At 32.9% G+C, this 133,460-nt stretch overlaps 3 protein-coding genes across 6 annotated transcripts; 2 read left to right on the top strand and 1 right to left on the bottom strand.

Moving 5' to 3' along the window:
• The first annotated feature begins 18,009 nt into the window (after window positions 1-18,009).
• On the top strand, window positions 18,010-51,010 carry LOC132701214 (Kv channel-interacting protein 1-like). Of its 2 annotated transcripts, none has more exons than XM_060668982.1 (5): window positions 18,010-18,147; window positions 28,600-28,669; window positions 33,912-33,982; window positions 37,439-37,603; window positions 50,504-51,010. In XM_060668982.1, exons 1-5 carry the CDS (start codon window positions 18,106-18,108, stop codon window positions 50,660-50,662), a joined length of 507 nt encoding a protein of 168 aa, XP_060524965.1. In that variant the 5' UTR covers window positions 18,010-18,105; the 3' UTR covers window positions 50,663-51,010. The 2 variants fall into 2 exon arrangements, with proteins under 2 accessions (XP_060524965.1, XP_060524964.1); XM_060668981.1 differs by lacking the exon at window positions 18,010-18,147 and adding an exon at window positions 24,119-24,219.
• Window positions 51,011-56,727: 5,717 nt separating this feature from the next.
• Window positions 56,728-61,935, bottom strand: LOC132701630 (suppressor of fused homolog). 2 transcript variants are annotated; one of them, XM_060669748.1, is made up of 7 exons: window positions 61,581-61,935; window positions 60,844-60,947; window positions 60,282-60,446; window positions 60,005-60,233; window positions 57,415-57,659; window positions 57,258-57,360; window positions 56,728-57,198 (listed from the first exon to the last, which is right to left on the bottom strand). In XM_060669748.1, the coding sequence occupies exons 1-7, from the start codon at window positions 61,721-61,723 to the stop codon at window positions 56,919-56,921; spliced, it is 1,269 nt and encodes a 422-aa protein (XP_060525731.1). In that variant the 5' UTR covers window positions 61,724-61,935; the 3' UTR covers window positions 56,728-56,918. The 2 variants fall into 2 exon arrangements, with proteins under 2 accessions (XP_060525731.1, XP_060525730.1); XM_060669747.1 differs by having other exon boundaries at window positions 60,282-60,460; window positions 60,844-60,936; window positions 61,581-61,933.
• Window positions 61,936-62,038: 103 nt separating this feature from the next.
• Window positions 62,039-115,170, top strand: LOC132701629 (leucine-rich repeat serine/threonine-protein kinase 1). 2 transcript variants are annotated; one of them, XM_060669745.1, is made up of 28 exons: window positions 62,039-62,213; window positions 62,431-62,628; window positions 62,717-62,882; window positions 77,970-78,129; window positions 80,998-81,163; window positions 81,220-81,335; window positions 81,398-81,566; window positions 81,624-81,746; window positions 83,405-83,581; window positions 83,631-83,831; window positions 83,887-84,537; window positions 89,260-89,420; window positions 89,477-89,862; window positions 89,919-90,103; window positions 92,442-92,580; window positions 92,635-92,903; window positions 92,963-93,500; window positions 93,559-94,257; window positions 99,966-100,296; window positions 100,388-101,060; window positions 101,613-102,071; window positions 102,930-103,071; window positions 103,574-103,806; window positions 103,861-104,056; window positions 104,133-104,319; window positions 109,785-110,033; window positions 110,086-110,392; window positions 114,576-115,170. In XM_060669745.1, exons 1-28 carry the CDS (start codon window positions 62,160-62,162, stop codon window positions 114,927-114,929), a joined length of 7,689 nt encoding a protein of 2,562 aa, XP_060525728.1. In that variant the 5' UTR covers window positions 62,039-62,159; the 3' UTR covers window positions 114,930-115,170. The 2 variants fall into 2 exon arrangements, with proteins under 2 accessions (XP_060525728.1, XP_060525729.1); XM_060669746.1 differs by lacking the exons at window positions 62,039-62,213; window positions 62,431-62,628; window positions 62,717-62,882 and adding an exon at window positions 72,894-73,132.
• The last annotated feature ends 18,290 nt before the right edge of the window (window positions 115,171-133,460 follow it).

Here is a 133,460-nt window from a genome sequence, read left to right as displayed (position 1 = left end):
CCAATAAGATAATACCACAACTGAGAGTTGGATAATGGGAACACAATCACAAAGATTCTGGAATAATATTAAATAGTGAAGGAAACAACAGTCTAGCTGTTGATCTATTTTTCTAAATGAGGTGTGAATTAGATATTAGACAATCTATTATTGCTCTATAGTTTTTTTTGCTTTCTGGTATTAGAAAATATTAATTATTGTTTAACTTTTAGGAGCCTAAAAATGTCAACGATGCCTCTGAGGTGGATATTAAACTTTATGTACAGTTATTGTTGGTTGGAACATGTATTATACAGTTAGTGTCACAAATTTAACAGTTCACACTAAATTTTTGGCACAAATTTGAAAGCTTTGAAAATACAACATACATGAATTTTTTAAATTATTTTTCATCATAGAAGAAGCTGTTAAACTGGTGCCTTTTAAAACTAAAGTGCACCGTATTTTGCAGTTTCCAACTATTGATACTAGGATTTTAGAAGTCATGTAATTTTCTTAATAAATACCTATTCAGAAAATTTTGCCTGTCACTATTTCAACTTTTCTAATATTTCTTTGAATTCAAGATAAAGAACTTAGGCTACCTAATCTGGATAATTTTGTAAAATGTGTTGTTTTGTAATATATATTTGAATTCTGAGAATATTACAGGAATATTATTTTGCTATGTGGGATCTCTAGTATTTGTCTATTTTTCTAAAGCTTTGGTGTTGCGGCTTTCATGACTCACGGCTGTTTTTTTATGAAATGAACGGTGCCACAAACGGCAACGTCATAGATATCCTGAATTTTTTATTAAGCTTGATAATTCTGCATTTTAGACAATCTTTGTATTTCAATTATGGTTTAACTCATCGTGAAATGGTGAAATCTGGTTTGGTTTTCTTCTAAAACTCACCAATTTTGATATAAAACTAAACTTTTTTTTTTCTAACGGAGCTCCCTGTTTATATTTTTAACGCTTTTCAGATATATATGACACATAACTGTTATTTTAAAGATAAAGCGTAAATGCTTAAAATTGTACTTTTTAATCAGCAATGGTCATATTTTGGTTAGTAAATTGAGAAGAGGCAAAACAGAATGAATACAGAATTTGACATAATAATTTCGAAAGGTCACGACAGCCAAACTATATTAGGAAAACAAGCACCTACTCATAAATGACGATTATTTTACATGTTTTTTAAAAAGTAGTAACAATCTTATTCCAGTTATCAAACACATTGTTTTCCATTAAGGAAAAACATAACACGACATAAAACTGTGTTTGCGATAAGCAAACCTAAAATGCAACAGTTCCAAAAACAGCCTGTAAATGGTCTTGACTGTAATAATGCTATTGACGTTTTTATTTGCTCGTAGGGTTAATTAATCAAACGTCCAGGGTGGTTGTACGGAAATTATAACAAACAACAACTTATAGGAATACGTTCTGTTGAATTGCGCACTGTATAATTGTAAATACATAAATAATTAATGCATATTCAGAAATCTATAGAAGAGGATTTTTTACAAAATTACCAAAAGTTCACTTGCCATATTCTGAAGCTAGTCCAATAAGCAGTCTTGAATATTTTTTGCTGAAAGGAGCAAAGCGTTTAATGCCCAAAGTTTCTCGAGCCACAGCGTAAAATTTATATTCTCTTTCCTGTGCATGCAGTTCGATGAAGAACTTTGCCACGTTTCTATTTATAGTGTCATGTGTATCGAACCAAGGTTCGTCTAAATAATATACATTTTAATATAAAGGCTTTTAGTAGGAGAAATAGATATAGGCCTGCTAACCATTTCTACATAAAATTCAAAATTTCTCAGGAGCGATAAGATTTAGGTATACATAAAATATATCAAGAGAATTGCGAGTAATTCAAAATTGCCCGCATCCAACAGGCAATTTAAATAAAAAGTTCTTTATTTTTAATCCCTTCTCTAAAATACTAAATTAGACACCGATCTAGCGTGCAGAAAGCGTCACTTTACAGCGTGAGTTTCACGGATTGAATTTTGACGTTTGTCAATTCTGACGGTCAGGTCAGTGAATGTATTTGTGTTATTTTGAAAAAATATTCCAAAAAAAATAACGGTCGTAGAAAAAGTAAAGTATGCGACACGTTTGGTAAACTTTTTAGGTCACTTGTTTATAAAACAAATAAATAAATAAAAAATAAACTCGTAACTCAAATGCCGTTTACCGCACTTGTTGCATAAAGCATAAAGCGGAGCGCAGCAAAAAGAGTGTTTAATAGACAAACATCAAAATTCAAGCCGTGCGGTAATGTTCCGGAAACGTCCGAAGTGACTTGGATCCGTGAGACAAGAAATTAAATGAAATTATAAATACAGTCAACTAAAATTCATAACATCCTACCAAAATGAAAAGAATATGCCTATGATTGATAGAAAAGTTTTGTAAAATTTCAATGTTTTTGAATGCAATGTTTTGGTATATATAGAATTGAAAGTAAAGTAAAAAAAGTAAAATTTTTCTCCCTGATTTCAAGAATGTAAAGTTTATCTACATTATTTATGATCATTTTTGCAATATTCACATTTAAATTAAGGAACATTATTAATTAATATTTATTTATTTGTAAATTTAGATATTCATAAATATCACTGTTTGTAACTTTCGTGTCACACATATTAATAATTTATTTATGCGATGACGTGCATAGAAGAAGAAAAAGCCAGGACTATACAGATGATATTTAAGTTTTAGTAAATTAGAAAAACGGCTCAAGATAATATGCAAACAAAATTAAGAAGAGAAGACATTTCAAATGATTTAAGATATACTGGGTATTTATGAAATATACATATGTGTATATTTAAATATATCTTATATTTAAAACAATTCAACTGCAAGTTATGCTTTTTTGATAAATCTGGAATTTTAATTTTTTTATTCAATAACTAAACGAAAAATAATAGTACACAATTGAATTTAAAGTTTTGTTCTTTTTCGTCTTCTCTTCATGATTAACATGTAGGTATGGTACAAATCATAAAAAAGCACCCGGTACGTAAATTGCAAATGTGTATTAAAAAAAATTTAGTTACGAGCAATTGGTCAGAAAAAGCCAATTAATTCCATGTATTTGGTATTGATCAATTTTCAATTAAAAAAATATTACAGTATGACCGATTAAAATTTAAAAATAAAAAAACTAACAAATAATATAAATACTAATAAATAAAAAAATATTGATTTGATATTAGGAACAGAGTGAAATAAAAAATCGAAAAAGGTTTTGCAGTTTTTTCAGTTCTCTCTGATATTTGAGACACTCTCACGCTGAATAACTTAAGCAGTGAAATCGTAGTCTCAGCAATATTTTTGGCAAAATTCATAATCAAAAAAGAGTCGTGCATAACGTTTTATAAAAAACTATACAGGTCAAATATTTTTTGCGAAATAGTTAGTTAGTTAATTAAGTTACTAAAATGTTATAGTTATATGGTTTAAATTGGAATAAAAGGTGGGATTTCTATACGAATTAATGAATAAAAATGCAATATGGCGACATAGACTCCAATTTCCATGGAAAAAGCATATCTTTAATTTCTTACACATTTATTGGACATCCTGTATAAATAAAAATAATTTGAGGTTGTACGCCTGATGCACCTTTGCCACGGACACATTATTGGGTCACTCTGTATATTCCTCCAACTCCATAACTTATTCGATTATGTGGTTATGGGTGTAGGTGTACGAAATCGATTTCGATTTTTTGCATTTTTAATTTTTCTGATTCATTAAATAAATGATTCTCCAATAGCAATGTTGCGTCTTATCAGTCGATCACGCACAGATAAACGATATCCGGATGAGAATGAAAATACAGCATTCGTCGCTTCCTGAACCCCAACAAGAGGGACAAACATGAATCAATGATAGTCTCCAACTTCACCCACGCCAGAGAAAATACACAACATAACGTAACACAAAGGGTCAACGCATTCTTGCGGTTAGATCAAACAGCTTCCAGCGGCCTTTTGTACAATATCAATTTCAGTTTTTGGAGCTGGTTTTACGAGGGTCAAATTCCTAGCCTTGCTTACAGCTTTGTGTAGAAGGGATTACCTAAATCTAGTTACTTAGTGCACCTAAGCACTGGCGGCACAAAATAAAATACATGTTATTATTGGTTTAACAACTCTGACTATAAAACTAACATCACCAGGATATAGGGCAGAAATTTTACCAAAAGTCAATCAAATTTTAATCGATAATCTTTTCTCTGATAATAATATTAATAAAATATATAAACAGCGAAGCTACATGTTTTATAATAAAAATAAAAATTTTCAAAAATTTGTTACAATATCATATAAAATTAATGAAATCAAGTTTTACTCATAAAATTAATGAATTAAAATTAATGGAATCAAATTTTACTCAATCAAAAAAATATATTGTAATGATACGTCAACTTTTATTTAACTTTATAGAAATTAAAATTTCAACACAAGATAATAATTACCAAAAATTTACAATAAAAGAAATGATTCACATTAAAATAAAAATAAATGCTGGAAACGATCGAAAATATATTAGTGATTTAAGTCAGTTATACGATAACGGAGTAACTTATTCTAAATTAAAAATAAATCAATTCCACTTTCTTTTAATAATAGTGTTAAAATTAAACCAACAATTAAATAAACTCTTAGCAACTAATAATAAACATAAACTTCAAAATAAACAAATTTTTATCAATTATTTAAAATACTTTTATCTAAAATATTTAATTTATATAATATCTGTACGTATTTTGGATTCTGGATAAAGATCCACATAGTGATCGAAATATTGAATAAAATTCAAAAAATTTAAAGAATTTTGCTATTATCTCAACCCACGAACAACTCCCAGTAGTATATGTACATTTAAATATATTTAGATATTGCCCAGATGTATACAAATGTCCCAAAAATGTTGATATGACCTTAAAGTGTTTGATCTTTAGTGTATTGAGTGTTTACATCTACCACGAACATGGATTACTAAAAACTGTTTCTCTTTGGTCTAAGCTCAGTGCAGTGTACAGGGTAGCACGCTTATTATAGGATGACACCTTAACCCAGAACCTGAAATAATCAAAAAAATTAGAGTCAGAAATTGTTTCGATTCACATATGTTGTATTGTTATATATACAGAATGTTTGCATTTTTGTAAGTAAGTAACAATTTTTCCATATTAAATAGAACACTCTGTAGATTTTGGTATTTTTTTAAATCTCTGAACTTTATATGTTATATTTCATATATAATATGACATACGTTTATCGACTTATTTAGAATTTATTCGATTTCTCCGACTGAATTCTTTGTTATCTGTTTGGATTGAATTTCATAAAGGGCGAATTAAAAAATCCAAATTAAATAACAAAGTCTCAAATAATAGCTAAGGCCATTTATTTTTGGAAGATCTCTTCCACTTGGCCGACAAACTTCGTGCACTGGCTTTTTTTGTATATCTTATGACCGGATTGGCCCTTTTTAATGGCCAGCACTAATCTGTCATCAATGCAAAGCACCATCGATCTTAATATTTCTGTTCTGGTGGAATTTTTCGAGTTTTGTCTCACAACACACTACATCAAGGATTTCCGAAAAGTAGTCCAGATGTGAATGCAAAAATAGTTATTTTTTACATAGGTATTTAAAACATGCTTCATTTTTATTTAAAGCTCCGTGGTAAGATAATTTTTTTGGTCCCATCTGTAAGATACCTAATAACACACCGATCTAGCGTGTGGGAAGCGTCACTTTACCACGTCAGTTTAGTTCCCCACGAGCCACTTCGGACATTTCCGGGATTTTACCGCACAAGTTTGGGAGCAATCGGATGTTTTCGGAGATATTTCCCACGCTTTGAATTTTGACGTTTCTCAATTCTGACGGTCGTGTCAGTGAATGTATTCGTGTTGTTTTGCGAAAATGTACCCAAAAACTAACGGTCGTAGAAAAAGTATAGTATGCAACACGTTCGGCAAATTTTTTAAGTCACTCGTTTATTAAACACTCGATCCGCTGCGATCCGCTCGTGTCAAATAAACTCTTGAGTCAAATGCCGTTTACCGCACTTGTTGTATAAAATACTATTTTCGTGGATCAATTAGACTGTCGTGGAGAATATTTTTTGATCCGGGAGTTTAATTAACCCCTTTTGGCCAGTTCGTTTTCAACCCGTTCATCTGCCCCTACTGCCTAACTCACACAAAAAATAGGGATACTTCGTACACACCGACTACTGACCTAGTAGAAGTGCCACAGTTTTTAATTCATCTTTGTTGTATTTCATTTTCTCAAGCAGTAGTTGAGAGGTACAGAAGCAAAAACATTTTAATTTATGCAAAATGTATGTCAGTGGTGAAGCAATTTCAATTTTGAAAATGTCACGTACTATTTATATTTTTAAAGCAATAAATATGACGTCTCAAAAATTAATTCAAAAATTTTTCGATATAGAAACAAAAGAAAACGTTTAGTTTTTTCTCAGTTTGGTCCCTATAACTTCAAAAATATGAAAAATACAAAATCACAAAATCTTTGTTGGCCTGTGTTCATTTAAAACGCAACTTGAAGTACTTCGGATGAAAGAGAGGAATTTTGTAATTAGTAGTTATTCGTCACGACTAGAGATGCACAAATCCTGTTTCATTTACTATACCAGTGACCCACAGTAAACAATTACAATCTATTAACTTCCACGACTAAAGAAATGATAATAAATAATTACTTAGTGGTATATAATTTGTATTTTTGATGCTGCGTTAGACGTTTATGGGGTATTGTCCTGAAAATTTGGTTAGTTTCATTAACTGGGATCCTCTATCTTCTTTCAAAAAATAGCATCAAAATTGAAATTTCAAATGGAGCACCATATGTTTTATTGTATTTTATTGTAATTTATGATTATTTTCGAATATTTAAGATTGTCCAAAAATTTATTATTTTCTTTATTTTTCGACCAAAACATGCAATAAAATTTTTATTACTGCGACACTGGAGTCCGTAAAAAGATAAAATTCTGGATGTGGCTTAGGAAGGTAGTGTACGTCATTTCTTAATATCGAATGGTGAAAAGTGCACATTTTTAAAGATTTATAAGAACTCCTGGTATATTATCACATATTCTAACCTAAATGGTTAATTCATCTTTTAGGTGGCCATGAAATGTCCATCTTTTATCAAATAATTCATTTTCCTTTTGACAGTTCAATAAAGATTAACTCGTTATTGATTGTAATGCAAATTTTGTAGATAAAATCGGTTCAGAATGGAATGAAACCAGTACTCTAATGCTGTTTTCATAAAATTCTTTATTATTCTTGGACAACCATATTATAAACAGAACATGCAGAAAATTTAAGGAAACGAATCCTGATTTACGATACATGAACAAAAGAAAATTTGCCAGAATTAGGAAAGGTTTTTCATAATAACAAAATATATGCTACTTAAAATAAAAATTGCACACAGAAAAATGAATCCAATTTTTACATTTGGTGTTCGAAGTTTCCATTGCATTCTAAACACTTTAAAATTAGTTGAAGTGGACTGATTTGTACCCATGAAGAATTCATCCTTTTTTGATTTATGTTCTAAAGATAATTTTGTTTGTAAAAAGGAATGTAATAATTTTGTAAGGTGGTCGTTTTCTCAAGAGTTGCATGAGCAAAAAACAAAACTGTAATCAAAAATCCTTCTTCTACAATAATTGCTGCATCCATTAATAACTTTTTAAAACACTATTTGCAAATTTTCAAGTGTCTTTTTTAACCTTGCAGGTTCGTAAAAGAAAAGTGAAGAGCATCATTCAGATTCAGGAAAATAATACTAAAACACTGGCGGCGTCTCTTCTGCTTTGTCGGCTGTGTTAACTTTGTTTTATCATTCAACAAGCGCACTATTTTAAAGTCTACACTTCCTGACATGAAATTTGCACGATTAATATTTCGGAACGGCAAAGCTTTAACAGTACATAATTCTGCATGATCTAATTATTTTTTCAATCATTCCATTTTTCGTTTCTTGTTTCTATTCTAGATCCAATTCAATAAAACATGATACAAAATATGCCCCATTTTGGCGTTGCGAATAAATTACCTAAGAAACCTATAAAACAATATTAGGCTTTCAAATTTCGCGAAAGAGCAGTTATTAAACAAGTTTAATGGAAACGCTCATTTCAACTAATTTAAGCTTTTAGAGCATTTCCACCGGCACATCAACACCTAAGTCGATTAGGTTAAAAGCGTGAACATCAAAAGTATGTTGGCAGTAGTTAATAGGGGTTGGATTAAATTTGTATTTTTCTGAGGGGTTTTATTCATTGTTTAGACGCGTTGTTGTTAACACCAAGCAGTTTTTACAAGGATAAGGTTTTGAATTCAAGACTGCAATAAAATGGAGATGATATCTCCAGTCCTAAATATAAGTAAATAACCCATAATAAGTGCGTCATTTGTAAATTCTATAACTGCATTGTTGTTTTGTTAAATATTTATTGATGATGGGGGAATTTTTCATTAAACTATTAAAAGTAACTATCCCATAATATCCGTAAAAGTAGAAAGACAAACAAAATAGCAAGAATGGCAATTATGGTGTTTAACAGTCAATCGTATTAATATTCAAGCTATTTATATTGTATATTGGTGGCCATATTTGTAAACAAATGCCGTTTCCAAGTACCGAACCACTTAATATGATTAGTGTTTCTTTCCAACACACAGAGTTCACTTCAAATAAAACGCAAAAATCTGATCTACGTTATTATTTTTCATTATTGTAATGTATTGCAATCTTCAATCACACAAAAATATTAATTATTGTTGACATTTTAAATATTATGTTCGTATAACTATCGTATATAGGTAAATTTGACATCAAAAACGCATAATAATTTATTATAAAATACATATTATTAAATAATGATAGACAACACTCTACAATTGCAAGATGTTATTTAAAACATTTTTGACTAGTCAATTAACAAGTGGTCAATTGACCAGTCCCAACACTAGTATTTAATAATGCTAGGTATGCTTTTTACAAAACTTCTGGATTCCTCCTGGGTCGGTTTTTGCTTAGTCGAAATTCAGTTTCAGTCAAGCTCTGAAGAAGCCAACAGGATGATTGGCGAAATGTCAGCAATTTCGACAAAGCAAAAAACGACGCAGGAGGAGTCCAGAACTTTTGCAAAAAGCATGTGGAAGGAAATATTCAAGTATCAATAATTTTGAAAGATATAATTAATAGACCGTCCGTAGTTGAATGGTACTGCAAGACTTTCAAGGAACAAAAATCTAGCTACTCAAAATTAAGGAATGATGAAGCTCTTTCAGCAGTGATTGGGGCAAAATTATGCAAATTTCGATACAATGTAATTAGAAAAACTTCTTGCACACATCTTACGATTAAATTCTACAAGCGCCGGATCAGCGCCTATCGGTAGGTTTTTGGTTTTATCTGTATTTTGAACTAGTTCCCATTTTTCCAGTCATATATATGACATATCGTCCTTATCGTTGGCTATTAACACCTGATCATCCACGAAGTGTGCATAAATAAAGTCGTACTTTTTACAAACTTCTGGATTCCGCCTGCGTCGGTTTTTACTGAGTCGAACTTGCTGACGTTTCGCCAATCATCCTGTTGGCTTGTTCAGAGCTTGCCGTTGCAGTTTCAGTCAAGCAACTCCGACTCAGCACAAACCGACGCAGGAGGAATCCAGAAGTTTTGTAAAAAGCATTACAGTAGCAGTTTCAGTCAAGCTCTCAAGAAGCCAACAGCATGATTGGCGAAATGTCAGCAGTTTCGACTAAGCAAAAACCGACGCAGGAGGAATCCAGAAGTTTTGTAAAATGTATTACAGTAGCCCGTGGAAGTTTCTTTAAAAAATTAATGCTAGGTATCCTGAGATTTTTCCCAAAGATATTATGTTGTTTTATATATTTTACTGATATTATAGATTATGATAATGCGGTTTCAACTAGGTTTTTTTTTTTTGAAAAAACAAATTTTGTTTTTAGTCATGTCGCAAAACGCCCTCTAGCGGAGATACAAGAAATATAAATCAATTTACTCAGGGTAGCCTTGATAGTCCAAAAAAAATCCTTCAAAAACTCGAAGTTTTGACAAAATGTGTTCATTCACTATTGACCGGAAGAAAAAAAACTAACCTACAAAAAAAATAAAATTTACAACAGTGCTAAAGCGGTGTTCATTGTAGTTATCTGTATTATAAGATTATAATCAAAAAAGGGATTTAAAATCGAAGAATGCTAATACGCCCACCAGGGGTGATTCTATAAATTAAAAAATTATTCTCTGCATTTTTTCTTGTCATATAATTTAAATTGAAATAAAAATGTGCTTCATAACCTCTTGAAAATGTAAGTAACAATTGAAAGAAATTTATATTCAAACCAAGACGGCAGTGTACGAGAAAATTGACCTAAAATTTAAAACACTCTTTATAATATGTTTAACAAAATATGCGACCGTGGCTTTCTTTTCTGTAGCATAATTACTACGAACCAGACTTTAGCTTCGACCCGTAGTAATCAAAGTAAGTAATCATTAGGTTAATGTTTCAGACATCGGAGATCGGCAAAAGCCGAGCCTTGCTTGGTACTTTTTCAATATTCCTTTTTGATCTTTATGCATTCGCAGAGGAAACTGCTTTTGTTTCACCGTCTCTGTGCTTTTTTGTACCTTGGAGCGGTTTCTAGCGATTTAACAAGTTGAAACTTTTAGTCTGAAAAACACGAAATATATCCTTTTGATACTTAATTATGTCATAAATCAAAATATTGAGAGAATTAAGTATCTCTCATATTCGAGAACAATGTCCTTCTTCACCATTTTTGTATGGTGACTTCAAAAGATAAGATAATTAGTAGATATGTGGTTACTATTACGGTTCTCAGCCACCTTTTTTCCAAACTGCCCAAAAAGAAAACACTGGCGTTGCACTACTGAATTGCGCTATACGCTGATGAAAAATGATGTTATATATATATACCAATAACCAATAACATGGCGGCATATATATATATATATATATATATATATATATATATATATATATATATATATATATATATATATATATATATATATATATATATATATATAGATATATATATATATATATATATATATATATATATATATATATATATATATATATATATATATATATATATATATATATATATATATATATATATATATATATATATATATATATATATATATATATATATATATATATATATATATATATATATATATATATATATATATATATATACAGTGTTCGAACAGTGTTCGAAGTGTTTTCGGAGCGCGAGCATTGAAGATGCCAAGTGAGATTTTGGCGAAACGTCTGCAGGATTCCAGTCGGAGTTCAACGAGCGAACGGATGATATCCCGAAATATAGTGTCATCACATTTTTCCATCCGTGAATCAATACGTGAGAATATATATATATATATATATATATATATATATATATATATATATATATATATATATATATATATATATATATATATATATACACAGGGTTTTTCACTTAAAACTCCGCACGCCAATAAGTCCAAAACGAAAAGAAATATTTAATTTATGTAAAAAGTAGTCAAAGTGTGGGGTCAAGTAGATATTTCCTAAAGGTTAAAAAATTCGACGCCTGCAAAGAGCTGGGCGTCGCGACGCGTCGAAAAATTATTCGATTGCAGAGACTTTGGAAATACGCGCATACAAAAGTACATATTATTTAAAAACTTTTTTGTTATTTACTCAAACTTATTTACTTTACCCGTTTCTAAGTTATACCGATTTAAAGTAAACATTTCTTGATTAATAAAAAATGTGATTAACGCTTATTTTTACAAGTATGCCATGAATGTTAGTTACTATGGCAATCATTGTTATCGCAGTTGTTTTAAGTGCAATTACAAACAATAGATTTCAACTATTTTAGTATGATTTTATTTATTATTTTTTATCGATTTACTTCTGATAACATGATAAATAAATGAAAAAACAGTAAAATACCTACAAGTTAATAACCAAAATTATTATTGCAATTAACTACATTATAAGACATTTCAAAAATTTTGTTCAAAATTATGTCCATCCGAACACAACTATCAAAAACTTTTAACAGATGAGCTTGGGTCACTTGTAGGAGAGTCCTTCTTGTAGCGGCACACGCTGCACTAATTTTGTTAATGAGATCAGCCATATCTTGGATAGGTTCTTCATAGATAACGTTTTTTAGGTAGCCCCAAAGAAAATAATCTGGTGGTGTAATGTCCGGGGACCTCGCCGGTCACCTTACCGGTCCATTAGTACCAAATCATCTATTGGGATATTCTCGGTTCAAATACCTCGTTACTATTTGGGCATTATGTGCAGGCGCTCCATCCTGCTGTAGCCACATATTCATTCTAGTGTCGAGAGGCACTTCTTCTAATAGTTCCGGAAGTGTAGTTTGAAGAAATCTTAAATAGCGATCTGCATTTAAAGTTGCTTCGTAAAAGTAAGGTCCAATAAGGAATCCATTTAATATGCCGCACCAAACATTGATACTAAAAATTCGTTGGTTACCTCTTTCTGTAATCCAACGAGGATGGTTTTCGGACCAAAAACGACAGTTGTGTCTATTAACGATTCCATTATTTTGAAATCGACTTTCGTCGCTCCATAAAATTTTCGAGAGAAAATTTGCATCTTCGCTATACAAATCGGACAATGTCGCTAAGAAATACATTCTTCTAGCATAATCGCCTGGTTCTAGTTTATGACTAGTTTACTTTTGTACGGGTGAAAAGAGTTTCTATGTAGAATTCTCCACGAAGAACTTATGGTAACACCGGTATTTTCTTTTATCTCTAATAGGGATATCTTGGGGTTATTATCAACCTGCTGAATTACAGCAGCAGTATTTTCATCATTTGTAGCCGTCCTGTTCCTATCTCTGTTAGGTTTTATGAAGCTGCCATATTCTCTTAAGTTTTTACATAAACTTGAAAAGGTTTTTGCATCGGGGACTCTTCTATGCGGATAACGCCGTGCGTAAACTCTTTTTGATTCTCTACAATTGCATCTGCATTCTCCAAACACCAGTAACATGTCTACTTTTTCCTCATTGCTAAATTGCACCATTTTCACATAATAATTCTTAGTTTTTTTTAAACCGAACAAATTTGGATATTTCTTGTGACAAAATGTGACAATTTTTTGATACAGCAACAACAATAACTTACGTTTGTAATTGCACTTAAAACAACTGCGATAACAATGGTTGCCATAGTAACTAACATTCATGGCATACTTGTAAAAATAAGCGTTAATCACATTTTTTATTAATCAAGAAATGTTTACTTTAAATCGGTATAACTTAGAAACGGGTAAAGTAAATAAGTTTGAGTAAATAACAAAAAAGTTTTTAAATAATATGTACTTTTGTATGCGCGTATTTCCAAAGTCTCTTCGAATCGAATAATTTTTCGACGCGTCGCGACGCCCGGCTCTTTGCAGGCGTCGAATTTTTTAAACTTTAGGAAATATCTACTTGACCCTACACTTTGACTACTTTTTACATAAATTAAATATTTCTTTTCGTTTTGGACTTATTGGCGTGCGGGGTTTTAAGTGAAAAAAAATATATATATATATATATATATATATATATATATATATATATATATATATATATATATATATATATATAAAGGCCGCCATGTTATTGGTTATTGTAGATGGCTAAATAATTATCTTGATCTAAGATCATAAAAAATATTATCTAGTTGATCTGAACATAGAACTTGGTCTAATAAGATGTCAAATATGCGGCTATAAATAACTTTGTGACCAAATACACACTGTTTTTCCTTGAAAAGAAGGCGATTGAAAGAAAGGATTTAGATCTATTGTATGAGTGGTGTTTGGTCAGCAGTCTGAGATTCAAGATCAATAAATGTTCATATATTACTATCACATGCTTGTCAATATCACAAACCAAATGTTGGAATTCGTGATTAACGTTTTTCAAACTTTGGTTCTTTAAAAATAAACAAAACTTTAAAACTTTAAAAGTAGTAGTAAAATAATAACTATTACTGATGACACTACAATCTTCTACATGAAAATCATCAAAACCTGATTTCCAGGAAAATAAATTACCTATAAATTATAAAAAACACCCTTTGCAATCGATATTTGCCATTTGCCAAACTTCAACAATAAAAAGGAAATTCCAGGAACAGAATCAAGTAAATATTTAAAAATTACAAATAAGAAATGCGAGTAAGGGGGTTGTTGCCTAAATTTTGATATTTTAAGGAGTTTCTAGAAAAGTATCAGCTAAGATTGCTTTGTCTCTCCTTAGTACAGTACATCATGGTATTTTTGGATGGGATGGAGTAGCTTACTGACATTTAAAGGCTCTGAGTAATACGCAAAAATGGTTGTTGAAAATAATATATGGTGAAAGAAAAAAGTACACTACAGACGCATTTTTCCATAAGTCGGAAATGTTAGATATTCAAAAAATGTGTTATAAAGGAAAAATTAAGCTGATACGGAGAATAAAAATTAAATTTTACTTTAGTTTCGTATCAAAAACTGTTTCACAATGCTCTGTGGAAACATACAATTCTTTACTTCCAAGTAAACAAAGTATACAAAGTTTTACCTTTTTAAAAAAGTTTTAAAATAGGCGATAGTTGAAGGGAAAAGTTTGATGAACTAAATTTATTTAAATTATATTAGAGATTATATACAGATTACATGAGAAGGCTGATTTTGTTATTATCTCTGTAATAATTGTTAGGTTATACTGTTTAGTAAGTTCATGAACACGATTATTCTTTTATGATATTATTTTAGATTTATTTATCTATCTATAGCAATCAAGCAGGTTTTGCGGTCTAAGTGCGCTAAGAATATAATATACAGTGAAGTGCTAAAATATGAAACAAATTCATTTTCAAGTCAGGTGCATCTGTCCATCATAATTTTTTCTTGCGCAGTTTTTGTTGGTCGGATAATACTTATAGACAACAATTTTCTTTATCTAAATATGACTTATTTACAATTTCTTCAAAATTACTTAAGTCCTACTCTCGCAGATTTGGTTTCAACAGGATGGTGCTCCGCCCCATTGTAGTTTGGCTTTAGTGACCGAATCCAAACAGGGGCCAAATACAAAATTGCAATAGTTTGTGTGACCAACGCGCCAGACAATGATTCTTTAACTTTCTGTTAAGAATATGATATGGCTCAAAACGGCTAGACAGGGCCAGATTTTAAAGACCATAGGTAACTATGATAGCCATATAAAATATGAAAGTTGTAGTTGATGAAACAACCTAGTTCCTTACGACGCTAATATTGCGTTAGACGTGGCAACGTCGATCGCCTCCCTTGATGACGTTTTATAGACGTAACTGGCCGCCCCTATGGCGCCTGTTTTCCAGACATGCGTCGCGGAAAGCAGCTAGTCGACCGTGACCGACCTTGATAATAGGCACGAGAAATTCGTCCCATCGCTAAACCCGCTTTAAGCCCTTTTCACTATTGATATTTTGTACGACCAAAAGTATAGTGCATTTATAACTTTGACGCTTTAAGAATTTTACGAATTTTAAGAATTTTACAGTAAAATCCATCCCAACAGATGTTGTTATAGTAGGTAGGTTACGTAAAACGTAATAAATTGTTACTTTGCACTATTTTTTTATGTACATGTTTCAAGAATTGCTCGGCGAAAAAGATTGAAAATATACTTATATCCCGCTTGTTAGTGAAGGGAGATAAATTACTAGGACGGTCCTGGAATGGTTACGGGTAAGGGTCTGCTCGGCAGGGTGTTCTATAAGGGGCAGCGGTTTTGGAGTAATAAACAATAGATAGACAGATAAATAGATCATTTATTCACAAAACCCATTGCAATGTATGTTGCGTCGCAAAAAATAACATTAAAATGTTTTAAAATAGATAAAGTAGAAAATATGTATGTCTTCCAATAAATTTATTCATATAGGACAATCATATAAGATGTGTATATAACAGACAATACAAATACATCAATATAACATTACAAATATTTATTTGGAACATGCGCTTCGAATTCACTTATGCTATAAAAAGCATTAATTGTCAGATGCATCTTGTAATGTTTCTTAAATTGCTTGGTAGAAAAGTTCTTTAAGCTCGACTGGAGTATTTTATAATAGTGTGGCCCCGCATGGCCCAAAGATCTTCTACAAAATATGCGATTCAGTTTAGAGCTTTAAGAGATTTTCTCTGTTACGAAAATAGTGACAATGGTTATCAATGTGTTTCTTATGTAAATATTTATTTTTGTTTGTAACTGGGAATATTTTAAATAGGTATATACAAGGAACCGTCATTATTTTGTGTTGCTGAAATATTTCTTTACACGACTGTCTCGGAGAAAGTTTAAAAATAAGCCTAAGTATTCTTTTCTGCTGTACAAACACACAGTTCACAATGTTGTAAGAAATTGAGGAGTCTGCCTAAGCAAGAAATGGGTCTCTAATTGTTTGGTCTTTATTTTAAAGCAAATGGTGTGATTGTGATTTTCGCGAATTAAACTGATTTGTTAAACGTCTTAACTTTGTACCGTCGTCGGATTGTAACTGAATATAGTTTGTGTTGTGTTAAACGGCTATCATTTAAAAATAAACCATCTCTATTCGAATACAGTCCACACCCTCAATACAGTCCACACCCTCAATATACCCTGTTAGATGGAGGCGAAACAAATGGAAAAATTTCTCCCTCAGTTGTATTCATTTATGAAAAAACTTGGAACTGTAGAAAAAAATCTGCATTTGCTTTTAAAAAAAAAACGCCCTAATAAGGTTTTTATCCTGTTCCAAAATTTTCATAAATAAAAAAGTTATGAGCAATTTTCAAAAGGACATCTCGGATGGTGGTGAAGATATCGCCATGCTGTTAAAAACCATTAAATGTTTCCTAAAAATCGAGCCTTTGGCATTTTAGTCGATTTTACTCTATTTAGTTCAGAAATAGGTTCTTCCTATTAAAACACTCAAATTACGACCACCCTGTATATTTGACTAAAGTTTTCAACGTGGCGCCCATGCTTGAAAATGGAATCCAGCGACGCGACCTAAATTCGCACCGCTTTCCCCTCGAAAGAAATTATTTTTACTCTTTCGTATTTCGCTCCCCCGCTTCTTTGGGTCTGGAAGATATTTTGCCGAGAATGGCGCCAGCAGAATCGTTTATCGTAAAGAGCTCAAATTGTTAGTTACGTGCGCACTTTTACCGCTACGTTGTGTCGTCGTAACTTTGTTTTTAATTTTATAATAATCTAAGTTTATACTATCATTTCGTAGATAAAACGCGAAAAACAAGATTGTGTACAGGGTGGTCTGTTTTTTATTAGATGTTTATATTTTGTAATTTAATATTTTAACGGTGTAATTGAATTCAAACAATTTTTGTATTTTAGTTAGGTTGATATTTTTTACAGGTTCTGTGACAGGTTTCCATCTTATAATAAAACGATCATACTATGGGATGATACCTAATTTTATAATAAAATATTAAATAAATAATAAATAATAAAGTAGAGACCTAAGTTGTTACTTATTCCTTTAAAATTTTATATTATAATTGTAATTGCATATTGCAATTTTTTTATTTTAAATACAATACTCGGTATTCCTGGAAAAAACATATTTTATATATACGTCTTTATCAAATGTAATATTTACAAACCACCTGCTACTATATATACCGAAAAATGACCATAAAACCTTAATTGATGTTGTTGTGAGAATTTAAGTTCAATAAAGGAGATGTATTTAAATCTAATTGATCGTGATGTAATTGTTTTAAATTGTTCGTATCCTGTATTAGGTTTCGGATAAATAGAATTTACTGTTGTCTGGATTTGTTTTTTATTTATAATTTTATAATGGACGGAGTGTAGCCGTTGTTCAGTGCAATTTGTTTAATGATATTAAGATCTTTGTTGTAATTTTCTGTTGAGAGTGGCGTATTAAGAAGTCTGTGTATGCAGTCATTTTGTGCGCATATGGGTGATTTGAGCTGTTATGTATGTATAACTGTGTCCGTGTGTGAAGGTTTATGATAAATGGAAAAATCCAATTTGCTTTGCGTTTTCGTAATAGTTAACTTTTAGTTCTTATTTATTTTGATAAATGGATTTTCATCACGTAAAAGCCACCTCAGTTCAATTTAATATAGGTTGGTCAAATACTCAAATTTTAATGAAAAAAATCGTTAAAAGTAATTTTTTTAGAATTTATCTTATTTTGCATTAAAAGAGAGGGGGACTTTGTATAAGGTTCTCTAATAAAAAAAAGTTGTAGATTTGTAAATATTTGCTATAAATCGTTTTTCTCTTTTAAAAATTAGATGCCGCTTTTACGTTTTGCTTAGCACTCTTTTATGCTTTATGCTTTCATGCTGCCTATATAGATAATTTTTTAATTATTATTAATTTGTTATTATTTCTAATCATTTTTATTATACTACTAAGGAAGGTACTTTTTCAAATTCTATTCAAGTCGTCATCTATCAGTTCTTTAGACGAAATAAAATAAAATCAAAAGCTTATAAGCCGTCCTGGTGAAGACTGTACTGGCACGTCTACCCTATAGCAAGGGCTGGGCTTGGAGTTAAAAAGAATAACTATCCAAACTTTTTTTAAATTGACTGGATGGAAGCCTTCAAATATTTACCAGCTAAAAAATGAGAAGAGATGGCTTATAACAAAAGGTTAGAGTTTTATAATGTCTTAAAAGAGGTAAAAATTCAAAGCAGGACATTTGTAACACTTTCGTGGGCAACTTACCTATCAAGAACAATAGGGCTACTCTTTTGTGACTAAAGTTTAATTTCCGCAATATATTTCCAACTCTTCACTCCAACAGCGTATTGAAAACCAGTACAAAAATAGAATTGCAGTATTTAATATGATAACATGATGGCGCTCCTTGCTGTAGGTGTCAAGAAATAAACAAGTATTTATCCAATCGTTACCAACATAGCGATTAAAAAAAACGATTACATATTACAGGTATTAAATGAAAAATTATATTGCAAGTATAGGAAAAATATTTTTTAAATTTATTTAAGACAAATTTATAATTAACATAATAATTATTATAATATTTTATATATAATTATAATAGTCTTTGTTAAGATATTTTAAATTATTGCACAAGATTAAGACAAAATTACTTAATACAAACTAATATAGTTACACATCTCAAACGACGAAGTCTAGCATAAGATCTTGATCTCAGATACTGAAACAACAAGCTATAATAATAATAATTTGTTTAGGACAGAGACCTTTGTAATGCCAATAAGTGGACCTTAAATTTTTTTCTAAATACTTGAGCTGGATTGAAAATATTTACTATAATTGTTATAAAGCTTCGAGAGCTCCCTGCCTCACGCACGGGGCGATCCCCAAGCACGGCTCTGGTTCCATATGCCTGTGCGAGGAGCCCTCCCTGACCAAGGCGTCCGCTGCCTCATTGCCCCGGATCCCGGGGCCCAGACCAACGTGACACTTTCCTGAGTACCCCTTTGCACTCCTTATCAACAAGGAGCGCACTGATTTTAGCGCCATAAGTGCAGCCCTACTATCAGAGCAGAAGAATACTCTCCTACGATCGTCGTTGAGCCGAAGCACCTCTCTGGCCGCCATCAGTATAGCGAAAATTTCCGCCTGAAACACGGTGCAGTACTGACCCAGAGGGACCGACAAGCTCGATACCATTATCTCGCACTACGCTCCAGCTTCGGCGAAATCTCCAATTCTGGACCCGTCAGTGAACCAGACAAGTTCGTCTCAGGAGCCAACTCTGCCCTCTTTCCACTCTTCCCTTGATGGGAAGACAAAGGTCCCTTTATCAAAGAAGGTCGTCTCAGGGATCATGACGTCACTCGGCATGCCCATATCACCGTGATCCCCGGACCAGCCTCCTAAAAGGTCGTACGAGCCCCGCTTGAAGGTTCCCTCTCTCCAGAGGCCTCAGCTCGCTAGCCTTACAGCCGTCCTGGTTACCTCTATCCGCACCCGATCCGAAAAAAGAGGACAGACCCACCAGAGCCTCTAGGGCCCTCGTGGATGCCTCATGGCGCCTGTAATGCAGAGGTCCCCGGCCACCATGGCACTGTCCCATGCGTGAGTATAGGCACCATTATGGTACCGTAGATCCAACGCATGATCTTTGGCCCCAGGTCCCAAGTGCCCCCCACCGCTCTCCGGCACGCCCACAGAGCTTCAACCTGGACGTTGACCGTATGTGTTTCTGGAAGGTCAACTTGGAGTCCAACCATATCCCCAAGTACTTGACGCTTTCGCTTTGCAGAAAGACACACCCCATCCATCGAAATGTTGAAGTTACGCTCCACCTTTCTTTTCCTGGTGAAGATGACCATCACCATCTTGCCAGGATTGACAGATGCTGGGGCATGTCCAGAATGTTTTTCGTCCTTAGAGGAACATTGTGAATTTCATACCGAAACACTAGATAATCTTTCAGATACGTTTGTAAAGAATATTTCATGGCCTTAAATACAAAAATTGCGAGTAAACATTGAAATAGATATTTAATTTTAAGCCATTTCACAACAAATATTTTTTCTGATATACGATCAAACTTTCTCAAACCAGGCACAGCTGTTCTGGATTTTTTGTAATCTCGATTTATCAGCAATGGTTAAGAATGGATAGTATAATGGAAGACAGTATATAACTTTACAAAGAATACATGCGTATTATATGAATAGATATAATTATAAGGAGAAGCGTGCGCAGGCGGACCCATAGGCAGACAGAAAGGAAATAGAGATCGAACCTCCCAGCCACAAAAAATAGTGTACAAAAAAATGCATTTATTTTACAACATAACACTTTGTTCCAGTAAAAGATATTTTTTTATATTTCTAGCGAAAGTTTTATTTTTTTGTAATTTTATATGATTAGGTACGGCATTCCAATTACTAGCAACACAGGCTCTTTTGAAAATTTGGTAGTTTTATGCTGTGGCAATCTAACATCAGTTATATGTCTGGTGTTAAGATAAAGGTCAATTCTATTTACAAATCAAATAAAGTGATATTTGCTATAACAATTGATTAGAATTTAGATATGGTTTTATGTGGTGTCTAAAGGGTATATTGTAAGCAAGATTTTCTGTGCCATCTGCAAGGCCAAAGAGTCCCAACAGACTACGTCACAGTAATCAAGCAGTGATAATATCTCTTGTGTTAATCACTTAATTATGATGATTTGTGAGATTTTAAAACTAGACTTTTTATGCACATTATTATGCATTTACTACAACTCTAAAGCGTCAAGAACGAGAAACAAATTTCAAATTTTCCGCTCCGCGGTACTGACATGAAATAATATAATAATAATAATACATTTATTGTTATAACGATCAAAGTTACATAGAAATAATTACATAACCAAAATTAAATAAGTGAAATAATGGTCAACAATAGGCCTTGTTAGGGCAGCCATCTAGAAGTTCTAGATACTGTTCAGGCCTCAATTTAACAGCGAAAATATAATAATAAAAAATTTCATAGAATTTATTTGAAAGCGCCAAGCGCAGATGCACATAATTCTAAAGAAAAGAAAAAAGAAGAAATGGAGGGGGAAGGAAAGGAAAGAGGCACATGTTTTGTAGAAAAGCTTAATATTAGTGCGTACGTAACAACTGCTTTTTGAAATTATTCCTAAACGTTGAATTGGACTGACTAATATTAAAATTAGTGATGGAGTTAATGCAAATGGCTATATTATAAGAATATGATCTTTTAAATAATTCCTTGCGGTGACGGGGTATAACTAGTCGGTGTCTTCCACACAGATTCAAATTGTGTATTGATATGTTAAGAGTAATTTTTCTGTAAAGATAAAAAGGTAATTTTGTTTTAAGAATGTTGAAATAAAGAGAACTCACTCGTAATTTGCATCGAATGTGCATATTAAGCCAACCCGACGCAGCAAGGTACGGGGAGATATGATCTCTCTTCCTTACCCCATAAATTGGCCTTAGACAGGAGTTTTGAACCTTCTGGACACGGTAGCGATCGGATGCATCCAGGCACGGTCCGTACACAGCACTGCAGCGATTAAATTGTGACAGAACAAGTGATTCACACAGCAACTTACCAGTTCCCTGACAAAGTACATGTCTATTGCCATAAATTAATTTTAAATGAGCATAGGCAACCCTTAGTTTATTAGTAATATGTTCTCTGAACCACAACTGCGAATCAAGAGTGAGACGCAAGCTTTTGCATGACTCAGAGAGTGGGAATTTTATGTTATTAAGTTTAATTGTTATGTTATAACCTGACAAAAAGGAACACAGAAACTTTCGAGCAAATATATATATATATATATATATATATATATATTCTCACGTATTGATTCACGGATGGAAAAATGTGATGACACTATATTCCGGGATATCATCCGTTCGCTCGTTGAACTCCGACTGGAATCCTGCTTCCGACTGGAATCCTGCAGACGTTTCGCCAAAATCTCACTTGGCATCTTCAATGCTCGCGCTCCGAAAACACTTCGAACACAGTGGATGCAGGATTTGCAGGATTCCAGTCGGATGCAGGATTCCAGTCGGAGTTCAACGAGCGAACGGATGATATCCCGGAATATAGTGTCATCACATTTTTCCATCCGTGAATCAATACGTGAGAATATATATATATATATATATATATATATATATATATATATATATATATATATATATATATATATATATATATATATATATATATATATATATATATATATATATATATATATATATATATATATATATATATATATATATATATATATATATATATATATATATATATATATATATATATATATATATATATATGATGACACTATATTCCGGGATATCATCCGTTCGCTCGTTGAACTCCGACTGGAATCCTGCAAATCTTGCATCCGACTGGAATCCTGCAGACGTTTCGCCAAAATCTCACTTGGCATCTTCAATGCTCGCGCTCCGAAAACACTTCGAACACAGTGTTTTCGGAGCGCGAGCATTAAAGATGCCAAGTGAGATTTTGGCGAAACGTCTGCAGGATTCCAGTCGGATGCAGGATTTGCAGAATTCCAGTCGGATGCAGGATTCCAGTCGGAGTTCAACGAGCGAACGGATGATATCCCGGAATATAGTGTCATCACATTTTTCCATCCGTGAATCATCCGTTCGCTCGAACGGATGATATCCCGGAGTATAGTGTCATCACATTTTTCCATCCGTGAATCAATACGTGAGAATATATATATATATATATATATATATATATATATATATATATATATATATATATATATATATATATATATATATATATATATATATATATATATATATATATATATATATATATATTCTCACGTATTGATTCACGGATGGAAAAATGTGATGACACTATACTCCGGGATATCATCCGTTCGCTCGTTGAACTCCGACTGGAATCCTGCATCCGACTGGAATTCTGCAAATCCTGCATCCGACTGGAATCCTGCAGACGTTTCGCCAAAATCTCACTTGGCATCTTCAATGCTCGCGCTCCGAAAACACTTCGAACACGAGCGCGAGCATTGAAGATGCCAAGTGAGATTTTGGCGAAACGTCTGCAGGATTCCAGTCGGATGCAGGATTTGCAGAATTCCAGTCGGATGCAGGATTCCAGTCGGAGTTCAACGAGCGAACGGATGATATCCCGGAGTATAGTGTCATCATATATATATATATATATATATATATATATATATATATATATATATATATATATATATATATATATATATATATATATATATATATATATATATATATATATATATATATATATATATTCTCACGTATTGATTCACGGATGGAAAAATGTGATGACACTATACTCCGGGATATCATCCGTTCGCTCGTTGAACTCCGACTGGAATCCTGCATCCGACTGGAATCCTGCAAATCCTGCATTCGACTGGAATCCTGCAGACGTTTCGCCAAAATCTCACTTGGCATCTTCAATGCTCGCGCTCCGAAGTGTTCGAAGTGCTTTTCTTCAATGTCACAAAAATAAAGTAAGTTATTTAACGGTAAATCTAGTAGATCCCTCTTAAACTCCTGAAGATTAATGGTTTTTAATGATCTATAATAAAAACTTACAGGTTCATTATCTGGCAAGTCTAGACTGAATTTTATGTATGTTAAAAAGTAATCAGCGATGTTATTGTCGACAACCCCTACATCATCATCATCATCATTTTACGTTGGTAAATATTAAATCTAACATCGACATAGAATGTAATGCAATGCGGGTAGGTTCTTGTAAATATTAGTCCATATTGAAAATACAAAACACAGAAGTTATTCTAGTTCTAAGATCATTATTTAAATTAAGCACATTGATATTGAAATCACCAAAGCATATTAAGTTATTATAGTCTGAGTATACATTAAACAAGGATTCCTCAAGGGTATTAAAAAATTGTGATACGTTAGTATTAGGTGACCTGTAAACAGTACCCACCATAAAGGTTCGATTATTTAATAGTACTTTAACCCATATATATTCAATATGCTCAAGACAAGCAGATGCCAAAACTGTCCAGACGATTGTGATGCAGAAAATTATAATACGTTTCAGATACGCCAACGATATCATAATTGTTACTCAATAATTGGCTTAGAAAAGAGTCAAAATTGGCCAGCAAGGACCTTACATTAACATGTGCGCCACAAAAATTAAGATCCATTGAGAACTAAAGGAGGGAAGGTTAGGAAGGAAGGAAATAAATTTGATTTCTAAAATCATATAAATTCTTTGCACTATTTTTTCAACTCCAGTACTCCAGTCAACAGTACTCAAATGACATGATTACGTTTCATAAATTTCAAGGTACATGACGCCCGAATCATACACATTCACATTCAAAAATTCGTTAAATGTTAAAGACAAATGTTATTGAACTGGAATTCAGTGTTGACTTAAAAGATTAACCAAAACAGTGCAATTTTTTTAGTTTGAATATAGAAATAAGAATTTATGAGTTAGTTTAAATCATTTATTAGGACAAAAAAATTAAGAAGTTATAGATAAAATTTAGGAATGGACATGACTCTGAATGATAAATTATATTAATTTTTTTTCAAACAAACTTCCGCAGGCTATTGTAATACTTTTACAAAACTTCTGGATTCCTCCTTTATCGGTTGTTGAGTCGTACTTGCTGACGTTTCGCCATCTTATTGGCTTCTTCAGAGCTTAACAGTTTCAGTTAACTTTACCTGTGATGTAGGAATCTAATAAAAAATCACGGATGCTATGAAAATTTTCCAGAATTGGTTCACTGAACATTTCTGCCCGTGTGTTGAACGTTATTGCGAAATTAAAAAACTTGAACAATGAGCACTACTATTAATTGATAATGCTCCAAGTGACCCAACAAATTTATAACATTTAACAACATACATTTCAGTTGAAGTGGTTTTCTTACCGCCTAACACAACTGCCTTCATCCAACCAATGGATCCAAGCGTTATATCCAATTTTAAGGTTTATTAGAAAGGTAATTTGGAAAAACTACAATATCCAATAAGTTAACAGAGAAATCCTTGAAAGGAGTTTGGAAAATTATTTGGCCAAATTTAAGTAAGAGCGGAAGGCATTTAACGCTCTGTCGATATCGATGAAAATGTGGAATTAGTGAAACAAATTTGGAAGACTGAATAATTATTTTAAGAAACATCATCTAGTCTTTCTAATGATGAACTCAAGGAATTAACTGAGCAAGAAAAAATATTGATAGTAGTGATCTCGAAAAAGAGCAAAAAAAGGCTTTCGATGATGTTTGTAAAAAGGAATTTGACCACAATAACTGGAGTTATGGACCAATTGAATATCAGAAAATTGGAAATAGACAATAAACTGAATAATCTGACTGACTTTTATATTGTTTTTTTCTTGTACGGTATAAATTGTTTTATTTTTATAAAAATATACATGGTTATCAAATTTAATACCTAAATTTTCTATCCATCTTCCTTTCTTTAACCCCTGGCCTCTTTTAGCGATGTTTCACATTACACTTTACTTTGATGGCACGTATCCTACGCGTTAAGCAGGGTCTTACTGTAGACTTAGGCGAAGGGCCTAGGACATTATAATAATATATAGGGTATTCTAAAATAAGTAAGTAAAAATGCAAATATCCTGGGTAAATGACGATTTAAAGTTAAATGTTATTTCAAAATGTGAAATTCGTATTTTTAAAAACGATTATTTATATTACAAGCAACATACAATATTTACCGACGCAAAGCGACTTAAAGACTGTTCTTATGATTAGTGCGCGTATTGATATAATTAAAGCTGCTCATTAAGCATACATCTCGTAATACTATTCTTTATTAACATACTCATCATAAGTGTTCATATAACTCCTCCCTACTCAAGTTTGAGAAAAGCGGGGTTGATTTTCTAGAGTTTGTAGTTCTATGCCCACTTTTATATTTTGTTTTCTTTTCAGGTAACAATAATAAAATAAAATAATTACTCTTAGTGTAATTATAATAATAACTGTTACATTAATCGAAATACTAGAGTTTACCAAGGTTAAGTGTTTTAGAGGGTGACTTACTAGGTTTCGAGCACTTTCCATGTCTATTATATTTCAACATTAATTTCTCTCAACTGTAGTGGTTCGATATTTTGAACCAATTCTTCATTAATAGCTATTGACGTAAGCTTTAGTCTTAAATTAATTATATCTCTTTTTTTTATAGTCATAATTATTATTTCTAATTTTAACATTACACTCTGCGGGTAGAATTAAAGATGCTTTATTTATTATTTCGACAGTTTGTTGATTTGGACAATGAAAATATATATTTTCTCGGGAATTCGGGATAACTACAATAGAGTTATCATTAAACTGGGTAGCTGAGGTTTCTTTGTATTCAGTTGGAATCATTGGACAATGATTAGATAAATTAATTGTTTGTGGAATACAGGATTCGTTTTTATTGAGCAAATTGCTGGTAACAGTTTTCCTTTAGGTTAAAGAAATCGTCTGTCGATCTCAAAAGATAGGAATTATTTATAACGGGTATTTTATTATTAATTGATACGGGTTATATACGGTAGATACCATAAGACTTATTAAATATAAGGGATTATTTTTGATCCTACCGACTGCGCCAAATTTTATTTCAAAATGTGAAACTCGTATTTTTAAAAAACGATCTTTATTTATATTACAAGTAACACACAATATTTTCCGACGTAAAGCGACTTAAAGACTGTTCTATCTTATGATTAGTGCCCGTATTTACATAATTAAAACTGCTGAACAAGCATACATCTCGTAATACCATTCTTTATTAATATACTCATCATAAGTGGCCATATAACTGTTATTAGTGAATCCAAACAATTTTTGTCTTTTCGTTTTCTGAGGTTCTGAGATGAATTATCATCCTTTAATAAACCACCACCATAACTTCACCACACCAAAATCACATAATCCAATAGCAGCAGTACTAGCGTTAAGTCTTCTCTTAAGTAAAGAATTACATTGTCAACATTTGTCTGTGAAAGGACTATAACTTTCAAGGTAAGGGGATACAGGATAAGTTCTGGACAATCTGCCCCCATACAGTTATTAAATATGTAAATATAAGGATAATGTTATCCTATTCTATTAATTTTATTATGGGAGTTTCCGATAAATTACATTAAATTCGGGTCAAGTAATTATTGGATGCACTCTTGGCATAAGCTCAAGTGAACTACCCTACGGAATTGAAACAAAAAATAATTCACTGACTTACGTTCCGCCTTTATTTACTTACAAGAGATTGCTTTTTTGGATAAAAAGTAAAATCGCAATTCGTTATCAAAATAACCGAGTTAATCTTGGTTCTCAAGTAATCGCGATCTTATATGTTTGTCTATACTTAGTCCCAATAACAATTCCCGTTAACGACTGCAATAATTCCATTTTATGAATTGACGTTATTTTTGGCTCATTGTAAATATTTTATTATTAGCTTCAACTTGCCGTAAAAATTTTCAAACAATTTACACAATAATCGGCATTGTTTAAAACAGGACGCCGGAATGGAAAACTAAAAATAACGCTCGTAAAAATTTATAATCCGGTTTTACGATAACTCGCAGGACTGCACCCCCGCGCCTAAACTAATTAAAGTAAAAACTGGCGTCGCATTGCGTTCATGGCGGTAAATTTGATTTAATTTTACGTTACGCGATAAAACGCAATTCGAAGAGCGAAATATTATATAAATAGCGCGCCTAATTAGGGCTGTAAAATTAACACGTCACTTTCGGGGTGTTTTACGCCCACTTGATCACGTTTTAAAGTAATACCCACCACTTACAAGATTGCCTCCTATGTATCTAGGGAATTTATTTATACTTAAACCGCCTTTTGTTGCAGGAGTGTCCCGAAGGTGTGGTACATGAGGACAGCTTCAAAGAAATATATTCCAAGTTCTTCCCTCATGGAAGTAAGTAAAATCAATTAGATTAGATTTTGGTGTCTATAAATGTCCCAGTTCGGGCAACGAGGTACGGAATTAGGTGGTAAATAGACGGTCTTAGAAATTTGAAAAAGAATATATTACGTAAATCGACCAAGAGAAAATGCTGTAAATTATTTTTGAGTTTTTGAAATGACCACCAAGGAGCGCGATTGTTATATTGAATTTTAAAACTCGATTTATAAAAAAAATTACGTATTTTATAAGTATAATTCCACGGAATTCCATATCCCTTGGGAATTCTTCAGTATTCCATGAAAATTCTTTGTGTTTCCGTTCGGCTTAAGTATTAATGACTAACAACAATATGGTACCTAAACAAAATGAGTTAGTACAGGGTGGGTCAACGATAAAGCAAAGTTCATTAGAATTCCTTATAAAATGCTTTTTTTTATTAATAATAATATATTCCTAAATCTAATGATTTTTGCCAATATCTTAATTTTTCTAAAAGAATTCTAGTTTACACACTTGCAAAAAAAATTACGATAGCGGCATTATTTTAAAAGGTAGATCACTCATCATATTTGATATTAACGTTATTCTATGATGACGTAAAAGATGTATGCAACCGAATTTGTATTAGATGGTACAAGGTGTTCAAAATAAACTAATATATTTGAATCATTTTATGTTGAAAATTGTCAATTTTTTTTAATGACACGCTATTTTTTCTGAATGATCATACGAAAATCTAGAATTTTTATTAAGTGTGTCATAAACCTATTTTTAATACCTTAAAATTTATTTTAACTTCTTTGAATTTTCCTATCTTTCTGTCTAAGACTGTTGCTACAAAATCAGTTGGCAATGAAAAAACTATTAGCCAACAGCGCTCCGCTAAGATTAAAAAATCAACAGGAAATAGAACTTTGTTTTAATCGTAGATAAAGCCATAGCTAGTAATTAGCGATTTTTGTGAAAATGACGGCCAAATTTTAAATTCACGAAAAAGTGATTAAATCCCTATTACTACAAATTAACTTATCTTATTTTTAATTTTATTATAGTATATTCGTGCATCAGTTATTGTCAGGAGTTTTGTGAATCATTTTTGTGGTTTATTTGCAGTATATTCGTGGTAAAGTCTGTTCATAGATATAAGAAAGTGACTAACTGATATGAATTAAGGAAAGACGCAGGCAAGCTGAAATATGGCCGAACAGGTCCGTACTTTGCTTAGAATTTAATTATTTGTGGTTTTGTTAGGAAAGATACTAAACAATATTTATATATTTATGTATAATCTTTGTGAAAATAAATGTCGTTTTTATACATGTAGTTTTGGATTGTTGCTTTTGTGTCACATGAGGAAGGGGTTTTAGTCAGCTGTCTACTGTGATACCTTGCATTGTCCATTACAATGACGCTATTAGGAGGAATGTTTGGAACTAGTTTATTTTTAAACCAACCTTCAAATAAATCAGCGGTGGTGTCTTCATGGTAATCCAGAGAAGAATCTTTAATATTTTTCGCAGACAGAGAAAGTCCATTTGGAATCCAACCATTTTTAGAGCCAGCATGCAGCATTCTTTTACCTCTTTTTGATGGCGTGTTTGTTTTACACTTATCAGTTGAGTCAACCCAACCCTTTTCCGGGGCATCATAAGTTTCGAACCAGGTTTCATCCAAGTAAATAATTGGCCTTTGTTGTTCTCTCCTAATTTTTTCTAGATATTCCACTCGCCATTTCCGAATTCTAAAAGATTCCATTAAAACTTGCCTTTTGTCAATTTTTTTAAATCTAAAACCCATGTGTTGAATACACACATTTGCCACATTTAACACCGGTTCCATCTTTTTCAAGCCTCCTAATTAAGAAATCTAACGCTTTGTTCCTCGTATAACTGGTAAATTTTACGCCGTATTATATCTTAATCACTTTCATCTACACTCGAGAAAATGTCAGCATTGCTTCTTTGTTTCTTCGGTGAAATGGGATTATTCACAATTTTCCGTACAGTTGATGTTGGAATTTTCGTCAATGTGGCCGTTTCTTCTAAATATGCTTGCTTGCTGACACCACGTTCAATGAGAGTCAAATAAACATTGTTTATAACTCCCTTAGTCTCAGTAGAATAGTGTTTTCTACATTTGGGCGGGAACATCTTCTGAGATACACTAGACTCGCACATATTTTGCATAATTCGCACACGATTCAACACACGCTGTATTACACACGAAATAAGAATGATTACTTATAAATTTAAACTAAGTAGTATACCAAACCAAAGAATATTAAACACAGATAGGTTTAAAATTATTTTCTATTACGGACCACAATTTTACCTGAATTTAAATTCCGAAACTTTAGGTAATAATCTTGTTGCATTGTATGTTAATGACCACCCTTGGATAATCCAATTCAAAAGCAATTGGTCACTTTCTTATATCTATGAACAGACCATACATGCGAAATTCACACTTTCGTCTAAACCTAACAAACATTTCATTAATACAGGCCTACTGACCTAAAGAAACATTTATCTTGCTCTTTTGCAAAAAATTATTGAAAACTAATGAAATCGGAGCAAGTCTTTCGTTTTTTTTTTGAGTTTCGGCTTAATAGTTTGATCATTAAACCTAAGTGCTTGTTGCTAAGGATCTATGTCTTTTAGGTCCTATTATTAGAATTAGAATATTTTGTTCTAATACTGGCAAGTTTTTCATTTATTCTAAGGACAACCTTATTTAAAATATCATTAGTTATAGTCCATTTTTAGATACTTTCTTCGACTTTACACTTTTTCCAGGAGATTTTGCTTGCTCAAAAACATAGAAAATAATGTTGTAAATTCTGGTTCTGAAATTTACTGGTAGAGTTTCAGCAATATTCCTTGTGGTTTCTTCGCTTTTCTCCTCCGATAGTAACGTGTCACAAACATGTAACGTATTTGATGAGGTGGGGCCATGGTAGGGAACGATGCGATTGCGATTGCGATTGAGAATCTGATGCAGTTACAAAAAATAATTTTCCGAATAAGCATAATTGCAACGATATGAGTTTTGCTAAATTTGAGTTAGTTTTTGATGTCATTAGATAGACAAACAATGGCCCAATAACTCAAACAAAACCACATTCCAATATCTCCATCCTAATGTAAAATATTATGAAAAGAACTTAACGTTCCAATAAAAAAAGGGATTTTGGTGAAAAACTTGTTCTTTGCAGGTTATTATTAATGTCTAATTATTGCAAATTTGTTATTTAGATTTACAAATGATATTTAAAATCAGAATAAAATGTCCAGCAGAATGGTGTAGATAAAAGACTTTAACACTAACAACAAAGCAAAAATAAAATGAATAAAATTGATTAACATCGGAAGTAGATAGCAAATCTGGAATACTTCAGGGAGACAGCCTAAACCCACTCTTAATAATAAAATAATTTTTAAAAATAGAAAATCAACCACATTTCATACAACATCGTTGATGATGCCGATGATGCTATGGACAGACATTACTTATTAAGTTGAACACCAGAGAGAGAATTATTGTTTTGATAAAAGAAATTTGTACAGCTTACTTTTAATTACTTTTAATTACTTCTAACTTACTGAGTTGATGTGTAATATCATGACTGTTAACAGAAGCAATTCTCTTAGAGTAGACCACATTGCTTTACAGTTATTTTATCTATTAGATTAGTATGTTTTCTTTTCCGCTCTAACTGCAGCGGTAACCATATTTTTAAATCTTTTATAATTTTCAAAATCAACTACAGTTTTGGTACTTCTATATTTAGTACGCAGTTGCATAAGACGTAAGTTGTTCCTTAACTACGGGGCATAATTTTTTGTTTTGAACGGAGCATGAATATTTTAAAATATGTCGACATTAGTTGAGATATATGAGATATAATAGACATTCCACAACGGAATTCAACTTAGATCAGCATCAAACTGAACAAAATTTAAATAGTCTCAGGTAGTTTTAAATCTTGCTGGGAAATCTTTTCGTAATACTGAAAGAGAACAGCAAAACTAGAGCGTAGTCAGTAATATTAGGTACACCAATTATTCCCGCCTCTAATTTTTCTTCATCATCCACACACAAAAAAAAAAGTTTTTCAACAGAAGGAACAATTTCCTATATTGTGTTTTCTAAAGTGCTATAAAAAAAGTAAGTATGTAAGTTCTATCCACAGTTGTTTTATTTCCCTGTCAACATTAATAACAGAATAGTTAAAGGGGGATTTAACACTTCAACACTTCCCCGTTGGTCACCGTCGTATCCTGAAGGGCTTCTTGGCATATTGTTTCACTATACACGTTGAAGTCCATTATCAACTTTAAAGCTGTCTGTCTGGTTCCAGTACAAGTTGTGTGTTATTTCAATAAAACAAGTAAACTTTTTGATTTATATCGAGGCATCGTTGTGTAAGGATGTCTAAGCCGAATAGAACGTCATGAGTACAAAATTCTTGGCGAAGTTCTATTTGAGTGTCACCTATGCCTCGACCTAGTTTCTAAATTATCTTCTAAAACAACTTTGCATTTGCTTTTTTTAGAATTGCTATAAATGTGGACGTATGTGGTATTACTCCTGTTGTGTATGTGGTACAAAAGATGTATCGCAATTCGTCGTTCATTAGATTAAGCATTCGACTGTGATTTCATCCATGGTATTATCTCTGTTATCGATAACTAGTTCTTTTATATACTCAGTCTATCTTAGTTTCTATTTCCAGTTCTCGATAATACCTAACAACCCTCAAAGTGGAAAATTTTACCAAAATGCAACTTTTCATTAACGGTTAAATTTAAATTAAATGTATCCATATTTTTGGTTAGGATAACGGTGCAGATTCTCCCAGCTTGGTGCACCTTTATTTGACTAAAATCAAAAAATTCAAATTGTTTCACAAAACGCCACCTGTAGGCGAGGTAAGCAACGGCAATTGACACTTCAAGAAAAACCCCCTTTAACGACTCCACGTTTATTAAAATACGTTTGGAGATATGATAAATGATAACACCACTTTTCTCGCACAGATGGAGCAAACAGCAGCAAACAAACAAGATAAAAATTTATCTCAGCTCTAAAATAGTATTCATTTTAACTATGGTTAGTTTTGGTTAGTTTTTAAATTCAAGGTAGCAGTTACGCCCCTTGGTGGCAATTTCAGAAAGTCGTATCTACCGTACCTCGTTGCCCTTATATACAGTATATCTAGTACTAATGCAATATTGTTGGTTTACTTCAGATGCAAATTTATATGCCCATTACGTGTTCAAGGCCTTTGATGTCAACTGTAACGGGGCAATTAGTTTTAGGGTACGTATTATTAGTTTCTATACCACATTAAAATCTCGCTTTAGTCATCAGTTTGGTGAAAACAAGCACAATTAAAATAATAAGGGAAATCAAGTAGTAGATCCCTGTCAGACTCTTAAATAATATTTTTTAATCTACCTAGAATAGAAAGTTACAGGTTCATTAACTAGTAAGTTTTGATTGTTTTAACAGTAATTTTTTTTATGTCTTGTATCGTTCTCACTTGTGATTAATTAATAATAATAATAATAAAATTTTGTATTAATTCGACGATTATGAACATATTTCATCATGTCATCAATTATCAAACTAAAATGAAATTGACACTTTTGTGGCTAATGTTTTAGGTTAACACTGAATTCCAGTTCAATAACAGTTTGATATATGATATGATTAGCGAGCGATCTACCTTGAGATTTATGAAACTTCTAGTGAATCATGTTGAAAGTACGTCATCTGAGTACTGTTTTCTAACATGGAGTTGATGAAATATTGCAAAAAGTTTATATGAACTTGGAACTCAAATTTATTTTGTCAGTACCGTGGACTGTGAAAGGAAATTGTTTTCTCTATCTCGCCGCTTTGAAATTGTATTAAAATCCTTTCAGGATTTTATTTTTGCAGAAAAATAAATTCATAATATGTATAAAAAACGTAAAACGTTTCATTTTCAAATATTAGAAATTTTAAGTAAAAAATTAACAGAAATCGCCCATGTGCGTTACATAGTGATCTCCGATGTTATTATTGTTATTATTAACGACATGTTTTTTACGTTGGAAATAAACTTCTCAAGAGTGAAATTGAAATAAGGAATTGCTTTGTATATTTCGAAAACGAAAAATGTCTTTTTCTTAAAACTGCTACATGCTAATAAAACCCTTTTAAAATAATCGTAGATGTGTTTAATAGGATTAAGGTCTGAGGAGTTTGCTGGCCAGTCCAAAATTTCGATATTTTGCTCTTCGAAGAATACGGTCTACTCTATCCCGGAAGTGTAGGATCGCGCATTATCATGTTGACAGAAAACACTTCGCGACTGTCGAATTTAAAACATTTCTTGCATATCAGTTGTCATATTTTAAAAAGCTTCAAGAACTAGTCTTCTCAGTTAAGCTTCAAACACGCTGGTAACAATAATTTTTGCAATATTCCCATATGAAAAAATCCAGTGGAGTGAGATTCTGCTGCTGCCGAATGAATAACTTCCCATTTTCCGGAAATTTGTCCGATAGCGCACTAATAGGGCCTTCCTGTTGAAACCAACAGTTTTTAACTTTTGCAAGCTGTAAGTTATCCAACGTTTCTTCAATGTGGTGTACTGGATGATTACCTTTTACGTAATAATATGCATTTCGCAGGTTAAAAATTCCATTATTTGTTACCATACTTTCGTCCGACCAAATTATGTTTCGAGGAAAATTTTCATTTTTATGCTAGTTCCTAGTTATATTATTCGCAAAATGCTCTCTGCCTTTCTTTATCACCAGGTCTGAGCGCTTGTTGAATTCTAAGTTTGAACGGGTGAAATTTTTGTTTTCTCAAAATAAAATGTCAAGTAGATTTTCCAGTTGGACGTTTCATTATTCTAACAGATGTTTCGGGATTTTCAGTTTTAGATAACAATACATTATTTACTTTTTATTTTTGCTGGGTTTATTTTTGGATAAAACTGCTATCATAAACACACCACATTGTTTTAGATTTGTAGCTAAACTTTCAGGAATTTGTGTATTTGGTAATCTTTTCTCTGTTTGTATCTGTGATGAGAAAAGGCGGAAATATAGGGTATTTTTTTATGTATATAAAAAATTTCACCTTTTTCACCTTTTATATTAATTACATTGAAATGTTTTAACAGTTTGGAAAATTCTGTCTTTAAGTATAAGATTTTTTAATCTCCCCCATAAAAAAATGTTGAAATATTGAAATAAAGTTCATTGGCTGTCTCTACGTTTTCGTTAATTTAACATTTTTTCATAATTTTAGTATACTTTTAATTGCTCAAAGGACTAAAAGCTTAAGTTTAGCCACTAAAATTACGCGTGACAGAATACAAATTTCAATAAAGGATAACAGTTATGTCCTTATTTGCACGGCCTACTAATACATAAACAAAAAATGCTCTATATTTCCGCTTTTCTTCATCACAGATATCAACAAATCCGTATGACATTTGAATTTTTTTTTGAGACCACAGCCAATTATAATTGCTATATAAAATAAGAAAGTTGTATTCATTTTTGGGAAAACGTAGAACTGTAAAAAAATTCTCACATTAAAAAAATGTTTTTATGAGAATCCAGAATTTTTAACAATAAATAAGTTATGGGCATTTTACAAACGAGATAAAAATTGAAAAACGCCCTATATGTCAGTTGGTGGTGAAGATATCGCGATTATAACTATAAAATTTTTCTCAAAAATTAAACTCTTGACAATTTTGCTGCATCTAGTTCAGAAATAGGTTGTTCCTGTTAAAGCATGCCAATTACAACCACCTTGTACAATATCTTTCAATTAACGGCGAGTACATAGCACCCACGAAACATATATAAGTTGTCATTATGCTCTATTATGACCCCAGACCATAATAGAGCCAGCTCCAGAATGAACAGTATCGATAACGTTTTGTTCATGAAATCATCCACTTCATCGTCTCGAAACTCGCACACGCGCATTATTGTGGCTAAGCTATATCTGAACTCATCTATAAACAGTACGTGCCTCCACTAATCCGTATTCCAAGTTAAATGTTATGTAGCAAAAATTTTATCTTTTATGTTTTGTTTCTGTGGATATTCGCTTTCCTGTGGCATTAAAATTCTTCTTGTTGTAGCATGTCTTACCAAATTACGATCTTGTGTTGTCGCCATTTTTCTTGAACGAAAAGATCTTCTTCTAACTATACTTGACTCTCGATATTTGCTCATGGACCTAAAATTATTGGTTTAAAGTCTTCGACCGATACTTCTAATAGAGAAACCTTCTTTTGCTTCCATTTAATTTAAATATCTCCTTTGACCAAGAGGTGTTTTCAATTTGTCTTCGAAAAACAAGTTTTTCTATGCAAATCTGTTTGTTTGTGTTGTGCTTCTGTATTATAAATGACAACAAATATTATAACAGGATTACTCAAAAAGTATTAAAAATAAGCGTTTTTTATAGCATTCCTTATTTCGTTTTATCACTATTTTATTAAATGTATTCTTGGCATTCTTGACGTACGCTAACTCTGTAACTCTGTAATTTGGGTCATCGTCGTCACCACCTCAGCAGCTCCAACTTCCAAACAAATTATTGCAAATATCGGATATTTAAGGATCAGTTTCAAATCACACCTTGCCTACTCTTAACGAGACTTTTAAAACCCACACTTCCCCCGACGAGTATTAAAAATCGCTTTAAAAACTGTAAGAAAAAATTACGCTTGATTCGATTTGGAAAACTTTTTAGGATTTGCTTATCACGCTGTCGACGTTACTTCGGGGTAGCGTTTACGAGAGACTACGGTGGACCTTTAAACTGTATGACATTAATGGCGACGGATGCATCAGCAGAGGCGAACTTTCCGAAATCGTCATAGCAATACACGAACTCATGGGCAGGCGAGCACACCAGGTAAATTTAACTATGCTATGTTTCTTAATTTTCAAAGACAGGGCCATTGATCAGGGTATACAATTTAAAATTTGTATTGATAAATTCCAATTTTAAAAATTTCGTATTTTAGTTTTTAATAATAATAATAATAATAACAAACAGCCTTTATTTAAAAAAAAAGGAACAACGTATCTATTAACAACATTTTAGAACAAGATTGCTTTCAAAAAATCGTCGCTGGGCGGGGCAAGTTCGTCGCAAATAGCGCGAATCAGCTTTTTATTTTAAAACGAAGGTGCTTCGCGGATTCTTGTCCTAGAGGGACGCATTGTTTATCTATAGTGCTCCTGCGGACCACTATGGAAGTTTCGCCAAAATCGATGTAATTTGATTGTGAGTACACCATGTATAAAGTGTCCTTCACATCTCATCGAACTTCATTCTCAATTCTCTCAATTCTCAATAAGTCAATTTCGATAATATCCCTGTCAGAATCTGCTTTTCGCCTCTCATTGCACCTCAATCTACCTTAGAAAAGCAGATATGTACTTAAAACCATTTTTTGGGACAAATAAATCTGCTACAAATAAAGAGCGAAAACCATTTATTTGTCCCAAGAAGAGGGGTTTTATCGATCTCATCGAAATTGGCAACTATTTGACTGAGAAAGGGGGTTTTACACCGATATCCAATGATTTATAGAGGTTTTCATTACTATAAAGCTGGAAGATACCAATTTTGACTAGTATTTGAAACACATTGAGTACAAAAGGTAACTGTTTGGATCAAAAAATGATAGTTTGAGCTGATATCTGCAGTTTTGATGCGATTTTAAGTTCGATATGTGTCGGAGGAGTCGATTTTGATTGGAATCTGTTTGAAAAATGGAAGAAAAACCTACCATTAATCCAAGAAAGAGGGTTTATAACACTGTTCGAACGAATTAGCTATTTTTTACGATTTTTAATTTACGGTAAATTAGTAAATTATTACTCTCTAAAAGAACAACTTACAGGGTCCTTAAAATTTTTGTCCATAACTAAAACACCTTGTATATAATCGAAAAAATGCGTAGTACAAAAGTTTCAGCTGTCTATGTAGCCCATATATATCGTCATGTAAAAGAAACTGACATCTAAAACACAGATTTGAAATTATTGTCAATTTTCAATAATAGGGGGACCCATTTTTCAGTTTTTTTGAATTTGCAGCTCACCCTGATATTTTTGAAAAATTGGCAAGAATAAAAGTTTATGGAGCTGTATCCTTTGCGTCTTCAGTTTCAAGATTTTTTTCGGTCTTGTAAACGGTTTTTGTAAAATGGTATTTTTTGTTGACCCTTGCACACGCGATTTTTAATTTTCTTAAAATACTTCTCGACCTCCCAGCCCCCCACTATGTTATGTCACAGAGCAAAACTGCATATATGTGCCAAATATGAAGTCGATTGCTTCGAATTTTAGACACATCGTGTTTCATAGCAATGGTCAAAAAACAGTCGAAAATCACTAAAAAAAAGATTATGTATCTCATGGAAGGTTAAAAAAGAGGCAAATTTCAATGTTGTATCTCCAAGGGTTCAAATGTTATTCAGCAAAAACCAAAAGACGAGAACGGAGAACGGATAGACAAAAAAATTTTTTTGGACGCTGATCATTTATGTACTAATTGCGATCCCATAAGTCCTACCGTTACCGAGATATAAAATTTTTATACGAGCGTATATACTTTATTTTTCGAAAGTTACAAGCGAAACTTACCAGAGAGCTCAATAGTCACGGAGTCTAGCTTTCAATAGCAACTCTGCTGGACCACTATATAGAACTCTTAATGCAGTTAATAAATTGCGCAATATTTATTAAAATATACATACAAATTTGTATTAATTTATTACTTAAACCTGTAAAATCGAAAGAGAAAAGAAAACAGAAACAACAAACCATACTCAGGGAGTAACACGTTTTAGGAAAATTGTATTTCTAGCAGAAGATCCTTGTAGATTTTTTTAAAATGCATTTAAATTTAAGTTAGCGAATTCCTTTGACATGGAATTGTAGAAAGGGCACTCTGATGATGTGATATCGTTAGTCTGTTTCAATATCTTACTTTTACCAGATGGATGGTACTTCTAGGAATAAGCCGATCTCTTAGCAAAGTCGGTGAATCGAGATTATGTAAAATTTTCATGCTGAGCTCTTTGTTCCATTTTGAGACGATTAAGTGGATATATTTTCATATAATGATATACGTAATAAAACGTACACAAGCATTCTGCAACCTCTGAATACGGCGTCCTAGACTCACCATGGATAACAAAACCATAGATCACATGACAGTAGTGTGAGACGCACAAAACTTTTATTAACGAAATTGCAGATTTTCTTTCTTGAGTCATTAAAATTGGACGGGGTGTTACTTTTAGGTAATGGTTTCCCAAGCGACATTTTCCAGCTATCTTCTATCCTAAAATAATTTATAACAATAGTGACATACTTATTAATGAATACTTAAGCATAAGTGGAGATATTTCGTCGAGTCCAGTGTCATTTGTTTTAATTTCATGGATATATTTATGAACATCAGAAATTTTTGATAATTCAAAACAAAAACGTAAATCATTATTGAAACTGCGCAAAAAACGTATTGATTTTTTCAGGATTATTCAAAATACTTGAAGTGTGTCTTGAGTGTCTATTTGTGAGTTAATATTAAATTTTTTTAGAACAGCCCAAGTTTGTTTGGAGCTATTTCAATTGCGCAGTTAATCTAGATATACCCTCTTGTGGCGTGTTATACAATAATGTGTTCTTATGTAGTGTAACATTCCTTACGTTTTTATATAGAAGGCTATAATTATTATACAATTTTTTTTTAATATCTGCATCAAACATTTTGTGTCAACAAATTAGTCGTTGGTTCACTTGTACGGAATTTTTAACTGAGGCACGGACATGAGTAACGCCATCAGAAAATTACATAAAAGTTTCCAAAACAACGATACCTTGCAATTTTGGGTTTTAAGACTTACAAGACTCGAATAATTTCTGACAACCTTGCATTCAATATAAAGATGAGATACTACACCAAGTTTATTAGTAGATAATTGAGTCATTAATTATTCTACGATCAAGTAAATAAAATCATATATATTGTAATATATATAAAATCTAGAATTTATAATACAACTTCATTTGTAAATTTTAGTCAGCATGTGATGAGTAGTCAGATGAACTATAGTTAATTTTTCAAAGAAACTGTAATACTTTTATAAAATTTCTGGATTCCAGAAGTTTTATAAAAAATGAACTATAATTGTTAGGGTCCAGAGTTCATCATGAACAAACGATAGCGAAACTCTACTATGTTCCCACATCGTTGTTTCTATTTCAGTTACGTTTTTGACGAATTTACTCCATTTTTCACAATGCACTGCGGACAACAAATTTCGCACCACAAAATAAGAAACGGTATGAAATTGACAATTATCGTTCGATATAAAGCGTAATGTTTTAAAAGTAAAAAAAAAAATATGAATTTGTGCAGTACAGTTCAGCAAACATGTCTACTAAGACTTTTTTTAGGAATTTTTAAGGTTACTAAACATCAACTAGCGTCTGCTTGGCGGTATATTCTCCAAAATTTTGCTGAATGCTGTTTTACATCTATCCCAAACCATTGTGTATATTCAACCACATGGAATATATGTGGAATCAAGCAAAATCAAAAACAAAAATTTAATTTAATATGTAATTAATCATGTCCCTGTTCTCTTGAAAAATTCACTACACCACATTTTATAAATTGAAGATTCTCACATTTCTATATAAAATAACATAGAGCATACGAGGTGCGTTCAAAAAGTAAGGTGACTCTTAGGTTTTATCAAAAAGTATTTATTTATTTATCCAAAATTAATGTTGTCCCCTTCAAAGTAATTCCCCTATACATATAATACACTTGTGCCAACGTTTTTTACAATCCTCGAAGCACTTTCTGGTATAGCCTTGAGTACTTCCAGCGATTTTTTCTTTATCTCTTTTATCCTTTATGGACTTCTTGAGTTTTGGGAACAGGAAAATGTCGCAGGGGGCCATACCCGGTGAATATGGTGGCTGAGGCATGATCATGGTTTTGCTTTTGGCCAAAAAGTTAGACACAAACCACGATGAGTGAACAAGTGCATTATCCATGAATTGTTTTCCCACAATTCCGGACGTTTTCTTCGTATTGCTTCTAGCAAACGGCGCATAACTTCAAGATAATACTCCTTATTGGCCGTAGGACCTTGTGATAAGAACTCTTGATGTACTACGCCACGATAATCAAAGAAAACATAAGCAAAACCTTACATTTGATCGAACTAGGCGGTCTTGGCGGTTCTGGGCTCCATTGGGATGACTGGGCTTAGGTTTCGATGTCTTATCCCCATGATTAGTCACCAAAAATTGCATGGCATAAGCCAGTAGAGATGTTGAAGTCTTCAGCCACTTCTCTAATAGTGATTCGACGATTTTTCAATGCCATTTGTTTCGCTTTCATCAGTTATTGACGTGTTGTGGCGTCCAGAGCGAAGTTCGTCTTCTCAACTATCTTAGAACAGCTTGTGATATATAGTTTTTTTTTGCTCAAAGTAGATTCACCTTATGCCGTTGTCAACATTTGAAGTGTTTTGCAGCACTGTATTCCATTTTTTACACAAAATGTTATACAAATTCCTTGTTCCAAGTGAAAATCATCGAGTACACAAAACACGTCTAACCCTTCTGCCTCACAAAAATAGTAAACGTCAAACTGGCTGAAACTGTGAACATATATCAAGGTTATGTGTACCAACACAACAAAAGAAAATATCGAAGATCGAATATACGTAGCCCGTCAAATTACAAAAGTCGACTTACTTTTTGAACACACCTCGCCTAGTAATTAATCTTAATGATGACTGTGAGAGCGAAACAGAATAACATTTTTACGTTACATTTTTGTATTATTTTTACATACTTTACGTATTATATCATACTTAAATAAACATGATATAATATTTATAATCTTTTTAATTTTAAAATATCCCTTCCGGACCTGATGTTCTGGACTACAAAACCGACTGGTCAGTTGCTTCATTGCAGTAAGCAAGTTATTTCATAATTGCCGGCAAAATCGATACACTAGTTTCTTATTTCTACCAAAAGGATGATTGTTAACACAATTTGTTTTTTAATTATTTTATGACCCTAACCATGATTATGTTTGGTAATATATGGTAGAAAACTGGTTAGTTGCCAACATTTATTGGTTTATAATAATAACAACATAACCACGCTCTTTGAATTATTTCAGCAGTTGGCAAAATTAGAACAAGTTCTATTTCGTGAATAACTTTATAGACTTGTCGGGTGATAACTTTTGTTATAACATTTTTATAATAATGATCATGAATATTAAAGAAATTTATAATTTAAATCAAGTCCTTGTATCATAAGAGATGTAGGGAAGACGAAATTATTATACCGGGCGTCCCAATAAAGGCAACAACGGTATTGGGGAAACGGATGTACCTAAAAATTTGAAAAAAAAGTAAATGGGCCGGAAGACAATGCTGTCATATTGAATTTTAAACCTCATTTTCTGCAAAATTTTCTATTATTATGGATACATCGAGAAAACACTGTTTTAAAGGTGACAGAAATTTAAATCTTTTTTGTTAGGTGCTTTTTACTCTAACTCTAAAAGAAAAGGGATGGTGTCGATAGATGATTGTGACTGAGTACCCTGCCACCAGATGGCGTTTATTGACAATGGCAAAAAAAATATTTTGTTACAAAAAACTAAATGAAACAACAAGAAGTTTTTGAAGCCATTAGATGATCAATCAATATCTATATTCTAATTTAACGCAACCCCTATAAATTAATAACTCTATCCGAACATTAAAGACCCTGAACATTGATAACGATAAAACACCACAAAATTGATTGAAAAGAAAATCAAAGCTCTTTATAAATCGTCCAAGTGCCGCCCCGTTATTTTCTATGCAAGAATTTGTCTTGCGTCGTGTATTTAATACGGTGCGAGTTTGATAAACAATATCTCTTATTCTACACTAAAGGAAAAAGTCTAGGACGATAAGGTCTGAAAATCTGACAGGCCACTAAGGCCCCTCTCTATCCTTTCTATTCTACATAAAATAATGGAATCCTCATTCTATATTCCTTCGTTGGACGGCGACTTGCTTTTAAATAAATCAAAATTGTATTAAAGCTGGAATATTTTATTTTGTTGTTTTACATTTTCACTCAGAATTCAAGCTAAACTGCAAAATGTCTTCAAAAAGTTTCGCCTTTCTGATTATATCAGATTCTACTTTGGATGCAAGCGTTGACTAGTAACAAAATTGTATGCTTCACTCTATCCAAGGAGCATTTTTTGGACTTACGACTACATCTTTACCTATTTTTACAAAGAAACTTCCACAGGCTACTGCAATATTATTTACAAAACTTCTGGATTCCTCCTAGGTCGGTTGTTGTTGAATTGCACGCGAATCACACTGTTGACTTCTTCAGGCTCTGTACCTGCATATATATTGTTCGAAGGGGGCGGAGCTAAGGAACTAAATTGGTGAAAGATAAAAATTTTAATCGCGGTTAAGATTGTTTGGTTGCTTTTAGATTTCTACAACTTTTAGGATTTTTCGTTGGTAGAAGAAATTACATTCAATAATTTTAGTTTTATCGAATAAGTGCCAATAAGTTTATTTGTGGAAGTCTAAAGGTTCCTTCACGGTCTTTGAGCCTAGTTGATATTTTGGTCTGGAAATCTGGTTTTGACTTTATATTTCTATTTATTATATAAGGAAGGACAACAGTGTCAAGTGTGATGTTGCTTTCGCACTCATTACTTTTGGACGGTTGTGATGAAGTATGTTTTGTGTTAGAACCTTTATATCTCTAATGTGGAAATTATTAGAGAAATGCAAGGTGTTTTAATTCTGGTTTCAGTGACTAGAGTTGAGATAGCTTTACGGCTCTGTAATCAGGAGAGTTGATAACCGATAATTTTTGGCCAATGCATTAAAGTATCGGTTTGTATGCTTAGGTTTTCTGCAAACAGAAACAGTAAAGGGGTGTATAGAATGACCAAGAACATCTAGTAGGGATTTTTGACCATGAGGCCAAATAAAACTACCATCAACGTAGCGTTTTGATAATTTTGGTTTTAGATGCAAGATGTCGAGGGCTTTCTTCTCAAAGGCTCAGAACTTAGTTAGTCCTTAACAATATTGATGAGTGACCCTAATTTTTTATAAGAAAAAGTGATAATATTTAAAAATAGATAAGAATATCACAACACAATATTCATGTCTGTGGTATTGTAAAAAAAACTAATATAAAGTAAGACAAACAACGAACTTTCATTTGAGTAGCAACTCGTAGATTGAAGATGCTTACAACAATTCAACTTCTCTTGAGTTTTAAATTATGTTATTCACATTTTAGGCTAGGATATGCAGTTTCACTTGTGTTTGACTTTTTAATGAAAAAACTTTTTTTTTGCCATTGTGTCAGCAAACATCACCTGGTGGCAGGGCACTCAATCGCAATTATTTCAGTCATAGCACGTTTGATAGCATAAGGAAAGTTCTCTTTAACAACACCAGGTCTGTTGAAATCCACGAAGCGATTTGGAGTTATCGACATTTAATTCCGGAAATATTGTAGCATCTCCCACCACTCTCCTTTTAGGGATAGAGTATAAAACACCTAATAAAAAAAAAAAAATTGTCTCAGCTTTAAAATATAAGAAAATTTTGCAGAAAACCGGTTTTAAAATTCAAGATGATAAGTGCGCCTTTCGGTGGCCACTTTTAAATAATTTCGACCATTTTCTCTTGCCTGATTCAGCTAATGATTATTTTTCAAGTTTTGCTCTAGTTGTCTGGGACACTTGGTATACGTATTATATCATCTTAAGCATAGCTATTGTTATTAGAATATATAAGTATAAGTTTTAATTAGTTTTACAGTTCAATAATGATTTATAATTTTCTCGTATTAAAAAACAGATTATAATAAATCTTATTAACCCTTTTAAGTCACCTTTATTAAAACATTAACTCTTAATAATAAGTCTATAAAATGCAACGACACCTTGGAATAGCATGGCGTGCAGAAAGATATTATGTTATTTACAGGTTATAAATTTCTTTACGGGGTAAGGCTGCGTCCTATTTGTTTTTTCTTGGACTGGTTCCATAATATCCTGTGATTGTCGTTGCGAACACAGCCAAGTTTTAGACACCTAAACGTTTAAATCAAATAACGTTTTGTTGGTAGCGCCAAACTAAATAATGAAAACTATTATTTTATTTGGTGTCTCTTATAAATAGAGTTATACAGGGCAGCTCACTATTTTACCAAAAAAAATACACAACTTGTTTGTGTGAATATGATGCATACATAAGTGGCTCACAGCACCTAGCTTCCTTATTCTAAATGGAATAATAATAGTTTATTTTACAAATACTAATAGACCACTCAAAGGACATTTAATAAGTAGAGATATATAAATAAAATAAACGTGCAAAAGGTTAGAAAATGAATATTTATTTGTGAGCTGAAAACAACACCCATAAATCAAATAAATTCATACGAAATTTTAACTGTTACAGATTTAGACCATACACACTTGCATAAATCATAACAGAATAACTATTTTTTAAGTCTAGTTGCACCATCTTGTTGGAACCACATATTCTCTATATCCATGTCATTTATTTCATCCCATAAAAAACATCAATCAATCATAGTTCGCTATCGTACCTCATTTACTGTAACAACTTGTTCGTCTTCATCTTCAAAAAAATACGGTCCAATGACACCCTCAGCCCAAAAGCCGCACCAAACTTTGACACGTTCAGCATGCATGGGGATTTCTTGGATTTGTATGTAACCTTTAAGTGAAAATGAGCCTCGTTATTGCAAAACTTATTGTTTTTTTATTTATTTTATTTTCTTGTCCTTATTGTAAACTTACAAAAGGCTAAGCCTTACGACTTATTATACATAGCCATATATAATATCTTACTATATATAGAAATTACAAAATAAAAATATAACGGGAATTTTAACAACAAGCGAGGTTAACGTTGTACATATTAGGGTTAGAATTTTATGTGTTATTAACTAAATGGAGAAACCTACTAGGGCACTATAGATAACAGAGCCAAAAGCTGTTAAGGGTTAGATCTTTAAGAAGAGATGGAACATTATTATATATTACAATAGATAAATAAATAAATAAAACTACAAAAGTCAATCGATAACGGGGAATAGAAAAATTCTCTTTAAGTTCAGTAGGTTGGGGTGATTCCTATATTCGGTTATCTCCAAGCGCCGTCTTAAATAGTAGGGTGGCAAAGTAGAAAGTAATTTACGGACAAACACCGCTAGATGATACTGATAAATGTTTTCAGTTCGGAGCCAATCAAAGGAGTTTATTTTTTAGGACACTTTGTTATATTTTCGAAACCTGAAAATAAAACATTTTAAAGCTTTTGTAAGCGACTCTTAGTATAAATATCAGGGTTATCACTATATTGGCAAAATTTCACGAAGGACACATAGTTTTTTTAAGACACTTTAAATTTAAAATTCATATGTTTTAGATCGTAGAGCCAAATAAGGGATATTGTAATAACCATGAAACATGGGCTTCGAAGCGTAAGTAATTTTCAATATTAAGTCGAGATTTTTTAGTTTTCTTACATTCGGGAGTTTTAGTACGTCCATAAATAGGGCAAGGTAAATAATAAACTATTTTTTTTTTCAAAATTCTGCATATTGAAGTTCGACTAATACCCAAATGTTGTGCGTGCCTTTTAACAGACATTTATGGATTTTCAACCACACTTTCATGAACCGCCTGAATATTCTCGACCAAACGAGCAGGACGTTCCCGGATTTTTGTTCGGATATCTTGCACAGATCCCTTAGTTTCGAATTTCTGCACTATTTTACGAATAGTTACTTATAATTGACGATTGCGTACACCAAAGTATTCACCAATTCGCCGAAATGTGGCTCTCACCAAAGATCCATTTTAAAACTACGTTTTAACAATCCAAACACGTTGTTCTAAATCGTACTTAATACCACAATAAAATAAAAACCAAATAACAGAAACAAAGTCTCAGATAAGAAGAGCAACAAAAAATACAATCGAAACATCTTATTGGAATACCCATTATATCTTTAAGAAGCTATTGTGATTAAGTATAGTGAAATCCATTTAAAATAAGAAACTTAATAGCTATATTTAAGAGACATAAATAGCATGAAGTACATTCACACACACACACACAAGTTTGAGCCACCCTGTATATCTGTTCCATCAACATTGTTGTGTAAAGTCTGTTCATAGATATAAGAAAGTGACTAACTGATACGAATTAAGGAAAGAATCGGGCAAGCTGTACGAATGAAATATGGCCGAACAGCTCAGTACTTTGCTTAGAATTTAATTATTTGGGGTTTTGTTAGGAAAGATACTAAACAATATTTATTTATTTATGTTGAAACTAAAATAAAATTACAAATTATTTTTATTTCCTACTTAAGTTAATGTTCTAAATATTATTATGGCAGATTTCAGTTGGTGCCAAACATGTTCAATGGGATTAAATATACACTATTAAAGTGGAAGCCTTAAGAATGATTACTAATAAACTTATACTAAGAAACCAAAGAATATTAAACACAGGTAGGTATAAAATTATTTTGTATTACGGACCACAGTTTTACCTGAATTTAAATTCCAAGACTTTAGGTAATAATCTTGTTGCATTGTATATTAATGACCTCCATTGGATAATCCCATTCAAAAGCAATTGGTCACTTTCTTTTATCTATGAACAGACCATAAAACTTTTACTGGTACATTTATAATCATCTATTTTTTCGGATTGCCCAAACTTTTTTTATATTACCTGCTTGCTAATTGCGGTTTCACTTTTATGCTAAAAATCCAACATGGCAAACTGTACTTTTGGTTTCGCTCCATCTTCTCCAATAATAAAATAGAATTATAACCTCCAATTTGCTCTTTTTCCTCGAATATCCCTGAAATTTAAAAGTTAGAAAACTTTATCCCAATTTAAGGATCCGTTTATCCATGACGATCGAATTTCGTTTACCTTGTACAGAGAATTAACTAATCAAAATTAACTAGTACCCAAAATTAGATAAGTGGGAGGATATACTTACTAAGTTACAAGTTGTACGAACACAAGTATTTTTGAATTTACCAAAATTTCTTAAACAACGACGAAATCAATCTAAAATATTATCACTTAAAATCAGACTCCCGATAATATAGTAACATAGTTCAGTAGTGCAGAAAAATAATTGAAAATTGATCATTTCATTCTGAAGCATAGAAGTTGTTTTAAATATTTTAGTAGTTGGGCCGATATCGAATGCTTTTCTTTATATGTAAGCTATGGGGAGTCATTTCAAACTTTCCTCTGTGATTTGCGCTGCAAATCTATTCAAATAAATGCAAATAAATATCTTATTTTATTTACCTCTTAGCAGTACACACTACCACAAATTTCAGTATATACAAATTCATTAACCGGAATATAAAATTATAAGGAATCCTCAATAACAAAGAAATAACAAATCAATATATCACAGTCACCTAATGCGAAACGTTGGTGTTGCTCAATTTTAAATAAAAAAGATTATTTCAATTATTTATTAGCGGTAAAGAAGTCTACAAATTAACTAACGGAAATATAAAATTATAAGGTACTCCATTCCAAACAAACATACAACAAAACAAATAATTATATCAGTCACCTAAAGCGAAACATTGGTGTTATTTTATTTGAAATAAAAAGGAGGCATATTTATTTAATTTTGATCATTTCATTTATTTATTGGCGGTAAAAGGGTCTATAAATTTCAATATATACAAATTCATCAATCGAAATATAAATATAAATATAAATATAAAATATAAAATACCACTATAATTTATTTAAGGTTTTAACAATAATATAATAATACCTAATAAAGCGAAATATTGGTGTTCTGCAGTGGTTTCAAATAAAAATGCAAATAACTATTTCATTTTATTTATTTATTTGCAGTAAACAGCACAACAAATTTTCCACCTTCTGACCACAATAACAATAATAAAATGATACACAAATATAATTTAATTAGAACAATAAGAAATCCTCGATATACTCAAAACTAGATATTTAATTGTTCAATATTGCTCCATAATTATATTTGCATTTTTTTTAAACTTTATTAATTTTGAATATTATTATTATTAATATATTATTGATATAGTTTCTATAGCAGCATAGTAGATCATGCCACAATTTTGTGTAACAAGGAATATCCGTTTCCGAGTGACGTGTGACATGACCCTAAGAATTGACAAACAAACCGGTGACTAAAATTCAGAAAATATCCGGAGTAGCCCGCGACGGTTAATAACAAAGCTGATGTTTTGAAATAACACTTTCTACTCGATTAGTGGGTATTTTAGAGTAGGAGACAAACAGTTTTGTACAATGATTACATATCAGCATAAATCTGACAATAGACAATATTTGAATGTTTTTTTATCCTCTACTCTAATGTATAAGAGTGCGGAAAATGTCACTTTCTGTTCTCTTCTACTTACCCCACAGTGTATTATTGGTACTACAGATGCTTGGTGTGCAGATTTTACTTTTGAAAAAGGTAGAAACTTTGTAGATCAAATTTTGAATTTGTTCTGTAACATTCTTTTACGTCCATTTTAATAAATTTTTATGTATTAAAATTTTATATTATTTTTTCATTTTTATTAATTTTTTTAAGGAAGCGTTTTGTTGCAAAAATATTACTATTATTTCTGTTTAAGGTGGAAGACGATCGTAAAGCACGCGAACAGATAGACAGAGTATTCCGGAAATTAGATCTTAATCAAGACGGGGTAATAACCATCGAAGAATTTATGGAATCTTGCCTTAAAGATGAAGTTATAACGAGCTCCCTTCAAATGTTCGACTGCGTTCTGTGATAGAAGATAGATGTTAGATGTGGTTCAAAGCGTATTACAATTATAACGATGTCAGTGGAAACAAAATAAGGGACGATTTGTAGAAAAAACTTTACGTTAAAGTGAATGTTTAAAACGTTTAAAGATATATAGAAAGTTTAGATATACTTTTGTATAAAGATCACGATGTTTTTAAGTATTTTGCCAGAGTAATAAATGATACATCTTCCAAAATTTACAAAATTGTGTGTTAAAATGGAACTTTTTGTGATTTTTTTACATTGTGTCAAATTTTGTTTACTATAATTGTAAGAATAAAAACTATTTATAATTTGTGTATGTTTAAAATAAAGTCCAGCTGAAAAATTGTTTGCACTAATTTTCTTCCATTAATTTGATACCCTGGCTATACCCTAAATTGGGAAAACCGCAATGCGTATTTTAAAAAAGGTGATATTTTGCTCAGTGACTCTCCTATACTTACTATTTACAAAACTTCTGGATTCCTCCTGCGTCGGTTGTTGTTGAATTGAAGATGTCGAGAAATTTTTAGACAAGGGATAAACCTGGTTTTGGTTTTTTGGTTTGGTTTGGTTTTGGTTCTTATAAACTTTTGATATGTGGTTGTTTCGGACTCATTGTCTTTGGAAGGTTGTGGCGAAGTGTATTTTGTGATGGAATGCTTAATATCTTTAAGTTTCTTTAAGTTCAAAAGTGTTTTAACGAAGTTGCCATTTGGTCACAATTCAGAATATAACAAATGCAACCACAAAAAATAATTGCAAACCACTTTGTCGATTGAACTGATCTTTGAACTTGAGTTTTTAATTTTTGATTCTTACATAGCGAATTCCAAAACATAAAATCTGAAATATAAAAATCTTACAGTGCCGAAACATTATTTGCGATTGTAGAAAAAAATTATAATAAAATACAATTCCATTAATAATTTAACAATAACATTGATAGATTCAGATAATAGCAACTTGCACAACATACAATTCGTAAATTAACAAACTATTCTTTAAGTTATAAAAACAACTAATAACTAAATGTTTTTAAATTTTGCCAAAAGGAAATTGTCTTATATCTGTAAACATATGCTTAAAAATATAAAAACTTCGCTCAACATCTACAGAAGTTATTTTTTTAATTTTTTTTCAGACCTCTAAATAGTTAACAATAAAACTGGCCCAGAGGCCTTACAAAAACAGTAACAGAAAAAATTTATATAATATTCTAGTAAAATTAAATGTAATAGTTTGTTAATATAAGTTTATATTCTATTTTTTCTTATAAAGTCTTTAAGGTTATGACACATTTTTTGTGTCCTTTAATAGAGTTTGTGGTATTTCATTAAACACTTGAATGCTTCTGTATATTGGCGAGTCTTGTTTCTTTTTGGTCCTTGCGTAGGTATACATTTCTTAACTTATTACTGTTTCTTGGGCTGTTGTTCTGTTCCACATTTGTTTTAATCAGTTTTGAATTAAGTAAATTAATTTTGTTTGTCCTAGTATCTTAAATTCACATATTTTTGAATAAGGTTCCAAATATTACTTTTATTTTGTAGCCTTTGTAATTTGTTTAGCTGTGTTATGCTGGTGTTTCCCCAGCATGTTGACAAGTATTCCAGGTGTGGTAGCATTGGTACAGTTTTGCCAATTACAGTCTCAATATGTTTATCCCAGGTTAAATTTTCAGAGATATTTAGCCCTAGGTATTTATATTCACACACTCTTTTGAGTGCGGCTTCATTTATTTTTATATTTAGATTACAAGGTGCTTTTTCTGGTTGTTTAAATATCATGTAAACTGTTTTTTGCGCGTTTAAGGAAAGTCTGTTATAGCACAGCGACTCAAAATACTGCTGTAAATCTTTATTAACAAGTTCTTCAAGCTGTTCCGCACTATCACCCGAGTAAACTAATGCAGAGTCATCAGCGAATTTGAAGTACCTTGTTTTTAAGTTCACATATTTTAGGCTTTGTACATACAGCAAATACAGTATTTATTGTTCTACAATGCTCTCTGGCTGTAGAATAAGATTTAATCACACCCCACGAAGTCCCATTTTATTTAATTTATTCATCACTAGCTCTATATTGACAGTATCAAACTCCTTTTGAAGATCAAGAAACACTGTTATTACATATATGTTCTTATCCATCATTGGTCATAAATTCGAGCATATCAACAACCGCTCCTTGTGTACTATTTTGGAATCCATATTGATGGTTGCCAAATTTAATTTTAGCTTCGATAAATTTTATTAATCTTTCCTTAATAATTTTTTTCCAATACCTTGGACAAAGTGCTGAGTAGGGAGATTGGCCTGTAATTATTTCGTCGTGCGCTGCTTTTTTATATATCGGGATGATTTTATCCCCTTTCAGTTCTTCAGGGTAGTTACCATTTCGCAAGCCAATATTAGTAAGTTCTAACATTTTTTGTTCAATGATATTGATTAGTGCCTGCAGATCTTTTTTTGTCACACCATCGATGTCTGGGGCACAAATATTTTTTAGTGAGTTAATCGTTTCCTTTATATATATATATATATATATATATATATATATATATATATATATATATATATATATATATATATATATATATATATATATATATATATATATATATATATATATATATATATATATATATATATATATATATATATATATATGATGACACTATATTCCGGGATATCATCCGTTCGCTCGTTGAACTCCGACTGGAATCCTGCATCCGACTGGAATCCTGCAAATCCTGCATCCGACTGGAATCCTGCAAATCCTGCATCCGACTGGAATCCTGCAGACGTTTCGCCAAAATCTCACTTGGCATCTTCAATGCTCGCGCTCCGAAAACACTTTGAACACTGTATATATATATATATATATATATATATATATATATATATATATATATATATATATATATATATATATATATATATATATATATATATATATATATATATATATATATATATATATATATATATATATATATATATATATATATATATATATATGATGACACTATATTCCGGGATATCATCCGTTCGCTCGTTGAACTCCGACTGGAATCTTGCATCCGACTGGAATCCTGCAGACGTTTCGAACACTCGAAGTGTTTTCGGAGCGCGAGCATTGAAGATGCCAAGTGAGATTTTGGCGAAACGTCTGCAGGATTCCAGTCGGATGCAAGATTCCAGTCGGAGTTCAACGAGCGAACGGATGATATCCCGGAATATAGTTTCATCACATTTTTCCATCCGTGAATCAATACGTGAGAATATATATATATATATATATATATATATATATATATATATATATATATATATATATATATATATATATATATATATATATATATATACATAATATACTTCTTCTTCTTCAAAATTGGTATCGGAATGTTGCTTTATTTTGTTGGCTAATGTTTCTCCAATTTTTGAAAAGTGTATTTTAAATTATTTAGCTATTTCTTTGTCGTCTTTAGTCGGTTGTCCAGTTGCATTAATTATTTGATGTTTTCTTTTGGTTTTCTTTTCCTTTTTGTTCGTTATTTCATTTAAAATCTTCCAGATCTTCTTAGAGTTCTCTTTTACTTCATTAAACTTCTTTTCAGCGTATTTTTTCTGGAGCGTTGTTCTTAAGTTATCTAATTCATTTCTTGCTTTTTTATATTCGTTTTTACAGTACTCGTTAATTTTTTTCCATCTAATGTATAGCTTGTCTTTTTCCTTAAGTTTGGTTAGGTTTTAGTTTTGGAATTAAGCGCGTTGCTTGTAAAGACATGAACACAACGTTTACGTACAGTGGTTCGTCCCGTATGTTAAATTTCCAATATTTTTTATTTATTTATTAATTTTAACCAAATTACAAAACTTTTACTTTCATTAAAGACAAATAGAGAGAAAGACAGCAGTATAACAAGTATAATCACACAAGAACAAAATATAACAATAACAATAAATAGGATTAAGTGGAATAATCAGAAGCGGAAGATGCGTTAAATTGTATGCTATTGAAAAGAGCTGGACAATAATACCAACCATTCAAAATCTTAAAGAGAAAAAAATAAATCACTCTGGGATCTTCTGGTTTGAAGAGTATCAATATTGAAGGCCTTAGTTATAATACTATAGTTGATCTGATACCAATTATAGATATTGATAAGCCCATTTGAAGCCAAAGATCTTAAAAATATTGTCTGAACGGCTTCAATGTTATTTATATGGCAGGTATAATATGGAAACCATACCACAGATGCATATTTCAGTCTAAAGCGAACCAATGAGATATAGAGGAGTAAGTTGGCCACTATTGTTTACAACAAGCCCAGTGAGTCGCATAGACCTGTTTACTATATCCGGAAAAAAATTGTGTCACAAAACTTAGTTTGGAATCCAAGAAAACATCAAAGTCTTTAATGCTACTGACGGCCTCGATCTCTCAACGAATGACTAAAGTTAATACTACAGCAAGACTATTAATATTACACCACATACAAACACTGTCCACGTCCCTCTGAAGCAGCATAGCATCCTCGCTCGATCCCACCCTTCTGACACCTGACTACTGCGACTCTGAAACTACACTATCAATTTCGTTTCTAAACAACCTAAAAAGGGTGGGTCCAATGTGAGAACCTGGGGGACTCCCGAAAAAATATCAATTTTACCTCAGACATAATTATTAATACGAACCAACTCTGTACCACCACACAGGAAGCACTGAATCCACTGCACCAGGCCAGCCCCATAGCACTAAGCTTAGAAACAAGATGCACATGACTCACAAGGCGTTCAATAAAAATGGTTGGTAGGTAAGTAAATTTTTTACGGTAGATCTACCCTGCACCAATCCATACTGTTAATCAGCCAGAATTCCCCTGCAATGCCACCAAAGTGTCCCACCAAATAACTTATCTAGCAGTTTAGGAACCACCAGCTGTAGGCAAACGCCTCTATAATTAGCGACATCGCTCTTATCACCGCTCTTGCGTATCGGTACCAAATAGCTAACCTTCCAAACGTCAGCAAAAATAGCTGAAGACCATAACAGATTAAATATACGCTGTAGTGACCTACTCAAAGTACACACACAATTCTTAATCAAGACTGATGGAATCCCGTCCGGTCCATGCGAAAATCCAATCTGTAAGTTCATAATACTCTCAAACACATCAGTAAGTTAAACATAGAAGTCTAAACTGTAGTCAAAACTATAATTAGGAATCACACGCTCATATTTTTCATAAGTAGAAGCAAAGTGCTTTACAAACAAGCCAACAATATCCTGACCACAGTCGGCAGCCTCAGCACCCACATACATATTACTGGGATGCATTTGACCTCTGGAAAATATTTACATGTTTCGAAAAAGATTTGGGGTCATACGTGACATCCTAGTTAATGTCACAAATGATCTTACATTGGGGTTGCCTAATTTTTTAACTGGTATATTGACTCCATTAAACTGGGTTTGTTTACTGTCTAGGTAGCGGGAATTACCTACATGCAATATTAACCGCCGAGAGTTCAATTCGACAGTTTCGACAAAAATATACCCAGAACTCAATAAATTTTCAGGAAAAAAAACCAGTATGTGAAGATCGTTGTTTAAAAAAGGTAAAATTTAGGCATTTAGAGGCACGCAAGGAAGATCATTCCGTTCTGAGGCTCAGGCATCAGGTTTATGCTATTTATGGTCCCCAAAGGATATTATTTAATGGTTTAATCACATCTGAGTGATCATTAGCAGTTGATATCAACTACATAATAACTAGAATACCTACACTAGAAATGTTGAGTTTGTGTTTTAGCTTCGGTGGTAAAATATATAGAAATTTAAGAAAATAAATAATTGTAAATTTTTTACTTGACCCTCAAATTTGCCCTGATCCTAAGACATCCTTTAAATTACACCGTAGGAAATTGAAAATACCACAACTGACTAATAATTATTGTTGTTTTATAAACAAAATCAAGTATAGGAATTTCTTACTAGGAAAATATAAGGTAGTCCTCGTATTCAATTACATGCACCCACATTCAAAATTCAACTCTGTATTGTAAATATAAATTTATTTTCAGTTAAAAATGACCTGTGTTTAGTCACCCTGGTTGCTTACTAGTTCTAACATAAATAATATATCAAAAGTCCCTAAAATCTATTAAATAAATACAAATAATTTAAATATTTAAAAAAATAAATGTTGCCCAAGTAGAACAAATATGCAAGAGCAGCCTTAATCCTAGCTATAATTTGTCAGCTACTATTGTAATAGACAAATGTCGATCGGGCCAGGAGAACGTTTTCGGAAGGCTCAAAGATTCAGGACTAGCCAAAGCTTGAAAGGTAATTGCCATATCTTGAGCTAAGTCGTCTGGAATCAAAACTTGGAGCCACGAACCCTGAGCGACAAATGGATGATCGCCAGTCACTAGGGTCCCTGTGACCGAATTTGCAACCAGTGTTATCGCCGTTTCTCCCAAGACGGACTTAAATGTGAAATGTCTACCATGCTTCACACGACCCCTTAGAAATATTAAAATTGCTGAATAACTTGTTAACAAAACGAGATACGGTATACATACCTTATTGCTAATGGTAGTAAACTGCCTGCTTCCAAATTGAATGCCAAATGTATCCCGTCCAACTTTTTCAAATATTCCATAGGCTCAAGACCACCACAACTCCCTACAAATTTAACTGTTCAGACTTATATAAACGTAATCCAATTCATTATTATACCAGAGATACTCTGCTGCAAGCTGGACTTTAATTTATCAGTAGCTTTATCACAGTCCTTGTCTTTTAAGTGCTTCATATCCAGGGGTGAAGAGTCCAGATCTGACCAAGAACATCTCGCCGAGACACCGCTTAAATTTGAGCCTTCTAATTCAAAACCTCTTTCAACTTCCTCTTGAGCATTTAAATCTAATTCAAAAATACTTTCACCCCTTCTCATATCGGTAATATGCCAAGAACCACCAGCTCTGCAAATATTATCACCAAATAGAACTATGATTTTACACTATTTGTATATTATCCATTAACTACAAAAGTATTTTAAGTGGAGTAAAAAAATAAGTACCGGGTGTCTTAACAAGTGGAATATCTGGAGATTGATAATTTGATTAAAAAAAACGCCTTTAAAGATTGAATAAAAAACGGTTCAATGACACCAAACATGACAGTAATTTTTTTGTGATTCTCGACAAATCAGTAAAATAAGAGTCATTTGTCCAAATTTTTCCCTGGCAGACATTGTATGGTGAATTCTTTGTCTCTTTGAATAATCACTTAAAATATAAGTTAGAATATCTCGATTTTAAAAATTGTGATTTTTTAGCCACCCGTTACTGTGTCGTTTGATGATGGTTAGAGTACAATTAACTAATTTGCAGTTTTTTTTTCTTTCCAGTGGCCCTGATGGCATTAATTCAGTTTTTTGGAAGACATATTTTTTCACTTACGAAGCCTGGACGTTTTCTAATCAATCTTTGGTTAAATAGTGTAACAATTCCGAAATTCTGGAAGGATAGTTTTATTACATCAATCTTTAAATCAGGCGAGGGAAGTGACATTAAAAATTATCGAGGTCATGCATAAAGTCAGCAATACCCAAGCTTTTGGACTCCGTATTTACATATTTTTACATATAATAATTTAATCGACAAGTTATGAATGACAACCACCATTTCAGGCTGATCCGTAGTAAGAAATCTCCTTACTCTCTAGAAGACAACTGAATGCCTATGCAAATAATCTTTGGGCTGGTGGTATTTATACAGACATTTCAAAGACTTTGAATAAAGTCAGTCATAAGTTAATAATAGCTAAGAGCCTTTGATTTTGGTAACCATATTGTAAACAGGATCTAGAGCTCTCTGACTAAACGTAAAAAAAGTTAAAATCAATAATCTAATATCAGGTTATATTGACGTCTTATCTGGTGTACCGCAGGGATTGCACTATGGACCCACGTTTAATTTTGATGTAAATTATGTTGACTTTAATGATAATGAAGTTAATGCATTTTTAGGTATAAAATCATTAACAAATTGCCAGTCCCTTCAGCCTGTGCATCCCATTGTGTTGACAAACTTCAGTAAATGAGTTTGAATGTAAATTAAATTCAATTCCTTTATAGAGTGTAAGGCAAGTTAAGAATCTTGGACTAATCCTTGAAATCGAAGTCTCTTTTACCAATCTTATAAATGTGCACATGCTTGCAGTGCATATTTATTTTCAACTATATTTAAAATATTGTATGTGCCCTTGTTCATGAATTGTTGGAGTATGCAAGCCGACTGTATTCTCCTTTTTATAGAGTGCATATTGGCAACATTGAAACTGTGCAGAAAAAAATTATAAACCTACTAATTACAATGCCATCCTAAGTCGCCTTAATATGGAGTCTCTAGAAACTCAGAGACAGATTTATGTTTTGCTTTTAAATTAATCATGGAAGCAATTCACTGTAACCTCTCTATTATTTAAAATGAACTTCAAAAAATCCTATTGTACGAGATCCAAGAATGTGTTTTACCTGCTGTTAAGAAAGAATAATTACATTTTACAAGATTCTTCATGCAACTATCTTTCATTTTCTCAAGCGTTCTTTCTTTTGCGTTCACATTGATGGATCTCCTCCAGCCACATCAGTACAGGCCAAAAGAAGTGGCCCTTCCTGTTTGATTTAATTATAGCATTCCTAGTATATATAACTTTCAATTCATTGAAACGGAGGTGGGGTGACAATCAAAAAAAGCTGACAAGTTTTCAGCTTTTTTATTGGGCCATCCTCAGGACATGTGCATAAATTCACACCCCTACACCGGGGTGGGGAGGATGGTGATTTTAACAACTTTGGCTCTCCCTGTAGTATGTTTTGCGATTACAGTGTCATTCATCGACAATGGAAAAAAAATCCGCAGACAAAACCTAGATTTTAGTGGTGCAGAATTCGAAATCCGCAACTGGTGGGTAGGTGATGATCGGATATCATGTTCAATGTCATTACACAGTAGACAAACATTATATGAATTTACAGACTTTTCTGTCAGTATATTTTTTACCAATGACCTACTCCAAAGTCAGTGATATAATAGTGAAAATACGAAAGTTTAACGTTTTTTATGGACATTGCAAGTAGGGTGTAAAAAATGTATTAAATGGTTTTTTAGTGTGCTCTCCTAATTTGTTGTAATTTTCTTTTCAAATAATATATGTTTCTAATATTTCATCAGTTGGCTTAAAAATAACTTAACCTTAAAAATAATTCTAAATTAAGAATTTAGTTCACTGTGATAAAGACATCCTGTGTCAATATACATACTCTGGTATTCTTCTTAAGATGTCAAGAACGCCGGCACCATTCCACTGCTGAGCTGCTTTAAGTTCATCCGCACATATACCAACAATCTGAACAAAATCCACACTACCAAATGGAGTGTGAGCTGTATTTAATTGCACATCTGTAGTCATAAGCATGTGTTGGATTCTAGATTCACTATTGTCTAAGGCACAATGCCAGGAAACATGGTCACCAGAACATAAGATATTTCCTGAAATACCAACACATCACATATTGTCAATAACAAGTTAATCAGTACCTGACTGAAATACATATTTTGCAAGTGACTGCATTAGTGTTGCGGGCCATGTTGGAGGAGACGCTTCGTTTGCTTCACGCTTAAGCCTAAATGAAAGTTCAAATCCAAAACCAGAGAGACCATTGGGACCAGAGACATCATGAACTCTACCATCTCCATGAAGATCTGATAAACCAAAACTGTAGAAAGTTGACAGAAATAGAAATTAATAAACTTATTTAGAAAGAAATTATTAAAAGTGACATGTTAAGCAAAGATTTCAAAAACATAGAATGCTTAAATAAGTTCCAAATTATTGTTGTGAATGTAGTTTTATACCTATTTTGTTTTGTTACCATTACGTGATTAGATTACAAATTCAGTGCTTTGTCATTGAATTTTAGTGCTAATAAAGCTTATTAAGAACAGCATCTATCAAAAATATTTAAGACATTTTTTGTAACACAATTTCAAAGTGGTTAAACAACTCTTAAATACAAATCAAATAGGTTAGAATTTTAACACATGAGAAGTTTATTGACAAAAATAATTTTGTTGTTTACGTAAATTAAAAACTATTTACCTAATATAATGCCAGTGAGGAGGAATATTTTCATTTGGATCTCCTGGATTGGCATACATTGAAATGTAATCCAAGGGATCAGGACCACCCAACCTGGAACACAGCTGAATAATTAAAAAATGTTGCACCCATTTGTTGAAGGCTTCCTGAACTTTTAATAAAAATGAATTGTAATTGTATTTTGCCCATTTGGGATATTCCTTACATTTTATTCATATTAGAAATTGACAGTAAATAATTTGTAAATGAATAAGCAGACACAATACTATGAATATTAGGTCAAGTATTATGTGTATTAGGGAGTGTTAAAAAGACTCTATAGAAAGTAGCATGGAATGAAAATTAACTAAAAATCAGTCCCATATCTATATACGATACTCTCTTTTTGTTTTTTACAAATGAATTACAGGTAAGTGAATATACCTATCTGCATATGTATGTAATTCAAATGGTAAAGTGAAAAAGATTGTAAGTAATTAATAAAAATAGTTCACAAAATTAAAAAAGTAAATAATGTATATATAAACCTATAAATAGAAACAGGAAGTGGTGTGTGTATAAGGGGAATAGGCTAAAATTAGAACTACATCTAACAAGTAACAAAGGCTGATTTATGTCCACTGCTTTTTTAGATGACCAAGCTCTACTTACATCCTCTTTACTCTAATTGCTAATTACTATTGTTTTACAGAATACAAATTTTAATAAATATTAGGTAATTGTAATTACAAACTTACCAGTATTTTAATAAAGCTGTAACTTGCAATGGATTTGCTTGATCGGGATATATTTTTCTGCACAAACAATACAGCGATTCTAGCCCTGCAGGTGTTGGAGGCAAAATTGGAGGTCCATGAGAAAGAACTGAAGGTTCACACATTTTTGAAGAACTTTTGTTGGCAATGAATCTGGACTATGTTCAATTGCCTTGCGTTCCTATGAGATAACAACAAATTTGACTAAGAAATAATCATGGACAGAAACCATAAAACTTATCGAAAACAATCAAATCAAACTGCAGAAAATTAACTTTGTATATCAGATGACCACATCTTCACAATACTAAGGTAACATATTTTCTAAACCGTACCAGTGGTTAGAGTATTGTCTATGTATTCTGTGGCAAAGTTACGTACATCAAAAACAGAAATTTCGGTTGACCGAGTTAAGATAAGAAGACAGAAAGGCACAACCAACTAACCTAAAAGTTGTTGACAGTTTGTGTACTTCCAAACAAAAGTTAGTAATTATTATTGATTAGATTATAAATTTCAAATTAATTGCAGACACTTTAACGTTTTACAACTGTGCACAAAATGTTAGATTCTTCCCCTGAAGATGAAGATTTTCCTGGTCGCTTACTTCATCAGGTGGGTATGGTTTCTTATTTTTAAAAATTTAGTATGTTTTAGATAAGAAAAACTTGGGATTCCTAGCGGTACCTCTAAACATTGATTAATTTACACTTCGCGCTATATATTAATTTTGTATTTTAAATATTTTTTACTAACGCCAAATTTAAGCAATAAATAAATAAAACCAAAAAATGTTAGGAGGATATTTATTAATTAATTTTTGTTTTTGCAGGCAGCACTTTGGGATAACACGGAACTTTTAGAAGATTTACTTGAAGGAGGCCAACAAGTGTTTCTTAATTCACAAGATAGCTGGGGAAGAACACCATTACATGCTGCTGCAATTACTGAAAATTCAAAATGTCTTCAAATTCTTTTAAATTCTGGAGCTGATCCCAACTTGACTTGTGGTCCACGTGGTGACTATAAAGTAAATATTGTGTGCATATCTAAATAAAGTAGCTCACTGATATTAAGATTGAGTAATATTTAAATTATAATTTAATCATTCTTTTCAGACACCACTTCACTTAAGTTCAGAATATGGCCACGATCATAATGTTAAGGTGTTATTGGAGCATAATGCAGATTTTCAAATTCCAGATTCTAGTGGTTGTAGAGCACTAGAATTGGCAGAAAAAAGTGGACATACAAAATGCATTGAAGCCATTAAAAGTGCAGCAGGTATGTTTTTCTTTTTCAGTGTTTCAATTTATTATATGTGTGTGTATTTTGATCAAATCAATTTCAAATTGAGAAATTAGATTTCTATTGGTCAGCACTAATTATCTCAGTCTGTCTCATCTCAGAAGTTCTAGCAATGTAGTGCTAAATTCAAGAATTTCAAAATTGAGTTTGCATACTATAAGGTAACATAAGAATAAAGATGACTCACACTAATTGAGTTAGTCAATTACCATGTTAGTGACTACTCTGCTTGCTCTGTTGTTGCTTTTTCAAAGCAATTTCCTAAAGGTATTGTAGCAGCATAATGTCTTTTAAATGTACTATTCTATTGGGCCCACCGTAAAATAATATTTAAGTTTTTGACAGCATTTTAACATTTAATTCTAATCTTAAAGATAATTTACCAACAGATGTCAAAATTTTCATTAGGAAGTAAATTAATTGGAAGTAACTGATGGAATACTCAAACAAATAACTTCAATGCTCTGGCAAAAAAATTTACCCAATCTGCCATTGCTTGAAATTAATTTTAACATTTTTCAATTTGAACTTCATGTATATTCTTCCATCACTTGGTGCAAAAATTGTTTTCTCTCTTTCAGGGGTTCCCTAATAACCAATATTTTTTAAATGAAAATCTAAACCACATTTTTTACAACTTAATACTAATATTTAAATACACTTAAAAATACAAATATTTAAATATTATTTTTTAAAATTGTTTTTAAGTTCTTGACAGTTGACTAATTTGCAGATAAATAAATTATTGTACCAAATTAAGAAGAACTGTTAATTTAGAAATTAATGTAATTTTCAATTATTTTCTTTTACAAGGGCAACTGGGGCATCACATTACTGTGTTGTGTGTGTTTAATGTTGGTCTAAAATGGGCCGATGTTAGTTATTTGGAAATATTTAGGGGGAATAATTAGAAGTTACTATTTTATTTTTAATAAAAATATGGATTTTCTAAATTTTTATAAAATTATAAAGAACACAGAAAAACTGCAATGAGAGCGGCATTCGTTACTTGTCAAAATTAACATTTTCTTCTATCTTCTATCTTCAAATCATCTAGTTATTAACATCGGTTATTTATATATAAAGATAGCTGACGTTTCGCCAATCATCCTGATGGCTTCTTTAGAGCTTAAGTGAAGCTTGCTCACATTTTATTCTGAACCCACTTATATACTGTTTGAGAGAAGGGGAGCTAAAAAAGAGACAATAACATTGTCTCAGATTTCCATATAAATTCTTCAGAAATCTTTAATTGTATATTACTCAACAAGTTTGATAAACGCCATATTAGTTTATTTGGCACGAACGGAGCGAGTGCTTAATACATGAGTGACTGAAGTAGTTTACAACGTGTTGCATGCTATATGCGTATTTTGACCATCAGAGTTGACAAACCAAAGCCCTGGCTAATATATCTGAAAACATCCGATAACTCCCAAACCCGTGAGTAATATACAGGAAATATCCGAAGTGGCTCGCAGCCGTACTGACGTCTTTAAGCGACACTGTAAAATGGATTTTAGAGCAGGAATTTGAAAAGGGGATTATTTTAAATGAATTTGGGAAAAAATTTAGATGGTATCCAAGGAACTAAAGAAACACTTTTTATCCCGAAGCAAAAGAGAATATGTCGAAAATCACCTAAAAAGATACTTTAGTCCAGAGATTTATACACTTTGAGAGTATATTTACAAAAACGTTGTTACGACTTACTTTTAGGTAGATTAAAAAAAGTAATATATCAAAATATTGTTCGGTGGCAGTGGTGACACATTATTGAATATTCCGTACTTTAATTTTTATCCCTCTCATTCCTTGTTCAACTTTATCTTGGGGGACAATGAAGAAAAATAACTTACTATTATAAAGGACATTTTATCGAATAACTTTTATCAAAATTCATTTCAAAATGATCATTTTTACTAAAATATAGAAATGTTATTTTTCACATTTATTTTGGTTTGAGTAAAAACAAAAGTCAAGAACTGAAATTGTTCAATAAAATAGTTCAAAATAGTTTTTATATGTTGCGGACTTGCGGCGTTATATTAATATTAATATAATATTATTAGACGATAAAATCAAAATACTTTATTACCCAATTATTTAGATAAGTATTTAGCAAATGATTTAATTTTCAAATTCCAACAACCTCTTTTCCTATTACATTAGACAACCATTTATATTGAATATTTATATAAGATAAATATTTATATTCGATGTTTTTAATATTTCCAACACCGCTCTAAATAGTATTTAGCAGAAATTATCGGAAGAAAATAATAAATCTAAAAATGTACCCAAAAATTAAAAAAATTCGGAAATTATTGGAATGCTATAAATACACAATAGCAAAACGAAGTATGAGATTATATATATAAGAGATACCTCGTATAATTGTAACTGCAATAATTATAAATTACATTCGCATTTAAAATTTTGGGATAAAATAATTTGATAACCATATATATAAGAATCTCGCAATAATAACATATGTTTTATACTAAACATATAATTTAATATTTTATAATATTCGCATATAAAAATCCAAAACTTGTTGGTGCTACTTTGTTTAATTAAAACATTGTTTTAATATTGTTGCTTAATGGAGCTGAAGATTTGTACAATGCAATAATAATTAAATAATCGAAAAATAGCAATTCGTGCAACTAAAAGAAAAAAGAATAATTTTTGATCGGGGATGGCTCGGTTGGTAAGTCGTTAGACCTGCCAACTCAACTTGCAGCAGGTTGTAGGTTCGGTTCCCACCGGCAGCCTTGGGTGTTGTTATTGTGTTTGTTGTCCGACTTTAACCGCGGACTTAAACCTGGTCAGGCATCTAAGTAAAGACAGACGCGAGTTCATTGAATTAAGGAAAAAAAAATTGCAACGAGCGGACAACTAGTTGAAAAAAGAATAACTTTATGTAATGAGCAGATTTTCTCAGAACGAAGAGAGCATGCGACGTGTTTCTCACAATATTGTTTTAAATTCTAATATCATTAACATCTAACATCATATAAAGACTACGGCATTGGCAGCAGGATGTAAATATGATTTTTGTAGGTTTTGAATTCTTTACCACACATTTAATTATTTAATTTTTTAATAGAAAAAAAGTCATGTATTTTTGCTACGTTTACGTTACTTACAACTTACAAATTTAGAGCCTACTTCGAAATAAAACCAGCAACTTTGATTAATCAATAACAGACCCAGAAGGAATCCTGAAGATTAGTAAGTTTCTTTGAAAAACGAACTTGCTGAGGTTTCATCAATCATCCTCTTCATTTCTTCAGAGCTTAACTGAAACTGTATACAGGGTGGTCCATTATGAATGCAGCTAAAAGCAATCCTAGTTAAAATATATAATATATATAGGGCGTTAAAGTTTAAATATTTCGAAATTGTTTTATCTTATATAAACTTGCATTATATGCTATTTATACGCTTATTAGAAAAGTAAAAAATTGGTTTGTTGCTGTTTTTTACGCACAGTTCGATGGTATACTCAGATTTTTTCTACCTTCAATTATTTTCTAGAAGAAAAGAAGAATGGATCAGCCTGTATATTTTTGAATAATATGAGTTTATCAAGAGCATCACAAAAATGGTTGTCTTTAATATTAAAACTAATATTTATGTTTTGAAAAATATGTATTTAGAAAAACCTTAATTCAATAAAAAAAAAAAAAATGAAAAATTTCATTTAACCTTAAATGAATATACATCTTTAGACCCCTAATATAAGAAAACTAGTCATTATTGATTAAAAAAAAAACAATGAACTTAGTTTTAATTACGCAATAAAGAAATCTTAAATTGATGGCTTATGGAACTGAAGCCCAAGCGTTCTACTTTTCTACTTCGATTTTTTCGGATTGAAGCCAATACATTAATTTCATCAATTTCCTTGTTTTCTTTCTTGTAAATATTGCCACGGGATTCACGAAATCCATGATATTTGATTTTAATCTGTAATAAAAATTGTAATTTGTAATGAACGTAAGTGAATTGACAATTTTGTGAACCAAGCAGCGCTTTCAATATTGAACATTAGGTATGTCAGTGCTAGTAACTTGTTCAACACTTCAGAGATAATAAAATTATATACATGGAAGATTGTCTATGGGTTACAAGGGTCGACAAACTCAATCGTATTATGCATAAATATACAGAGTCGTTTATTTAAAAATATATCAGTTTAATTTATTTCTCGGTAGTAATTGAAAAAAAAAACTGAGGAAGCCACTGAATCCCAGTTACAGTTTCAACGGTGTGCCACACCATTATATTTTGTCTTATATGTTTTTATGTTTCCGAATTGACGCTCCGCATCAAATCTATATTAATTTTGTTTGTCTCATATATGACCCTAATATATTCATATTCCGTATTCTACGCCTGTTCGCCAAGATAAGATTCCTAATTTGTTATGTTCAATTTTTATATGAGTGGTGCAGTGGTCGATGCAATCCGGTGTTTTTTTTTTAAATTTTACATTTTTTTGCTTGCTAAGGTAAATATTATACGAGAATTAATTAATTAAATTAATTAAATAAATTAAAAATTTTACCGGTGTTTTCTTAGCATTTTGATATTACACGTTTATAGGACCTTTTAAAATTTGTATTGTCCACGTATGATTGTTTTAAAGTTTCTTTGGTATGCCTAGTAACAAAGGGATAGTAAATGAACTGAATAGCGTTTGTTTTATATGCCAAACTACAGGACCTATGAAGTATCAACTTTAATGGAAGCTGCCCGATTCGTGCAAGAACACAATCGAACTATAAAACTGGAATACCATCGAGCACTTTTTGAGAAAAAGTTAAAACTAACCAACTCAGCAAGTTTCCAATTTACGCAGACTATTCGCAATCACCGCAATCGTTGAGGCTAAAACTATTCGACTTTTTAATTAACTAACCTTTCAAATGATCAGAAATCGTCTGGCTTAAAATGTTGGAACGGTTCAATTTAGCTTTGCGAGTGTCCGAAAATCTTGCTGTCTATGAAGTTTCTATAGCAAATCCAGAAATAAGGCAAGATTATTTTACAAAATTAAAAGAACTTCTGAATAAATTGGGCGTGAAAAATATGGAGTTGTGATGAAACAGTCCTCAACTACATTGTTAAACCAGATAAAGTTGTGACTGCAGTTGGAAAGCGGTACATTTACACGGGGCTGAATGACAAACTCTTCTAGGCTGTGTATTTGCAAAGGGACCTCGGATTCCTCCAATGAATCCAATATTGATAATTAAAGGTGTCCGCTGGAATGACTCCATAAAAACCCATTGCCAGTCAAATACACTAGTAAAATTATCTCAAAAAGGTTGGATTAATAGTGATTTATTTTTTTATAGAGAACTGCTGTATTGTTCACGGTTTCAAATTCTTCGCACATGAATCCGGACATCATTTCTTTGGCAAATGATAACGAAATTTACCGTTTTGGATTCTCTGCACACACCAGCCATATTTGGCAACCGCTAGATTTTGGGGTTTATGAATCATAAAAGTTCACTGGTAGAAGAGCTTGGATGAGTTTATCAGGAGGAATCGAGAAAAGCACTTCCGCACTATTTTTAACCCCGCATTTATACTCAGTTTCCCTCGAACCAATATGATAAATGCATTTCGAAAAAAAAAAGTTGTTTCGGAAGAGGCAACAACCGTAAGCTTGGTGCGCCTATTCTCAACAATCTACCAACAATCGAGTTTCTTCCACTTTCTCAAGGTTCTATGCCAGCTGCTCCATCAAATACAAAAAAGAGGAACTCTAGAGCAAAATGATTAAACTTAGAAACTGGAAATAAACTTAAGTCCAACTCAGAGGGAGTTTTAAAAGTTGATCCAAGTCATTACCGCCCAGCTGATGTTTTACCAATTCTAACGATCATGTCAGTCAATGTATTCGTGTTGTTTTGGAAAAAAATAATATACTATTATATATGCAACAAACGGCATTTAATAATAATAATAATAGTAATAATAATAGTCCTTATTACGATTACAAGGGCGAAATCTGGCCTTAACGCATATCTAAATACAAACTTCACATTTCATATAAAAGTAAGAAATAGGCATAAAATTATAACAATAATATATTATGTACCTTGAACTACACATCAAAGTAGAACTTTATTATAACATGTAAATTTATATTTAATTTTTACAATTAACCAAAACCAAGGAACTTTGATTTGAGAACAACATTTGCGTAAGTTAGTAATAAAACGACAAGAAATATTCTGAATTTTCTGTAGCCGATAAGAGTGTCTAAGCAGGATTATAACACAATATTGCATTAAGATAAACGAGAGAGAACAAGACTCATACATACATAGTTGTATTTTCGTGTCGTACGACAATACGTCTTTATTTGTATACAACAATTTCAAACTCATATAACACTGTTTGTAGACATGCGTGACATGATCCAAAAACTTCCTATTCTCATCAATATATAGATCCAGATTTCTAACAGACTCTACAATTTTGTTTCATCAGCAAAAAACTGAGCTTAGCACTATGCAACCACACCGCCCAGATCCGTCTCATAAATCAAAAGTAATAACGGTCCCAATACTGAGCCCTGCGGCACCCCCGATAAAATATCTAGAGATGACGAGAGCTGATTTTGTAACAGAACCTTTTGCCGCCGGTTATGCAGAAAATTTAACGTTCTTTCATCAAATCCAATATACCGACATTTGGCAATCAACAATTTATGATTAATATAGTGTCAAAGGCCTTTGTGAAATCCAGTGGAACCAAAGCTGTCACCATAGATATGTCATCTGCTTTCAAGATTTCGTCACACAAATGGAATAGGGAAGTAACCGTGCTATGTCCTCTCATTTGCGTCACGAGTTTCTTTGGCACGAGCGGAGCGAGTGTTTAATAAACGAGTAACTTTAACTTTAACAGTTTACCAACCATGTTGCATCCTATACTTTTTCTACGACCGTTAGTTTTTGGATACATTTTTGCAAAATAATACGAAGCGTCAGAATTGCGGTAAAATCAAAACATCCGATTGCTTCTAAACCTGTGCGGTGGGAAAACCACAAATGCTATAATGTGCATTTGTACAAATCACCCGAGGCACCGGCGACGAACACTCGACAGCGGCCGAAACATTTATCCAAATAAAGAGAGAGGTTAAAATACGAGTGTAAACACGGTTTAGATAGCAAATTAATTTATAAAATGAGGTTAAATTATTTTACTTTGGTTAATTATCTATGTCGGTGGTTTCCTATATACAATGTACATATAAACAAAATGAAACTGACATTTTATGAAATAAAGTAGAGGTTATTGGACATAATATAATAATAACAATTTACACTATTTTTTAAGCTAAAAAAACTTACAACTTCTATTAAACATACTACAATAAAGGTGTAGGTAGGTATTTTATTGGAACCTAAGGGATTTTTATTTTATAATTTGGTCTTTTAAAATAGGTATCTTTAAGTATTGGGCGCTGTTCTTTTTTAAAATTTTAATGCAATTTCTTTTTTTTTTTCATACTTTTTATCTTGATAACTACTTAGGGAACTTTTTGTTGTGTTACACATGGCAACGTAGCATGTTAACGTTCCTGTTGTAGAAACTTCTAGGATTTAGTCTATCCTTAGCACTCAGCATATATCGATGCGCGAGCGCCCTGTCCTCAGGCAACGCACGATAACAACCGGCATTGTAATTATTTGAAGTCGTTGCAGAATAAATCTTTAGTTTCTGAACTAACGTATTCATTTAACTGTCGCACGAACCCCCGACAGAACACTTTTACTTTTTGATTCTTGGGGCTAGGTAGTTGGTTAATTTTTTGCATAATCCAAAGTGTTTTAATTGACAACCGTATCCTCAAAATAGTAACAGCTGAAGTATTAGATAAAGATATTGATAAATCATATTGCTTATTGAATAAATTTAAAAATCATCAATAATTTTAGCTGTGAGAACAATTGCGCACACGTTTTTATTGACCTTTTATGATTCATGATAATGGCCGGATGGAATTTTCCGAGTGAAACGTACCTAAATACAATTTTGCTATGACCGCAATGATTTACAGTCGAACTTCGATAACTCGAATTTTTGATAAGTCGAACCAAATTGGTTGGTAATAGCGTCAAAAGTAGGAAATGCGTGTTAGTTTGTCTTGATAACTCGAATGAAATATTCGGTGCCAACTTCGATAAGTCGAATTTTCTCGGGGAACCCCCTAATTACGACCGATCTTAACCTGTCTTTTTAACGTATCTATGCAAGCAGTTCAGTTTCTGTGCTTGCTGAGATCACTTGTATAACTTACTAGTTAATACTAAGTGAAAAATACTGTCCCTATTTGTCTGTTGATTAAAAATTCAAGGTTATAAAAGAACTGGAAAGTGGTTCAAAAAATAAAAATGCAGCTGTGAAGTATGGGATTTTGGCAAGTACAGTGTCTACAACTTTGAAAAATAAACATTCAGTCATCACCGCAATGGAACGTTTCGAAGAAAACAAAAACAATAACATTACACTAGTGGATTGTGTTGACGACGTAACTACCGCATGGAATATTGAGGTTAAACCTGAAACAATTTCCAATTGTTTTAAAAAAACCGGTTTTGGTCAGTCTTCTAAATGGGAAGAAGAAGATGAGATTCCCTTGATTTTCCTAAGTGAACGCCTGAAAGAAAAGAGTGAAGACGAAATCCAAATAGAAGTCGAGTTTAAAGCTTGGACAAACATTAGAGATACAGCAGAAGGTAGCACCATCAACGATTTTATACATGTGCATGAGGATATTGTTACTTCAGAGTTTCCTACTGATGAAGATATTATCAAGTCCTGCAGTTCCGAACCGGTACAGTTAAACATCGAAGATGACTGCGAAAGTGACACGATGGAGGAGGAATTGGAAGATGATTCTCAGCAACCACCTTCAAATGAATTGGTTGAAAATCCGTTGATTGTCTTGCGTTCCTATTTGAAAACCAGTGAATACACAACCGATTCCCTCTATGATTGTTTAAATAAAATTGAAGCTGATGTTGAAAATCAAAATAAGAAATCCAATCGTCAGTCACAAATAACTGACTGACTGAAACGCTTTGCCGGCCTCCCTCCCGCGTTGCCCCGAACGCACCGATACGATTTGGACAAATGAACATTTGGACAAATGCGGCCATCTCCGTGCGGTAATATTCCGGAAATGTCCGAAGTGGCTCGGATCCGTGGGACAAGAAATTCACGTGGGAAAGTGACGCTTGCCGCACGCTAGATGGGTGTATAATTATGCAAAAATAAGCATAATAATATGCAACAAGTTTATTAAACACTCGCTACGCTCGTGCCAAATAAGCTCGTGACTCAAGTGACGTTTACCAAATGTGTGGCGTACTATCCTTTTTCTACGAGCCTTAGTTTTTGGGGACAAGAAACTCACGTGCTAAAGTGACGCTTCCCGCACGCGAGTAGAAGAAACATGGTTCTATAACATAACCAAAAACCATAGCGTCAATTGCGAACTAAAAACCTAAATTATTTTCATAACATCAAAATATAATGTGAGGCACACTGCAATTTTAAGCCGTTTTTAAATTTGTAAAAATATACAGGGCGTTGGAATGAAATAAGTGGAATAAAAGCAACTCTTGGGTGGTGGGTGACCTTGAACTTTATCGGTTAACAAGGGAAAAGGTTGTTTGTCGTCAAATGCTCAAAAAGGGACAAACTCTCTATTTTGTCAACTTTTTGGACTCGCTCTGTATTATCCAGGAACGCGACGTATTTAATTCACTCGGCAGTAAATTCGTGAACGAAATCGGAAATGTATCGTTAAACGCCGTTTAAAGTAGGAAGTGTGCTTTAGTGAATGACCCGGTATCAACAACCGCAAACAAAATAATGATTGACGACGTTGATAACCTTGTGAACCTTTAAATTGGATCTGAAACGCAGCTCTCGCTCTCTTCGTGTATGCGGGGTTGTTTTCCTAGCGTTAGTAGTAGACGTTTCGCCCGGCGTTTTCCACTCGCGAGAATGTTAACGAAAAATGATCACCTACAAAACGGTCGGACGGTGTTGTTTTACTGCCGTTTTGATAGTTATTTTGACGTATCTATTAATTCTGCTCCTGAAGCGGAAGTATAAACTAAACGGGTGGTTCAGCTCGACGGGATATTAGAATGCAACGATAATAATAACCGGAAAATCTCGTAAGTAAGTAGTGTGCGATTACCGGCACTTTGTTTAACCGCAAACGCGTTGCCTGCCTCCTATTACTCGTATTTTTGAACGTTTCAAGTCGTCGAGTCGGGCAAACCATTTCATGTCCGACTTCTTCTGTGATATCGATTTTGTGGAACGGTTGAGGGAGAGAGCAGCTGTTATTTGATAAACGCACATTTTGCAGCTGATTTACATTTCGTATTTTGTTTTTTTATGCGGACGGTTAAAATGGTTCGCGTTAAAATGTACAGTGCTAGTGCCGACACGTTTTTACGTTAATATACCTTGTATTGATCGGTGTTCCGTGACAATGTCGAAAAAAGCACGCAGGAAAAGAGCGACGGAGCCAGCGTTTGACGTCTGCGAATATTTTACGGACGATTTTGCGGACTTTAATTCCACCGATGGCAAGTACTATATTACGTTCCATCGAAACCGATTGCGAATTTGTTATAGGTATATCGTTCGCTTGTATAGAATCCTTTGAACCTTAGGTATAGTGTTTCTCCGACTATATCGTCTTGACTTTTGAGAGACCGTCCCAAAAAAGTAATTACGACCGTGCAGCACACGATAAAGCGCTTATCAGTACAAGGAGGTATTTTTGTTTTCGTATTATCGACACCTTAGAAATTTTAAAGTAGAATAAAGAAATATGCGCGTTACAATTATTATTATTATTTGTTATGTTAGTGTGATAATTACAGACTAATTAGTTTGATGTCACATATCCTTAAAATATCATTAAGAATCATACACACGAGAATATAACAAAAGTGAGAGGAACAGATTCACGAAACTTCGGCTTTTGTAGGGCAATGGGCACTCGAGAGGCTCTTTTCTCATTAAACGTTCTAGTGCAACGATATAGAGATATGAACCTAGACATCTATGCATGCTTGCACGCACAAACACAAAACATTTGACCTTGTCGAGCATAAAACAAAACGTGCACTTTATAACCCAGCTATACTGGAATCAGACCGCTGAAGTCAAATTGGAGGGAGAAGTATCAGAGAGCATTAGTATTAGAAGGGGCGTTAGGCAAGGATGTATCCTCTCACCACTCATCTTTATTGCGACGCTATTTTCAATGAGACAACCGATCAAAGTATGGGAGAAATAACACTGAATGTAGTTTCAATCAATAATGTAAGATACGCTGATGATACTGCTATACTGGCAAGCAATATCCAGGACCTCCAACGTTTTATCTGACAATGAATATTGGTATAAAAATTAATGGTAGTGGCAAAGCCAAACATGCGTCCGGAATTTTTGAGAATCAATGTAGGATAGTAACGAACCAAAAGGAGAGTATCGTTTGAATATGTGCTGCAAAAGAACTGTTCTATGAGGTGCATATGAAGGTAAAATTGTAATAATTACTAAATTACTTATATTTTCTCTTTTTTATATTACAATTGTACAAAAAAACTCTTTGTAAAGTCATTATTCAGGTTTATTATAACGTTCCTGAAACTTCAACATATCAAATAAGAGAAATCCGCTAATAATTTTTTTAATGCAATATTTTTTTGCAGATCTTCTAATAATGTCAGAGAAGGTATTTAGGGCAGTGAAGTTAACTGGCATTCCAAGGTCAACCTTGCATTAATTGCTTGATGGTTCAGTAGAAAGGAAGGAACAATGTGGCAAAGGCATAGTGAAAGTGTTTAGAAATAGTGAGCGAATTGAATTCGCCGGGAAGTGTATGCGATGTATGGGAGTAATTAGATTTCGTTACTTGGATCATTGTAATTGAAATTAAAAGAGAATATTGGCAAATGTAGTTGCATTAAAGAAACCCAATGGATAGCGACAAAAAAATACCTCAGATTTATCAATTTCGTGTAGAAAAACCAAATATGTATTATTCAGGCGAGACTTCTACACCCATGACACTATAAAGGAAGGGTCGCACAATTCTTCATTGAACTGCATTTTGAGTGGACCTGCATCTAGAGGAAAAAGAATATCTATTTTACACTGTGATTCGAGAGAAAGTCCGAATATCCCACGAGCAAGCGTAATAGTTTATGATAATAACAGTACTTTGGGCTATAAAAATACTAACGATTAGCAGCAAAAAAGAGGCATTGTAAGAACTCCTTGTCAGCATGACTTTTATTTTGAAGATTTCTGTACAAAAAATTAGTTGCAAGTCTTAAGATCCTAATCATATGATAAAATTGATGGAAATGATAAAGGCCGAATTAAAAAACCAAGTCAGACGCAATATATTCAGTGTGAATGTGTTAACCATATCCTTGGATGATAGTGATAACACAGGTTCAAGCTATTCTGACGGCTAATTTTATTTAATTTGTATATATTATTTATATAATTAATACAGTGCACAATACAACAGAATGTATGAATATATTTTGTGTTTCAATTTCCGGACTACTACCCCGGAGCAGTTCGATTTCTGGTTCCAAAAATGCCTAGGAGCTGATAAAAACTTATTAATTATTAATTTATTAACTTATTTATCTACTTGTTGTTACAGGTACCATAAAACTACATACGGCAAACTACATAAGGCAATGAAAAAATTGTTCAAAGTTCATCTACTATAAAGTAATACATAACTATTTCTAAATTACTAGTTCACATGAGTAATAAAATAACTGAAAAAAAAACTTGCTAGTCTTAATTGAAAGAAATTAATTAAAATAAGAATTTTAAAGTAGGCGGTAGGATATTACAAAGTTTATAAAATGTTGTAGTAAAAAAGACGTCTTGTGTGGTGGTGGAGAGATAAGAACTCGAAATTTAAGGTTCAATCTGTTATTTTATTGATCAAGTAAGGTAGGCCGTTATTAAAAATAAATTTGTGTGCATTCAATATACGCCTATTCTGCATAATGCACCATTTGACATCCTGTAGTTTGTATGAGACTGGATCGTATTTTTTTTTGCCCTAAATTAACTGTAAACATTTTTTTTGTGCTCTCTCGATTCTACTTGTATCAATTTTATCTAACTATGGATCATATAAAATGTTACAATAGTTAAAATTTGTTCATTTAATGTTCTAAGCCTCAAGCAATAAGTGCGCTCTATGTATAAAGTAACCTTAAGGACTTTATAATACCCAGCTTGCTCTCTAAAGCGAAAATATATGTTTTTTTTTTTTTTTTTGCAAAACTCTGCCACCAACTTGTATATTGAATTCAAACACCAAGCGATCCCTTTTCCGTCCAAAGTGCATAACATATTATTAAGGATTAATTATCAAACCATAATCTGCTCAGGATTCTGTTAGCTTCTACTAATCAATTCTTGGACCGTATACCAATTACTGGGTGTCTTCAGCAGAAAAATATGCTGTAACAATTTTCATACACAAGACAAAATTGCTGGTGTAAATTGTAAATAAAAGTGGCCTTAGTATGAAAACTAGCAGGCACACCACAACTAATGGTTTCTCTAACTGTTTGACCTAAACTTGTTTGGACAGATTCGCTCGCATCTTAATTGGTTAATTTTTCAAAGAAACTTCCACAGGCTACTGTAATACTATTTACAAATCTTTTGGATTCCTCCTGCGTCAGTTATTTATATCTCAAACTTGCTGCTATTGCTTTCTTCAAAGCTTAACTAAAGTTTCGTCAGCAAGTTTAAGTTATAAACAACCGATTCAGGAGGATTGCAGAAGATGGCGTGTCTCAAAGTATGTTGTCTTGGCCTAATAATTTATTCATAGGCAAGATACAAGACAAGGGTGAGCGGTATTCAATAATTCACTTGTCATTAATTGCAAAACAAATTGCGAAAAATATGTAATTAATAAGTAGAGGATTCATTAAACAGATACTTTAAAAGAAATATGCCTACTCACAAAAACGCCAATATCTTCGATAAAGGATACGTAGTGACTTCCAATCTCACCGTCACGACAATCGTTTTCAAGACAGTGTTACCCTACAATCTATACAGTATAATTATTAAACTTATTTTCTCCATTGAAGTAACAATACACAAAAGTTTAAAGAAATAGTCATTATTTTCTAAACATATGTAACGTGCAACTGGATATTAACGCAATAAAATGAAATGCTTGTAAAACCAGCTGTTATAATTCTTCCTCTGTTTGAGAATTACATTAACATCCACAGTTTTTGATGTACCTACAAAAATAAAAGTCGGGAGGAGTTAGGTCTAGCGTTCAAATCCTGTAGTAATGTAATTTTGTACGGAGGATAATAAACGCGTATCTGTTTTTTTTATTTTTTATGGGGTATGCTAAGTGAATTCTGCTCGAAATTTGACACAGATTTCAGAAAGAAAAAGGAACTTGGTAGGTATCGTCATCTACATTTTGACCTAGCCTGGATATTTTCTATTTACTGCAAAAAATGCGCAAGACAACAGAATGATGGACGTGTGCGAGCATTTTGCCTGATTTCCAACACTGTGTTTGTGTTGTGTTTTTTTCTTTTCGAAGGTTAAGTTGAAGAATAACACCTGATTGTTTAATTCCAACGAAGCTCAAATGAGCCTTTTGATCAACTTAATGTAATACAACAATTTCAAGATTTTTTCTTTTCCACGTTTTAAGTCATATCTCATAAGTCTTGTATCGCATACTGTTTCCGATGCACCAGTAGGCATCTAATCACTTTGAGTTCAATTACTTTAAAAATTTGATGTATGCAGTAATAATTTGTTTTTTTCTCTTTATCTCATAAATTTTTGTGATGAAAATATATGGCTCGTTCTTTCAAAAATGTGTTAAATACCTATCCGGTAAATTTTAGTTTTTGCTGATCTATCGTCGATAGTATTTGTAATGTGTTGGTATCTACTTTTTTTCAGAGGCAAAAGATAAAGCGAGATTGGACGTACACGCTGCTATCGGGCATGCTTGCGCACAAGGCGATGTTAATTCTGTGCAACAACTTATTTCGTCGTTACAAGACGATGCAGAACTTATTGTCAATATGGCACCAAGTGGCGCGAACACACTTTTATTTTCGTAAGTGTAAGTTGGGTTATTATTAACTGTCTCCTCGGTATTTCAGATGAAAAAATGTTGGTCTTGGTCTAATCCACGTCACAATGTATTTTTCGATAAAAATATTTTAACATTTTTGGAATCTCCGGAAAAAATAAGTTTTAATATTTGCAATATTTGCAAAAATTCTCGGATCTACGGTCTACTTTGACAGAAACTGTTAAATAACATTGGGATATAGGATTTATTGTATGTACCCAATATTCCGCTTTTCCTCTGCCAGCGGATGATCTATTACGGCATATTCTCATCAGACTCCTCGATTCTGAGAGTTTCGATTCCCACTGTTTTGAATACCTGATTCTTCCCGATAAAAATTCACATTACATTCGGGAACACCAAAGCTTTCATTCCTACAATTGACTATATCGTTACCAACAGACGTAGGTATCAATCACACGCAAAAATTAGCATTTATAAGAAGCAGTTCATAATGCCGATTCTGTGCTTTGTTTTGATTTTGCATACTTTGATCAAAAATTTCAGTAAATAACCACCAGATGGCGCACCCATTGCTCCGATTTTATTTTTTTTTTTGTTAAGTTGGTACCTTGATTGTTGACATTCTAAAGACCAGAATTGTGGGCAGAAAACTCGTGGATTTTGCACCATGATAACGTCGCACAATACTATACGTAATTTTTTGACAAAAAATTACGACGTTATCATGGTGCAAAAAAAATATACCATGCAGTAGCAACCGAATTTACCTGATTTAGCCCGCGGTGAGTTTCTGTTCAACCGAGTCGAAAAACCACTACGGCCAACCGTTTCGGCAGCCGAGAGGAAGTAATTGAAAAATCGCAGGAAACACTGATGGACATACCGAAAATCGAATCTATAAATAGTTTCGAGAATTGGATCAGGCCCTGGCATAAGTCTGTGTGGGTGTGGATAAATTTCGGGGAACTTTTTTTTATCAAGCTCGTATTGTGGCATTTTGACGTTGTGGATATTCGTACATCGGTAGCATTTTTCATAAATTCATTGGTGAATTCCCTCAAATTGTTGTATTGTTTATCATTATACTACATTGTTTTTGAAAATATATTTCAGCTTGTCTCATTTTGTCAAAAATATTTTTAGACCGGTACATTACAGAGTTGGTTTTGCAACAAAAGTGCAAATTTATTTAACAAATTCATTACCGTTATTAATTAGTACAACTGAAAAAAATATATTACCATCACAGTTTCACTGTTTTTCAGTATAATTGAGCCCAGAAGGCAATGAAAAGATTGTTTTTCACATTCAGTAATTGTTATATTTCTGGTGCGGTAATGATTATCATTATCAAGTTCATTATTGGAAATTTGTACGAATTCAGATGGAGAAAAAACTGAGGTAAAGATATCAAACGCAAGACAGTTTAAATTTTCTCGTCTAAAGAGATCTAACATAGGGTACTTATGTTTATTAATAAAAATATCTTGCAAATCTAATGCGGTTTATATGGCGATTTCCAGCATAGCTAATTTTGCAGATAAACCAAAACCATTTGTACATTAATTCTAGAAAACTAACCAACATTCATTTTCTCAAAATGTCCAGATTGAATTATACTAGATTTGGGAAGCTAATTTTAAATTTACAATATATGATGGGAAATTAAAACTCTCTACATTAAAATGAGAAGCCTTGGGTTAAAGCAAGGTCCATATCTTTAAATACATGTAGAAGATCAGGCATGACGAATAATTTTTTAACAGTGGTTTTTAAATCACTATGTTCACCACAAAGCAGTCTGATTCTGAGGTTTCATATCCGATACTACCAGACAAATGTAAGTCCTATTGCACTGATTTTCTTAAATTGATATTGAAATTGTTTCAATTGGATCGTCATTTCTGACAGCATAAAGATTAAAGTGTGTATTTCTAATTTATTATCTTGCTCTTCCACCTGGGTAGTGCATCTTAAACCTAAATATTTATGTATCGTAGTTCATTTTGGAGCCCTATAGAAATTTGAAATTTTTAATTCCTTTCTTCTGTCTTTCTTTTGAATAACTTTATGTGCACAGATTGACGGGGTTCAAACTCATGTTCATATCTATATTAGCTTCATTATTTGTAACTTGGTTCATTACTTCAATTTCCTTATCAAAAGATTCAAATTAAATACTTGCATTGCACAAAATTATGAACTTACCATCAATACAATCATCATACAATCATTGTGGCTTTCTGGTTTTAATTAGTTTCCCATGAGAAAATATGGTAAGAATTGCACTTCAACGCAGACCTTGCTTTTGACTGATCCGGCGGAAAATGTTTCTACAAAACATCTAGTCAATCTAACAACCAAAACATCTGGAAGCCACATATTCTTTAAGGCGGTATTTCCTACAGATATTGCTGATACTGCTTTCTTGTTTGATATTTGTGTCCTTAAGGCAGCAAAAATAATCTTATCCCCTTTTTTGACTGGCAATCAACGGCACAGCAATACGGCAAGTGTCAAATTGGACTAAAAATCGACGGCCAAGTGGAATTTGACACTTCAAAAGAGAGTGGTAGTCTGTTAGCTACTGACTGTGTCATTCATTGGAGGGAGATTTGGTTCATAAACTTAAGTGACGATATTGAGTGTACTGGTGCTTTCTGAGGTGTTCGTAACAAAAAGCAGACGATCTCAATCTACTAGTGCTCACGAGTAGTTGACAGGCGATAAAGAATGTCTCCTAGACATTGAGAGATGGACTTCTTTTTGAATGTTTAATTACTATAGTTTATCTCAGCACGTTAAAAAATTTTGTGATATAGTAGAATCAATTTTCTTTAAAATTGGTGGCTACCTATTAAGTATACACAATTTCTCTTTCAACAGTGCATGTCAAATTGGAAATAAGGAAATTGTGAAAATTCTTCTCGATAACGGTGCTGACGGCAGATATCATCCCGTTACAAAATATTCGCCTCTCTACATTGCTTGTTATCATGGACATCTAAAAATTGTTGAACTACTGTTGTTGAAATTTCCGGAATTGGTGCAGGTATTATAAAAAATTTTAAGCGTTATCTAATTTTTTAAGCGCTTTTTTGTTTTTAGCAACACACAGTTGAACGTTGGTTACCTATTCATGCCGCCTGTATCAACGGACATGTCGATGTTCTCGAGCACTTGTTTTATTTTCCATATCCGTCACAAGTTTTGCGCAAATACAGGTAAAGTAAAGCTTATTAGCGACATACCTCGATTAGTCCTGACTCTTATGATTTTTTTAAAGAGATGTTACAGAGCAGTGGGAATATTTCATGCCATATGATGTTAATGAAAGGGATGCCACCGGGCAGAATATTTTATACGTGGCGTCACTTTTGGGAAATAAAAAGCTCGTTAACGCAATACTCAGGTTTAAAATTAAAGCGACTAGAATTATACAAAGTATAAGCTCGGTATGTTTCCCTTTGTTAATGGTTGTTGCTTATTTTTAAGGTTTTTTTTTTTATTAGGACGACGATCTTACGCCCAGTTCTGAAGCGGTATTAAGTCCTACGAGAAAAAGAATATCCGATGGTATTATGAATATAATGTCGAAGTTAAACTTGTCAAGAGGTGGTTCTTTGGAAAATGAGGTAATGAATTTTTAAAAAGAACAGAGGTAAATTTGACGAGCTAAACTATTTATATATTTTTCTGGAAAATTTTAAAACTCTTAATTTTTTGATATTGTGAGTTATTTTTTTGAAGACAATTTTTTATAAATTTATAAATATGTAGTTTGTTGGCATTGCTGAACGTATATTCTAATAAATCATGTGTCAGAAAATAGCTACACCCCTCGTCACTGACAGCGTTTCTTACAATGGTAATCTGCGAAACCATGATCTCTGAAACAAAAACGCAAGCCCAAAGGTCCTATCCGCAACATCGTTCGATTCTAATGTCCATGGTTAATGCTCACGTTAAACTAAACTGGGATCGCGTCACTTTAGAAAGGCTACCAGTCCTTTTGGAGTATCTTAGTTTCTTCAACAAAGCGCATTCGTCGCATAGATCTCGTGGTGTTCTTGACGTTTAAAACAGTTGGCAATCATTAGGTCAGGTCAAACTACAATGCTTAAAGAGAATATTGTTATAATGAATGAGGACTTTTGGAATGACATCTTGCCAGGTGGTGCTTAGCTAGCTGTCGCGCTTAGTTACTAGCTTCTACCTCTCTGGGCTTGCGGTTTTCGCTACCACACCCCAACCTCCATTACTCATTTGAAGGAGTATTGTAATTAAAGCAGAATATCAGATGATCAAAATTTCAAACTCGATTTTACAGAGGAATCTTATATCGTTATTTTAATTGTTATTACATTCATTGGCTATGCCTTTACTTATACCTAGTTCCAATGATTTTCTTACTATTCCATATTTTGTGTCAAAAGCGCAAGTACTTTCTAACTGGAATTGAACTTGGCAGTTTCCAGTTCATCACCATAGGAGAACCTGAAGAAACCTACTACGAGAATTTCTCAGAAATGTAAAAATTAAATAATATTCAAGCCGTTTCATAGAAACTCTAAAAGTTATATGATGTGAGATACCCTATATAATCGCCATATTTTTGTGTATTCAAACCCCCAATTTTTGCAGTTAAAATTTTTCGATAAATTTTGGTGATTAAGATATGAAAGAATTTTACATTGTATCTATAGCAAAGGTCTAGTAAACAATTAATCACATGGGACATACCGGAAGGCATCTTGTCTATCGCCAACACTTTTTAACATGTATGTGGATAGTTTTACAAAATCTGTAACAGCCGTTATTCGCTGACGATTCCAATGTAGTGATACCTGTAAAATCCAAATCAGACATAAAGATAAAGGAAAAATCAGCCTTCAAAATAATGTCCAACTGGCGTAGAGCCAACTGAATCACATTAAATACCAATAAATGGATGAATGAACAAACTCACGTGAGCCGCTCATGTTGATTATCGCGCGGGAAAATTTAGCTCTCATTGTTTTCTATTAAAAAATATAAGAAACAGTCCCTACAGATATTGACATTAATATATTTAGATCTTACAAAATGTGCTGTCTCTTCTTAGGTGGTATTTGGGTGAAACTCAAGAGAAAAATATTGATTATTATTATATTTATGTAGAACCCACTGCATACTGCCTGTATACGGAATTTTGAAAGCCCAAATATTTCAGCATAGCACATATAATCTAACAAAGTATCCTAACTAACTTGGTGACGTTATTAATATTAAAGTTTGTTAATTTCTTTTCTAGATGAATGGAAATGCCAGGGATATATGTCCACTAAGGATTGACATGTATTGCAATAACAATACTGAAACAGCATTACACGTTGCCGTAAAGGGGAAGCATTACGATATTGTTTTAGCTTTATTAAACGCAGGTGCTAATCCAAATGCAATTATTAAACCTTTCCACAGTATTAATGAGGTAAAGTAACACCTTCTTCTTTATATCAATCTACAGCTCATTATTTTAGATTCAAAACAGTTGTTCAGTAATAGACGATGACTCGGGCTATGCTCAATCAACGGCTCTTGTTGAAGCTTGCAAAAATAGAGATTTTCCCGTTGTGGATTTATTACTTAAACACGAAGCAAGGGATGACGAATGCCGAGCGTTAAGCGTAGCGATCATGAACAGAGACGAGACCCTCATAGCTAAGTTGTTATCGACCAAAGTAAAAACGAATCATATGTTATTAAATGTCATGTATTTTATATATATTTTTTTAGGCACACGCCGATCCCGAGTATAAAATCAATAAAAAATCAATGACTGAGAATATACACTCATCACAGTTTAGCATATTTTCCAGTGTACCAAGTTTGACTTACTCAACTCTATTTCCCAACACACCAACGATGATTAATTGGCACAACCAACGGTGTAGTTTAACAGAAATTAAAACGCAATGGCTCATTGATGCTGCATTAAGTTTAAATTCCAAACTGAAACAGAATCCACGCTCCTACGATATTGCTTTATACGCGATCACCCGATTGGATGTATCCAACAATAACTTGAACTCCATTCCATTAGTAGTTTTCCAACTTCAAAGTCTGAAATATTTAAATCTATCTCAGAACAGAATTGAAAAAGTCCCACTGCCTCAGACATCTCCCACAAAAAAGGGACATAGAAGAAAAGGTCTTCACTCAGATGACTCTTGCTATTCATGCCCCGTATTGGAGGAACTATATTTACAGGATAATAGGCTGGATCACATCCCGGACGCCATATTTAAACTGCCGTCACTAGTAACATTGGTCGTTTCAAATAACAAATTGCAGAGTTTGCCATATGGTATGTGGTTGGCGCCAAAATTGAAGGAACTGAATGCAGCGTTTAATCTTATAAAGGAATTGCCTTCGTCTCCAATTGAGGTTAGTGTCATTTTTTATAGCTTTTTCGTATGACCTAGGAATGTTGTAGTAATTTGTAGTTTTTAATTTGTGCTATACTGTATATAGAGAACAAACTAAGCTAAAAAATGAGTTAACTATGTAATTTATTTTTCTCGCTAAGGCAACTTGGTTCAAGAGAGGTCTGGACCAAATAAAATTTTAAACAAGACCGACAAAACTTTCCATTTTCTAATGGTTTTCTTTAAGTTAGTTGAGTTAAGTTTATCCAAGATCGGATTGCAGTCAATTAAAACAAGGATTTTTATATAGTTTAAATTTAACAGTTCATTTAGTTTTATTATTTTTGAGGAATAAATATTAAGTTATTATAAATTATATTTACAGGACTTAAAATAAATGCGACAATGTGTTTATTAATCTTTTATTTTTGTATTTTTTGGGGAGTAACAATATAAAATATTATATTTCCTAAGTTTTACAATTTAGTTTAAAATAAACATAAGTATAAGCATGCAGTTATTTTAAAGCTAATAAATTTTTTACTAAAACATAAAATTCTCATTCCTCTCGTTTCAAGGTTTTTTCTCCACCATTTTTGAATTTTTCGTAAATCTTCAATCTTCCCTTGGTTCGAAAATCGTGCAGTTAATTTTTGAACGATTTTCTCTTGTTTGCCTTTTGATAATCTCTTGGTCTTTGATTGCCATTTATAATTATTCTTATACTTCACACATTTATTATGAGTAGTTTGCACCTATGCATTTTAAACACCCAAAGTTTAAAGCCATATTTTGTCCTTTTCCTCGATAATGTCCTTTATTATTGCACACGAAAAAATTATCCCTGAAGTTATCAACTTTCGAATTCATCTCAAATCACTTATTTCTTCATTCCTGTCGGATATAGAAATTGACTCAGATGAGGAAGTAGCTACAGCAAGAATTATTTCTAGGCGAAGAAAGTTTAAGAAGAATTTTGGTTCATCAAAAACAATTTGTTAGATCATATGATTTCAGCCTTAAAATATATTTTAGGAGATACATTTTAAGGATGCTACAACAAAAAAGCTCTGAGGAAGCAGGAATGCGAGATATTTATTAAAAAACATAATTCTTTCGAAGGTGTTATTTGGTTTCGTGTTAAAACATTCCTATTCCTATTTAAGTTAAAAAATAGTTTGAGGTAAAAATAATTTTATTTTCATACTTGTGTCTTGTTATAATTAAATGGCCGGATTTGAGGGATTTAAATATGTGTTTCTAAAAAATAAGAGCTAAATAGAGTGAATAATAACAATAAACAAATACTGTTGGGTGCTAGATAAATCTGGTTTTACTAAAAATATATATGTATATATGTGCCACCTAGCCAATATTTGTACAAGTGTCAGAAGGGCATATATATATATATATATATATATATATATATATATATATATATATATATATATATATATATATATATATATATATATATATATATATATATATATATATATAATGATGACACTATATTCCGGGATATCATCCGTTCGCTCGTTGAACTCCGACTGGAATCCTGCATCCGACTGGAATCCTGCAGACGTTTCGCCAAAATCTCACTTGGCATCTTCAATGCTCGCGCTCCGAAAACACTTCGAACACTCGAAGTGTTTTCGGAGCGCGAGCATTGAAGATGCCAAGTGAGATTTTGGCGAAACGTCTGCAGGATTCCAGTCGGATGCAAGATTTGCAGGATTCCAGTCGGATGCAGGATTCCAGTCGGAGTTCAACGAGCGAACGGATGATATCCCGGAATATAGTGTCATCACATTTTTCCATCCGTGAATCAATACGTGAGAATATATATATATATATATATATATATATATATATATATATATATATATATATATATATATATATATATATATATATATATATATATATATATATATATATATATATATATATATATATATATATATATATATATATATATATATATATATATATATATATATATATATATATATATATATATATATATATATATACAGGGTTTTTCACTTAAAACTCCGCACGCCAATAAGTCCAAAACGAAAAGAAATATTTAATTTATGTAAAAAGTAGTCAAAGTGTGGGGTCAAGTAGATATTTTCTAAAGTTTAAAAAATTCGACGCCTGCAAAGAGCTGGGCGTCGCGACGCGTCGAAAAATTATTCGATTGCAGAGACTTTGGAAATACGCGCATACAAAAGTACATATTATTTAAAAACTTTTTTGTTATTTACTCAAACTTATTTACTTTACCCGTTTCTAAGTTATACCGATTTAATGAGGAAAAAGTAGACATGTTACTGGTGTTTGGAGAATGCAGATGCAATTGTAGAGAAGCAAAAAGAGTTTACGCACGGCGTTATCCGCATAGAAGAGTCCCCGATGCAAAAACCTTTTCAAGTTTATGTAAAAACTTAAGAGAATATGACAGCTTCATAAAACCTAAAAGAGATAGGAACAGGACGGCTACAAATGATGAAAATACTGTACAAAAAATACGTACAAAAGTAGACTAGTTCATAAACTAGAACCAGGCGATTATGCTAGAAGAATGTATTTCTTAGCGACATTGTCCGATTTGTATAGCGAAGATGCACATTTTCTCTCGAAAATTTTATGGAGCGACGAAAGTCGATTTCAAAATAATGGAATCGTTAATAGACACAACTGTCGTTTTTGGTCCGAAAACCATCCTCGTTGGATTACAGAAAGAGGTAACCAACGAATTTTTAGTATCAATGTTTGGTGCGGCATATTAAATGGATTCCTTATTGGACCTTACTTTTACGAAGGAACTTTAAATGCAGATCGCTATTTAAGATTTCTTCAAACTACACTTCCGGAACTATTAGAAGAAGTGCCTCTTGACACTAGAATGAATATGTGGCTACAGCAGGATGGAGCGCCTGCACATAATGCCCAAATAGTAACGAGATATTTGAACCGAGAATATCCCAATAGATGGTTTGGTACTAATGGACCGGTAAGGTGGCCGGCGAGGTCCCCGGACATTACATCACCAGATTATTTTCTTTGGGGCTACCTAAAAAACGTTATCTATGAAGAACCTATCGAAGATATGGCTGATCTCATTAACAAAATTAGTGCAGCGTGTGTCGCTATCACAAGAAGGACTGTCCTACAAGTGACCCAAGCTCATCTGTTAAAAGTTTTTGATAGTTGTGTTCGAGCGGATGGACATAATTTTGAACAAAATTTTTGAAATGTCTTATTATGTAGTTAATTGCAATAATAATTTTGGTTATTAACTTGTAGGTATTTTACTGTTTTTTCATTTATTTATCATGTTATCAGAACGAAATCGATAAAAAATAATAAATAAAATCATACTAAAATCGTTGAAATCTATTGTTTGTAATTGCACTTAAAGCAACTGCGATAACAATGGTTGCCATAGTAACTAACATTCATGGCATACTTGTAAAAATAAGCGTTAATCACATTTTTTATTAATCATGAAATGTTTACTTTAAATCGGTATAACTTAGAAACGGGTAAAGTAAATAAGTTTGAGTAAATAACAAAAAAGTTTTTAAATAATATGTACTTTTGTATGCGCGTATTTCCAAAGTCTCTGCAATCGAATAATTTTTCGACGCGTCGCGACGCCCAGCTCTTTGCAGGCGTCGAATTTTTTAAACTTTAGGAAATATCTACTTGACCCCACACTTTGACTACTTTTTACATAAATTAAATATTTCTTTTCGTTTTGGACTTATTGGCGTGAGGAGTTTTAAGTGAAAAACCCTGTATATATATATATATATATATATATATATATATATATATATATATATATATATATATATATATATATATATATATATATATATATATATATATAGTGTTTTCGGAGCGCGAGCATTGAAGATGCCAAGTGAGATTTTGGCGAAACGTCTGCAGGATTCCAGTCGGATGCAAGATTTGCAGGATTCCAGTCGGAGTTCAACGAGCGAACGGATGATATCCCGGAATATAGTGTCATCACATTTTTCCATCCGTGAATCAATACGTGAGAATATATATATATATATATATATATATATATATATATATATATATATATATATATATATATATATATATATATATATATATATATAGATTTACAAATATATATATATATATATATATATATATATATATATATATATATATATATATATATATATATATATATATATATATATATATATATATATATATATATATATTTACAAAATTCGGAAAAAAGAAAGTAGTCTTGTTTGTGCATGTTGGGCAGATGCTATGCCGAATCGCTTTACATCCCTTACAAGTTTAAACTAGTTTTAGGTCTTAGTATTTTGTTTGTATATATCGATTTTTAGTTGAGGTACTTGAAAATTCGAAGTTACATAATTGGCAAGTCAGTTTATTCCTAGAAAAAAATAAAAGTAAAACTTATGAATTATAACATAAAAATATTCAACAGAAGAAATAAACTTACTTTTCCAGTTCCATATCAAAAGAATATGGGCCTGAAATAAATAAAAATAATTTAATATGAGATATTAACGCAAATGCAATGGATTATGCCAAACGACACCCATTCTTATTCTTATATTTAATATTAAAAATATTCAGTGAAATAAAAACCTAACTCTCTACAAAACTTTTTTCTGGAAAACTACGTTTACAGTCTATTTGGTAATTATTTTAGACAGAAGATCTGGATAGATTGAGTATCAGTTCAAGTGACAGTCAACTTTCCAGTCATACAGAACCAGACCCAGAGATGGAGATCACAGAATTTGACAAAATCATTTGTGCCGAGGATAGCATACAGTCAGTAAAATATACAAAGAAAGAGAGATCATACATGTAATGTTTTTGTATATTTTTAAATGATAACCTTATGACACAAATATGTATTTCAGGCAATTAGATGTCAACAAGCATCACATTTGGAACAAGCACGTTGAAGTTACAGAGCAAATTCTTCACAGTGATGATATAACAACCGAAAAATGTTCAAAACTTTGTTCTTTAAATCTTGCCCATAACTTGTTCACCAGCATTCCAGTCGTTCTTTCTTGCCTAGCAGTTAATTTAACAAAGTTGAATATGGCATTCAACACCTTAAGATCTATGTCGCATATTACTAGCTATCCAAGTTCGTTGAAACAGTTGGACTTGAGCCATAATCAAATCAGTGTCTGGCCGAGTTTACCGCAAGTCGAAGCTCAAGATAACATGGAGCTGGCTAATTTGATTTGTTACACCACCAACGCAAAATTCAGAGGAAAGTTGGCTGAAATCGGAGGTATCTTAATCAAGTATTTTTCATTTTTGCGAGCGGCATACAGCGTAACGTTTCAGTTCGCCAGCCTTCGGGAAGATCAGTGCGACATTCTGTATTACATTCAGTATGCGCTCATCGTCGACATTTAAGACTTGATAATTTAAGAACTTTAATATTAGCGGACAATCAGTTGTCAAGGATACAATTAACAACTGATGATAACGGCGACTTTTTTTGTACTGATGAGGACGATATCGAACGGGTGAGTATATCAGAATCAAGTAAAGAAGAGGGGCCTTATCTCTAAAAGAAATCTTTATGAAAGACCTGAGGTGAAAAATTTTTTACTAAAGCGAGAAACCTAAACATCTTAAATTTTAAATCCCGTTTTGTGAGAAATAATCTTATATTACCGATTAGGTTCTGTTTGGTAGAATAGTTTTCGTCCTACCTATAATGCAAGAAGATGCGACATTATTTTGTTTTTTTTTTTACTGGTATGTGGTTTCCAGGAAAACAATCATCTTCAAAAATGCCGGCCAATACCGGCCCGTCTAAAAACTTAACTTAAGTCTTAAACTTAGACACAGTCTATTGTCAAAACAGTAGGCGAATTTTATCAATTATTTGAGGTTATATGGAGTTTATCGAGCTTTGTTTTTGATGGGTATGTGAGTTTTATTTACTTGTTACTTTTGAAAAGTCGATGAAATCGATTCTTTTCGAAAGTATACGCGCTCCTCACTAAACTGAAGATCTCGGTAGCAATAGGTGCTAGGGGACCGTTATTGGTACAGAAGTGATCAGCATCGAAAAAAAAAAAATTTTTTGTCTCTTTTCTGTTCAAGGGTTTTTCGACGATAACTTCCGAACGGTTTAAGCTACGCGCTTGAAATTTTGCTTCTTTTTAACCGTCCATGGGGTGCATGAGACATGTAAAAATGGCTGCGTTCAAGCTTCGGCGTCCATCTTTTTTTTTTTCGATTTTCGACTGTTTTTTGGACGTTGCTATGAAACACGATAAGAGTCCGAAATTTGAAGCTATCGACTTCAAATTTGGCAGGCAAATAGCATTTGGTCCCCTAACGGAATCTATTGAAATTAGTTAGGTTGGGGTGTCAGGAAGTATTTTAAAAAAATAAAAAATCGCGTTTGCAAGGGTCTAAGAAAAAAATCTTTTGTCCAAAATTGTTAATGCAACCAAAACGAGAAGACGCACAAGATTTGGTTCGATTAACTTTTATTCTTGATAGTTTCTCAAGAATGTACAGAGTGCGCCGCATATTCAAAAAAACTGAAAAATGGGTCCCCCTAATAGTGAAAATTTTTTGTTTCAGATGTTAGTTTCTTTTACATGACGATATAGCCCATATAGTCAGCTAAAATTTTTGTATTTAAGGTTTTCACCTATTGTACAGGGTGTTCGCGATATTCCGTGTAATATAATAAATGCGTTGTGTCCTAAATTTGATATCGACTTCAAATTTAGAAATTGGGGGCAATCAAATTTCACCAAGCATTTTTTAAACATTTTTGATTTTTTTTTGTTATTTTGGCTTCCAGAAAAACATGTTTTTTTCCATAACCATTCACCCGATCGGCAAAATTCTTTAACCAACAAACGCTGAAGATCCAGTGCAGTAACATTTATTTCAGATATTTTTTCGATTATATACAGAGTTTTTCAATTATAGATAAAAATCTGAAAAACCCAGAAAATTATTCTTTTCCATTGTAAATTATTCACCGCAAATTAAACTTCGTAAAAAATATGGCAATCTACAAGAGCTACAATTTTTTTATTTGCGGTTTTCGTTTATCACACACGCTGCTCGAGATATTTGAAAAAATCCATATGAAAATCACTATTCCGGGGGCTCAGTCAAGACGCGATAACGTCATTGATTATTATGATGCACTGCATGGTTTCAGAAAAAACTTATTTTCTCGAAAACCATTTAATATTATGGAAAAATTCTTGGACCAGGAAACGTGGAAGATTCAGGGCTAATGGTCGTAAATTGAAAACTAAAAAACCTGGGATAATTTGGTTTAAACTGTATCGAGAGAGTTTCAGGTTTCGTCTATCATAATATCATTGGAAATCGTTATTACTTACGTATTTTTTTTATATCTATCAAAGTTTGTCGTGGCTTTGAAATTTGGCGATACGTGATAAACGCGATATACAGGGTGTATGCACAACATCGATTTTGCGAAAGTTCCATAGTGGTCCGCAGGAGCACGATGGAAAAACAATGCGTCCCTCTAGCAAAGAAACCGCGAAACGCCTTCTATTTAAAATAAAAAGCTGCTTCGCGCTAAGCGCTACGAATTTGCCCCGCCCAGCGACGATTTTTCGACAGCAATCTTGTGTTTCGGTTGTGGTATTTAATATGGGGACTATCAAATTTGAAGTAAACAATCGCAACCAGGGTTTTCTTGTTCATAAATAAATATAATAAACCACATTAACTTAAACGTCTGTAGGTGAGGCTTGCTTGCAATTCGTGCATTTTAATTACGGTTTGGTGTCCTTTAGTTTTTATTTTTTAGTGCTTTTAGTTTGTAAGTCTTATTATTTATTGTAAAAATTGTAGAATCTCCAGAGTGGCAAAGCTAGGCTCATGTTCCCGAATCTTTCAATGCTCGACATATCTAACAATGTTTTAAAAGAAATTCCGTCAAATATACAAGAACTCACCAATCTGTCTGTTCTAAACATTAGTGGGAATTTAGGTAAACCTTGCACTACAAAAAATATTGCAAAGCAAATTCCGATGGTATTTTTAGATATTACTGACCTCCCTCCCCAGATGGGACTCCTGTCTCGTTTGTGGAATCTGAACACTAGAGGTTGTTCTTTGCAAGATCCATTAAGATTTATGATAGAAAGCAAAAAATACAAGACAATGGATATCATCGGCTACCTTAAGTCTGTACTGGAAGACGCGAAACCTTACGCTAGGATGAAATTAATGATCGTGGGTGTACAGGGTATTGGCAAAACAAGTTTATTAGAACAGATACGGCAGGAGGGTGTTACTCGGAAAAGACCAGATGTAATTCGCTGCTTTAACCTTAACTTATAATAATTTCGTTACTATATAAATAATTATAGCACTGGGCCAAGAGGATGGGAAATAAAAACATAAACGTAAAAACTTCACGTGGAACGAACATGTCGACGGTCGGTGTGGACATAGGTGATTGGATTTATGAAAAAAAAATTCGCAACCAGTCCTCCCACGGTCCTGTTATCTTCAGAACGTGGGATTTCGGCGGGCAAAGGGAATATTATGCCACTCACCAATACTTTTTATCAAAAAGAAGTCTGTACTTGGTTGTTTGGCGAATCACCGATGGTCATAGGGGGATCAATGAAATTTTGCAGTGGCTCGTGAATATCCAAGCCCGAGCGCCAAATTCGCCGGTGATAATTGTCGGAACCCATTACGACTTGGTGCAGGAATTTAACCCGAATATATTTGAAGAATATCAACAGATAATCCGTGACCGTTTTATCAATATCGTCGATGCGGAAAAGTGTGGCCTGCCAAAGGTATTGGACACAATTGAGATCAGTTGTAAAACAAGACATAACATCAGACTGCTTTGTAATTTGATTTATGACACCGTTTTCAGTTTAAAACCACCTGGTAAATGGTTATATTTCATATTCTGGTGATCTATTACTAGTTGGTGTTTGTTTTACAGGTAATAAGGAACTTCTACTTGAGCAAAAAGTTCCTGCCACCTATCTAGCTTTAGAAGACGTTATTAACTATATAGCTGCAGAATATCGTACGAATGGTTTAGACCCGGTCCTGACGACGGAACAATTTAAGTCAGTAGTGATAAGTGAAATGCAGCTCAGATATAATAAGACGTTCAGGGATTGGTCTGAATTGCACCAGGCAACTTTATTCCTCCACGACAACGGTGTACTATTGCACTATGACGATGCGACTCTCAAAGATCTATATTTTCTGGACCCACAGTGGTTATGTGACATGTTGGCTCACGTGGTGACAATTAGAGAAATCAATCCCTTTGCGAGGTCCGGGGTTATGAAATTAGACGATCTAAAGCATGTCTTCAAAGCTAGCAATATCGGTCCAGTCGATATGAGGGGTTATATTGTAAACCTGTTGAACAAATTCGAAGTGGCATTAACTTGGGATTCTAGAACACTGCTTATCCCGTCACTATTACCATCCGAAGACGATATGATTCTAGCCCAGCTGTATCCGGGCCAAAGTCAATCTTTGGTGAAGGTAAAGGTGCCGTTAAGGTCTCGCGGCTGGGCTGTGCGAAATAAAAAAATAAGCGTGTCGCCAAAATCTATCTTGTATAGGGACACTAGCAAAGATAATTTTCAATTGGTTATGCCTGGGACGTCATCCGCAACTGCAGGTAAGTTAAGCAAAATATGCAGTTCTGCGTAGTCCAATGGTATCTCGGAAATTGCTTGCGATAGAAAAAAAAGAATTACAAAGTCGCACAAGATAGATAACCCAATTTTTAGTGGCTCAAGATTTAGTTATTGCTCAGTACCTTTTGTATGTCTCTTAACATATTGAATCGATTTTTTAATGTAGTAAGGAGTGAATAAGACTCAATTTATTTATTATAAGTTAAGTCGACGTGAAAATTATGACAATAATAAATTTAATAAAATATTTTTGCTTGTGCAATGTTGCCGGTTTTACCCGAAATCGATGACAACATAGAAATTTCAAATGGAACATACAGTTTTTTATACATTTTCTAATTCGATATAACCATTTAATCAACTTCCACTAACTGTACCTACACTTATCTGCCATCTTGTTCACACAAAAAAAGTTTTTGGCGTAAAAACGAATTATTCAATTAACGCTGTCGCAGGTGAGAACTCATGAATGTACTTAAAAACTTAACTATTTTATACAGGAGACGCCGCAAGAGTGCACTTTTGAAAGAAATTTGGTCATAATAAAAAGTCTTTGTTTTTCAATTCAGTTAACTATGCCAAAAAATTATCCACAAAATGATTATATCTGTTCGTAGACATATCGCTTACCGCTTTTTAAGAAATTAAAAGATATTATCCATTGTCATACGGCACCCATCACAATTTACGTGGAGGTCCTTGACGAAAAATTACAAGAAAATGTGTCTGGAGTTGGAATGACTTTAAGCTTGTAATCTTGAAATTCTAAATTTATTCGTAATACATGGGTAGTGCAGCAGAGTTGTTAGCAAAACTCGCAGATTTTTTAATGAAATTTGCCTCTTATTAATCGTTGCTGATTATTTCAAGTGAGGGAAATATCATCAACGTGTTAGCTTGTTTTCATGCGTATCCTGAAGCCTCTTGTGCTCAACGGAAAAAAAATAGGTATTTCAAAAAAATGCGAATGCGTTGACAGGATTTTAAAACGGTGCCCGTATAAATGTAATACCGTGTCCGCTCTTCATCAAGAAGACTTTGCTCGGCGTACAGAATTTCGCGAGATATTACTAATTAATTACCCAAGAGGACCCTTAGTTCTTACGTAAAATAATTTGGAGTGATGAGTCCAAATTTACAAAGGAAGGGAACATTAACGTTTTTTGTTTAGTAATCAACAATTCGATATCATATCTATCATGGAAATATTAAATCACAGGAGTATTGGAACCTTTTGGGTTCTGTAGTAGCAAACTTTCTAGATGACTTACTCTTGGCTCTTAGAGACTTTTTGGTATCAGCTCGACAGAACCTCACGGCACTCACGAAATTGATGAGGAAGTTTATGAAATGTTTGACCAGTGGATCAGGCGATTAGGACCATGAGATTGACCCCAAGGTCTTCAGACCTCATTCCCATGGATAATATTGATGAGTTAATTGTTCAGTACCCAGAACTTTCGATTGATTGAATTGTTATGGTATGACTCCGTATGACAAACAAATGTTTTTTTTTATTACTATATTTCCTTCAGTGCACTTTTTTGATATCCCCTGTATAAAATTCATTAGCTAACAACTGTAAAAGTGTTAATTAAATAATTCGTTTTTACGCCAAAATGTCACACTTTATCGAAGCAGGGTTTTAAAAAATCAGTTTTTTTTTTCGATCAAGATGGCAACAAGTTGGTGTGTTGTTGGTGCATGTTGTTTAACTTATTATGTCGAATTCGAAAATGCAATAAAAATAAATAAAAAACTATATGTTTCAGTTAAAATTTCAGTATTGTAACTGATTTCGGTTAGAACCGGCAACATTGCAGAGACGAAGATATGTTTAAATTGTACGTCAGTGTCAATTCTGGCCGCGTAGCAAGTTTTATAACAATGTTAATCTTGTGAATTTATTACTTAATAATTTGTAAAAGTAAGTTTTTTTCATTTTTCTCACTAGGAAATATTAAGTATTTCAGCATCAAAATAGCAAAATACTTCCTACTCTCAAATACGTCAGTTCTACACGTCAGTAAATGTATTCGTGCCGTTTTGGTCATGACAGTAACAGTACTATTACCGTTTTTATCTGCTTGTAGGCTTTTTTGAGTCAGCAAATTAAACCGCTCTGGGGTAGCAGCAAGGAAATTAAATGATGTTAAATAAAATTTGTCGTCGTTTTTTTACGTTGTCCCGAGTTATTTTTTTAATATTATTTTCTAATTCAAGTACATAATTGACACAATTGATTTTTTTTTTATTCGTTACTCTCACACATTCCGTCGTCGAAATTTTCTTCAACTCACGGGTTAAACATAACAAATCATGACTGTAATACCACTACCACCATAGCGCAAATGATTTTAACATTTGTAATTTGTGGACACTACTAAAGTAAAAAATTGCTCCTGTAACTATTTCTCAGTTTATACTAATACCCCGTCATGTTCTAGACTATATGTAGCACATTGGCAAACTTCAATATTTATTACATCTAACCTCATATCCTTTATCGCAAAGTGAATCGCGCAAAATATTAGGTGCACTACAAGTCAACCCAAACAATGTCTACAATATTAAATGAGACTTTACATAAAAAGAATGTGTTCCCACAACTTCTTCATTTAATCAAAAATGAAACGTCTATTATTTTTTTCAAAGAAACTAACTGAAATACTATTTACTCGTTGTTTATAAATCAAACTTGCTGACGTTTCGCCATTCATCCTGTTGACTTCTTCAGACCTTAACTGAAACTGGCTTGCATTCTACTCTGTACCTACTTATATATTGTTTGATTGGAGCAGAGTTAAAGGAGGGGTATGAACATTGTCTCTGAGTCGCACTTAAGATTGTTTAGTTGCTTATAGATTTCTATAGTCTTGGATTTTTCGTTAGAAGGATTGATTTCATGTAATAATTTTAGTTGTATCGGATAAGATTTGACGCCCGGTTTTATGATTGTGTTCAGCAATTGCTGATGAGCTTATTTGTCGTAGTCGTCAAAAATTTCTCCGAGATTACTTAGCCAATTAAACTCTATACACCCTAACATAAATATTACCATTGAATTAGAAACTAATGGCAATCTTTCATTCTTAGATATTCTTATCAATAGAAAATCAGACCTAACTTGGGTCATTCTGTTTACAGAAAACCTACTACGGACACAGGCCGATACCTTAATGCATTGTCACATGACCAACCTTCTAAAATCATTGGTTCTCAACTCTCTTATTTACGGAGCCGTGAAACTCGAGAAGACAATGAGTCCGGAAGCAACTATTGTCCTTCCTTAGATTCAAAACATCACTGACCACATATAAAAAGTTTTTGAGAAATATAATGTCAAAACTAGATTTACCACTTACCGAAAAACCTCTTCCATCTTCCATCTATCAGAGACAAAATTCCGTTTGAGATACCAGGAGTTTACAGCATTCCATGCAGGCGCGACAAAGTATATATTGGAGAGACCGCACGAACAATATCAACTAGGCTCAAAGAACATAAAAGAGCCTTAAGATAAAGACAAACTCATCAGCAAAATTCTTACATACAATCAATTCTTCTACCACCGACAAATACTAAAATCTATAGAAATCTCCAAGCAACCAAATAATCTTAACCGCGACTGAGGTGTTTACCTTTGACCAATATGGAAATCAGTTATTCGAGACAGTATTCATGCTCCAACCTTCAGCTCCGCCCCCCTCCAACAATATATAAGCAGGTACAAAGTAGAATTCCAGTGTTAATTAATCTCTGAAGAAGCCAACAAAATGATTGGCGAAACGTCAGCAAGTTCGATTCATCAACAGCCGACGCAGTTTCTTTGAAAAATTATAAATATAATTACTTATATATTATATATATTACTTATAGAAAAAGAATTCTTGCAATGAAATTTGCAATAAAAAATTCTTTTGAATTAATCAACAAAAATAAAGATCAAAATCCCTTCTAACGCAACACTATTGTCTTTTGATGTACAAAACTTAGTTCCCAGTATTCCACTTATGGATGTGATAGATTTAGTAGATTTCATCCTAACTCGGAAACAGGTTAATCCATTGGTGAAACAAGATTTATTAGATTGCTTAATAGTATCTTTAGTCCAAAATTATTTTGATTTTAATGAATAGATTTACATCTCTAAAGAAGGTTTGATTATGGCAAACCCACTTAGTCCTTTGTTAGCAGAGATTTTTATGAATAATTTGGAAAATATCATTCTAGAAGTTTTTTATATTGGTATAGATACATGAATGATGTCTTTGCTTGCTTTGTTGGAACGGAGAGACAATTGAATTCTTTTTTAAATTACATGAACTCATTGCATAATCGTATAAAATTATTAATTTTTTAGACTTAACTATTACGAAAGCGCAAAACAAATTAGATTTTTCAATTTATCATAAACCTTCACACACGGACACAGTCATACAGAACAGCTCAAGTCACCCTTATACACACAAAATGGCTGCAGTTCACTCTTTTATACTTCTTCTTAATACGCCACTCTCAATAGAAAATTACAACAAAGAACTTAATATCATTAAACAAATTGCACTGAACAACGGCTACAATTCGTCCATTATAGATAAAATTTTTAATAAAAAACAAATTCAGACAATAGTAAACTCTATTTATCCGAAACCTAATGCAGAACACGAACAATTAAAAACAATTACATACCTAGGGGAACCTAGTGAAAAAGTTTCAAAACATTTGTCAAAATGTGGTTTAAAAATAGCTTTCAGAACTAACAACACAATAGGAAAAATTTTAAAAAGCAATAAAACGAAATATTCAAAATCTCAAAAATCAGGTGTCTACAGGTTGAAATGCGGATCTTGTCCTAAAATTTATATCGGACAAACAGGTAGATCCTTCAAGAAACGGATTAACGAACATAAAAGAGCGTTTAAAAATAATAGTCTAGATTCTAATTATGCTACTCACTTAAACACAGAAAAACACATTTTTGACATCAATTTTGATATTTAACATGCAGCCACAAAAAGTAGAAAATTAAATTTATTGAAATCCATGGAGATTAACAAAATGAGGCATTCAAATTATTATTGCTAATCGATCAATTAGATTTAAATACCTCTTCATTATTAAACTTAAATTCTCACAATATTAATTAAGGTTTTATGGTCATTTTTCGGTATATATAGTAGTAGTTTGTACATATTACACAATTGTCATATAAAAATATATAATTTCGTGAAAATCTGAACTTTTAGTTCTTATTTATTTTGATGAATGGATTTTCATCAAGTAAAAGCCACTTTACTTATGATTTATTTCTTGCAAAAGAGTTCTTCATAGTTTTCAACATTTAAAAGAAGTCTGTACAGTTTCAAATCGTCAACGAATTTCTTATATTGACAAAACTTGTAGCTTTATTCGAACCATATAAATTATGAATAGTAAGAATCCCAGATGGGAACGCAGTGGAACTGCAAACGAGGAGGTTCAGACTTAAGAGTTTGAGCAAGCCGGACAGGACTTTTGTTAATTTGATAATTAAAGTTAACTTTATCAAAGCTCTATAAGCAAATATGAAATCTGTTTTAAAGTATGGAAATTTTTTAAAAGAGGAGCCAAACTATTAGCAAATTGTAAAGTCATTTTAAAAATTAATATTTTAATAGTATGTTGTTAAAAGGATATCATTTTGCAGAACCAAAAGTTGAAAGTGTACAATACCAAGTAATGACTAAACGTTCAGATAAATCATTAACTCGCTTGCTGCTGATGTCTTATTTCCCGTCTGGATTTTGGTCAAGATTAATGTCACGAATACTGGCCGACGACTCCATTATTGATATCATTAGGTCGTTTTTTATATTACCGAAGGAAGCTGCCCAAGATTTGCATTTGGCTCGACTGCTTGATCTTAAAGCTGAGTGGGTGTTATGGCAAACAGGCTTCCAGTTGAAATACGGAGATATTACATTGTTTCGAATGAAAGAATTCTTGCAAGGAAATGCTGCAAATTACAAACAATTGAAGTAAGCGCGGTTTTTTCCTTCCATTTGTTTCTAACATTATTATGGTTATATTAAATTACAATTCTAATGAAAGGTTTCGTTTTTATTCCAGATTTAAAATAAAACAAGACGGTGCTTGGTGCGATATAGATTTACAAAATTCTTCGATTTTGGAGATATACTTTCCATTTGACTATTTAGTGGTAAACCCAATATTTACAGAGAATTCTGATCCCAATCAGTATAAAATTAAAAATCAGCTTGTCATTGAATGCACAACGGAATCGCCAGCACAACTATTGGCGTTATTGGTTGATCATATTGATATCCTATTAGAGGACTGGTATCCCACGCTGGGTACTCGCTTTGTTCACACTTCAGAAGGAAAATTTTTAGTAACCAGGCTCGTTCCCTGCCCCCAATGTTTAAACCAAAGTTATTTGGACAATGAGAATAATGATTTCAATCAAATGAATTACCCAACGGTAGAACGTTTGAATTTAGAAGCGGAAAGCCAGTTAGCAAACCAAGACTTGTTCCGAATTAGGAAATCCCAAGAGTCATATACCTCAGAGTGTGATAGTGGTGTGGGGGCTGAGTCAAGTGTATCTAGCCGCAATGTTTCTATGGAAGGTCATCCGCTACTAGCAACAGATGAAACGTTTGAGAAGCCGTCACACTATTCGTGGATGGTAGAAGAATGCATTCTAGCCGCTTATAGTGAAAAGAGTGTAACCTGCCCCAGTCACGGTGATATAAGTCTGTCCAGAATTGCCCCAGATACAGTAAGAAATATATTTTTTCTTATAAAATAAAATAGAATAACATTTTTTTCGCAACTATGATATATACAGTAACTCACGTAGACATAGATATTTTAATATCACGTAGACGTTTGTATTTTCATATTCTGAATTTGGGCGATGAGTATATATCAGTAGCGAGTGTAAAATTATTTTCAAATATACAAAGTGTGTCATGTAATTGTGGGCAATATCATCTTTCTTATTTTAAATGTAATATGCAATGTGTTGTTGCTTTTTGGAATTCGAAATAAAATTGTGAGAAACCAAAGCGAACAGTTTGTGAGATATTTGATGTGCTCTTTAAATAATGTTAGACGCAGTACTCGCAGTTTAAAATAAAGTTACTCAATCGGTAAACAACTTAGAAGCGACATTTATACAGGAATAACATTGTCGATTAAAATATTTTCGACTCTTGTTAAAAAAATGCTAGAGAAGACTTCTGCATTTCGAATTTTGAACATCTGATGAAAATATTGTCTGTGCATCTAATGTTGGGATTCGATTTTGACATTCGCGTAAAAATTTCAGGTGTTCCTCGATTTGGGCGAAAGATATATAATAAGGCCAGAAAACATCAAAAGGGGCCGCCTTTTAGGGCGCGGAGCGTTCGGATTTGTTTTTAAAGGTACCTGCAAACTGAGAGGTTCAAATAACATTATTGATATTGCCATGAAGATGCTCCAACCGGTTCAGCCTGGACCGAACGCACGTCAGTCAGCGATAATAGCTTATAAAGCTGCCCAGGGGAAATGGGATAGGGATCCGTTGCAATATGCCTGTAAAGCGTATTGCACGGCCAGACAAGAATTGAATATTTTAATGAGTTTAAAACACCCGAATATAGTGCCTTTTGTTGGGGTATGTACGAGTCCTTTGGCGTTGGTTCTGGATTTAGCTCCACAAGGGGCGTTAGATATATTATTGAGACATTACAGAAGATCAGGTTCAAAGATCGGTCCTTACACCATACAGGCGGTTATACTTCAGGTATGTTTCATATACTTTATCTCAAAGCTTATAAGGCTTATAAAGGCAATTATCGAATGCTTAATACCAGTGGATATTTTTGGTATAATGATTAATTAGTACATTATGTTTATTGAGGTTTAATAAAATCAATTATCAACCAAAAAGTAACCTCGCAAGTGAAAAAAAGACCAAACATACTGAATAGTTCCCCAGGATACTATTACTTAAATTATAAACTACTTAGCCAACTAAAAACTATGCCAAATTCTAGCCTTGAATACATTTTGTAAAACCTTGGTAGAATGAAAAAAAAAGATAGACTCTTAAAATTCAAGCATTGTGATCGGGAGCACTGTCAGAAATATAAATTAAATTACCACTAATTATTACTATTTCTAATATTTGTTTGTAATAAGATTGCCTTTAAAAATGTTATATACAATTTTTCTTCCCAGTAATAAACGAACCATGCCGTTCCCGTCGGAATGTCAATAATAAAATGAGCTTCGTCGGATCATATAACTAAATTTTTAAAATTATTTTCGGAATTGACTTAATGTAAATACCAATTACAACACTCTATTTGGCTCTGCGTCATCAGGATGTAAGTTTTGAGATGATCTTGACAATTTCAATCGTATGGTCCAAAAATCTAAATCTAAACATATTCTTTTTCAAGAGTATTGGGGTTTTTGTAGGTAAGGGGGTTCCTTATAAAGCTTCTTGTTTAATGAATCCTTGACTTATTAAACATTCGGGCAGATTTTACTTAATTTGTTTTAAAACTAAGTGTATTCGACGCGACATAACGGAAAAATTACTTTGAGACACACTATACTTACTTTCTGTAATGTTTAATGTCTACAAATGTTTCAGGTAGCGAAAGCGGTGGAGTATTTACATAGGCAGCATATTATTTACCGCGATTTGAAGTCTGAAAATGTGCTTGTGTGGGAAATGCCTCCACCTTTTGTTGATTATCCTGATCATCCTGTTCATATCAAAGTTGCTGATTATGGTAAGATCTACAGACATTTTTCGTTAAATTTCCATCTTATCAAATTGGTCTCTTTAATCATACAAGGACTAAAAATATTATCAATTTAAGATTTTTAATAAATAATTCTGAACTAGTACAAGGTGTATCTACTTTGGTTATCAGTCTTTCTGTCTCTAAATCCAGAACCGGAAGCTGCAGTAAATTGTGTTATATTTTCATTATTCTTACCTTACGATCATGAATTATTCAATACACTTTTTACTTTTACTCAATCGATTTATTAATTATAATTTGTTGACAACACAACTTTCGTAATATAAATATGAACTACATCACAAAGTAAGTGCAGTATAACTTCCTCATTCTTTTAACTACAGGTAAGAAGGGTATTCAAACAGGACACAAGAACATAGCGGGACAGAAAAGAATTTAAAAAATATTTTGGACTTGTCTTTCACCTTGCAGTGGACTTAATCTTTTATTTAATCGTAATTTCATTTCTAAAAATGGTATTTTTCAGGAATTAGTCGACTAACTCTTCCATCTGGCACCAAGGGTTTTGGAGGTACTGAGGGTTTTATGGCACCTGAAATTATGAGATATAACGGTGAAGAGGAATACACAGAAAAAGTGGACTGCTTTTCATTTGGAATGTTTATCTATGAGTTGCTTACCTTACATCAACCGTTTGAAGGTCACGAATCAGTTAAAGAATGCATTTTAGAAGGTGGTCGACCGCCACTAACATACAGAGTAATTAAATTGTCTTTGACCGAAAATACGGATTACCCTTATCAAATTTTGCAGGAGACTTTGTATCCAAGCTATTTCTTGGACTTAATGGTCTTGTGTTGGTCTCACCAACCAAAAGATAGACCTTCCGCTAGTCAAATTGTATCCATCGCTAGTGCACCAGAATTTACTCATTTGAGTGATGTTGTCTACTTAAAACATCCCGCCTCAGTCGTAGCTTCCACCAGTACTGCTCTTACTCATATAACGGGTAGGTGATATAAATAATTTGTCGAGGATTCTTCATAATGATAATTAAAACTAGCTACAGTTGTTTGTGATTTTAGATGATGGACTCTCTGGTTCTGAAATGTGGTTGATGTGCGAGAATTCAAGGGTGGATTTATTATTAGCAGCCGAGCAAAACTGGCAACAATATCATACCATGACTTTGCCTGTTAGGCCGTCAGTCACTTGTACCGTCAGCAATTCCGTGTGGATTGGCGATTGTGCTGGAAAGATTCACGCATATTCGTAAGACCACATAGTTATATTATTCGTTTTGCTGCAACCAGCGAAAAGTGTAATTGTTGAAAGTTATATCAGGTTATTAAATATGCGAGAGAAATGCAGTATCTGAACCCTGAAAAGTTTTGGAAAGCTACAAAAGTACTATTGTTCATGTCACAGAATGGGAAACTCAAGAGAGACAAAAAAAATTAGTTTTGAAACTCAAAAAAGGATAGGGTGCTTACTTCTGGTTGCTTCCATGTATATTAGGACCTCTGAAAATTTGGATGCCTGGTGGCTTATATGCGTATATACTAATTACAAATTACTAGTTTTCCATACTGATTCAGCTGACCCTGCTGCACAGTGGAACAAGCAGCTTATGGTGAAACTTAGACGTCGAATTTTTTCTGTATATCTATTTAATTATCCCATTTTACTCATTTATGGTAAACTTGAAAGATAATACAAAGCAGTCCAATGACATTCTACATAAATATATTGCCTTTGAAAATATTGTTGTAGTGTGTTCGTCGATTTTTTGCCAAATGGATCAAAGTCACTTTTCGAATACCTGAACGTTTTTAATTCGCCTAAATTTTAAATTTCATTTTGTGATGTTCACGCGGCTTCTGCGAGTCGAATCCCGATCGAATTGCCTTGTGCGCTGCAGGCCGGGACTGACCAGGACCGGACTCAGCTTATTTGATTCCCAAACAATTGTAATACAACTTATAAGTAATTATAAAGGTTAATTATCATTGTTATTTCAATAGCAAAAATAAAAATGATATATTATTAGAAACATTTTTCCGAAAATATTATATGAATAAAGGAGCGCTGAACATTATATTTGAGATATTCGGCAAATGTATTAAACCAATCACCCAAAGATCAAGCCAATACAAGAATTTAAATGAATAAAGATTTTTGTTTTGTTTTTTAAGACTATTAAACTTAAATTAAGCTTAACTCAGACTGGTTTGTATTCTGCTCTGGGTGCTTATATACTGTTTGAGGGGGCGGAGTTAAAGGAGGAGCAGGAACATTGTTTGGGATTACTGATTTCTACGTTGGTGACAGATTAAGACCCAAGTCGCTGTTAATATTGTTTGATTGTTTAGAGATATTTGCGAATTCTCGGATTTTTATTTTGTAGAATAATAGATTATATCAAAGAATTTTAGTGTGGTCGAACAAGATTTGATATCCGGTTTCGTAGTTGTGTTGGGCAACTGCTGATAAAAAAATAAACTTATTTATCATAGTTTTAAAGCTCATCCATGTTCTTTTATCGTAGTTGATATTTTTCATCATTTCTCCATTGTAATCATTATCGTATATGCGTGGAATGCTGTAAACCCATGGTGTCTCGAACGAAATTTTGTCCTTAACAGATCAAAGACGTTAAATTTTTTTTGGATAAGTGGTAAATCTGGTAAAAGTGGTAAATCTGGGTTTTAATTCTGGGTTGAGTGATTTGATTTGAGATAGTTTTATGATTTTGGGAACAAGAGATTTGATAATTGATGATTTTTGTGTGTGCGTAAGTTTTCTGTGTACTAAATGACGCAATGTTAGGTCTAATTTTTTGATGAGAATAAAGAGGAAGGGAGATTACTATAAGTACTGAATTTAAATGGTTAAGAAAATCCCATATTAATTACTGACCATGAGGCCAAATAATAAAAGTATTCTCAATAATTTTGGCTTTATATGGAAAGTGTCGAGGGCTTTCTTTCCAAAAGCTGTTGCCTGTTGCTGGAGAACCCATAACTGTTCCTGATATTTGTTCATAAATTTGACCGTTACAAGAAAATATGTTCCAGACAAGAATTTTTCAATTAAGATGAGAGGGTTTTATTCCAGATTCTCGGATATTAATATATATAGTTCACCGATATATGAATCAGTGTGAATCATTCGCTTTTTTTACAATTTTGTAAAAAAAATGCGTAACAATAAACTTAGTTTTCATAGCATATCATTTACTACACTTAATATTCGATGGAATTCCATCAAGTCCGCGCTCCGAAAACACTTCGAACACACACACACACACACACACACACACACACACACACACACACACACACACACACACACACACACACACACACACACACACACACACACACACACACACACACACACACACACACACACACACACACACACACACACACACACACACACACACACACACACACACACACACACACACACACACACACACACACACACACACACACACACACACACACACACACACACACACACACACACACACACACACACACACACACACACACACACACACACACACACACACACACACACACACACACACACACACACACACACACACACACACACACACACACACACACACACACACACACACACACACACACACACACACACACACACACACACACACACACACACACACACACACACACACACACACACACACACACACACACACACACACACACACACACACACACACACACACACACACACACACACACACACACACACACACACACACACACACACACACACACACACACACACACACACACACACACACACACACACACACACACACACACACACACACACACACACACACACACACACACACACACACACACACACACACACACACACACACACACACACACACACACACACACACACACACACACACACACACACACACACACACACACACACACACACACACACACACACACACACACACACACACACACACACACACACACACACACACACACACACACACACACACACACACACACACACACACACACACACACACACACACACACACACACACACACACACACACACACACACACACACACACACACACACACACACACACACACACACACACACACACACACACACACACACACACACACACACACACACACACACACACACACACACACACACACACACACACACACACACACACACACACACACACACACACACACACACACACACACACACACACACACACACACACACACACACACACACACACACACACACACACACACACACACACACACACACACACACACACACACACACACACACACACACACACACACACACACACACACACACACACACACACACACACACACACACACACACACACACACACACACACACACACACACACACACACACACACACACAATATATATATATATATATATATATATATATATATATATATATATATATATATATATATATATATATATATATATATATATATATATATATATATATATATATATATATATATATATATATATATATATATATATATATATATATATATATATATATATATATATAGTTCTAGTTAAAGTACTACTATTATTTTTAAGCTCTGAGTGTGAGTGGCTTGCATTCGAATATTTCAGACCGGAAATGAAAATCATTAATTCCAAATAAATCTAGTTTAAGTACTACTATTATTTTTAAACTCTGAGTGTCAGTGGTTTTTTGGTTTTTGGTAATTTCGTAATCTCAAAAAAGAATAACAGATATATAAAAAGCAGTATTTTATTTCAAAGTATTGGGAATAAAACAATCAAATACTGTTTACAAATCTTCTGCGTTCTTCTTGCGTCGGTTGTTTTTGTTTCGCCAATCATTCTCTTCTGATCTTAACTGAAACTGGTTCACATTCTGCTCTTCTATTTTGATGATTTCTATGATTAGTGAATGTGAGCTGAGTCTCAAAGGCATGAAGGAGAACCTAAAATTCTTGCATGCAATCAATTCTACCAACGAAAAATCCAAGAATCTATAGAAATCTATGAACAACCAAACAATCTTAGCCGCGACTCAGGCCTTTACCTGTCACCAATATGGGATCAGTGGTCATGCCCCCTCAAAATATGAGCAGGTGCAGAATAGAGTGAGAAGAAGAAGAGGAATCCTTAAGGTTTGTAAATAGTGTTATACAGTACCTGTAGAAGTTTTTTGGAAAAATCAGTTCAATACCTTTACACACACTGTAAAATGTTTCTTTTCGAAATTTTCCTTGAAACTCTATAAAATGTAAGTTCTTTAGTTTATTGTAAGTTGAAAACAACCGCTACCACATTTGAATTTTGATCCTTACTACCGCGGTAAACTAGTCATAGAAAAAAGTTGGGTCGATGTACAAAAAAGCTTATTTAGATGATAATTACAACATATGCTACTTCCGCTTCTTTTTCATTCTTTTCTTCTTTTTTCAACACGGTTCTTTGAATACGGTTTCATATATGGCAAGCTATCGCCTGTTTGTCCTAGTAAAGTCTTTCTAGCATTCTTTCTACCCCTTCGGTGGCCTTTCTCTGTATATATGGTATATGGTTCTTGGTCATTTTTGACAGTCTCTCGTAGTTTGTTCTTTCTGCATGTTTATTCCAAAATTTTCTTCTTATTCTAACCAACTTTACCTGAGACCTTGATTTTTCGCTCGCACGCATCTTTTCGATTCCACTGTGCACATCTTTTGCATGGTCTTTGTGGTACTTGATCCTGTCTCTGCTGCATAAGTTAATATAGATCTAACTGTTTTATTATATCCTTGCTTTGCTCTGTGTTTTAGTTATTTGTTAGTTATAGATTTAAATCTTAATCCCTTGTGATTGTACTTTCCACTGCTACTGCAGTTTCGTAAATTAATTGACCTCTTCAACAATTTTCCTATAAAAAAGCCTTATTGTTCCTCTCTTAATTAAATGTTTTTGTCTATTTCTTTTAGCAACACTTTTGTAAATAATTTATATATAGTCATGTAATACCTCGGTAGGTTTGTAAACCTACTTTAAATGTGGAGATTGTTTCTAATCATTGGGAATGTTTCGCTGGTCAATTATATTCTTAAAGAGTGCTGCATGCAATATTTTAAGAAAATTTCCAGTTTCTTAATAAAATTATTTAATTATTGGATAATTTATGTGAATATATCTGTTAAAACTAGAATCGTAGAAACGCAAAAATACTTATCAAAAAATTGTTAGTGGGACAATGTTACCACAATTTTGATCCAATTTATGTTCAAGTGACGAGATGGCTTTTTTAAAAACTTTATTTTCAAAATGCAAATGGAAAATAGAAAACTGACCACGTAGGTCTCACAGTCTCTTCTTAGTACCATCGTGTACCATAGTGACGTCTCAAATCCCACAATGCCTTATAAGTATCGTCACGGAATGGTCGTACATAATGTCTACGTTTCACCTATTACGCTAATTGGAATTTGAAAAACTGGTAAATTGCCAAAATGAGTGTGTATGTTACGAATTAGTATGTTTTGCTAATCTGTTCTTCGTAAAATCACTAAATAAGTTATTATAATTTATGTAAGAGATAAAATAAGTAGCTGTCTTCTCGGAAACTTTCCCAGCATACTATTTAAACTGTAACTGCAATTTTAGTTCTTGCGATGGAAGGAGAATATTTTATTACTCTCTCGAGACCGAACCTAACATTCAAGTGCAGTCCCTAGTATATTTACCGCCACTCAATCGCATTGCCTGCGCCTTGTCCAATGGGCGGCTATTTTTGTTGAATTCCGAAATTAGACCCGCAACGCCAACCGCTGCCGAGGGAACATTCGTAATGACAGAGCTTGGTCTGAGCTCGGGAATCAATTGCATGTGCGCCGTACTCAGGGACCGCCAAGGGTAAGCTTAAAAAATGTCATGTATGCACATATCGTGCACTAATACTTTCTAGGACCTGTGAATTGTGGTGTGGCGGAAGTAACGGCCAAATATCAATTTATACGTTAAAAGATCAGGTTGTGTCGGGTCAAGAAGTCATAAATCATTATCAGCCAGTGATCAACTTTGTGGACGTTATGAATTTGGTATCGATCGACAGTACTGTGTGGTCGTATGTCCGACCAGGTTGTATTGTTTATCAATGGGATGCTATCACAAGAACTATTATTAACAAACTCGACTGTTCTAAACTCGTCCCTTGTTCAGAGAGTTTGAAATCCATTGCAATTGAAGAACACTTGAGTCCTACAAATTGTCAGGTGAGTACATCTAAAAAAAATAACTTGTCATAGTGATGCATTACTACTGTCTTACTAATATTTAGACTTACAGACTCATTGATATTAAGTTATTTTATCCATGGTGGTGTGTATGGTCTGTGTTTAGACAGAATCCTTCCTATCTTTTTAATAAAACTAAATTTAGGACATATGATGCTCACCGCCTATCTAACCAGTTCCCCTATGGTTCTTATGCTTTAAACATTCACATATTGAGACACTACAAATATAATTAATTATTCAAATTGTAGCAATGCACCTCTTTACTGGGGTAAATTTAAACAGTCTAGAGGCAGATGTGGACAAAAACAATGTGTTTTATTCAAAAAGTTTGAGTGATATTCATTTGGTGAATGAAGGTGGTACGATATAACAAAAGTCATATAAATAGGGAAAATATACTTTTTTAAACAGAATATTTTCATTTACTCAACGTTATATTCACCAAAATCTACCTGAAACCGTTTTATTGAACTAGATCTTCCAGTTGCTTTAGGCGTTCTTAGCTTAGGTTCACCTTGTTCCGATCATATTAGGCGCTCATCAGTAACTTGGGAAAAGGTAAATCCATTTCCTTTCACTTCTCCAACATAATGCTTTTGATTTTTCAAAGAAACTTCCACAGGCTGCTATTACTATTAATATTTGCAAGTCTTCTGAGATCCTCCTGCGTTGATTGTTTATAAATTAAACTTGCTGACTGAAACAGTTTCAGTTAAGCTCTGAAGAAGCCAACATGATGATGAAAGTCAATGAAACGTCAGCAGGTTCGATTCATAAACAAATGATGTAGGAGGAATTCAGAAGATTTATAAATATAACTCTTTTAGGCACAATATTTTACCAGCAAAAAGTCGCCGATTGTGATACTTTGCACATAGCTCATATTTGAATTATTCGCTTGTTGATCCACATCAACCAGCTTATTTACTTATTACTTACTTCTTTTCTAAAACTTCCTGTAAATTATCAAAAAAATCCTTCACATTTGCTTCATTAAATGCGGAGATTCTTGCCGTGCCGCTATTTTCTTTTCTTCCTTAATGCCAAAATTGGATATCTCTCCATAAGTAATTTCATTAAATCCTTTCCAGCGGCGGATAATGAGTTATTTCAGGTGGGTTTCCATTTTACATTTCATTTTTTTTAAAACTTCAATTTCGATTTGGATAAAATATTTAGCAAGTGTTTCTTGGACAGATGTGATAACTTTTTGGGACGAATACATTGAAATTGGTGTGTGGTGCACTCTAACGGTCAAGCAGTCCAATGAAACTTTAGCATTAGTGGCGCTAAATTTTAAAATGTCCATATCTGCACCGTTTCACAATGTCCCCCCTCACCACTACTGTTAAAAATTACCTCACTATCAATATGTCGATGTGATTTACACCGGCTTTAGTAAGTCTTTTGACCAAATTGACCACCACATATTACTGCAGATTCTGACCAGATTGGAATCTCTAACGAACTTGTTGCTGTATTAAAATCGCACAACTTTATTCGCAGTCAGTTTGTTGAATTTGAGGGGTTCAGAACTCCAGAGCTCTAATTCAGCGTCATTTCTTTTCATCATATTCATTAACGATCTTACATCGATGCTGAAGTGCACCTCCAAGACAGCATTAGTCAGTGATGTTTAGCTAATAAGAGTGAATCGCAACATTATTAAATGTAATGCTGTTTCTTATTTTCGATCAAAAAATCCATGTCATTTCGGTTTTACAAACCTTCAAGAGACATACTGCGGTACAAGATCTTGGAGTTATGTTTGATGACAGATTCACACTTATCGCTCGTATTGATCAGTTGGTGGTCAGCGCCTCTAGAGCCTTAGATTTTGTTTTGCGAAACTATAAACATTTTTTTAATTAAATGTTGTATTCCTCCTATTTGAGATCTAAGTTGGATTTTGGTTTAATCATATTGCCCCTTATTTATTTCTTGAGCCTGTTCAATGGCTATTTGGCGATTTGGTGTTTACCCTCAACGGGGCATTGATCATAACCATTTCAGTTCAGAAACTTGCCTTTAATTTTAGTGACTTACAGTCGCTATCGTCATCTCTGTTAAAAAATTTGTGTCTAGTCGGCCATTTTAGCCTAAGCTTTAGTTTTTGTTTTAGTCTTGTTACGAAATACAATGAAATCGAATTTTTCGAAAGTATACGCGCTTGGCAACGAAACTCATATCTCGGCAACGGTTGGCCCTAGGGGACCCCCATTGGTACAGAAATGATCAGCGCCGAAAAAAAAAACTTTTTTTCAGTTCTCCGTTACCCGTACTCCGTTTCTCTGTAGACCTGGCAACACAGCCCTCAAATTTGGCTTCTTTAAGGCCGTGCACGAGCTACACAAACCAGTAAAAAATGAGTCTGATCAAACCAAGGCATCCATCTTTTTTTTTTTTTTTGATTTTCGACTGTTTTTTGGTCATGAAACATGATAAGTGTACGAAATTTGAAGCCATCCACTTGAAATTTGACAGATATATAGGGCTTAACTCCGTAACCAAGCCTATTGAAACTGGGGGGGGGGGGGGTCTGGAAGTATTTTTAAAAATTTATAAAACCGCACTTGCGGGGTACCGAGAAATAAATCATTGCTCCAAAATGGTATATGCGATAAAAAAAATTCTTTAACCAAACGACGAGCAAGATCCGGGCCAAAAAGCTTTATTCCCTTTGATTTTTTAAAAATGTACAGGATGCGTCGGCAATTTGCAAAAAACTGAAAATTGAGCTCCCTTTATATTGATAATTGACCATAACTAGAAAGCTGTGATTCCGTTGTCAGTTTCTTTCATATTTCTATATGGACAGCTAAACTTTTTGTATTTAAGGTTTTCACATATTCTACAGCGTGTTCGGAATATTCTGTGTTATATTCTAAAAGCATATCCAAAACAATAGAAATTGAGCGTAGTGACATGTCACCAAATATATATTTTTTTAATTTCAAAAATTTTCTTCGATTATTTTGTCTTCCAAAAAAACATAATTTTCTCAAAAACTGTTCAACCGATCGGCAAAATTTTAGAGCCAGATAATGTGGGAGATCTGGGGCTATGACTCTTATTTTAGGTATTTTTTTGATTACATACAGGGTTTTTCAATTGCGGACAAAAATCTAAAAGACCGTGAAAGTTGTACTTTTTTTAAATGAATTATTAACCTCAAATCAAAATTCGTAAAACATATGGCCAATCGGTTCAAACAGTGTTATAGACCATATCAAGAGTAACAATTTTTGTATTTACGGTTTTCGTCTATCAGATACGCTGTTCGAGATATTTGAAAAAATCCACATGAAAATAGCTGATTGTCACCCCCAATCTAGACGTGATGACGTCATTTACTATTACCACGTACTGCATGGTTTCAGAAAACAAGTATTTTCTTGAAAACCGCTTACGTCAAAAAAAAACAAATAGCAAGAAACGTGGGGGATCCAGGGCCATTATTTGAATCATATACAGGGTGTGCCGTTTATTAGCAAAAATATCAAGAATATCTTAAAAATTTCTGTTTTTGTTGGTAAATTATTGGGAATAAATGAAACACTGCTAAAAATCCGTTAATTTGACTTGAACGGTAAACTGTGTCGAGAGAGAGTTTCAGGTTTCGTCAATTATACAGGGCGTGCGAGATATTTGCAAAAATATCATTCTACAACGCTATGATTTGTACAAATTTGAATATTTAACAAAGTTTGCTAAAACTTTGAAGTTCGGCGAGGCTTGAAAGACTTTTTATACAGGGTGTATGCACAATAAAATTACATCAATTTTGAGAAAGTTCCATAGTGGTCCGCAGGAGGACGATAGAAAAACATTGCGTCCTTTTACCACAAGAAACCGCGAAGCTCTATCTTCTTAAAATAAAAAGCCGCTTCGCGCTACGCGCTACAAACTTGCCCCACTCAGCGACGATTGTTCGAAAGCAATCTTGTTAATCTTAGGTTTAGTTTTACCCTTTATATTTCTCATTATACTTTAAACATTACTTTGGTTGTGCAAAATTTCCTTTAAGTGGGCTCCTAAAAATTGACGCGCATTTCACCCACCAACCTGCACTTACATTTATTGCTTCAAAAGTTCCTGCACTAGTAGCTATGTGCAGGTACATTTTTGTGATTGAATTTATATAATTTTTAACTTTTAGGTGTCAAGCCTAGTTGTATTGGATGAAGAACTGTATATAGGTACCACTTGGGGTTGTGTGATAATTGCCGAAAAAAGTTCCCTCCGTCCTATAACTATCTTCAGACCTTATGAAGAGGAAGTTAAGGTTATTGTTCCTTTGGCTGTCCCCAAAAGTGTTAACGGTAGCCACGACAATACTTCTTTAATCGCTACTATCGGACGCGGTTATCGCAATTTGCTGTCGCGGTACGCAGACGTACCTATGAATCTTAAAACACCAGTTGCAAGTCCGATATCATCTGGGAGTCCATTTATATCGAAACCAAATATGTTCGTTTTATTGTGGAGGGCGAAGCATTGGAATGCATTGTAATAAAAGTAATTAACATTCCGCGAATCAATATTAAGTGATATTTTAGATTAAGCTTATTTTTACGGTAGTTTAGTGACGGTATACAATTTGACCATACATAATATGTAATTTTAGGAGGCAAATTTTATTGGTTGTATCGTGAAAAAGTACAGATCTCAAACTCTTTGTTATTGTGTTCTATTTTAAGCTGTTGTATCATTGTTGACAATTGAAAAAAAAGTTTGAATAAAGCTATTTATGGTGCGAGTGGATATCAATTGCATTTACTTCTTACTGATTAGAGTTTAATACTATAACTGGATCTAAACCTTCAACCTGCTATGTGTTGAGTAGAAAAATAAAAAGGTATTCTGCAGACAAGTAAAAGTACATGATGCTCAAAGACACCAACAGGATGGGATTCAACTAGACACATTATGATATAACAAACGAGGGACAATAAAATATAACCACAGACAAATACAATTGAACTGTTTAATGATACAGGCGAACGGGATTTCCTGTTAATCTTGTAATTTTAATGATTAAACTAAAATGCATAGGAAGATTGAGAGCAGCTCAAGGAAGTATAACAGCCAATTATAGTTAAGAAAGCCCAAAAAGAAACCTTACAAAAACTCCTGTTCTTGGAGGAGTAACTAGGGAACTGCTGAAAGCCGCACCCAAATATACTTTGAGAAATGAACCGACCTTTTTACTGAATTTCAGATGATGGAACAATTGAAACTGGATATAATAAGTAGCATATACCAGAAGGAAGAAAAAATGATTTGACCAACTACCTTTTGAGATCTATTTTAAGAATTTATGGAAAGGTTATAGAGAATAAACTTGAAAAAGAGGAAACAGTAGATAATATATTCGTTATAAAACAGACAACAGAAATAAATAATAACCTAAATGAATTTCGTGCACTGATACGACTATATACCAAGTATATACTTTGAAGTTTACTGACAATAGGGACGATAAGGAAAGATGTTGAGTAAGCTGAATGGAGAATATGAAAAGTGGAGATTATGTATAAACTTTGAAAAAATCGAATGGGTGGTGGTAGGAGGTACAGGGGAAGATAACACAGATACATCTTAAAGACGTCCTGTCTAAGATGCAAGTCATTTAGAAGATGTCTTGAGGACATCCAATGTTACAAAACAAGGTCTTTCACACCTTAAAGACGTTATATGTTATAAAGGTTATATAAGATATCTTCACTGAATTAGTAAGCCGTCTTATTTTTAGTTAATTGCAAAAAATATAGTATGCAACATATTTAACACTGGTGAAAATGAAATAATATTGTTTAACAAAAGAAAACAACGAAAATGGACCTGGTTAACTTTCCTTAAAGAAGTAAAACAGTAAAACTTCTTAACTGGTAGCTACCACAGACTTGTTCGAACCAAAATGATCATTAATATCTGTTTTAAAACTAAAAATAAAAACACCTACAAATTAGCTATTGAAAAATTGAAAAAAGCTAATTAGACATACAAAGACAAAATGGAGGGAATGATATGTAATGTGCTAATTGTCAACCAGACTATTAACAAATATATTTATATCGAAGTTGGATAACTACCACTGAAGAGAGCAAGCCGGATTTAGAAAAGGCTTTAGTACAAGTAGGCACCTGCTGACGACCAAAATATTAACTGAAAAGCTACATTGGGATAATTTAAGTATCCTTATCAATGAGCAATATTTAAACAACCTGGGATACTTACATGAGATTGTATTACTAACAGGCAAAAAAGATGAATCACAAAAAATTATCAAAGGGCTGGATATTGAATCGTAAAATATAGGATTAAAGATGAATTACAATAATACAACAACCATGACCAACTATCTAGAACTAATAACTACAGTGGCGCAACTAGGTTGGCTTGGGTATAATTTCAAAAATTTTCTTATATTCTAAAAAATAATAAGTGCGAATGTTTTAACACCAGCTGCAAAGCGCAAATAGAAATTCGCTGGATATTCTCCGAGAAAAAAAATGACAGGTGAACTGAGATAATTATGTACTGGAGACCGTGGAATTACAAGCGCAAAACAGGAAGATTACAGATGGATGGTCAGATGACTTAAAGAAACATGCTGAACCGTGATAGAGAGACATGGAACTGGAAGTGGATTAGAATGACAGTTATTCGGAATATTTTAATTTTTCATGTATTTTATCTAAAAGAATGAAGACTGTTTATTGTTACTAGTTTTTTTTTATCGTAGTTTGGCAAGACTGACCGTTGCATAGATTTGATCAATTTTTCTCATAGCTCCATTTCCATTATTATCCCTGTTACCGAAATCACCCGAGGAACAACTTGAACTCTTCAAGCTGCTAGATATGTTTTTTCTCTTGTGTTGTTTGTTTTCACTGGTGATTAATTAAGAATCTAATAATGAAATTTTTGTATTAATTAGATGATCATGAACATATTTTGTCATATTTTTTATATCATATGTCAATTAGAGAGAACCTAAAACTTATCAGCTAGATTTCAGTATCGTGTCATGTCCATTCCAGAAATTTATCTATAAATTCTTATTTTTTTGTTCCGATAAATGATTTAAACTAATTACCTCAAAAATTCTTATTTCTGTGACGAAACTAAAAAGAAATGACACTTTTTTGGTTAAGTTAACATAGTCAAAATTTAACGAATTTTTGACTTTGAATTTATATTACTCGAGCGCCATCTACCTTGATATTTATGGAGTGTCTTGAGAATTATCTTCAAAGCAAAGAGTATAAGATAGAGGGTAAGGTTGCGTATACCGTTACGAGTGCCATCTATTATTTGTGCCTTAGTACTAAAGTACTGTCGTGGCGGTTTAAAGTAATGCGTCACACTGAAAATACTACACTAGTTTATTTATATTATAATAAAAAAAATGTTTAAAACTATCTCGACATTTTTTTTTCACATTTTACTTTTCAACTTTAAATTGAATTGAACCGTACGGCCCGCGCGTTTTCCGTTTTCATTACTGGACACAATCACTAGAGGCGATGAAACTCCTGTACGTTTTTTAACATTGCCACTAGTCGGAGCCTTCCCCTCTATCTTATACTCTTTGCTTCAAAGTGCGTCATTTGAGTATTGTTAGTTTACCACTCAAATTAATTTTATGTCAGTAGCCTATCAAGCCCTCTCAGGTCCGTATCGGCTATTTTAATATTCCGTATCACTAGGTAAGGATTTTTTTGTGTGCATAGATGCTAATAGCAGAGATCAGATTGCGAGGATACAGTTTTGTGGGCAATAGTTTGTTCAATCTGTACTTCTTATATTTTGCTTTAAATTTGATATAGTTTATACTTATTTATTTATTTATTTTAACGGCTGAGCCAATTTACAAAGAAAAAGTAACAATATAAACATAAATAGAAATAGCAATATGACAAAACAACAACTTAGATAACAAGCTTTTTAAATAACCTTATGAAACATATAAAAACACAAAAACAGTAAGAAACAGTAAACAAACAGTATTACACTAGTTACAACTACAATAAACCACCTGTTTCAATCTTGTCTTAAATAGTCGAAGACCGCTAGCAAAGGGATCAAGAGAGCAACTATTAAATAACCTCAAGGTTCGAGTTAAAGGGGAAAAATAGCCATAGTTGGCGTGATGAAATGGAATACAAAACATTGGGGAGCTTTGACGTCTTTGATAGATGTTAAAATCAATGGACTGGAAGAGAGCCGAACAGTTATATACACCGTTCAAAATTTTATAAAACGTCAAAATATCGGAGTGGGTTCTTCTAATTTCCAGACTATCTATCCCAAAAGGCTCACATACCAGAAAATAATTAATGTGAAAGTTATTGTAGATATTTATACCCGTTCTATATGCTAGGGACCTCAGAAATGCCCCTTGAACAGTCTCCAATCTATCAATGTGACATCTGTAATGTGAAGACCACACTACTGATGCATACTCCAATGTAGATTTAACTAAGGAGCAATAAAGGGTTCTAAAACAGTCGGATGAGAGCAGTGTACTATCACGGGTAATAAAACCCAGACCTCTCATGCCCTTGTTAACAATATCATCCAGCTGATCCAAAAAGGTGAGTTTACTATCAAGGTCCCTAACTTTTGCGACACACTTTATCGTTGTATTGTTAATAATATATCTATTTTGAAAGGTGTTAGCTAAGCGAGAAAAAGTAATACTAAAACACTTTCCAACATTTAGATCCAGACCATTTTCTCTGCACCACGAACTAACATTATTAAGGTCGCTCTGAAGAAGCTGAGCGTCCAAAAATGATTTAATTGTTTTGTAAAATTTAAAATCATCTGCAAAGGCAGGATATTCAGAATGAAGAACCACATCACTCAGATCCCTTATAAACAAATTAAAGAAAACTGCACGTACGTGTGAACCCTGAGGCACACCCGAATGCACCACAATTTCGCTAGAAATATAATTACTGATTCGGACTTGCTGTGTACGCCCTGTTAAAAAGCTGTGACAAAATTCAACCAAAATTCAACAGAGGTCGCCTCCGGCAAAATCGGCAAATGAAACTCGGTTTTGCATCATGGGAGCATCAATTCAAATTATAAACTTTATTTCCCCAACTGATTTAAAATAATGTAGGAATATTGCGAATTGCATTTACGTTGCAGAATTAAATAAAAATACACTAAATAAATGAATGTCAAATGGTTGCGAGAGTTTAATGGATAGAGTAAGAAAATCGTGCAAGTTGATATTCTGCAAGGGCGAAATCTCTCAGGAGACTATTTTCGAACATGCGAGGGAACTTACAACCATGCCGTGGAATGTAAGGTATTTCAATTAATTCGAGAATCAAAAGACGGTTGTGATGCCACCGCTTTAGAACGCCAAATGCCGGCGGAGACCCCGGATAGATTCGCCCACTACGACATTCTTTGTATTTTATTTTCTTTATCCATAACTCACTTGCGTTAACATTTGCTCGCTTAGTTGTCTTCGCAATGGAAATTAGCTTAAAAAACGAAGGTATCGACGTAAACCAAAAACGCAAATGCCAACAATAAATTCCATAATAATCAACTCTGTTAAAATTGAAAGTACGAAAATGACTTAAAGTAAATTGATAATTTAAAAAATGTACTTACGTCCAAAATTTATTAAAACATTGGGAAGAGATGTTGTATTTGCTTTCAAAATTTTCAATTTAGTCTCTCTGTGGGGTGTACTTTTATTATAGAATTGCCCACAAAGTAATAAATAAGAACTAAAAGTTCAGATTTTCACGAAATTACATATTTTCACATAACAATTGTTTCGACAACACTGTGTTTTTATCAAATGTAACAATATCAATATCAAATAAAACCTTAATTAATGTTGTTGTGAGAATTTAAGTTCAATAAATCTAATTCATCGTTAAGCAATACATTTGAATATCTCGTTTTGTTAATCTCCATGGCTCTGTGTAAAATATCAAAATTGTCGTCAAACATGTGTTTTTCTGTGTTTAAGTGTGTAGCATAATTAGAATCTAGACTATTATTTTTAAACGCTCTTTTATGTTCGTTAATCCGTATTTCAACCTGTAGACACCTGATTTTTGTGATTTTGGACTTTTCGTTTTATTGTTTTTTAAAAATTTTCCTATTGCGTTGTTATTTCTGAAAACTATTTTTAAACCACATTTTGAAAAATGTTTTGAAACTTTTTCACGAGGTTCTCCTATGTATGCAATTGTTTTAAATTGTTCTTGTTCTGCATTAGTTTTCGGTTAAATAGAGTTTAGTGTTGTCTGGATTTGTTTTTTTTATTTATAATTTTATCTATAATGGACGGATTGTAGCCGTTGTTGAGTGCAATTTGTTTAATGATATTAAGTTCTTTGTTTTAATTTTCTGTTGAGAGTGGCGTATTAAGAAGTCTGTGTATAAAAGAGTGAAATACAGCCATTTTATGTGTATAAGGGTGATTTGAGCTGTTATGTATGCCTGTGTCCGTGTGTGAAGGTTTATGATAAATGGAAAAATCTAATTTGTTTCGCGTTTTCGTAATAGTTAAATCTACAAAATTAATAGAGTTATCCTGTTCAATCTCGATAATGAATTTTATACGATTATGTAATGAGTTAATGTAATTTAAAAAAGAATTCAATCGTCTGTCCGTTCCAACAAAGCAGGCAAAGACATCATCCACGTATCTAGACCACCGCAGAAAACTTTTACTTAAAGGATGTTCTAGTATGATATTTTCCAAATTATCTAACAATTGGCTTTCCTATAATCAAATCTTCCTTGGAGATGTAAATCTGTCCATTAAATTTAAAATAATTTTGGTCTAAAGATACTATTAAGCAATCTAATAAATCTTGTTTCACCAATGGATTAACCTGTTTCCGGATTAGGGTGAAATAGTAGATTTCATCTATCACATCCATAGGTGGAATACTGGGAAATAAGTTTTGTACATCAAAAGACAATAGTGTTGCATTAGAAGGGATTTTCATATTTTTAATTTTGTTGATTAATTCAAACGAATTTTTTATTGTAAATTCTGGTTTAAAATCTGTATGGAACTTTAAAATATTTACTAATTTTGTTGAGAGGTTAACTGCTCCAGCATAATAATAAAAAATTCTTTTGGATTAATCAACAAAATTAAACATATCAAAATCCCTTCTAACACAACACTATTGTCTTTTGGTGTACAAAACTTATTTCCCAGTATTCCACCTAATTAGTCTACACACTTAAACTTAAAAGCTTTGCCTTTTAAATTTTTGGAATATATTATTTCTTTGGCAAAATTGATCAAATCGAATTATCAAGTACCGTAGCAGTATCAATACCGTAGCACCATAGCACCTTAATAACATAGTACACTCACTCACAGGAAATTCTATCCCGTATTGAAAAAAGCAGTCTGTATTTATTAAGATGGACCTACTCTTAGAGGATCTGTGACCTGAGATGTGGTTTTACCGCAGGATTCTGAGAATCTCTGCCTTTTTAGTTTTTGTAATATATTGTTTCTTTGGCAAAATTGATGAAATTGAATTTGTATCTACGCTCTTATAAAAATTTAACTGTCCTACGGGACCGCCGTTGATTTTTGGCTATTTTTCTAATTGATATTGAATTAAAATTTGTCCTATTTACGGAGTTTGACTTCTAGACAGAACCTATTGAAATTGTGACTACTTGGGGGTCGGGAAGTATTTAGAAAAAAATAAATCCCACGTTAGCAAGGGTCCAAGCAAAAAATATTTTCTCAAAAAACAGTGATGCTGCGAAAAATTTATAGGATGAAAGGAATGCAAGATCCAGTGCTATAAAACTAAAAATGTACAGGGTGTGCCCGGTATTCGCAAAAAATTGAAAATTGGATTCCTCCTCTAATGAAAATTAGCCATAACTAGAAGACTATGTTTCAGTTGTCAATTTATTTTACATAATAATGTAGCCTCTATAGACAGCTAAAACTCTTGAATTTAAGGTTTTCACCCATTGTGCGGGGTGTAACATGCGTCTTAAGTTTGCAGCTATTCTTCAAACTTCAAATTGGGCAGCGAAGTAGAAGTCCACACCCACAATTAAATAGTTGATCTCGGGCGCAATCGAATCTGGTCAAGTAATTTTTAAAAAGTTTTGAATTTTTTTTTGGGGTTATTGCCTTATAGAAAAAAATTGTTTTTTCGAGAACTATTAACCCGATCGGCAAAATTTTTGAGCCAGAAACCGTAAGAGATCCGGAGCTGTAGCTTTTATTTCGAGCATTTTGTGGATTATATACAAAGTGTTTACGTTATGGACAAATATAAAAAACCCAAAAAATGGATCTTATCGGGAGTAAATCTGTAAAATCATAAATCAAAATTCGTAAAAAAAAATTGTTATTACGGCATTTACGACATATTTCAGGGTTTTTTATGTTTTGTTTTCGTAGATAAAATATTAGAGTAGAGGAAAAACTATAAAAGACTGGACAATTTGATTTAAACATATACTTTAAAAAGTATCATTGGCAATCGATATTACTGGAATCCGTTTGACTTAAATAAAAAATGAAGTATAAAAACTTATAACAAGGCTAAACAGGAATTCTAAAATATAGGTTATTTTGGCTTCAGTGATTTCTAATTTCCCCGGATCAAGATTTTCACTCTTCGGGCACTAATATAAAATATTGATATTTTTCTTAGTGGATTTGGTCTCTGTCATATTAGTGGCATAATACTTGTTCACCGCACTTACTTGTTGCGAACCCTGATGGAAATCTCCCTATCTAAGTATCCGATACACACTGCATTCCCAACTGAACGAATATACCCCCGATCTACAAAAATTATCTTCGGATCCTTAACGTCCAAAATTCTTACCAAATAATTAATGTTTCAAATTATAGCATTTATTCAAATTGATTTTTCATTAAGAGAATGTAACTACAAACTATACCGTCTCACTCACTGATCAAAAAGTGTCACTACTTGTAATATTTAAAATTCTTATGAAACGTAATAATAAATATATATAACTAAATCTACCAACAGTCCAAACTATTTTTTTAATGAAGTAATACCTAAAGATTGGTTAAAATCTACTAAAATATGTCCCGAACGTATATAAAAAAAAGCCCAACTTGGATTCAGAAATGGACTTGGAAAAGACGAAAGTACCAATATCGTAGCACCATAGCATCTTAATAACATCGTACACTCACTCGCAGGATATTCTATCCCGTATTGAAAAAGCCAGTCTGTATTTATTAAGATGGACCCACTCTTAAAGGATCTGTGACATGAGATGTGGTTTTACCGCATTATTCTGAGAATCTCTGGGGTAGGTAGATATGACAAATGAAGAAATACTTCGCAAAAAGAGACGTAAATAATAAATACAATAAAAAAAGGAAGCTCGGCCACATATTGCGGAATGAGCAAAGATTACTGCAAGAAATATTACAAGGAAAAATTCCAGGGAAACGGAGAACTGGTAGAAGAACAATTTCTTGGTTAAAGAACCGTAGAGCTTGGTTTTCTTCTACAACAACAGGCCTTTTAAAAATATGTTTCTTATTTGTACTGTGTATGTGATTAGTTGTTAGTGGGTGAAGTTTCTGATCACTGTCTAGTTTTCTGTTGTTTAAAAATGGAAAAATCTCGTTTACAGTCAAAAGTTATTACTCATAGGGACTAGGCTAGTTTTAATATTAATTTATTCTTACAAGATCTCTATTTAACTCAGTGGGATGAAACATTTTATGAAAATAATATTGATACTAAGATTGCACTTTTTAACTATTTTCTGCTATCTGTTTTTAACAAGCATGCCCTTTTCAGAGTAACTAAACCTTGAGTCCCTTGGCTTACACCCAATGTTAAGCTCTATATGAAATATAATACTCATACAACACATACGCACTGATGCCGCAGGCGAGGATAATATAAATATTAAAATGTTAAAACATTGCACACCTTCTATCGATAAATATATCACGCACATAATTAACTGCTGTATGGAGTTAAAGTATTTTCCAGATCAATGGAAAACTTCCATTGGAAAGCACTTACCTAAGATAAAAATCCAACAAATTTTAATGATCTCAGAATTCTCGGTTCTCGGTTCTCTCTAAAATTTTTGAAAAAGTTTTATACAAAAAACTATTTAACTATTGCATTGTTAATAATGTCATACCCGAGTGTCAATGTGGGTTTAGGCAAGATTTCAGTACTTCGGTTGCTTTGGTTGGTTAGACGATATAATTTCCGCTATTGATAAAAGAATGCATACTACACTCATACTCTTGGATTTTTCAAAGGCTTTTAATACCGTTAAACATGCACTTCTATTAGCAAAACTTGAATATTATGGACACAACAGTCGATTGATCTGGTAACATCCTACTTTTCTAACAGATTTCAAAAAAATTTGTGTAGCGGCGCGGTTTCAGAGCGAGTTCAGATTTTGTCAGGTGTTCCACAGGGCTCTATCCTCGGGCCTCTGTTCTTTATTATTTACACAGCTGATGTTTTGAGGGCCTTGCGGCACTGTAAAGTCCAGGCCTATGCCGATAATACGCAGAGATTTATTTTCACTTTAATCGCTTGGATTAAGAAAATGCATGCAGGTTAATAAACGAGGACCCGAAAATATTAAAATAACTTTCCTCAGAATATAACCTTAAACTTAATCCTGTTAAATCTAATTTAATGCTTTTCGGTCCAAGAATTAATAAGCAGTTTCTAAATGGGTTTCAATGGTCAACTCTGCGAAAAATTTGGGTATTATTGGATACGGAGTTGCGCTTTAGGGAATATATTAAAATCCTAATTTAAAAATCATATCTTTCATTAAAAATGATATATAACAGTAGACATATACTTAGTTCTCCTTTCCGTAGAATGCTCTGTGAATCTCTTGTGCTTTCTAGTTTCAACTACTGTGATAGTATTTACGGTCCTTGTCTTGATGTAGCAGACAAAAATAGAATGCAAAAATTGCAAAATACACGTTACGCCTTATTTTAGGACTAAGAAAATATGACCATATCTCGCACACATTTAAAGCGCTTAATTGGTTGAAAATGGAGAATCGTAGAGGACAATTTTGCGATGAAGGTCCTGATGAACCCTGTGCTACCTTCATCTTTAAGTAATAGGTTTGTTTTTCGAGAGACCGTACACGCACGGAATGTCAGATTTATTAATAAAATCACTGTGTCACGTCACCAGACTGCCATCTTCTAGAGATCGTTTACGGTATTAAATTTTATAACTCTTTACCAAACGAATTCACTGCCCTTGAAAAGTTACCTGTTTAGTGTGCAAGGCCAATGTCCATAAATATGCTTTTTTTGTCTTACATGTAATTCAGATTCTCTTGAAATAATAGTATTGTAGCTCCCAGTTTCTGTCAGTGTATATAGCTGTTTTTTTTATTAATTTTAAGTTACGTTATACCTCTATCTTACAACATTATATTTTAATTTTCTCATATAATTAAAAAAAAACATTGTGCAATAATCCGGCTTTGGAGTTTAGTAGAGTAGCCCGTTCGGCTAGACTACGTCCTGATTCAGTCGGAACTGTTTGTATATGAATATGTATATGTTTTTTTTTTATTTGACTAATAAAAAAGCCGTTTATTATTATTATTATATTATTATTAATGTTCCCCCATGCTTATCTAAACCCTAACGCACATTATCTATTGATCTGCGCTGACAATGAGTGCACAATCTATTTGTTATCCAGTCAAGTCATCACGCAAAAGCATAATCAAAAAAATTATAGGTTTAATAAAACGCATGTCCGGAGATTGCAGTGGGTTCCGTTAATCATTGTAGATCGAGCAATATAAAACGAAGGGACAAAACGCAGGCAAGCAAGAGAAGCGACAAACCGTGTTGAGTCGTTTGCGACGCGCGCCGCGTTATTATGTTGTATTATAAAATCAATTAGCGTGAAACGAGATTAGAGGGTGCAAAAGAGCTTATTTTCAACTTGCAGATGCCCCGTATTGATCCCGCTCGCTAATTTAGCTACGATCGCAGACTAGTTTAAGCGTGACTTATTTTATGAATGAATTTCGCTTAGATCAACGAAACGTTATTCATTTGTTCTATTTCACATAATAATTTTTACTGTCTTCTGGAAAGTTAAAAACATAATTGTTTTATAGTTCGATTACAATTACAAGAAAAAGAATACAAATAAAAAAATACATTTGAAACTGTTTCAGTAAAGCTCTGAAGAAGCGAATAGGACGATTGGTAAAATGTTAGCAATTTCGACTCAACAAAAACCGACATAGAAATTTTGTAAAAAGTATTACTGTAGGCTGTGGAAGTTTTTTTGAAAAATTAAAAAAAAAAATCGTTTCTCTTATTTACCTAAAAATGTTAGGCAACCTAATAAGCTTTACGATTAAGGAAAAACAGGGAACTAACAATGGGATATGTTAATGAAGGATGGAGCTACATCAAATATAAAATATTTTGGTGCCATTTTGAATGGAGATATTATTAATTGCATTTAAAAGTAAAGAATATTGCAGAGAAAAACTAATTTTTTGTCCATTTTGCTTCGATGTACCACGTGTTAACTTTGTTTAAATTAATATTTGCAAATATTCTGGTTTCCTCCTGAATTGGTTGTTAAATAAACCTTGCTGGCCTTTCGCTAATCGCCCTATTGGCATCTTCAGGGCTTAATTGAAACTGACACTATACCTGCTTGTATATTAAGGGGGCGGAGCTAAAGGAGGGGCATAAATATCGTCTCCAATGACTGCATATTTGTGGTTGTATTAAGGCACTTTCATGTTCTTTGAGCCTCTCAGGGATAAATAAACTCATCAGCAATTGTCGAACGCAACAATAAAACCTGACAACAAATTTTGATCAAAAATTCTTTGATGTTTGAATGAAGATGTGTAAACAGTATTTATGGTTGCTAGTAACTAATTTTGTTTTGCATCCAAAAGCGATCATCAGTTTTAGAATTGTTAGTACTCGTAGTATAGCAGTGTTGGTTCTAAGCCACTTTTGGCGGGAAAATTGGAATTTTCGTGAATGTTCGGATATGTTCGGGTTGGCGCATGAAAATTTTGAATCTTTAGGTATGTTCAGGCATGTTCAGAAGTGTTCTGGTGCATTCGGGTATGTTCGGGTGTGTTCGGGTTGGCGCAGGAAGAAAATTTTCGCAGAAAATCTTCAAGTCAAAATAAAAAAAATCACAATCTATAAGTATGTGGGTGTTTGTGTTAAATAGTTAATTTCTAGTTTCAAGAGTAGCAACAGTATTATAACGATGTCCTCTTTCCTAAAAAAACATTAATGACAACTTGTTCCTTAAAGAGTTTGTAAGTTGTCAAAAACTAAAGGTTGGTGACAAAAACTACTGGCTTTTGGTAAAAGGACAACACGAAAACATACGTGGAACTTGAAAGTTGTCTCGTTGGATTACCACAACGATTCACCAAAAACTTCGATCCGGAAACCAAAATTCAAATTTTCACGCCAAAAGTGGCTTAGAACCGGCACTACTATACTTACTACTATACTACTATTGTTAAATGATTGGTGAAACGTTAAGTCTGATGTATAAACAATCGACGCAGAAGGAATCCAGAAGACAGAATTACAGTGGCTTGCTTCTTTAAATAATATTGCCATCAGAGACTTGGGTCTTCTTATTGATTCTAGTTGATGATCATGTTGATAAAATATTGCAAAAATTATATTATAAACTTTGGTGGGTAATTGCGAAGTAGTCTACACGCCAGCCCTTCTTAACAGAGTTAAAGAGAGCCTTTAGAGGCTTCAAACATCATATATACTGCTATGGAATGCTCAAATTTGATTGCGTATCAGAGCTCAGGAATCCTAGTTGTCGAAATTTGAATCAAAGATGGCTATAGGTAGCGCTGTTTAAGAGGTCTTTTAGTTACAATGCCGCGAAGTGTTATAACGAAATGTCCCCCAACATAACAAATATGTATCATTTTAGAGTACTAAAGCTCGAAATCCTAAAGTTGAGTTGTTTTCAGTAATGATACAATTTAAAAGTTATTTTTGAGTATGGTTGTAAAGTTCAAAAATATTGTCTTTTAGATTTTTTGTAATACTACCCAGGTTAATAATAATAATAATAATTTATTAATAATAATAATAATAATAATAATAAAGCACACCAATCAAATCAAATCATAATAAAAATTAAGAAGCATATTTTAAAGAGTTGAGTGCGTAAGACCGCGTATTTCTATTGCATTGCCATTTTGTCACCACTTCATAACTAGCAGAAAAATGTATCTGTTACGGTCAATAGTCGAATTCGGACAATGCCCGAAAAAACTACGCAAATCTAGTTTTGAGCAAGAAAGATTTCCCAAATCCGAAAAATTAATTTTATACGATTATAGATCACTGTAAAATAAACAAAACTAGTTTTGCGTAATTTTTAATGTACAAAACTAGTTCTGAATATTTCTAAATATCAAGAACCAATTCCACTTTTTGAATGCTGAAAATGTTATTTAAATTTATTTTATTTAACAGAAAAACGAAATCAAATGTAAAATTATTCTTTGGTAAAGATCTTGTTAACTTAAAAGAAAATGTTTATTTGATGACATTTAAAATTACAGATGACATTTTTGTTTCGACGAGGAAGATGATGATCTGTTAATACACTTTTTCTACTCCCGTCTGTAAAATACTTAATTATCCATCGATCTAGCGTGCGGGAAGCGTCACTTTACCACGTCAGTTTCGTTTCCCATGATTTCGAGCCACTTCGGACATTTCCGGGATTTTACAGCACCGATTTGGGAGCAATCGGATGTTTTCGGAGATATTTCCCACGCTTTGAATTTTGACGTTTGTCAATTCTGACAGTCATGTCAGTGAATGTATTCGTGTTTTGCGAAAATGTACCCGTTTATTAAACACTCGCTCCGCTGCGCTTCGCTCGTGTCAAATAAACTCATGAGTCAAATGCCGTTTACCGCACTTGTTGCATGATATACTAGTTTATCACACATTCATGAAATAAATACTTGTGTAGATCCGGATTGATTGGAAGTTGCTGTTTTAAGTGATATTTCTTTGTCGTTCTTATCGCCAACATTGTTGTTGTCTATAACATTATATTTTTAGCAGTCAACAGAAGTCCGCTTCTACATAAAAGTTTTTGCAAAATTCCAATTGTTAATTTGAAAAATCCATCATCAATTGATTGAATAACTGCTATTATTTGATCGTGTTAGCATTAAATTCAAGAATCAAAAATATTTTCAAACCTTTTTTATCGTTCATATCGATTCATAATTACATCCCATAAACGTTGGCAAAAAAAAACATTGAAACTCTGAGCAGTTTTCCACGGTGGGGTATAGGTTTTTGACAGACAGCACATAACCCTACTTTTGTTTTTGTTTTATGAAGCTTAAAATAACTAGTGCAGAAAATGTACAGAACTAGTTCTCTGCATTTCATATTGCGCGAAACTAGTTTTGCTTGTTTTACAGTGCTCTATAATAGAATAATTTTTCGAGTTTGGGAAATATTTGTTACACAAAACTAGATTTGTGTATTTTACAATTTTTACAATAAGATATAGTATTAAATCTATTATTATTGCTAGAAACTTGCTTTAATCAGCCTTTACTGTTTGTTTGAAAACCAAACTATTGTAAGCTATAAGAGAGATCCTTTTTGGTAAATTTGTCAAGATACCTTGCAAAAAATGTGCTGATATAGGTATTAAAGTATTCAGTATTTGTTTCATTTTAATGTTTATCGTTGAAAGTTTTATCATTAAAAAACGTCTAAACTAAACACATTCAACTTTTATTTATTATAAAAACATAATTTTTAACTTTTAAATAAACAACTTATAAATAATTTAGAAGATGTTTGATCCTTTTCATTAGCGGCCCAACAGTTTAACATAAACAGGACAATAAGAATATTTGGGAATTATTTAATATTTTTAGTAATCTGCATCCTCATCAATCACAGTTTGAAGTCTTTTTGAAGTTTATTTTAAGCGACAATACTTCCTATATTTCCTGGATACCTTGCCATAGCTCCTACTTGTTTTGAGGCGTACAATTTTTTCCATACAGGTGTTTCACCATTATCCCCCATATTTTTTCGATTAAGTTGATGTCAGGACCATTTTGTAACGATAATTGCAGTGTGGACAGAACAGTTGTCTTGTTGGAAAATATAATTATTTTCAGGATAAAGCGGTTCCATACTGTTCCATAACGTTCTGCAGTATTTCGCCATAAGTTTGATCAACAAATCTTCCCTCAATCGGCCATACCACACCCATTCCTCTGGATGAAATCCACTCCCATAGATTTATACTGAAACAGCCTGCAGCTGTCGACAAATCGAGGGTTGAAACGTTAGTTGTCTGGTCTGCACACTTTGATTTTACACTTTTTAAAACTCTGGATGATATTTTCATGGAAAAATAGGCCTCTATCCCAATTGCTTTTCTGGCCTGCGGTTTTACAGCCCGGAAATTCCGACAGAATTCTTGCGTTCTTCATGGTTTGACTATCCAAAGGAGTGTGTGATCTTCTTAAACTGAACTAACTGCTTGTCTACCAGTTCCCCTTTTCCTTTCTTTTTGGCTCTACCTTTTATTAATGGAAAAAAATGTTGAACTACCCTTGACAAGGACAAATAATCTTGTAATCTAATTTTGGACACTTTTTATAGCAGTAGACAATAACAATAAGAAAAACATGAACTTAATTCCCTTTTTTTAACATTTTAAGATTTTAAACTATGCATTTTCAAATTTTTAAATATTTTAAAAATTGAACTTTGTGTTAATCCACAATCCAGCTGTGGCTGTAGGTTAGACTTTCTTCGTAAATACATTTTTTAACCACGATAATTGCATAGTTCTTAGTTAAAAAAAGGCAACCTCCGGTTTTAGTAATCTCGAGAAATGTCCCACTAAAAGCGGACGCTGTTATCAATGTATGTTATCGCAACAGGCGAATGCACTTAATCTCCAGGGAGCTGCATCTATGTACTTTTAAAATGTCCATCGTCAGCTAAAGAAAGAAAGTAGGGTATAACGTACTTGACTTAGCGCAGTGCAGATATAAAAAAAGTTGATTGCGGTATTGGTTTAACTAGCAAGGTCCAATTCTTAAATTAGGAAAGGGCAATCTTTGACATGCTGTGCGCATAATTTTTAAATATAGTTTTCAAAATAAATGAGAACTAAAAGTTCAGATTTTCAAGAAATTATAAATTTTGACATGACAATTGTTTCGATAACACCGTGTCTTTATCCAATGTAATACTTATAAACTACCTGCTACTGTATATACCGAAAAATTGCAATAAAACTTTAATTGATGTTGTTGTGAGAATTTAAGTTTAATAATGGAGAGGTATTTAAATCTAATTGATCGTTAAGCAATACATTTGAATGTCTCATTTTGTTAATATCCATGGCTTCAAATAAATGTAATTTTCTACTTTTTGTGGCTGTAGGTAAAATATCAAAATTGTTGTCAAAAATGTGTTTTTCTGTGTTTAAGCGTAATTAGAATCTAGTCTATTGTTTTTAAACGCTCTTTTATGTTAGTTAATGCGATTCTTGAAGGATCTACCTGTTTGTCCAATATAAATTTTAGGACAAGATCCGCATTTTAACCTGTAGACACCTGATTTTTGGGATTTTGGACATTTCGTTTTATTGTTTTTTAAAACTTTTCCTATTGTGTTGTTAGTTCTGAAAGCTATTTTAAAACCACATTTTGACAAATGTTTTGAAACTTTTTCACTAGGTTCTCCTATGTATGTAATTGTTTTAAATTGTTCGCGTTCTGTATTAGGTTTCGGATAAATTGAGTTTACTGTTGTCTGTATTTGTTTTTTATTTATAATTTTATCTATAATGGACGGATTGTAGCGGATATGCGTGGCAGGTGGAGGGTCGTTGTTCGGTATTCCGTGATCTTGATGATCTTCAGTTCATTGATCTCTCGGTCTCCCTCTTGCTGTAGCCATTTGCCTCGAACGCAGTTTTCAGGTGTTCAAGTTCCATCTGGAGGTTCTCCGGTTCGCCAGATGGAACTTGAACAAATTGATTATTATTATATTAGTATTATTGTGTCCATGTGTCAGGGTTTATGGTAAATGGAAAAATCGAACTTGTTCTGTAGTTTAGTTATAGTTAAGTATAGAAAGTTTAGAGAGATATCTTGTTCCGTCTCTATGGTAAATTTTATGGGGTTATGTATCCAGTTAATATGATTCAAAAAGGAATGCAGTGGTCTTTCGGTTCCAGTGAAACAGGCAAAAATATCATCTATCATACCACCAGAGAAATCCTTTACTCAGAGGATGTTTATGTATGTTATTTTCTAAATTGTTCATGAAAATTTCTGCAAGTAGTGGACTAAGTGGGTTTCCCATAATTAATCCTTTAGCAATATAAAATTGACCATCAAATTCAAAATAATTTTGGTCTAAAGAAATTATTAAACTATCAAGCAAGTCTTGTTTTATGATAGGGTTAACTTGCTCTGCGTGAGAATATTTTCCATCATGTTTATTACCTCAATTGATGGAATGCTAGGAAATAAGTTTTGAACATCAAATGAAACTAGAATTGCATTAGGAGGAATTTTTATGTCTTTAACCTTGTTAATTAGTTCGAATGAATTTTTGATAGCATATCTAGGTTGAAAGGCAGTATCATATTCTAAAATTTTAATTCTAAAAATTAATTAATTGTGCTGTTACAAAAGAAACTATAGGCCTTATTGGCGTATAAAAATAAAAGTTCGGATTCTAACTACGCCATTCATTTAAATTCAGAAATGCACAACTTTGGCGATAATTTTGAAATTTTACATAATCATTCAAAAAGCAAAAAACTAAATTTGTTGGAAACTATGGAGATTAACAAAAAGAGGTAGTCGAATTTATTACTTAATGACTTAATGAATCCGTTGTTAAATTTAAATTTATAACCCTATACCTGTTCTTAAAATTCTATTACTA

This window comes from Cylas formicarius, unplaced genomic scaffold (assembly GCF_029955315.1).
Source record: "Cylas formicarius isolate icCylForm1 unplaced genomic scaffold, icCylForm1.1 PGA_scaffold_4__25_contigs__length_36172078, whole genome shotgun sequence".
Lineage (NCBI taxonomy): Eukaryota > Metazoa > Arthropoda > Insecta > Coleoptera > Brentidae > Cylas > Cylas formicarius.
This window is presented reverse-complemented; position numbering and strand designations above follow the sequence as displayed.

Coding starts and splice junctions, on each gene's coding strand:
- LOC132701214 (XM_060668981.1), top strand. CDS start 24,166: ATGCTCGCGCTCCGAAGTGTTCGAAGTGCTTTTCTTCAATGTCACAAA. Junction 24,220..28,599: donor TTCAATGTCACAAAAATAAA/GTAAGTTATTTA, acceptor CTTTTGTTGCAG/GAGTGTCCCGAAGGTGTGGT. Junction 28,670..33,911: donor CAAGTTCTTCCCTCATGGAA/GTAAGTAAAATC, acceptor GGTTTACTTCAG/ATGCAAATTTATATGCCCAT.
- LOC132701630 (XM_060669747.1), bottom strand. CDS start 61,723: ATGTGTGAACCTTCAGTTCTTTCTCATGGACCTCCAATTTTGCCTCCA. Junction 60,461..60,843: donor CCTCACTGGCATTATATTAG/GTAAATAGTTTT, acceptor AACTTTCTACAG/TTTTGGTTTATCAGATCTTC. Junction 57,361..57,414: donor CTTGCAGCAGAGTATCTCTG/GTATAATAATGA, acceptor TTAAATTTGTAG/GGAGTTGTGGTGGTCTTGAG.
- LOC132701629 (XM_060669745.1), top strand. CDS start 62,160: ATGTTAGATTCTTCCCCTGAAGATGAAGATTTTCCTGGTCGCTTACTT. Junction 103,072..103,573: donor TATCAAAGTTGCTGATTATG/GTAAGATCTACA, acceptor GGTATTTTTCAG/GAATTAGTCGACTAACTCTT. Junction 110,034..110,085: donor GTACTCAGGGACCGCCAAGG/GTAAGCTTAAAA, acceptor AATACTTTCTAG/GACCTGTGAATTGTGGTGTG.